This window comes from Cebidichthys violaceus, unplaced genomic scaffold, assembly GCF_023349555.1.
Source record: "Cebidichthys violaceus isolate CVI_PGR_0920_01 unplaced genomic scaffold, fCebVio1.0.p SCAF_8, whole genome shotgun sequence".
Classification (NCBI taxonomy): domain Eukaryota; kingdom Metazoa; phylum Chordata; class Actinopteri; order Perciformes; family Stichaeidae; genus Cebidichthys; species Cebidichthys violaceus.
The window spans coordinates 13,263,942-13,384,293 of record NW_027176964.1 but is presented as its reverse complement, the minus strand read 5'-3'; the positions used below and the strand labels follow the sequence as shown (position 1 = coordinate 13,384,293).

At 40.9% G+C, this 120,352-nt stretch overlaps 6 protein-coding genes across 11 annotated transcripts in view; 4 read left to right on the top strand and 2 right to left on the bottom strand.

Annotated features, from left to right (window-relative positions):
- Nucleotides 1–640: 640 nt before the first annotated feature.
- Nucleotides 641–4,979, bottom strand: napgb (N-ethylmaleimide-sensitive factor attachment protein, gamma b). The gene is made up of 12 exons (XM_068701775.1): nt 4,808–4,979; nt 4,470–4,537; nt 4,282–4,366; nt 4,172–4,189; nt 4,050–4,080; nt 3,851–3,960; nt 3,590–3,656; nt 3,418–3,488; nt 3,041–3,119; nt 2,765–2,844; nt 2,400–2,529; nt 641–1,842 (listed from the first exon to the last, which is right to left on the bottom strand). The coding sequence occupies exons 1-12, from the start codon at nt 4,861–4,863 to the stop codon at nt 1,711–1,713; spliced, it is 927 nt and encodes a 308-aa protein (XP_068557876.1). The 5' UTR covers nt 4,864–4,979; the 3' UTR covers nt 641–1,710.
- Nucleotides 4,980–6,248: 1,269 nt separating this feature from the next.
- rab12 (RAB12, member RAS oncogene family) lies at nt 6,249–14,756 on the top strand. Its single transcript, XM_068702026.1, has 6 exons — nt 6,249–6,617; nt 7,631–7,691; nt 10,117–10,255; nt 11,105–11,194; nt 11,459–11,563; nt 12,494–14,756. The coding sequence occupies exons 1-6, from the start codon at nt 6,401–6,403 to the stop codon at nt 12,599–12,601; spliced, it is 720 nt and encodes a 239-aa protein (XP_068558127.1). The 5' UTR covers nt 6,249–6,400; the 3' UTR covers nt 12,602–14,756.
- A 520-nt stretch (nt 14,757–15,276) lies between these two features.
- On the top strand, nt 15,277–78,368 carry LOC137866245 (microtubule cross-linking factor 1). Of its 5 annotated transcripts, XR_011102101.1 has the most exons (17): nt 15,277–16,553; nt 20,725–20,949; nt 21,303–21,461; nt 46,311–46,370; nt 46,820–48,205; nt 52,537–52,683; nt 55,812–55,913; nt 56,678–56,902; nt 58,418–58,588; nt 61,275–61,442; nt 64,809–65,081; nt 66,914–67,258; nt 67,661–67,737; nt 68,243–69,815; nt 70,015–70,039; nt 72,145–72,202; nt 77,158–77,185. XR_011102101.1 is itself a non-coding variant. In XM_068702023.1 (16 exons), exons 1-15 carry the CDS (start codon nt 15,681–15,683, stop codon nt 72,181–72,183), a joined length of 5,823 nt encoding a protein of 1,940 aa, XP_068558124.1. In that variant the 5' UTR covers nt 15,277–15,680; the 3' UTR covers nt 72,184–72,202; nt 77,158–77,246. The 5 variants fall into 5 exon arrangements, 4 of the variants coding, with proteins under 4 accessions (XP_068558124.1, XP_068558126.1, XP_068558122.1 ...); XM_068702023.1 differs by lacking the exon at nt 70,015–70,039 and having other exon boundaries at nt 77,158–77,246; XM_068702025.1 differs by lacking the exon at nt 72,145–72,202 and having other exon boundaries at nt 77,158–77,242.
- Nucleotides 78,369–89,064: 10,696 nt separating this feature from the next.
- Nucleotides 89,065–101,139, bottom strand: acss2l (acyl-CoA synthetase short chain family member 2 like). The gene is made up of 18 exons (XM_068701764.1): nt 100,885–101,139; nt 100,538–100,733; nt 98,390–98,481; nt 97,914–98,017; nt 96,114–96,186; nt 95,852–95,927; nt 95,022–95,106; nt 94,681–94,818; nt 93,997–94,167; nt 93,755–93,888; nt 92,933–93,065; nt 92,281–92,337; nt 91,939–92,019; nt 91,629–91,737; nt 91,433–91,501; nt 90,616–90,792; nt 89,851–89,925; nt 89,065–89,721 (listed from the first exon to the last, which is right to left on the bottom strand). The coding sequence occupies exons 1-18, from the start codon at nt 101,006–101,008 to the stop codon at nt 89,594–89,596; spliced, it is 2,022 nt and encodes a 673-aa protein (XP_068557865.1). The 5' UTR covers nt 101,009–101,139; the 3' UTR covers nt 89,065–89,593.
- Nucleotides 101,140–101,931: 792 nt separating this feature from the next.
- ndufv2 (NADH:ubiquinone oxidoreductase core subunit V2) lies at nt 101,932–108,806 on the top strand. Its single transcript, XM_068701765.1, has 8 exons — nt 101,932–102,068; nt 103,049–103,111; nt 104,858–104,920; nt 105,323–105,439; nt 105,567–105,735; nt 106,241–106,350; nt 108,434–108,510; nt 108,607–108,806. The coding sequence occupies exons 1-8, from the start codon at nt 102,027–102,029 to the stop codon at nt 108,698–108,700; spliced, it is 735 nt and encodes a 244-aa protein (XP_068557866.1). The 5' UTR covers nt 101,932–102,026; the 3' UTR covers nt 108,701–108,806.
- A 1,699-nt stretch (nt 108,807–110,505) lies between these two features.
- Nucleotides 110,506–120,352, top strand: part of ankrd12 (ankyrin repeat domain 12) — a 30,002-nt gene continuing 20,155 nt past the window's right edge. For both annotated transcript variants that reach the window (XM_068702052.1, XM_068702051.1), the window contains exon 1: nt 110,506–110,664. The gene's annotated coding sequence lies outside the window, so the exon portion shown is untranslated. The remainder of the gene's footprint in view (nt 110,665–120,352) is intronic.

Here is a 120,352-nt window from a genome sequence, read left to right as displayed (position 1 = left end):
CCCAGAATTTGTTTCGCCTGTGCTTTTTCTGCTCGGATAATTCTAAATGCCTTCCGTGGAAAGGGTTCTCAAACAACTGAATACCCCTCCCAACTAAAATATGTAAGGCATGTGGTTTAAGAGAGTGTGGAATGGATTGCGTTGGCAGGACTTCACATTTTTATACATTTAAAATTTTGGAAAATTACTGCCCATAATTTTGCTCCATCTCATTGAGATCCCATACTTTTTGAATCCAAAATGCATTGGCCAATCTAATGAAGTCTTTCGTAAACAATGTACACGCATCTTTAAGCCACACTTACAGTTTAACATTTCTATTTTCACCAAAGGCAGCGTTTATGCACACTCAAGTCCGGTTTTGATCTTGCTAATGCACAGATGCATCACGGATAATGAGAGGGCATCACAAAAGTAACATGAATGAGTGTGTCTGTGTGTGTGTGTGTGTGTGTGTGTGTGTGCACACGCATTAACAGCGAGAGAGCATTAGCCTCATCAAAGACAAATCGGTCCTGGGAAGCTACAAAGTCATTACATGTCTGTCAGAGGCCATTTTGGTGTAGACATCTGCAGCCGCCGTTAGTCTGGAAAATCTGTCTGCTAACTTGTTTAAAGAAAATGCACAGACACCATAAAATGCCACATGATGGAAATGTTTTATTGATGCATGTGCAAAGTTCGGGGATATGCTTTTGAAGAATATTCAAGTAGTGGGCAACAACAGCACAAATAAAAAATGTAAACAGTCCCTTTATCACCTTTAGTATTATATATGGTATCAGAATAATATGAATTGGCATGTAAATGATTCTGTCCTTAATAGTGAGCTTCTCATATTAACTGTATGAGCGATCAGCTAAATCACAATTACACAAAATTAGTGGGGAGAAAGGACTGAAAGCATCACATGGTCCCTTTTTCATGTTTAAGTCCATTTAATTCGAGGACTGTACTGTGGAAAATGGAAATAAAGACAGCCATTACTATTTTTTAGTTTAAGGTGGAAGAGAATACACACACACCTCAAAAACAGAGTAAAATTGGCTACAAGCTGCGCCATCAGGAACTGTACTGTTATTTGAATTGTCTTCAATAACTTGAATAAGCACTAATTCTGAAGTGTGTCAATCATTTTTAAGCAATAATATTCACAAATCTTTGATTTATCGTTACATTATTGCAAACATGCATTAACAAACTGATTGCATATTGTTCCAGTAACAATTTAAACAGGCTGCAGCCATGAATACTGAATAATTTAACTGTACAAATAAACACCTATACACTGATCAACTCATAAGATATACTTAGAGCATTTCTGATTTTAATATACCTATAGTAAAATTAAGACTCACACACAATGAGAGTAAAATGTACAGCTTCACAGAAACAAGAAATAATTGGACATTTACATACAACAGGCTTTCATACATTATAGAACATAGAAGATTTGTCATTACACAGAGGATCCACCTCAAAGAAACAAATTAAAAAAGCTGCTTAAACTCGTGTCGACTCTGCAGCACCAACTGTAACTATTTTTATTTTATTTTTTTTCATTTAGCTTTTTTCTTGCACAATTAAGATTAAACAGCCACACATCTGGGCTTCAGAGCTGAAAGGATTCGTCAAGGTTTTTAACTCGTACACAGAGGGTGTAGTGGAGGAGCAGCAGATGGGTAGAGTCGGCCCTCTGGAGGCAGAAGGCTAACACAGCCCTCCCTCATAATCATCCTCATCCGCAGCGGCAGCTGGAGCGCCGCCTTGTGGCGCAGCAGCAGCCTTCTTCTTCTTTCCTCCTCCTCCAGGTACTCTCAAAGAAATGGCCAGCTTAGCGTACTGTGAGACACCAGGGAATAAAGTGAGTCATCAGATTTTAAAGACCCTGAGAACACATTTTCTCAATAAGCTTCTTGCTATAATTTGCCGTATATTTTCTACAGAAGTTAGAACAGTTTTGGTTCTTTCATAGGAGAGATTTCTGCATTTCTGTTCTTGTTTGTGCTTTCGACAATGGTTTGAAAAAGGCGGGGCTCTGCAGGAAAAAGGTGATGTCGTAATGTTGCGCACGAGTCGAGTGAAGCAACATTTAAATCAAAATGTGATGACGGTTGCGGGGTTGTTTGTTTATGATACCAGGCCAATGTTGATCAAACCTCATCAAACCACATGCTCAATGTCCTCATGAAGCTAATTAGATGAGTTTTTTGAGTGTTGAACCCTTAAAATGATAATTTGGAATTTGTTAAGTGGGGTTGTAAGAGGTACTGATCCTCAGTCAGTATATTATCTACAGGAGATTGCTGTCAATACACCCATATATATATATATATATATATATATATATATATGGGTGTACATTTATTTATAATTACAACAGTGTCAACAGTACTCACGTCATTGTCCATGTACTTCAGTAAAGGGGAGCTGCACACCCGATAGACCTGGTCCTCGTCCTGCTCGTCGTAGCCCTGCAGTAGCGTCTCCATGGCAATGCAATCTTCGCTTCCGCTGTACCCGGGCAGGCTAGTGAGACCAAGCAGCACTTCATGTAATGATCCTCAGTAAACAAACTCCCAAGAGGGACTTTGCATACCATCAGCTTTTGACTGCGAAGCAGCAACGTTTTCTGTTTGCCTCCAGGACATCAGCTGTCAGCTGGTGCAGTTTTAATGCCTCTCGCACAAGGAAACTTTGTCTCCTTGTAGTTCCAGCAGGACACAGATTACAGAAATGACAGAATGTGATCATAGAGTCATACCTGTAACTTTCTCTGACACACTTATCAGCTGCTACGTAGTCCCCTCTGTGAAGATGAATCAGTACTTGAGCAGTTGTTTTCTGAAGAATGAAAAGCATAGACCAACATGTGTGATTAATATGAACTGAATAAAGCCTTCTTTTTTTCTGTTTTCATTTATAAAGGGGTGAGAGGTCACAACAGGCCCTAAACATCTGGAAGGTAAACGTCTGTGGTAATGTGTTATGTTTGCTTAAGGTGCATAGATAAGTTAAAGACATAAAAACAACAACCCACCTTGAAGCACATGGGGAAGTTCTCAATCTCTTTGTACATGTTCTTCTCTTTCTGCAGAGCGACCGATGCGTCATCCAACCTGGTGAGAAAGACGACAAGCAGGTATTGCAGTTTAACTGTATTTAAAAGACACGAATAACAGCTTGGGGCTGTTGTGTCAATTTGACACGTTGGCAGGTGAATATATTAAACATTTGAAACGGCTTTAACACCTTGATATATGGGAGAGATCCAAGTGAGGTTTCTGAATAAAAGCTCTCTTTCAACTTGCTCAATAGCTTTCTCCATCAGCATGAAACAAGACAGCTACAACTGCTCCTACAACACCATCCACAGTAGAGGGTATGTCCCCTCCACCTTATCTTCATTTCCTTTACCTTCTTAATCTGACCAGAAGTCTGGAGGCTTTCCCCAGCAGTTCAACTGCCTGACGGAGGCGGTCCTCATTCTACAGAGAGAAAACATGGATGTTTAGAAGCGGAAATAAATTAAATAACAATCGATATCAATTAGAAATTCATTCGGGTTTTGTCGGAAGCTCAATTTCACCTCGAACACGCCAGCTGCCTTCTGATACAGGTCCACAGCTTTCTCCAGGTTTATAGGCTCTATCAGTCTGGTGAATAATAAAAGAAGGAGTTTTTTAATCTGGCATTGCATCAGTATCCCATTTTTAGTGGATGGAATTTCATCAGAACTGAAAAAGTACGGTGTCAGATAATAATAAGACTGAAAGCCAACAGTTGAGGAATTATGGTACGGTCAACAAATCAACTTCTTTAAGTGTAGAAAATAAGGTGATATTTTTACTTTCCAGCCCGGTCCAGAGCCATGGCAGCAGTGTCAGGAGTCCCATTCTCCATGTACATCATACAGGCTTTCTCTATGTACTGGATAGCCTCCGGCATCTTCTTTTGCTCCTGTTGCAACGCAAACACAGCCGAATTATAACTCTGCTGCAGGCGCTTTACCTCCATCTACCTGTTATTAAGTTTTAATCTGCACTCACCTTCATCATCATACCTGCCTGTTCAATAGCCCTGAATGAAGAAAGAGAGTTTGAATAAATCAAGTGCGTTTTTTTATGTTTTGCTGCTGATTTATAGCGATGTTGTAAAACAAGATACTTACTTAGCAGCATGGAAAAGCCTGGAGGACAAGTTAAGGAAACAACAAAAACAGACACAACACAAACAGCGGTGTAGTGTCATGCAACCGTGGACAGAGTACAGAAAGGATACGTCTTGTTTTCTGTGTGATACTCTGCTTCCTTCAGGTAAGCATCCTTTGCTTGGTCATACTGCTTCGCATTCTTGAAGCACACCGCTAAAATAAAAAAAGGGACACAGACCGTTTGCGATAAATATGTGGGATATTTGTTAAATGATTACTTCATCATATTAAGGAAATTACACAAATTTTAAGCTACCTGCTTTGGCGTATTCTGACGCAGCACTGTCAAAATCCGGCTTCCACTTTGTCAGACCTGTCTTTAAGCTACAAAAACATGATGATGAGCGAATTATAAAACAGCAGAAGCAGCAGCTTGATCCGTGTGTTATGAATTACAGAAGAGGACAACATTGTGGCTCATATGCCGTCTATTAAATCTACCTATAATGAACTGACGATGCATAAATACTGTCCATTTATGTCGCATAACCCCTGGTGAAAGAGCCACAGTGGCCTTTAACGGTAGCTAACATCAATAGGAAAACAAACGTTTCCTGGTGAGGAAAGAAACGGACATTATGTATCGTAACTCACCATTTTTCAGCTTTAGCCATATGCTCATGAGCTTCGTTTATCTTCTGAGCAGCCATACTGTTAGATAACTCGACGAGGTACGATTTGTTATCGACAGCAATGAACGCTGTTTCGTCGATGTTTGGATTACCAAGATGCTTCTCTTCGGGCGCAACGTCATCCAATGTCGCAGGCTACGGGTGCCGCCGAGCACAAAATGAACCAGTAACGCGACACTCTGTGGGTGTTGTGATTTGTGCTTTTGGGGTATATAATATATATATATATATATATATATATATATATATATATATATATATATATATATATATATATATATTATATACATTATATACCCCAAAAGCTATATATATATATATATATATATATATATATATATATATATATATATATATATATATATATATATATATATATATGCCACCGTTTCAAGAACGGTGTCTGCCTCACTGGTTTGCTGGCCGGGTGGTGGAAGAAGTACACATCATTTAGGCTACTTAAAGGGTAATACCACCTACAGTTAAGAATTTCAATATGTTATTTTCATGGCTTAGAACAGTTCAATCACTATTTCTGAACATGAGCTACTTTCTCTCAAAGCTAGAAACCAGAGAAGTAAGTCTCAAACTTGTGACTGTCTTAGACCATAAGAATAACTTGTCTGGATTTTTTTTTTAAATGGGCTAAGTTACCCTTAAAATCAGGAGTGCAATGTAAAATTGCTTTTCTACAAGTAAAGGTCCTTCATTCAAAATCTTACTCAAGTAAAATTATTTGCATCAAAATATACCTAAAGTACCAAAAGTAAAAGTACTAAATTGTACAGAAAGTCCCATTTCAGAATGATATATATTATACTGGGTTATAATTATTGATTAATTCATGTGCTCATCACATTAATGTTGGAGCTTGTAAAAGTGGAGCTAAAAGGTGGAACACAACCAAACACTCAAAGGAAATGCAGGTGAAGGTTACTGGCATTGGCATTCCTAAGTCACAGTTTCATTTCATGATGGTATACAGTTGAGTATATTGATTTCTTGTTTACTAACTTAAAAACAGCACTAGATATGTGCATTGTATACAGTTCAGTGTGTAGACTGATCCCGAATTGCTATGTTTATAAACAGATGATGAATATCAGATGTATTTTTATTTGGGTTGGGATCAGGGGGGACTGAGGCTAAATATTGGTTCATGTTGCTATTATGAAGATTAAACTGATCATGGTGAAAATATTGTGATGTGCAGTATTTTATAGAGCAGACAAAGTTTTTGTTTTTGGCTCCTCACAGCTTATTTGTTCGGAAAAAATCACTGCAAACCACGAGTCTTTGTTTTTAGGGGAAAAAATGACAAGTTAGAAAACTACTGAGGGGAGCCGGAAGCGGAAGTCTGTTGTTATGTGGTCAATGACGTCATGACGGCTGCTGTCTCTAATGGCTGGACAACAACAACTGTCGGCGAGGGGCAAACTTTCACAAACTTCTACTGAGACGAAAGAAAGTTGGATATAGCGAAGTATTTCGGTTGTATAACAGATTATCCGCGTTTGTCTCTGTTTTTCTTGTAATTACAAATGCGGAATTACTGATGGATTCGAGGTATGACATCCCGCGGAGGGCCGCCGGGGGCTCCGCGAACTCGTCCCCCGCTCTGGGGGCTCAGTCGCGCCGCAGGAAGATGCCTCCCAGACCCGCTGATTTTAAACTTCAAATTATCATTATCGGCTCTCGTGGTGTCGGTAAAACCAGCATCATGGAGAGATTTACCGATGACACTTTCTGCGAAGCTTGCAAGTCGACCGTAGGTGAGGACAGAAGGCGTTTACGAGACTTGTATTTATCAACTTTTTATTGACAGCAGTTAGCAGGGCTCTGTCTACTTCCTGGAGGGAATATACATGAACTATCATGGGCTAGACGTTATAATCATAATGTCGACTACTTAACTTAAATGGGACTGAACAGAGCTTACCCTACTGGCTGGAGCTAGCTAACTTAAGCTAACGGAAACAAAAGCACTGCTCTAGCTGTCAAATCTGTCTTAGCTTTTAGATTGCAATGAAGCAACTAACGTGACATAAACAAACGTGTGAAGCTTGGAACAGTGTTTTGTGTGTGTTTGGCACATCTATTCGGCTGTTAGAGAGAATGTGGAGCAGGGATTCTAGAGCCCAACACAGTAACTTTTAGAGCATCTGCAGCTGTCAAGTAATTAGTTCACTCAATTTGTTTGTGGTGAGCCTATTGTGTGTGTGTGTGTGTGTGTGTGTGTGTGTGTGTGTGTGTGTGTGTGAGATCATTAAATGCAATCTCAATTTCTGAACAACCATTTTCATAATATTAAGAGCCGACACATTAACGTCACATATTTCTACATAGAAACATATCACTTTTTTGTGTGTGTGTATATATATATATATATATATATATATATATATATATATATATATATATTTAAACAAGAGAACCTTATGACAAATTGCTGTGCCATGGCTATAGAGGCTGCCAGCCTGAAACACATGAAACCCTACATAATGTGGAATTGGGCAAACACTCCCCTGACCAAAACAACAGTCAGACCAATCCCAGAATAGTCACACTCAAGCAGCTGCTGTGGTAGAGCTCCATTTTGTGCCCTGTCATTCCTGTGATGCAGCGTGTCACTAATATTGTGTTCCTTTGATCAAAGATTACCATTAAATACAAATGTATGTAATGGACACTTCCCTCCTTTGCTTTCAAGGTTGTGTCCAACAATACAGGAAATGCTGGTACTTGTATGTGTCCAAATGTGTGTTTTTTCTGATTCCCCCAACAGGAGTTGACTTCAAAATCAAGACAGTGGAGCTGAGAGGGAAGAAGATCAGACTACAGATATGGTGAGTAATTGGACAGAAGGCTCCAGTTCCTTAACTCCTCTGCATGGTGCATTTCCTGTGTCTGTCCTGTCACCCCGCAGGCTGCTCTGCTTTGTACAGTCGGCAACGCCTGTGTAAATATGATTTCCTAAAAATGATGTCATTGCATGTTTTGTCAACCATTAACATGCGATGTGGCATTTCTTTCATCCAAAGTCCCAAATTCTAAAGCCGTGGCTCCAGTGGGGATATAAATTGAAACTTTGTGTGCAGCAGCACATGGTCACACTCACCATGCTGTTGTCTATAGTTGGCAGTCACTTTATTCTTGGTTACATAACGTGCCGTTGTTGTTACATTTAGTATTTTCTCCTAATTTGCATTGATGACTTAGAAACAAACACACAGGATACTTTGGTAGGTACTAGGCCGATTTCAAGGTTTAACTGCACTTTGATTCTAACACAGTTAAAACGTAAAAACAAGGCAGAGGAGCAAAACACTTTTCCATGATTGCAGAGATCTAGTGTTCAAACCCTGGCAGAAGCACGTGTGACTTGGTTGCGCATTTCAACCAGATTGTTAGTGGCGTTTGCAAGATTCTACTGGTTGGTCTGGACAGCGTGGACCTCTGTATGTGATATGCCCTCCTGACGAAGCTCCTTGCAGGCCATCAACATCGCCATAGGTGAACACCCAATTTAGAATATTTACTTTGCCATCTTTTGTTTCAATACCCTCGTTAATCAGTGACGCATGTCTGATACTTCAAAATGTGAGTGAACAGTCAATTGTATAGCAGCTGACCACTAGAGACAGCTTTATTGTAGCTGAATATTCAGACTGCATTGCCTTTTTGTTTAAATTGGCATTATTGTCATATACTATTTGAATTGGGCAGTGATTCAGAGGTCTTGAACCAGCTAACAGGGATGATGTTTGATTCTATTAGGCCTCTTCTTGTGTCTTGTGACTTTAAATGGGCCTAATTTACATTTTGAAAACATCTCGTGTTTTGTCAAAACGATTGAAAAACTGATTATCATGCCACAAATTACAGTTAGGAAGTATTTTACCGAGTATACAACTGCATTGATTGTGTGCGACAGTGTTGGGCTACAACATGTGAACTCCATTGCTTATTTCACTAATGCATCTGTCCTGTTCACTAACACCCATCCACCCTCTCACCTCCACGTCACACCTACCCGTTACCCACGTCCCGTTTTATCCCCGCTGCTCTGCCGTTCCTTCCTCAGTGTGTTTTGTGTCTCACGTTGAACCGCTCACATCAGGCTTCATCATTGCCACGCCCGGCCTTTACCTAACCCTGCCACTGTGCTGCTGTTTTTCTGTCCGCTCTTCTGCTCATAAGCCTGACTGTGACTCACAAAGGGAACAGGGAGAGACTAGCAGGCTGAAGGTACAGTAACACTGCACTGTGGATGCAGCGCGAGCTGCTTGTCATGCTGCTAAATTTAACCCAGACTCAGATGATCAGCAGAATCATAACATAAACTTAAAAAGCATATTTACACTCACACGCAAAATATTTTGCTGCTTTACATTGTTAAAATGAAGAGTTGATTTCCAAAATGCGGCATATTTAGATTGGTTTAATTTCAAGTTCCTGTACTTCAACCTATAATTGCTGCGATTGCTTTAAAAATACTTTAAAAAGACGATTTTCATTTTAGTTCATGTTAACACCTGGAGCATTTCTTAGCAGTGAATAAACATTTAACAAACTTTAATGGTAAACACAATATAATGTAGTTGTAAGGTGTTTATTAATGTGCAATATTTTTCAACAACTATACCATCTCCTAAAAAGACATTTTAACGTTATCACAACATTTGTTCTCGTGATATTGTCTTTTACTTTTCTGTTTATACAGTAGCCTCCACTTGCGGGTGCCCACAGGAGGAGTTCCTGTTTTGTTTTGTTGCTTACATGATACCATTGATGAAACGTTTATATATTGCTTATAAATGCTCTATACGGGGGGGTGAAACTGTGCAGGGTTAGCAATCATTGCCTAACTGTACATGGGATGTCATCTTTACTAAGTGTAGATATCTCATTTTGGAACAAAACTCTTCAGGTGTCTTTTTTTTTTTAATTTTAGCCAGATACCAGATTACAATGTGGATATCAGACGTAACCCTCTCAAAGTGTCGTTTAGTGTTATAAAATGAATGAATGATGTATTCTGACAGAGTTATTGATTAATGACATTTCATTTGTTCTGACTGATTCTTCCTCTCCTCGTTTGTTGTTTGATCTTAGTTTTTATTTACAAAACATCAGCCTATTAGTCACAGTCATCTTTAATGAATACAAAATAATACCTTTTGATCAAATCAGTCAATCAGCTGTTTGGTGTTTCGATTAGTCTTGGTGACACTGCACTGACTTGAGATAATATTGAGTTTCGTCCCACAGGGACACTGCTGGCCAGGAGAGGTTCAACAGCATCACCTCCGCCTACTACAGAGGCGCCAAGGGCATAGTGCTAGTGTATGACATCACAAAGCAGGAGACCTTTGACGACCTGCCCAAATGGATGAAAATGATCGACAAGGTAAACAAACCGTCAGACTGCTGGCATTATATGAAATGTCTTTAATCTCACCAGCACTGGCAGCAGTTACATGAGCTAGAGGTGTTTTTCAAGTGGAAGCTCTTTCAATCACAGCCTGACTGATATTGGAGACCAATACAGATGTTTATATTTGAGAGTTTGACAATATTGATTTTCTTTACACATTCCAAAACATAGATAAGCATTTTTTGTTAGTGTTCCCATTACTTTTCTAACAATTGTGACCAAGAAATGTACTGGAACAACATTTTACAGTTGAAAAATAAACTTGTCACCACTCTGGTGAACAAAGTATAGAATGGTGACTCTCACAACATATCTTTAGCATTTCTGTACTTCAGTGTCTTCTTATTTATCGGCTGACATAGATACCGATCCCATAGATCTGCAATGAGCTGATCTATCTGCCTGGTCGATTTTATCGGTCAAGCTCCAAATCAAATTGGCAGAACTTGGGAGAGGTGATGAAACTGCCATTTTTATGTTCATATTAATGCGATAGTCATTGCAGGTCCCGCCTTAGCATCACACAAAAATAGATCAAACAGTTATGCAATTGATTAATGATGATGTGAAATGATTTTCCAAGTTACGCTGCAACATCACACTACATAAAATGTGTAAGAAAATGTCTAGTTTTTTTATTTTTAAGTAACAACCCCAAGAGTTGTTGTGAAGTTTCCCTTTCAGCTGCAGAACTGTATAACCAGTCTTCTTGGTGACAGTATGCTGGACACATATCATTGCAGTAATCTGGTTTGACTTTTATAAAATGCTAGGCGGATGATGTCCTGACGCGTCTCCTCTCTGCTTTCTGTCTCATGTCAGTACGCCTCAGAGGAAGCCGAGCTCCTCCTGGTCGGGAACAAGCTGGACTGTGAGACTGATCGTATCATCTCCAGACAGCAGGGAGAGAGGGTGGGTTCATCGCACAATGATCCAGCTCACCATTGCATGACAAAACCATGTCTTCTGTTTCTAGAGACCTAACACTGATGCCCCCCCCCCTCCAGAAACTGACATTATGTGTAGCATCGCAGCAAGCTTATCCAAAGATTCCTTTAAACCTGTAGGGGAGACTTTTTTTTTTATTAAGTTTCCTGGTGTATTGTGTTGTTCATGGGGATGAGTCAGTCTTTCTCTTGCTGAAATTGAGCTAATTTTCCTCTATTTGTGTTGTAGTTTTGCTCTCGAATAAGTGGAATGCGCTTCTGCGAAGCTAGCGCCAAGGATAACTTCAATGTCGACGAGATCTTCCTGAAGCTTGTGGACGACATCCTTAGCAAGGTTGGTGTGTTGAGAGCAGAGGCTGAAACAAATATCTGATATTAAAGAATCAATCTTCAACATAAAGCACAACATGAACAACCATGTTTAAATAACGATTCCCAAATTAGATGCTACCCTAGCTGTTGTGGCTAGCCCTGTTCTGTGACCGACATCTACTATTAGCAAGTACATATCCGCTGCATTACCATCTCCAAGGCATCCCAGCAGCTGGGCGATCGCAAGCTATAGATTGTCCTTTATTTGCTTGTTGAAGTCGTTGTCGCAGAGTTTTTTTTGCACATTACTGAATATTGAGAAGGGGACTGCACTTTGTTCTGAAGGCCCCAAGGCTCAACACTAAGTTTTAAAAGTGGTTGCCTGCACAACAATCAGGCATCAGCCTGTGGTTGACATTTTTAGTGACCTTATATTTTGACTAATTAAGATACTAAGCAGTTGGACGTCAGCCTAATAATGAAAATGTGACATGTATTCATATTGTGTATGTTTTACATGCTTTACAGTATGATTCTCCGTCCAGCTCAAAGATGTTGGGATAGCGCCTCCCCACAGCAATAGCTGAGACAGCATCAATATGTAATTTAAATGTGTACATTGATAAAATAATAAGTTTAACATTTTTGAATTTCATCAGATAAGGTTGTTACAGTGACTATTTTCCGTGCACACATTCCTTTGTGGCTCTTGTTCTAAATTATAATAACTTTGTAAAGAGTTTTCTTACCCTGTTACCCTCACACACTATCAAAACACTATATTAGTTTGTGCCTTAAAGCTTCATTTCTTGTTATCTATCTGTCTCTTTTCTACAAGTTGAGGCTTGTTCCAATCATTGCAGTCAATAAGTCACTGTGGATGCTAACTCAAGCACACTGCCTACATATTGAATGCATTAACCCCGTGTTTCCTGACTTCTTCTCTGTTCAGATGCCTCTGGAAGTTCCCAACAATGAGCTTTCCAACAGCGTCCTGTCTCTGCAGCCTGAACCGGAAGTGCCTCCGGAGTTGCCGCCTCCCCGCATGCGCTGTTGCTGAGAGTCAGAGTGGTCCCCCATCACACACACACACACACACACACACACACACACACACACACACACACACACACACACACACACACACACACACACACACACATGCAGAGTACCAACCTGGCCACCAGGGGACAGCAAACAGCAGCAGTTTTGAGTTACTAACTGTTGCTGTTAGCTGCATGGACTCTCAACAACCTGTATTATCCTCCCCTGTTTCTTCTTCTCCTGTTTCGTAACTGTTCACAATGACATGAACCGCACTAACACTTAGGCCTTGTGAATCACCCACTTCCTACCACCCCTTTTGTCTACACTTGAGCCCGACTACCTCATTCCTCGGACCGTTAGGCTAGCTGTGCCCCGCAGGTGCCTCCGAGGTAGAGAGCCCTCCGGTAGAAGTTGCACATTGTACAAGGAGGCTGATTGTTGAGGGCCTTACAGCTTCCTGATGAATACTCAACACACATACTGTACACTAAGTTTGACATTGTCTGAGTTGCCCCGATGGTCTGGTATTTCTGCATCATCTAGCTTATACAGAAAAGGGATAACGATATGTTATGTCTCTTCAGCCTAATTTTAAATTCTGGATCTCGGTACAGTACTTTTATATTCTTATTAATAGGTGTTATTACCAAGTGACGAGTTGACTCGAGATAAACAAAAGCACATGATGTAAATACGGTGTGTTGCTGTAACGACTGGACAAGGTGCAGATGTTTGCGGCCAGCAGTAGGTGGTTGTGTGGTGATGGATCATATCGGTTTGTATTCCTTTGCCTTAAAGTGTTAAAAGTGGCTGGAATGGCTCATTTCACATTTGTATGAATTTTAATGTTTTGCACTACAATCCATCTCACCTAGTGAAGCTGACATGCAGAAAATAGAAAGTACACGACTTGTAATTTAGTAAAGATCAATGTTGCCTCGCTAGTGGCCGTTCGGATCTCCCTGTTATAGTGGGGCGGAGATGCAAGGAGAGATGGGTAATGTAGTCTTTTGAGGGATCGGTGTTTTTACAGGGGCATTCTCCATGTGTGTTACTGGCTTTTTAGAGGAAGTAGAGACAGTAAGTAGCTAGTAGACACACACATGGTGTTAGCCTTTGTTTTGGGTTTGTTACTAATATTGCAAAGTATTTAGTTTTTCCTCTGATTTTGGATGCAGAAGAATGTTTGTCTTTTGGGGGGAAAAGGGCAGAAAGGTTTGCTTAGTATTTGAAGGACTCTGCTCGTTTTGACAGGCGTTTATTGCAGACTTGATTTGAGTTTCATAACAAATTAATGAAGAAATATCTTCATATAAAACCCTGCTTGATGGGGGTGTTTGTGTTAATAAGAAGAGGTCAGCAGATTTCAATTTCTGATTTGGCAGTTTGTTACAGACCAGTGTTTCCCAGTAGTCGTACATTTTCAAAAAAACTAGGCTATGCATGTTAAGCCCTCCTGTGTTCATAGATATTAATACATTTAATTCTTCCGTCTTTCTTTGTTTATTAAATGAATGCAGTATTGCAGCACTGTGTGTTCTTCTGTTACTCTCTGTTTACATGTTGAAGTAAAAGTCTGAGGTTGAGAAAGCACGAGTCAATTTAAAGGACCTTATTTAAAATGACCTGAACTGACTTGCTGTTGGTTAATTAGATTTTATGGTAGTAAGTTTTATGTTAAAGTCAATGTTCTGTGGACTCAAGCTAAAGCTTCAGCTATTATATAATATTGAATAGTTCCAAACCAAAACAAAACAATTGTGAGATCTTTTGAGAACAAAACGGTCAATGACGTCCAAGCACATCTTGCAATACGATTACCAACAAACAAACACATTTTCTGCAGCAATTTTATCTTGTGTTTTGAAATTTCTAACTTCTTTTTGACATTGTTTTGTGGAGTGAAACTTTCATTTGTCACACTAACCCTTTGGTCTTTGTTTTAATAGCCAACCCTTCTACTACTCAGTGTTTTCAATATACATTTTAAGAAATGCTTTTATTTGAAATGTGTGTCCTTTCAGATGGAAGACTGTGCTTTGTATTAAACCTGTTTTAAGTCTTTGAAAAAAGTTTTGGCATGTTTAAAGCAGATTTGTGGTATTTATAACTTGTGGCATTCTTGAACTAATGAAATGCAATTAAAGATATCTATATTTATTACCAGATTATGGTCTCGATTTCATTCTGTTTCCTAAAGTGGGATGTGTGGCGTATACCAGGGGTGCTTGAGTGGATTCCAGGAACACAGAAATTATAATTTTCTCAGTTTTTATGTTCTTTCACTTCAGTTTCAAGTCACTGAAGGATGCTTTTTACTTCTTTGTTTTAGATTGGTGTCTTAGAGATAAAACCATTCATTCAAGGATCTGATTTAAAAGTATTGAGTGTGAGGTACTGCCCCTCCCGAATCAATCTTTGCTCCTCATGTGAAAGGTGTTCAATAGCCAATAGAGTGCGTGTCATTAGGGCATGCGCACCAAAGCGTGTCAGACCAGGTCCCGCCTGGTCCCAGAGAAAACGAGGGGTGTGCTCGCTTGGGTGCATGTGAAGCAGCAGCGCATGCGCCGCGCAGAAAATCACGGGCGTCGAGCTTCACACCGCAGCGATTGCAGATCTTACATGTCAGATAGGAAGGAGTGGGAAGGGGTACGAGGAACAGCCCCCCCCCCCCCCCCTCATCACTCACAACCCGGTTACAACAGAGGGATGGAGACCCGAAGAAGAAGAAGAAGGGAGCCGATGTGACTCCGACTGACTCTTCTTTTTGTATTATTTATAACTTGAGCCTTACGAGCCCTGTCTGCAGATGCAACCTGTCTGTCATCCCGTCCGTGCCAGTAATCCCACCTTGTGTTGTAGCGTATCCTCCACGGGGGCTAAAGCAGAGGGGCCACAATGACAACCTGGTGAATGCAGACCAGATGGAGTAAAACACGTCAAGCGCGGAGCAGGATGCGCATCCCCGGCCCGTCCAGGAAGAAGGTAGAGCAACCTGGCTGTTTTTCCGGTGTCGTGTGTCAGAGATTTTCCGCGGTGCTGTGGATTGATCGTTTCCTTCGTCGCCCTCCTGCTGCCGGTGTCGGTGTATAATGGAGAGCTCCAATGGCTCTGGCAGCGACACCAAACCGCAGAACCACCAGTTGGAGAAGAAGAGACTGAACCGAGCGCCTTCCCCGGCCAGACCTTTCCTCAAGGATGTGCACTCTCGCTCCACCAAACCACCTGCCATCGTACCAAAATCCCCCAAACTCAACAAGCAGCAGCAGCAGCAGCAGCAGCAGCACTCTGCCTCGGTGCCATTGGCCCATCCGAACCGCAGCTCCAGACGCCACACAGCCGGTGCTAAAGAGAAGCCCGCCACGGCGAAAAGTAACGCCAAGTCTTCTGTCGTGAAAAAGCCCACAAAGGTGCCTCAGCATGCGGCGGTCGAGCCCAAAGCCGCCAGCATCAAACCGGACAGTACCAGCAGTCCCATCCTCGCCAAAGGCAAAAAGGGGAAACTAGCCTCGGGGTCCCCGGGGCCTCCCGGCCATGGATCCCCGATCCGGGTACCGACCGGAGCGCTTCACGGCCGGGTCAGCCAGACCGACAGCAGCTCGGACCTGTCGGACTGTCCGTCCGAGCCGCTGTCAGACGAGCAGAAGCTGGCACCGGCTGCTAGTAGCGACGCTGAGTCCGGCACCGGCTCCAGTGACCGGGATCAGGTGGGAGGCGATAATCCGCTGCGGGCAGAAGCGACCGGAGCGGCCGCAGCCGGTGCTCCGTTGCGCACAACAGAGGCTTCCGCCGCCAAGGAAAGCATGTCTCAGGCACAGCCCGCTCCGGGGGCGCACGGAGGGAAACCCAAGCAGGAGAAACCCTCACCAGGCGCACAATTCAGACTGCCAGGCACCAAGGATATGAATGAGGAGGACCTGCTGCGGGAGGTGGACGATTTGAGATCTGAAAACGACTACCTCAAGGTATGGCGCTGTTATCTCAAAGAGACAAACGTGGTTATTTGTTGCATATGTTTTTTTTTATATATATATATATATATATATATATACAAACACATAATTCAAAATAGACGATTAAAAGACACAATTTCCTTGCAGCCTCATTTAATCTGTAGTCCAGAGGCAGCTGTTTCCCAAAAGAGGAGCCAAACTGTCCCTTTACAGGACAGTCCCGGGTTCAATCCTCAACATCACCTGCTCCTTTAAGTGTCCTTGATATCAACTTCCACCTGCTCACTAACCGAAAGCATAATCTAAATGTATAAATGATTTAAATCTGAACGCATTCCCTTTAATGCCCAGCTGTCATCCCCATGATGTCCCTCTGTCGACTCTCCATCCATCATGTCGTCTTTTTTTACCCTTCCCGTGCTTCCCTGTGGGTTTGACCTTTATTGATGGGAGTAGTATTGATAGTGGCTTCTCCCTGATGTGTCCTCAGACTTTCTTTTTTTAAATGTTGTTGCTGTCAAGTCCCCCCCCCATGTTGCATCTGGGGCACCAAGAGTAACATGATCTGTAATATTATGAACAAATTGTACTCAGGGATGCACAGTAGTTTTTAAGTCAGTGTTTTGTTTGCCATCGTTTCATCGTTGTATCTTGCATGAAGATCCTGCTTGAAGACTTCATGCAGGATCCCCCTCCCCCTTCTTTAAGTAGGCTATCCCCATAAAGAGGGGAGGCAAACAGATAATGCGGCAAACAATCTTGCAGGTTTTTTTCTCTTTTAGATGGGAAACAGGTTTACTTGCATGTTATTATTTCAAACTTGACCACGCATGTCTGTGTCTCTCTCTCTCTCTCTTTGGCCCGGTGCAAACACAAGAGAGTTAATCAGCTTTACTGGCTCTGGCTGTAATGGCTTTATCCCACAGGACTTGATAACAGTCAGATGTCCCATGTGTGTGGGGTTCAAACGCCCTCCTGCCTGGTGTCAGTCTGCCAGCTGGGAACTCTTCCACCTCCCCCGCCTCCCATGCATCCCCCAAATGTCTGGGAGTCCCCACCACTGCTATCAGTACTGCTCATGGGGGGGGGGACGACTGTTCAGTCCATTTATTTTGACACCTCTCAGTTTTATTCTAGATTATATTTCAGGTATTTTTGCTTCTTTTAATTGCACGAAGAGAAACTGTTTCAACCTGTATTATTGTGTTTATACAGTAAAACTGCACAACACCAAGAAACTCTTTTTTGGGGCTGCAATGACTAGTCAATCAATCGAGTAGTCAATCGACATAAAATGAACCCAATCAATCAATTCAAGTCATTATTCAAGCAAGAACGCAAAGCATTTGCTTCAAGCTTCTCAAATGTAATGATGTGCTGCTTTCCTCTATTTAATATCATTCTAAATGTAATATATATGTAATTAATATGTCACACTCAGATCTGTGTGCATTTTGAAGTTTAAAATAAAAGTTTTATAGATGCAACAATTAATGACTGAATAGAGAAATAATTGTCTGATTAATCAATAATGGAAATAATAGTAAGTTGCAGCCCAAATTTTCATTATTGCTTAATATGCTTAATTTTCAATCAGCAAAGTAATTGCAATTTTCAGAAAATTGTAAAAATGTCCCTCACAAGTTTCTAGAGACCAAGATGACATCTTGAAAATGCTTGTGTTTCTGACAAATAGTTCTAAACTCAACATATATTTAGTTTTTTATCACATAAAACAAAGAAAAACATCACAACTTCACATTTGAGAAGCAAATAAACGATAAATGGATTATCAAAGTTGTTGCTGCTTGAATTTTCTCTGAATCTAGTCTCACCATTTGATTTCTAAAGATGTTTTAAAGTCACAACTTAGTTAGTTATAGCTTAGCTGATTGACTGCATTTTGATAAGTGATTAATCATTTTAGTAATTTTTTACATGAACATTCTCTAAGTCCAGCTCCTCAAATTGCTGCTTTTCTTTGTCACATTTAATAGCAAATTGATTATATTTCAGTTTTAGACTATTGGTTGGTAAATACAACTTGTATGAAGACGTCGTCTTGTGTCGAGAGAAATTCTGATGATGTTGTTCACAATTTGTTGGACATTTCCCAGAGACACAACAGAAATAGTGATCAATTAATGGCTGCTCAGCTAAGATATCCACACTTGACACCCTTAAAGAGATGATTAAGTAGCGCTGATGACTCGGTGCACATGCCCCCCATAAACATCAACGATATTCTCTAAATATATCTGCTCCCAGGATGCTGCTCTGCCTCTGTTTTTAACCTGGCCATTGATTGGACCGACCCTGTGCGAGGTCATTAGCTCCTTCCTGCAGGGCCCTCCTCGGAAAACAATCGGCACTGTGCTTTTCCAAACGAGGATAGATTTAGTCTTCATTCATTGACACACTCATCCCAACTCCCCCTTCAGCATACTATTGTCTTTCTTTTTTAAGCAGGTGCCAGTCAAACCCTTTGAATATCCATCCCAGGGGAAATCTTCTGAGCAAACTGATTCCTCAGGATGAAGACAAACAGATTAGGCATGCACCGATACCGGTAGCAGATGTCGGGTCCTGGCTCTAATAGCTGGATCTGATAAGGGTGACATTGGGACCAATTTACTCAATTCAATTCTATCTGTATATGCTATATATATATTTTATACTGACGTTTTAATTGAATCGACCGATACCCAAAGCCCAGGTATCGCTGTTGGTATTGGAATTGTAATAGTCGGATCAGTGCATCCCTATATCAGATACCCTCTGGGTTACCAAACAAACAATCATAGTACTACAGATAAATCTTAACCTCTTTTCCTCCATCAAGGCCGGGTCGTTTCATGTTGATAGGAGATGGGGAGTGTGAATACATCCGATCCGAGAGATAAGATGCTCAGAGCCAACTAGTGGTGTTACGACATCAGCACTAAGAGTACTTGCATTCCTGGAACATGTATGTATGTAATCATATGAAGGTATAATCAACAGTAGGTCATACATCGCATCTCCTCTGTAACAGCTTAATGCCTGAAATGCATAATAGTTATGTCGGAGAATTGGAAAAATGTACATCATTCCTCCGCTGTTATTGAAAAGGTGTATATCAGTGTTTGAGCAAACTGCAAACCACGTTATGTTTTCATTAAACGGCAAAGAATCTTTATCTCCTGTTTGCTGTTTAAATATATATATATATATATATATAAACAGCAAACAGGAGATAAAGATTCTATATATATATAGAATATAGAATATATATATATATATATATATATATCTCTATCAATCATTCTGATGTTACCATGGCCATTCTTAAGCCTCGGGTGTTGTCACATCAGTTCTTCCGACAGCAAGATGTACTGCGATTGTTTCTTGACACCTACACCTTTGTCCATGACATCCTAAAACTAATGGACTTCCTTGACGTTGCTCTATATTTGAGGACAAGATATTTGGTCATCTAAATGCAAGTTAAAGTTTGGTCAGAGGAAATATTACAATCTAATATGGAGAATGCCGTGAAATATAAATACTCATACTCGGCAGAAGCTGAACATTTTGAATACTACAACCTTATATCTTTTTAAAATGCACAATAAATAGACAAATATGAGGATGCAAAGACATAGGCCTACATGGAAATGGACAGAAGAGGCTAAAATAACATGATTTATTATGCTGATGCAAATAGCTGTCTATCCTTTTATGCCTTTTGATGTTTATGATCCGGTGCGGCTTTCTGTAACTCCACCCTAAGGAAAAACTTCACTCCTATTTCTTGTTAGATTAAATGCTTTTTTGAATACAAAAACTGTTTCACAAATTCAAAACTTTTGGAGAGTACTCCTCTTGTGTACCAAGTATTGTTGAATTAGACATTACATCATTCACAATAATAGCATTTAAAGGTATATATTTCCTGTATAATAAGTCATTAGCATAGACTTCTTTTACCCACAGAAAACTAAAAATGTACTTGCTACTGTTTGCAAAGCCAAATTATAACATTAAAACAGCATAAACATCAGAGTCAGCACTATTGGCAGCACAGAATCCCAACTTACATTGGTGTGAAAAATAAACCGACTGGCACAAATGTTGTATATTAGCATTAGTGATTATCCTAGCATGGAGGTGATATTAAGGTTTCAGCTTGTGTGTCCCTCAGGATGAAGTGGACGAGCTGCGGGCGGAGATGGAGGAGGTGCGAGACAGCTACCTGGAGGAGGAGGTCTACCAGCTGCAGGAGCTGCGGCGAGATCTGGACCGCTCCAACAAGAACTGCCGCATCCTGCAATACCGCCTGCGAAAAGCTGAGCAGAAGAGCCTGCGGGTCGCACAGACCGGCCACGTGGACGGAGACCTGCTCCGTAGTCTGGAGCAGGACTTGAAGGTGTGTTTGTGTCTTTGTGTTAGGGATTGACCAGTCAGCACTGTGCTTTTATTCACTGTTTGTATAAAATACGATACCAGACGATCAGTTTACATTTATATTCATAGGCAGTTCCTTTCAAGAATTTCACACACAGGTTAAACATACAGTTACAAATACGACACTTAGTGGTTTTTAGCTCTGCTTGATGCATTGGTCTAACCGTGGCGTGAATGCATGTGTGATGGTGTTTGGATGATCATTAGTGTTCACGACACATGTGAAATATTTATACATCTATTTTGTATTCATACATCTATTCTGTTTGAACTGCATGTGTTTGTCCTTCAACATATCTGTCTCTGTGGTCTCAGGTGGCCAAAGATGTGTCGGTGCGTTTGCACAACGAGTTGGAGAGCGTGGAGGACAAACGCAGCAGAGCTGACGATGAGAACGAGCTGCTCAGACAGAAGATCATCGAGGTGGAGATCTCCAAACAGGCGCTGCACAACGAGCTGGAGAGGACCAAAGAGGTGAGTGGAGGATAACGGGAGATGTTGTTTTTGATTTGTCGAGGCTCTTGCAGGTCGTGGGACATTTTTTTTTTGCTTTTCATGCACACAAAGTTGTATTTTTATTTTAGGAGATTCTAATCGCTTGCAGAAACACATCAACGGAAATCAATTCTCTGATACACACAGAAACAAACATAATCTTGAGAATCTGTTTGGGCCTAGTGGTGAATGAAAGATGGTGAAAATGACAACTGTGATGCTGTTTGAACGGGATGAAGCTCCAGTTCATCAAGAGATGCTTGTTAACATTGCGGCCGCTTGACTTCTTGCATAAAGCAAGGCGATCAATGTTGATCACCGGCCTGATCAGCATTGTCAGTGCTATTCAGTACAACCCGAAGCTGCAACCACCCTCCCCCCCTCACAGCTGAGGTGGGTTCTCATGGTAACCTGCAAAAGAAATCCAAGTCTCTCTCCATAAACACCCGTTTGGAATGTAGTCCATCAACTCCTTCTCTGGCCAAGAATCTTTTCTCCAGTTCAGCTCTGCAAAAATACAGAGTTCACATTTACTTTGTGAATTCAGCCAGTCAATCTGTTGGTCTTATATCATCTTAGCAAGGCATGTCTTTTACCCTTTTTCTACCAAAATAAGCGCAATCCGAGCTGCAGCGAAAAATACCCGTGACTACTGCAGAGTCATTTGTTCAGGGAATGGATGCTGGTTGTAACCTTTGTCACTAAGACAAAAGCCAGATGTTTGTGGGTGATAAAAATGCACTGCCAAATGTGTTTTGTTATTTTCAGAATAAGGTAGGCTACTCAGAAATCAATTGGCCATTTGGCATCGCAGTCATTCAATAAATGATCCAAAACACTTTTTATGAATGTATTCTGGGACTACAGCTGCCGTCCTGCTTTGACTGATCTTAACAGGTGTAATATTATCAAAGAGTCATAAAGTTTGATAGAACTGAGCCTCATTTTTAACTTTGTTTGTTCATGTGTTTACACTCTGGTGTATCTGCTCCATAGAAAGTCATCATTCTTCTGCTACTAACAGTTGCACTCAAACTATGAATGTATAATTCATATTATTGTTAAAATGTTTGAACATATCAGGTTAATTATTTTGGCATTAGAATCTTGTATTTGATGTATTGTGAGCTACTGATGGTGTGAGCCCCTATTTTCCAATGTAGAATTTAGACTTTTGTCTATTTGTCTATATTTTGCATCACTATTGCGCTCATGTTGCACAGTGGAGGGAATATTTGAAGTGAGGTCTTCTTGCAGATAATGACATGAGCGGAGGCTTTTCTCAGGGCTGCCAGGCTTCAGCTGCTTAGACTAATCGATTTTGACATCAGCAGGTAACATGACGTGTGGCAGCAGAGAGAAAGTAGGTTAATACCAGACCAGTCAGCATGGAGACGTGGCTTTCTTCTGCCAACTGGGGACACTGTTTCTTTTTTAGTGTGGTCTTGTTTGCTGCTGGTTTGATTCCCAGCTTGTGCCACAGCGACTCCATATGACTTCTGTTACATGCCTACAAATAGATCTTCTGCTGGTGGAAAATCTATATTCTGAAGCAGTCTGTGACCTTAACTATCTGTGTTTGCAACATTGATGTTTTTTAAAGGCAACTTAACAGCCCCCGACTGAGCTGCATGTGCTCGGGTGAAGACAGAAAATCCATTTCTAGTCCAGATGTGCTAATGCGGCAAATGCAAGCTCCAGTTTCTGTTGTCTTCGCTCGACACCGGTAACCTTTCATAAGAAAATGATTAGCGAACAGTAAGACTGAAGTGAGAGAATGCCCCACATGTGATTGTAAATTTTAACTTGCATAGCGATTGCACTAGTGGTGGTGTCTCTATTCTCCAGATCCTTTATTCTGGGCAGTATTAGGATACAAAGGACCACAGGATGACACAGACTTTCTTGTACACAGAGAAACAGGCGAGGGAGTTGGAGAAGGCTGAGATAGCGGCTGCTCCAAATGATTGCAGATTTTTTTGTGTTCCCCCGAGGTTTGTCCCAGAAAAACACAAGCCGTCTCTGAATGTGCACTTCGACATCACATGATGCCGTGTGTCGTCCCCCCCCCCCATCCCCCTTTCCTTACCAGAACTGTGCATTTATAATGCACCCTATTTTAATTTTGTTCCATGGAAATACACAGTTTCTCTGCCTGGGACTTTTCCTGTAGTTTAATCACCATGTACTCATTTTGAAAGTCTTCAGTCCCTGTGAAATCCATAATGCACAGCGGGTGACCTGTTAAATATTTGTATTGTTGGTAGCAGGGGATGACAAGAGTATTCACAAACATTTAGTTAGGGATGTATTTCAATGAATGAATCTAAGAATGTGCCCTCTTCTCTTGGAGCTGCTTCGTCACAGAGATAAAGAGAGGAGCACATTTTACTGATCAGAATGTGGTTCAACTGGACTGAAAGGTAGTTTCTTTCCCTTTCTGCTTTAAATAGGTTTTGTAAATTGCGACACAGGTGTAATGTAATGGAGTCAAAAGTATAAAAGCCTCCACACGTCTTTTGGGTTTTTACTAGTTTTAGGAATTCCATCTGAGGCACCTGCATCTTCTTCTATTTAGTTTTTTTAAATGATCTTTTGCAGTTCTTTCACCACTAAAGTTCAGTGGTGACACACTGTAGGATTCCAAAAAGCTTCCTCTGTTACTTTACCTGTCTAAACGTTCTCACCACAGTAGTAAAAGGGCAACTGACCCCAGATACTTCAGCCCTTTTTCCGCTATCAGAGGCCACACAGTGTGACTCTGGCCCAGAGATTGGCACCCCAGCATGGATTAATCCAACACGAAGGCCTGTTATAAAACAGCCTGGCGTGTTTCGGTACACTCTGATGGGAGGGGAGAGCGAGCGAGAAAAAGACAAAGAGGCAGAGCGGCAGAGAATGGCTGTAATCAGATGGCTGTGGGCCCCGTCTGCCTGCGATACGACCACAGCTTACAGACCAGATATTAAACAGTTCGGGAGGGCTGGTTTGACAGGACCCTCTGTTGTTACAGTATCGGCCCGGGGAGCAAATTGTTGCTGCTGCATCTGTGTGGTCAGCATGAAGGCGAACAACGGTTGGTGGAGAGATGTTTCATTCCGCTGACATTTGAAGAAAGGCCCACTGATACGTGTAATGAAATGGAACTAATGAAATGTCAACGTGCACAACACAACCATCAGGTGATTTATTAGGTGCTCTCTGTCCGCTGTGATCACTTCATCTTGCGTTGCAGCAAAATGATAATCCTTTGTGCTGTGCTTGTTGACATCAGATCACATGACGGCAGCACACAATAAAAAGCCGAAATCAACATATCGTATAACACATTCTGGTGCCACCCCTCCCGCAATGGAGGTGTAGGGGTTAATGTGCCGAGTAAGATTATGCTCCTCTCTGAAATACTTTGCTGGCAATCAATTAAGAAATATGTACCTCTAGTGATATTTAGCCATGCAGACAGCTTTCATAGAGATGATTTATTTTTATTTTTCAATGAAAACTGCAAAGTCTTATTTGAGGGAGGATTATTGAGTGACTAGGACTTTGATTCTGGAAACCCACATTATTATTGAACTTTTTAAATTCCATGTTTTGTGTTGGAGACACAAACAAAACTCCATTCAGAGATTTGTGCTTTTCTTTGTCGTACGTCATTGTAAATTGAATATCTTTGTGTTAATTAGACTAAATGAGCAATCTCAAGACACCACTTTTTAATGACTAATTGATTATTATAATTTAATTGATAAATAAAATGATAGTTTGTTGCAGCCCGAAAAACAAAGAAACACATTATATCCTCACATTTGAGAATTTAGAACCAGGGAATTGGTTTGGCATTTTACTTGAATATGTATTCTGACAATCAACTGGTTGCTTCATCAACTAATTGTTGCAGCTCTAATTGATATCATCGTGATATCTGTACAATAAATAAGTCACAACTAGCAGCTAGTTAGCCTAGCTTAGCATAAGGACTGGAAACGGGGGTAAATAGCTAGCCTGGCTCTGTCCAAAGGTAATACGATTTGCCTACCAGCACCTCTAGTGGAAAATAACCATCTTCTAGTCTAAACATTTGAAACATCAACTAGCACTGTTGTGTGAATCAGAGTATTGGCAGCATTTGTATCTTTTGCACATATTAAAAAAAAAGAAAAGAATAACGAGTATCTCCTAGAGTTGCCTCAAGTCTTTTGTTGCTGTGTGTCATTACTACAAAGGTGCGAGAGGGGAATGCCTGAATTCTCTATTAGTCGCGTCGACAATGTCTGAGTGAGAGTCGCTGCAGACATGATGTGTTTCATGTCGGAGCACTACTCTCTCAGCAGAAGAAGTGTTTTGAAGAGGATTCTGCTCTTCTCCTCTCAGCTTCTCACTTCTCCTTCATATATCTTCCCCTACACTACTCCTCTGCTGTGGTTCCCTGTTGGAAGATTGCGAAGGAATCTCATTGACCTAGTTAATATCTTGTGTCTGACTCCGCCAATGGGAGGAAGAGCAGGCGTGAGGAGAGGAGTAGCGTAGGGACTCTGCTGTAAGTCCAATTCTGCTGCAATGACACGCATCCACATGAAGCTTATCGTCACACAGCAGCGGTGCTGTAAAATATCTGTTTAACACGATGGAGGTGAAAATATTGCTGGTATTCAGAGACCTCACAACTTTCATATACAGTCGGTGATCTGCATGTTTTTGCTCAAAATAAAAGTTTAAAAGTTCAGATGTGAAAATATATATATATAGTAATGATTGATTCCTGAAAACAATTCTAACCTGATGACAGTAATTTGTATGTTTATCTAATATTAAAGGACATTGGAAATGCTAATCCTGTACAATGTGTCGCAAAGCATTTTAGAGACAATGACACCGTTACCCTAAAGGCAATCTCTCACCAACACAAAGCAAATCAGGAAATCATAAATTCTGCATGAACCCCCCGAGTGATGTGTTATAGTTCTGAAGCGCCCTCCTTTGAAGTTTAAAACCCATTAAAAATGAAATTCCTCCTCCGTATGAACATGTTTTGCGAGTATTTTAATTTACAGAAGTATCAAAGCTGCCACTTTATAATCATAAAACATCCTGAAGCATTCGCTGCTGCAGCAATCAAAGTGTGTCTTTGTGTCTTCAGACACATCAAGGCACATTTTAAAGCAATTTAAAAAACGCATTCGAAGTCATCTTAAACACAATCTTTGACCGTGTTTCACGTGTAATTTTGATTTAAAGCACCAGTTAAAGTATCAAAGCTGGTAACTACGTTCATTCGACTTTTTGTAGAAAGCCAGTCAAGATATCTTTATGTATTTTGAGTTTGTTTTAATAGCTACAAGTTGTGATATTAAGAAATTGTTTATGAAAGCAAACCCCTGGGAGCTGCCCTCTACATGTCTGTCGTGTCTGTTACTCTTTCGTCCAGTGGTTCCATGAATGTCGCAAGAGCAGAGTTTCTGACACCTTTTTACGACCCTTTGTCGTCATTTCTATTGTTAAAAATAGTAAAAAAAATAGGCCCAAAGATAATCCAGCATCTTTCCTCTTAGGTGATGCAAATGCATTTAATCTGCTGCAGGAAGATGAAACATAGTTGACAATAAAAATCTTATTTATTGTGGAATTCTTTCCAAACAGAACATGAGATGTTGCAACATTTAAAGCCACAAAAGTCAACCTCATGGTGGCACGTGAGGAAAAGTCAGGGTATCCCCAAAGTCTGCAGGATTGATCGTCTGGAAACCAAATTTCATGGCAATCTATGTAATAGTTGTTGAGATATTTCAGGTTGGACCAAAGTGGGTTTAACATGGTTAAAATGCATCCTCTCATCCTCCTGCTGCCGAGCTTGAGGCTAAGATTAGATCTGAAAACAGCAGAACATACATGATCCATCCAGCGTCGGTTTCTTGGACACTTCTCCAGTGTATCAAATGGTATTAGCAGTTATATTTAGGGAGGTTGACAGCAGCTCGGCAGAATGCATGTCAGACTCAGAGTCATTGTGTTTCTCACCTCTCCTCCAAGCACAAGGAACAGACAGACCATCAGAAAAAATACAATGTTGGGGGCTGTAGCCTTGAGTGAAATATAGTCCTCAACAAAACTGATTTTGGCCTCGCCAAAGGTTGCAGAGTGAAGATGTAGGTTTTGATCTGAGCTATGCAGCTGAGTTATGAGGCAAGCTTTTGGAGTCACTTTTGGGATTTCTACAAATGGGATAAAAGAGGAAGTACATCCTAATAAAACTCTTATTTTTAATATAACAAGTGATCATTAATGTATAATGTGAAAGGCATCACTCGTAGACAAACCAAAATAGAATCATCACCGAACTCTCTCAGATGGAAAACATACAAGTTAGCAACTTGCTGATGAACTTAATGCAGCATTTAGCAGCTTGAGACAGATTGAATATTGTACTTATATATTTATCTATATATATTCATTAAGCCGATAGACGCCTGGCTCTAACTACTAAGGTGATAATATGTCAGAGCTGTGTCTGCCAGCTTTTTCTTCTGTTCCATGTGACCAAAAAAAATCAACAAATGCAGCTTTATGTTTCCTGTAGAGAAGTTACTTAATATTATTATTATTTATATCAAATAATCCGCTAAAAAGTTATTTGTTATTCTTTAAAATGTAAACCAAAAAAATGTCATCAGAAGAGCCAATCTTCCATACAGTAAGATTAAGTAAAACAGGGAATATTTGCATTTGAAAGGCTAATAAATAGCTCATTTTCTTTTCATCTCTTCCTGTAAGCATTTAAATTCCGATGCATTGGTGACCGAGGGTTTCGTCTTTAGCCTCAGATCTAACAGCAGCGCTTCTTTAAATAAGAACGATGATGATGTGAGCACCACTTGTTAGATCTCTAAATAATCCAAACTCAGTTACATGTTCAGCGTCCTCCCACGGCTCTCTGTGTCAAAAACTGTGTGTACCCCTGTTTATAGATGAGACCGCAGGGTGTGTGTGTGTGGAGTCACTGGGGTCCACAGTCTGATGCTCTGAAAGAGTTCATTCGATGTGGCAGGGGTCAGAGGCTGTCTGAGTCACGGAGGGTTGTCACCATGTTCTGGCCTACAGCAGCATAGTGACAGAGGGCTGCGTCAACAGAGGCTGTCTAGTTCAGAAGAATATTACATTCTCTGTCATGAAAAAGGAAGTAAGGAAGGAAATCTTAAACTTTTTGGTCCTGAACCGAATGTGTCTGCTGCACCAAGTATAACAAACTGTACCGAAAGCTGACAATCATAAGGAGGACAAAGCAGCTTTAGGACTCATGTGGAGTCGTCGTAGAAGTCCAATATTCACTTTCCATCTGTCTGACGACAAATTATCCTCTTGGGGCAGTGGACAATACTTGGTGGGTTACGTTGCTTCATCGGAGTGCGAGATTAAAGTTGGATTTGAGAGACGACGTCTTGCAAATAAAAAGCTTAATGTGTTCCGCCTCTTTTGCTCTCCACACGGACTGTTTACCTGAATGCAACCAAACACTGCTAAAAAGTAATAGGTAAAGACTTCTCTATAAACAGACTATATACAGAAACCAGAATACTTCAGATACCAAAACCTTGGATATTAATGCAGAATCTGTTTTTAGATGTTAGGGTTAAGTTGGATTCACTCTCGTTTTGGAACGAGTTTGGTGTTTCGCCTCACTATATTTGCGGGGGGGCATTTTCGGCTCTGTGTCTGCCATTTTCGTAGCTTCCTATAGGATGTGTGCTTACAATCTGGCACCTGATCGCTAAGTTTTTATAGAGGTGAAGCCAGAAACGTCCTTTTCACAGACAAATAAGAAAATACAGGCAGAGGGCAGCGTCTCTGTAGATATAGACACCACCACACTCTTTTAGTGCTTCATAAGTGATGATTGAGAGGGAAAATCCTGCTCATTCTGCATTTATATATTCAAAAAGTATTACTCTCATAGTGATAGTGAAACTCTTCTACAGTACCAACGTTGGTATTGAAATTTCAAAACAATACCCAGCTCTACACACACTAACAACAATGAAAAACCTAGTTGATGTAGATCTGACTATGTGAACATTTCACCAGGCAGAACTTGTAAGATCGGTTATTTTCAACAACTCACAATGCTTTTAACTTCTTTCTTACAAGTCAAGAGCACATAAGCTCCCCTAAAAAGCACAGAGCCGTGTTTGGTCAAGCTTGCATGTATCCCTCTATCATATTCAAAGTGCTTTATTTTGGGCAGTATACTGCTCTTGTAATCAGCATGGGGAAAATCCCCTGAGCCTTTTGCTCTATAGAAGTAGATGTAGCAGCATGTATTGGAGCATTCTCACGTTTCCGTTTGAAGTGAAGCATGCTCGTTATAGAAGATGGGAAGAAGTGGAAGACTGGTGATGCAGACGGACGCTGGCACTCCCAGCTGTATTGGGTTGTATGTTGCATGCAGGCATTATTAAATGATGACTTCAGCACTAAAGACAGAGGCATGTCTGCACAGACTTCATCTAAAGCGGTGACATCTTAGTAAATCTTATCTCTCCTCTTCTTGCTGTCAATAGCTTTTATTTTTGGAAGATAATCCCATCTTCCTATCTCTCTCGTCTCTGTTATACTATCATACAAGTTTTAAAAAGCTCTTGTCCCACCACTTCCCACTTAAAGCATAATTCATGGGTCACATAAGAATTCCAATGTTCAATTCAGTTGCAATGATTTAAAACAAAAATGTAAGCGTACTGTTGTATTTACATGTTTTGCATAATGCAGACATGTAAAACAGCTTAAACACATTTTTAACTTACTGTTTTATGTTTTGCTGACATGAGCCGTGTTCCGATTCTTACTTGCTATCATCACCAGTTTTTTATTGATATAGAATTCCTACTGCTTCCAACAGGATTTGTGTAATCCCTACCATGACTAATAACAAAATCCTTAAAGCAACAGTTTAGTAAATGGCATTTGATAGATGATTTTATCCACATTAATCTATAGTATTGTAAGTCTGACCTACAAACCCTTGCATTGGTAATTTATTTTCTTCTAAAACACTTTTTATTGAAATATTGATATACTAGTGTCACTAAGTGTCAAGTATTTAAAAATTCTACACTTAATTTGTTAAAGAGGACTTGGAGAGAGGGGACGGAACAAAAACATTTTGAACAAAAAATATTTGCAAAAGTAAGATAAAAAAAGTGTTATTTTTTTATTACGTATCAAATATAAAACTGAAAACAAACAATAGCTTGTATTGTGAAGCGAATAGCAAATAAAACGACAGAACAGAACACCTAATGAGGTCACATTAGCATAAAGCTAGAAAATCAATTTAAATTCAAAGGGAATCATAAATCTGTTCAGTGGTTTTGAAATATTAAGTTATGGAAACATTTCAATCTGATGATTCTAATTAAAATGAGCATTCTCTCCTCTCTGCTTCCACTGAACTGAGAAAGTCTGTGAACCACCTTTTGATGTCGGATAGATCTTTATTTTTTTCAGCAAAAGGGTCAACTGAGACTGCAATTTCCTTTACACCTGTGACTCATCTAATGAATCATGAGAAAAGCAGAAAATGCAGTACGGCTGAGGGAGGAAAACCTCCACAGCTTCAGAAACCCCACTTTAGCTGGTATCTGACGCAACTACGGACACAAACGCTATGATATGCTCCGCCCTCTGGTTCAGGTAACGACCCTCTAGATTACTGGGGGTCTCCGCTGCCACCTGAGCTCGGAGTTCGTTGTCATTTACAACGTCCTGTGGTGGCTCGGTGGTCCTCTGGGCTTTGGTAATGACGCTGTATTTCAAATCCTTTATTGGCTCCCTTCCTGCCACTTTCAAGTCACAAAAGACAGCATGTGTGCCAAGGCAAGGGCCCCTCCCTCTTATTACCAACCTATTGTGAACCGATTTGACACACACAAGGGGACAGTGAAGTACTGGGAGGCGGAAAGTGGCGCGGGGGTGAGGACGACCTCATTATCAGCCAGCTGGACGGCCCCGCCGTCCGCTCGGAGCCCCCCCCCTTTAACCCTCACCCAACCCTCCTCCCATCCAAGCTCCCGTCACAGATGAGAGAAACGCTCTGTTGTCTGGTTCCCATTAGTGAACAGAAGAAACATGGCAGCAGCCCAGAGGGAGGGTCCAGGCTACCTCTGCAGAGTCCCAGATAGAGCGATAGAAGTTCATGATCATTAAGAGGTTTTATTTATCTGTGCCTTATTACCATAGACGCATACCTAACAATCGCGTAATGAAGACTCCAGACTTTTGAAAAACAAGTTGGCTCATGCTAATTATGAATCGTAGATGATCTTAGGAATGGCTGCAGTCCCTCGCTAGATGCTAATCACAGGCTGAAGGATAATAAACTGTAGATAGAAGCTTAATTTAAGCCCGGCAGCCATCTTGAGAAGACTGTTTACAGAAACAATCAGATATAGTCGACTAAATAGGCTTATTGTGTTTTCCACTGTTACACTGGAATGAGATTTGAACCGGTGAATTCAATAGTCTGGTATTTCTTATTCTATCAAGTTATTTTCTATTTGTATGTTATCTATTTTCATGACAAACATCTCCTTCTTATATGGGATGTCTGAAGGTCAAACAGTTGAAATATGATGCATCAGCTTTTGGATACACAGATAATACTTGTAATAGTTGATCACTCATTGTTGGTTTTGGTCCTTTAATGGGATTATTTGTACAACAAGAAAACTATCATCAGCCTTATCCTTGATGTCAACAGGTGACTCAGTTATGTTGTAATGGTGATGTTACTGATAAGGGTCTGATCACACCGAGACGCCCCACTACAGGAGCTACTGCTTCACAATGCTTCGGCAAAGCGTGTCGGACCGAACGGCGTCTGCAAAGCTGTCACTTATGCTCGCTTACTTTCCGCACCACACACACACACACACACACACACACACACACACACACACACACACACACACACACACACATTCTTTCATTCAAACCTTTTATTTAAGCCTTGAAAAATTCAGTGAGGTTTTCCTCATTTGCAATTATGTGGAGATGCAGAGAAATACACGGAGTTAAACAAATCAAAAGAGGACAACTCACGTCTATCGAGGTAAAAGCCGACAATCTAGCGGCTGCCAACAATCACTCGGATTCTATCATACTGATCTATTATTTAATTTATGGGTGACACTGTAGTAAATCAATTGTTGGTTTATGGTCTTTTCATGGGATTCGCAGCGAAGACATTCACTCATGTGTCACTTTGGACAAAGTTGTCTGCCATATTAAATACATTTAAAGATTGAATAACATAACACCAGTTTTATCCTTTAAATCTCCTTTGAAAGAGAAATGCTTAACCTCAGCTGCACCAACTGGTTCAAGACAGGTGCCATTAATAAAAAATAGAATTTTTAAGAAAAATGTCTGAACCGGTGATATTTGCTATGACAGGAACAGCATGGGAAATGTAGTGTCTCTTTCCACTTGTGATTTGTCAGCATTATTTTGCCCGGGGGCTCCCGTCAAGTGCTACTCTTCCGATCTTATCCGTCTGCGCTGTACATCATGATGAGAGCAGAGCGGCATTCGCCACATGGCTCTATCTCTGCACATGACACACCGCTGGCACGCTGCCAGTCTGCCGTCCCAGAATACTCGGCGGACCTGCTGCAGAGTTTGCAGGCTGATGACATGGCAGCTCTTCCCTCCTCCTGGCCTGTCTGAGCCACAGTGTCATTTATAGCTTTTAGTGTTGCTCCACAAATGGGACGACTCTTGTGACACATTGAATTTGATTTTTTATAGCCTCCACTTAGAGTCATGGGTGTGAACTGTTGTTGGGAGTGCAGGCTTTTTTAGATTAGGAGTGCTTTAGATGACCTCCAGACAGCAGTGGAGTGAATGCCTTTCAGATTGTTTTTATTGGTCTTTTTTTTTTTGTCACCTGTTTGTCCCTTGGGAAGCATTCTGCTGAGTCCGCATTCTCCTCTAAAGCACCGTCCTGCAGCTCATTCATAGTTACACACATTCCCACCTGGGATCTGCCCACGACAGTCTCCTGGCTTTACCAAGGGCTGTGTGATAACTATGCAGGGGGAACCGGGCTGCTCATTCATATTCCTTGGGTTCAGAGGTAATCATTCTCTGACCTTTAGGCTATTGCTGCCACATACACTTTGGTTATCCTCTGTCTTTTGAAGAAAAAGTTTGACAAAATGCTTATTACTAATATGATCAATATCAATCTCATAACGCGCCAAATTCAAATTACAGCCAGGATGGGATCAGTTTAGCTTAGTTTAGCTTAGCATAAAGACTGGAGATGGGGATAAACAGCAAGCCAGGCTTTCTCCTAAGTCTGCCTACCAACACCTCTAGTGTAACTATTTCTTGATGAATACCTCTGCTGGTTACCTCACCGCTCCGAGGAGACTCCGGGAAGTCTGTATACCAAGAAATTGTTCCAGCAAATTGTTGTTTTTACATTTTTATATCTCTACAGATTCAATGAATGAGATACAACCTGTCGCTTGAGACTCAGAGGTGTTGGTAGATTTATTTTGAAAGGGAGCCAGGCCTACTGTTTCCCCCTACTTTCAGTCTTTATGATAAGCTAGGCTACTTGCCTCCTGGCTCAATCATCTATGTAGACATACAAAGTTGTATCCATACATGACTCTTGGCAAATAAGTGTCCATAAAATAGTTTAATTCAAATATTTAAAAATAGTACATGCTGTCGTGATACAGGAAGCCCCACCAGCAAACATTTATAACAAACATAATAAGAGCTGATTGGAATTACTTCTTATCTCAGGGCTGGAAATCTGAAAATGTACTTGTTCACAGATGTCTGTTCATTCTGCCTGACCGTCTCCACACGTCCCCTTTAAAACAGAAATATCACTCACCACTTCCGCCTTCTGGCCTCTAGCAGTCGGGGACCTGTCTCCCAGTTAGACTCTGCCACCGGCTCCCTCACAGAGCCACGGGGGGGGTTGCCAGTTCTGCACTTATCAACCTTCCACGTCAGCTCACTGTTTATCATGGCTGCATCTAGCCTGTCAGTTTGTTCCTAAAAGTCACAGTATTTGATGAAATGTCCTGTCACATTCTAAAGATGTAATTGCATTGGACAATATATTGCCTACAGTTAGAAAACAAACAGCAGGGCAATTATAATTTATTTTTTAAGGTTTGTATATCATTCCGTAGCTTCCAGTGTTCCTTATGTATTCAAATCCGAACATTAAAATTTTGGTTTAAGAATGTATGTTTTAGCATTAAAATGCTATTTTCCCCCTAAGCCCTTCTAAAAAGTGTTTACCCACATGACCTGACGGAAGTTTCTACATGATGGCGTTCTTACATATATTCTTATAGTCAGTGATTTACCTACTTTTGCAGGATGGAGTGGAAGCATTAAAAAGTCATCCAGAGTCAGCATTTTCAGCCAACCCTTTAATTATCTATCTTAATTAGCTAGCTACAGCTGATAACATCTGCTAGAGACAGTTTTCATTTCAGCAGGCAACATCGCCGGTTGCCAGCTGGAAATGAGCAGCCTGCTTTTGTCTTCATCAGAAATAAAATTGTTTGAAAAAAATGACTGATGGTAAATCTGCCATTGCTATCTATGCGAGAACAGAAAGCTTGACAGGTTTACCGAACCATTCATTTTGATCTATGAAGTGTTACAAACTGTGACAAATCACTTTATTTTTGTCGTGTTTTATTTTTCTACTTCCAGACATCTGTCGTGTTGAATCTTTTTTATTGGAATTTCTACAAGTTGGGTTGTTTGTAGAAAATCAAACATAGTAAATATGAATGCAATTGTACTATTTAAAATGTAACTGTATCCATAACGCTGAATACATTTTTCTAAATCTGTGTTAAATAAGCCCTCGCTCCTCTTCTCAGTCTGTCGAATCTCAGGTCAGATCTTTCAATTTGAAACCCTCCATTACCATGGCAGCCAGAGATGGGCAGCCCAGCCACGCGATGGGACATTACTTACTGTGAGAAGATTTCCTGCTTTACTGTTTTTCTTGTTCACAAAGCAACCGACCAGTGTAGCTTCTGACTGTGAGTGCAGAGACATATTTACCGTTAATTATTAGAAGTTCCAAAGCAATTGTATTTTATTAATTTAGTTGTTTTCTTATATACATAGATCTACTTACTAAAAATAGTCTATTAGCAGAAGAAGCATGAATAAAGAAACAAGTAAACAATAGTAAGAAATGTAAATGGTTCCCAACCTGGGGCTCGAGAGCCCTCCACAAGGCCAGAAGATAAACCAGAAGGGTCTCAATAGGATTTACAGGATAGGAAAGAAGACAGAACTGGCTTCTCATACACACAATTCTGTACTTTCTGACTTGTATCTAATGTTTTCTTGTTTCTTTTGAAAAAACGGATACTTTTTGCCTTTTCAGGCTTCTAGAAATATTCAAATAAAATGCCCTGAGGAGGAAAAAAATCACAATATTGACAAATGCAACGTGTGACAAGAGGTTTCAAGTAGATTCTCCTTCTAAGGAGTCATATAATGCTTCATTTTAGAGTCATAAACACAGACTCTGGATAATAATCAGCCAAAAATATACAAAAGTGGCAAATATAAAGTGTTGGCAGAAGAAACTTGTCTCACATTACTGTACAGTATGTGTTGCGTGCAGGTCGCACACTCTCGAGGCTGATAGGAGAGGGCTCTATATGTCCTCCCTCTTATCTGTCTCCACCTGGTCTAATATGCTGCTATCTTGACATAGATAACACAGACTCTTCACTGCCTCTCTCTTTGCTTTATTTAATCCCCTTTTTCGGCTGCTTATCATGAAAGAGTCCCAAATATGTGACTAAAGCACTGATACAGCGCTAGCTGTTTCTTTCCTCATCATTTGATACTTTTGCTAATATGCAGAATATGCACATTACTTTAGTGAAACACACATAAGGCAGAGCTTCAGCTAAAATGAATCTGTGTGTCATTAGGGAACCTTGAGGTGGAGCTGGTTGTAATTATACATTTCAGAGAAGCTAAACCTGCTAATGGGAGCATTCAGTGAAGTGTAGCATCGCTTCACTCCGGCCTCCTCCTCACTGTGGGATCTGCCGATTCAGCACTATGCACTCGAGGCATTTGAAAACCAGTTTGCCTGCAAGTTAATGTATCATGCATGCAACACACACACACACACACACACACACACACACACACACACACACACACACACACACACACACACACACAATGACTAATCACAAACCTGATTCACTGTTGAGCACTGAATTGTTTAGTCCTTATCCTCTAATCAAGAACATTGCTAATTATTATTAGCAGCTAATTAGCGTATCCTGTTGTTTCATTTCAAATCAAGCATGAAACAACAACACTGCTCTGTTCTGTAATGAGGATTAGTGGAAAAAGACTCCTGGTGAATTTCTCACTGTTTCACCTAAACGTTGTCTCAAGCTTGTGTCATTGCTTTGCGCCAGTTGGCACTTTGGCATCGTGTTTTCCGCGAGCAGCACGCCAGGCTGTCGGGTTGTTCAGGGAGATTTGTAAGGCGTGAGTGAGAGCCACAGTGACACGCCCCATAAAAGCTCTATTGTGCTGCTCTAAAATGCATGTCGGGTCTCAGACTGAGGTCAGGGATGGCTTAGTGAAGAGGAACAGTATAGGAGTGACCCTCCGCTGCTCACACGCAACCTCCTGCAGACACATTCATACACAAACACTGAATTATACACACACAGGCCTGCATATAGTGCACATGTTGCAGCACAGGATGATGTACAACCTGTGCAAGTCAGCATCCGCTATAGCTGCCAGTGTCGATTCCTAAGAGAGTTAATGTTTTTTCAATCTGCTATAGGAGCTTCAGGCTTCGAGGGGGCAACCGAGAATAGCAGCAACATGTTTTTTTATATATTACAATGCAAATATACTTTTTATGGTAGTTTATTTTTTCTTTTTCTTTTCTAAACTGTTTTCATGTCCGTCAAGATTATGTTGTAATTTTGTCACTATGTTTGGCAGATTATTAATCCAATAATTAGTGAATTACATTTCCGCGGTGATACAGTTCATGGCTTTTCCGAATTATACGATTATCACATTTCAGCCATAAATATTAGGCTGCATTCATGGACTGGAAGAAGGATCTGACATCTAGGACTTCTAAACCAGCGACTGGATGTCGTTCGATTCCCAAACAATTTTTTTTCAGAAAAATTCAACTAAAAAAACAAATTATTAAATGGTTGGCTGCAGCTTTGTTGCAAATGGTTCAACACTGCAGGTTTGGGTTCTACAGATGCTTTAAGAAATTCAAAAAGTTTTCTAATTTTACTAAACCTTTATGTGGTGGAGCATCTTAAAACACACAAACTAGCACATTTAACATGGTTGGAAACTCTCCACCATCTGCTGCTGAGAAATGTTGATTTAATTGGAATTTGTAAACGAATACAGACAGTTAGTTTCATGGTCTAACTCCTGAAAGATGTCTTTCACTGTTCCCACTCGACTCGACCCTGATAGTTTTAGTGCTTTGAAAACAATGTATGAACACTAAGAGGGCTTTTGAAGATGAATGACCTTTAAAATAGAATAAAATCAGAATATTTCTAGCAACCAAAGTCACCAATATGCTTCAACTTTCTGCTGTCTCCCTCCAAAAATGAGCACTTTAGATGTAGCAACAGTTAGGATATTGCTATTATGTTTTTACTTAAAGCTGCATCACACGACCAACAGACACAGAGCCATATTAGTAATCATTTGGAGAGGCGTTTGTATCTACCTGACAAATGTAAGTCCAATATTCACACTCCTTTTAGCTCTTTTTTAGTCTGTTTTGTAGGGGCAGCTGTGATCCCCGGCTCCTCCTGTCCACATGTCAAAGTGCCCTTGAGCAAGACACTGAACCCCGAAGTTGCTCCTCAGGAGCTTTACAGCACAACGCTTTGGACGGGTAAAATGCAGAGGTCACATTTTATTACATTGTGCAGTGTGTGATTGTCTGCTATCATCACTGACGATAAAAATAAAAGTCTCTAACTCCTGTGAACAAACTGTCGGGCTCTTTAGCTGCTAAGTGCTCCACTATGGTGCGCCGCATACAGATGCTAAAGGGTGCCTCAGATTGTCAAAGCAGGGGGACACTGAACAAGTGCCTGTTTTTGACGAGTTAAGGGAGCGAGACCGGGTTGAGCTTTTAGATCATCTGCAAAGGACCTATGTAATGTCTAATTTTGGGGTGCTTTATGCCAAAGCCAATTTTCATTTTTACCAAGTAAACAACATTTTGTAATATCCTTAAATTCGATGTGTGGGACGTTTGATGTGCAGTCCGTTTCTGGCATTCTCTCCAAACCTCTGCTCGTGCATTCATAAGCATAATTCTTTTGATTCTAACAATAAGATTTCACATTCACCACAGAGGGGGGAAAGTAATCTCTGGACAGCTATTGATGTCAAGATGCAGGGGCGGCGGAGGGGCCAGAGTCTGTTTACACGATGCTCATATCCGCTGGGGATGGCCTGTCATTGGAATGACCTCAGAGAGTGCTGCATGCAGCCTGTCTTACTGCCAAACAAATGCACATTTATAAGCTCAGTCTACACACACATGCTGCAGTTATGAAAGAGGCGCACACTGACTGCAGAAGCATAGAAACATGCGCCCACACGTTATTCAACACATGTGGGAGACCGATGACTGCAGTTGTACACGCATGTGCATAAACAACACATGTGCACACCGGCTGAGCAGCGCACTCTACTGGATTACTTTAATTCAGTTAGCTTTGATTGGTTTAGGGCTTTTTGAAATATCACAGCCATAGCTGTTCACAGTAGCCTCACTGCTAACAAGCGAGGGGGTTTCGCGCACCATTTTCAACATCAAATTGAATTCCAATGGGTTGCGTGGTTCATATATGGCTGATGAAGCATATGCAGAGGCAGTATATTTAGACTGTGCAGGCTTACTGCAGGTGCTGCAAGCCAAAGATTGATCATTCTTATAAAAATAACACGGCGCCGTAAATCATGGTTTAGCAGGAGCTTTAAGAAAATCGCTTGTGTGTCAGAATGTGTCCTGGGATGGAGAAATAATTAAATGAAATGAGAGCATGTGACAGTTATACCCCATTCATTCAAGTGTGTGTGCAGTATTAATTAATTTATTCAAACGGATTACAGCCCAGATTGAGCGCTCATTCATCCAGATCTCACTAATATAATCTGCCTCTAAACATTTCATAGCGATTTATCTCTCTGAGCTCTCCCGCCGGGTGAGCGATATTTATTCTGTTGTGCTGGAGTCTTAGGCTCTTCTGTCAGGGCTGAGAAGGAGTTTATCTGCATCCAGCGGCCTGTCGCAGCTCCTTTTGTGCTCCACTCCCCCCCGCCAACCCTCCGTCCCGCCTCCATTTCACTGGTCACACCACACTTATTGTTAAATCCCATTACCAGAGCCAGACGCCGCTCTCTGCACTCTGTTACGGTCTTCCAGCAAAATCATAAATAGGCCAAGCTGTTGAGTACAGATGCTGCCGAAAATACACTCGCTGTGTTCCCATTCTTACTCATCCTCCACCCTCCACAAAATATTGGGATTTTTTTTGGGTGATGCCACTGTACGATGTCATCCAGCACTTGTTCCAAAAATGCCTTGCGCAAACAGGCGTGTCAGAGTACACAATATTCTCCTTTTCACCAGTTTTTCCAAGATTATGATTGATTATGATTGTAGCAGCAGCATGTGTCTGCTTTTCAGCAGCAGAGCTTCACGTTGAACAATGTGCTTTCACTCATCTGTTGAATATATTCCCCTGAGTGACACTAATGGGTGCCAGAATCAGTTTCACACCTACAAACACACACCGTAGCGGATTACTTGTGACACTTCACTAATCGTAGTGTAGAGTAGAGCGATGCTGGAAGTAATTGTTGAACATAACCAAACGCACTTATCATGCACATTCCTGATGTCACCATCTAAATGCTTAACTTCTACACACAATGCCGTCAGTTGTTTTCTTTGTGTCATTTTATGGCTTTTTATAAGAGGAGTGACTTGAAAGAGGGATGAGGAAAGACATACTGTACAACAAAGCTCCCCAGCTGGACTCAAACCAGAGACGTCATGATAACACAGCCGACCCCTTTGCGTTCTTTCTTTTTTAATGCAATGCTATTTTGGCTTTACCTGACCCGCCAGATGGTTTGTTACACTGAACCATTTGTGAAGCCTTCATTGGAAACTGTTTGGAAAAGGGTCCTTTCAAAAAATACTACGCAGGTGATTGGATGAAACACGTGTCAATCAAACTCTGCCAAACTCTTCCCAAAGCCAGTTAAAGAAGTGCGAAAACATCTTTTCCGTCCAGCAAAGCCTTCAGTGCTATTCTTTGCTCTTCTTTCAATGAAGAAATACTCTCCAGTTGTGATATAACTGATGTTACTGCAGCATCGACGCTAACCACTTTGGTCCGTGCTCTGGCTTGCCAAAACGCATTACTTGAAGCCTAACAAGATAGATTTTTGTGCGATACTTGATCTTGTGATTCTCAGCTGCCGTGCAAGGTACATTTTTGCTCTGACCCCTAAACGAACCTAAATCTTCACCATTGATTGTCTACAGTTTATCCATATCCCGTCCTTACTCTGGCTTCCATCTTAAAACCGAATCCAAATCTTAAATCGACCTCAATTTTCATAAAATCTTAATTCTCATCTGAACCATCAACCATAATCCTCACCATAAATGAGGCCTTTGAAGATGTTGCGGTGGCCAGAATGACCTCTCTAACTCATACTGTCTCTCAGAAGGATAGAACCACACAAACATATAGCCGCCCCTTACATTTCAGATGTCCGTCACGGGTCACATAATGATGAGGATGTGAGGAGGAGAGGGCCAGAGAAATACTGACAGTCAGTCAGTCAGTCAGTCAGGGCCCACAGCGCCTGGTTCATTCAGTCCCAGCAGGGTAACGACTGTGTAACTACAATCCACTAATCCCGCAGGCTGGCAGAGACCCAGGGGAGTAAAACCAGCTGCACCAGTACAGCAGCCAGCTCCCACACCAGCTGAAGCCACCTGCTAGCCTGCATGACTGACAGCCAGTAGCCCGCGCTGACAGTGCACTCTGATGAAGAGAGATTTTTGATGTGCGTGAGTGCAATTGTGTGTTAAAGTGGAAGAAATACAGTCACACAAAGAACAGTGAAAGGTGTGTCCGTGTGTGTTGCAGATCAGGGTTTTTAGTGTCAATATGTTGAGCGGTTGTCATGCACAGTATCTGGTAGTGTGGTGCAGTTAGCGCCGCACATAACGAGTGTACGGTCAGTTGGTGCTGAAGACTTTGAAGAAGTTTGAAAAATAATTTGAAAAAGTCTGTTGGTGTTGGTGAGTTGGAAAGAAGTGAGTTGTGCCTGAGCCCGCTCCTCTTCTCTGCTTGAGATTAGCAACTCAAGGCTACATTAGCTGCTACTAACATAACACACCCGAATCTCTGACCGAGCTGTCAGCGGTCAAGTTGCGTTGTTGGTAATGTGATTAGATTTATTTTTTTTTCCAGCTGTACCTCATGAGTCTTACAGTGTTATAGGAGTGTGATGCTCAATCTGTGGAGTTCTCATTTAAGGGAATTGAATAAAAAGGAAGGAATAATACATTTAGCTGTCAAAAAGCAATGTCAGAGAGTAGAGTCGACTCAGGAGGAGGCTGAGGTTTAGTGTTTAAGGCCCTTCAGTATGGAGAGATACACCATCTGTTAGACGGATTAAACCTGTCCTTGCACCTATAACCTCTCTGTTGCACTTCTGTATCTCCTATTTCATTGTTTATGTGACCCCGCTTTGTGAAATGCTAATCTTATTGATAATACCCTGTGATTAGGACTGTGGATGTATGAGTGGGTTTCTCTTCTAAAACTCAAATCTGCTCGCTCTAGCGTGCATTTATATTATTTCCCAGAAGCGTTGCTGACAGTTGTAGCAGCTTGCTGATAAAGTAACATGTCCAATCGAAGTGTTTAGCTGTATCTATAACAGATGCTACAGCTAGATAAACTAATGCTCATTAGGAGAGAACATGATATGCTCGTCGTACAAGCGGCTTCAGTCGCGGCGTTGTGTTGTTCTGCTTTCAAACATATTCAAGGATTTTGTTCGTCTCCCTGAATGTTTTCTAAAAAGAACAAAAATGGTAGACAGCAGGCGTAATTAATAACAAAACATTAAGAAGGTAACTTTTATGAGCTCTGTCATTCTTCAGAGAATTTATCACATTACATCTCATAAAATTGTAGCTTTGAGAATATTTTAACTGACAGGTAGGTGTTTGACTCAGCCAAAGTATTTGATTAGTGTTATTTATTCTCTGATCTCACAGTTGTTTCTCTGAGCCTCAGATTGACTTCTGTACACAGTAAACAGGGATCCCTGCTTGTGGCAGTCTGGGGTTGTGAGGAGCTTTGCACAAGATGTCGTCTAATCCGCTGTCTCCCCTGAGAGATTAGCTTTGTCACCAGGGCTGGGAATTAAACCACGACTGGTGTTGGAGATACAGGCACAGACACAAAGCTGAGACTGGACCAGAAGGGGGAGGGGAGGGGAGGGGAGCGAGTCGGGACGGACGGGTGAGGATTCACACGTTTAATGTAGCCGTCAAATAAATAGCTGGAGTAAACTGCGAATCACGGTCTGTCATCATCAAAAAAACAGAACAATTCTAGTCTTGGAGATGATTCCCGAGGCTGAAGTGGGTGATATCAACTAATCCGTGCATTGGTGCTTGCCATAAGGTACACAATAACAACGTGTTGTCACTCCCATTACATGTAACTATTTGGCAGAACATTCAAAGATTGAACTTGACTTGAAGTTAATTATGGTAATAAACAAATCTGCTCATTTTCCTTTTTGAAAGGAAAAATCAGAGAGTTGGTGCCTTGAAGAGATCTAACAACATGTCGAACAAATCATGTAATCGTTGCGAGCCAAGTGTTGCCCCCCCCCAATAAAACACATGTGCTATCGCTGGCTCTCTGCATTCAGCTCACAGTGAGTTGCTGCCTTTGAATGCACCAGCACAGAAGTTGAGTTTGGATCAGACACAGAAACTCTTAAAGAGATGCCAACAAGAGGGAAGCTTGATCCTCTTCTGTAACATGTTGATGAAAGACACATTAGAAAATATTGATCAGAAAACGCTCCCAAGCAGAGAACTTGTTTTGAGCAGCCAAAGAAAGCTGCCTTCAGTGCTTCAGAAAGGTAAAATGTGTCACAGAACTGGGTTTTAGGAGACCCAAATTCTTTTCTTTCTGTAGCGATGACCTTCTACAATATGGTTATGTTCATGTTTTGGTGCTGTTTCTAAGCGGGCACTCCCTTTCTGTCGCAGATCCAGAGACTGAGTCAAGGTCTGTCCCTGCTTCGGGCAAAACAGGTTCACCCTCACACTTTCCAGCCGTCTGGCCATGAATGATTCACTCTGTCCTACTGGTCTATTTTGGCTGGCAACAGAGCGAATGGTTTGCTTTGTACAAGGCCTAAAAATGAGAGAGAAGTAGAAGAAGACCTTTGTAACTTTAGACAGCAGCAGCTGAAACACTAATGAACAATATTCTGTTCACTGGGCTCTTAATTGGGTAAAATTCAGTTCTATTTAAAATACCTAATTCTCTAGTGGTAAAAACCACACAAACAATTCATTCACACGCATGAAAACTGTCAAAATCAAAATCTAAAAAGCCTGAATCGAATGTCTTTCGAAAGACATTTACAGATCGACTTGTAGGGTGTTTTTCCCTGTAACCAATCTAGATGTTTGATAATCATTCGTGCCTTTTTGAGGACTTAGTATTAATCTGTTTCAATAATCTGTGTGTTTAGAACTTTAAAGTTTAGAACTTTAGAACTGAGGTGAACAGTCAGCTCTGTTGTATTTAAACCAGAAATGAAAAAGTTAAAATACTTAAAAATCAAAGAGATTTTGATAATCATTCGTTTCATTTATTAGGCAAAAATGCAAACATTCACTCCATGAATGGGACAATTCTGTCTGTTTTATATCGTTGTAAATTGAATATCTTTGGTTTTTGGGCTGTTGGTCACACAAAACAATACTTTTGAAGTCATCACCTTAAGGCTCTTTGAAATTGTTACTTGTCTCACTTCGACAGGTTTAGCTCCCCTTCATATTTCACATGTAGCCTCATTATAATATATCGACCCCCATCTGTCTGAGTATCTCCACCCACGGATTGAGAACTATATTTTTCTCTCAAGACAATCAGAGCAGACTGGGCTTTTTTGTGAGACGGGGCTTAAAGAGACAGGCGCTAAAATGGAGTGTTTCTGATGGAGGGTGAATACAGGTATATTCAGACAAACAGTAGGAGAAAAATAATGCGTTTTTGAACATTTACACATGTAAACATGTTCTAATAGAAGTATGAACCTGAAAACGAGCATGATACGTCCCCTCTAACAATAAATCCCCTTAAAAAATGTTGAAACAAATCATTTGCTGCAGCCTAAGTAAAATGACCACGAATGATTTGTACAATGAAATTTGATTGTGACCCTGAGATTAGAAAATATGAATGTCAAGTCATGCCTCCTACAGAAGAGCCCGGCTCAAACTGATCGTCAGAACCTTTAAATAACTCGGACAGGGCAGCAATCTGTTCCTGGAAAAAGGTTCACACTTGAAAGCTCTGCACTCTGCATTTAGAGAGGGGGATTTCTTCCTCTCCCTCTCTCTCTCCTCCTCTCTTCATTTCCTCTCTCCTTTCCTTTCTCTCATCTTGTCGCTGTCTTATGAAACTGCAGCCGGTGGTGAGAGAAAGTGCGCAGACTTGATCAAATTGAATGATTTTATTTGTCGCTAAGACTAAGCTGGTGTTCAGAGGACCCTGGCTTTATCCGGGCTTTGCGTGCGGTGCCTAGTACAGTATTAGCTTCAGGACAGATTTCCCCACTGGACAGGCAGATGCTTTCCCCCCCAGAGCGTTGTAGAAGCACCATGTGTCACTGAATCTGAGCCGGGATAAGACGTCTGTCACACTGAGCTCTGAATGGGATCTAAAGCACCCTGGTGCATCATACATACAAAAAAAAACAAAAAAACATCAAACATCCTCATCATCTGTACTTCTGGTCTTAATGCTGAGCAGAATTGTCTGGCTGACAATTTACTTTACAACATGTAAATCACTCATAGTGTCCATCCACTCTGCCCCCCCCCCACTCGCTGTAAGGCTGACATGGTAACCAGATGTTGGCCTGTGATATCGGCTATTACCGTTACTGCATGCATGAGTCAGACAGTAATTATGTCATGCGATCTTCAGTCTGCATTAGAGTAAATACTTCCTTATTAGACTTAGCTTTGACCTGATGATGGAAATGTTATGTAAGAAATCCCTGTAGATTAATGTTCTTCCGGCCTTTTGCAGAGTCTGCTTCCTATTAGGGGAGTTGGTGCAAATGTTATCAAATACATTTGTTCCAATTCATTGGTGTTATGCGGTACCATCATCATTACTGTGACTGAGGGTTATTGCGCATGTCTGTATAAACGCTGGCATTGAGATCTATGGAAATCTCAATAGGATCTTAAAACTGCAGAGATGCTCACTATTGAATTCACAAAGCCTCATGTATTGCTTTTATATGTGTGCTGTGTGTTGGTTTATATAACGTTCTGTTTCCCTCTAGCAGCACCACTGAATGCTGGAGAATATTTCAATAATGTTGTACATGATTACATGTCTTACATCCTTCTTCCTTGTTGTTTTACAGACTGCACTGAGGAGACGAGGAAGCAGGGAAACATTTAAAGACAAGAAGTCCACCAGTCAGGTAAAAAACAATTCTAAAGATATTATTCATTGAATTCCCTCGGAATTCCCTATCATGAAATATTGTATGCTATAGGCATAAAAGGATAAGCTTGTTGATATTCTATATTTTTCTTAGTGTCAACAAATCCCCTGAAAACAGTAATAATAAGTACAGGCTGTGTAGCCAAACCTCTACAGTATATTTATACTGTATACACCACACTGTTGCACTGGGTTACATGTCTCTTCATTACTAAGGAAACTGTTGTTTATGTTGACACAATCTCGCAAACACCTTCCTGTTGCTGTAAATTTATCACAAGAGCACCAAACTGAAAACAGTCCCCAACAAATGCACCATTTACTCCTGTACAGCACCCAGCTGTTTGTTAACAAGTTATAAAATATGACCAACTTTATCCCTTCAACTTTTTAACTGTGGCATCCTCATCCCTATCACCCTGCTAGGAGGACAGTGCAGACCTCAGGTGCCAGCTCCAGTTTTCCAAAGAGGAGTCCGGCCTGATGAGAAAAAAGATGGCGAAGCTGGGTCGGGAGAAGGACGAACTGGAGCAGGAGCTGCAGAAGTACAAGTCAGTTTACGGGGACGTGGACAGTCCCCTTCCTCTGGCCGAGTGCTCGGGTGGGGGTCCTCACACCACTCGAGAGGCTGAGCTGCGATTACGACTCAAGCTGGTGGAGGAAGAGGCTAACATCTTGGGCAGAAAAATTGTGGAGCTGGAAGTGGAGAACCGCAGCCTGCGGGCGGAAAACGAAGACATCCGCTGTCAGTATGAAAGAGACTGCTTTGGGCGGGAACCATTCTCCAGCATGCCCTCGTCGCCTTACGGCGGTGACGGGCTGGATTCGGCAAGTGAGCTACGTCGCCATCTGCAATTTGTGGAGGAGGAGGCTGAGCTGCTGCGCCGCTCCATCTCAGAGATTGAGGACCACAACAGGCAGCTGACATCTGAACTCAATCGCTTCAAGTTCGGCCCCAGCAGCAGCTCTGTTGGCGAGGAGGGCACTGAGGGAGGCCTATTTAAACCTGGTAATGGGGGGAACGGCAACAGCTCCAGCGGTGGGATGATGATGATGGAGGAGCTTAAATCAGCTAGGATGCAGATCAATGAGCTGAGTGGAAAGGTGATGAAGCTGCAGTACGAGAACCGAGTCCTCGTGTCCAATGTCCAGCGGTGTGACCTGGCTGCACACCTGGGCCTGCGCTCCGGCAGCCCTCGAGACAGCGACGCAGAGAGTGATGCAGGCCGACGAGAAGCAGCTGAGGAAGAGGAGGCAGGGCGTCTTCTTCTCCTTCACCCCAAGAGAGAGGGGCCCATCGGGGGCGAGAGTGACTCCGAAGACCTGTTTGAGAAAACCGCGACCACCTCAGGGTTCGGAAGCATCAAACCGTCAGATGGCAGTGAGCTGAGCGCCACTGAACTGGCCAACCGCAGGAGAGAAGAACGTGAGTCATTCTCCAACGTGAAACGCGAGGCGGATAGGCTCGGGAAGTCGGTGGACCGTCTGATCACGGACACAGACAGTCTGATCTTTGAAGGCAGGCTGCTGGTGACGACGGGAGAGAGCCTGGAAGGAGAGGAGGCGTCTGGATCCAAACCAGACACCCAAGTCCTGGACACCGTCAACACTCGCATGAAGGCTTTCCGCACTGAGCTGCACATCTTCATGGAGAAGCTGGACCATGTGGGGGAGGGGCTGAGAGAAAGGACAGACGATCTGTCACCGATGCCAAACCTCACAGAGTCCAGCAGCTTCCTGTCCACAGTCACCTCCATGTCCCGTGACTCTCCCATTGGCACCTTCGGAAGAGACCTGGTTACTGACTTCCAGGTAAGTTCAAAGGATGGACTTCTTGTGGCCTTTTCTGCTGTTTAAAGAGGACATCCCTCAGAACATTAAGAGGTTTTCTTTCTGTGGCTGCTTGGTTCTTTTGCACAAAGACAAATGAAAATATATCAATAATTAAGGAGAAGGCCTGTCAGCCAGTATGACAGTTAGCGATGAGGAGGAAAAAGTCAATACTTAAGATTATGCAAACAAGATCTTCTTTTAAAATCTTGCAGAAGAACATTGTTATGTATCCAACCTCAAAAGCAACCCTTCAGATTGTCCAAACAATATCACGGAGACAAGACAATAATGCAACAAATGGCTTCATTGCTTTAAAACAGCAGTAGACAAAGATCTTTGGTCGGCAAAATCCTGTCAAATAGCAGACAGCCATGAGAAAACCCACTGGTTGTATTTGTAAATGTGAGAATTAATTTAGGTTTGATAGGGCCAAGGGACAAGGTTTGATTTTAATGGCCCTAAGTGTGCAGTCGTTAGTACAGCATTTAAGGCTAAAATAAACTAAATGAGATCCTCGGTCAGCACTGTGTGCATAAACACAGCTCTAATTAAAGACAGTGGCAGCGCCGTACATCTGTAGCAGGACACACACTATCCACAGCCATGCCTGTCAATGTGAATCTCATTAAGTTGTAGGCAAACATAGCTTTTAGGATAGGTTCGGATTCTTTCAAGTCTATCTTAATACAATATATCTATGCCAGTACGTATGTTGAGAGAAATAGGGGAGAAAGACTTTAGTGTCTCCAGAGGGAGCTGTGTGAAGTCTGATGAGCTTGGTTGGTGCTGAAGACTCCACGTTTGAAAATGTCTTGGTGTGGAGTTAGAAAGAAGGGAGATTACCAGATCACTGTAGCTCCTCATCTCTGCTTCAGGCTAGCAGCTCGAGGCTACATTAATTGCTACTAGCTTAAGGTTGCGGTTGAGTTGCTTTGTTGGTAATGTAGGTGCCAGGTTTTGACAAGGAGGAAGAATGCATGGAATAGAAAAGACAATGGATCTCTTCTGTTGCATTGATTTTAATACCTCTTTTTTGTTGTTTTACTTTTTATCGCAAGTCTGGTTATGTTACAGGAGTGCAATGCTAAATCAGAGGAGAACTCTTTTAATGTCAGACAAAAGCTAATATGAGGCTTTAGTCGTTTGAGTTGACCAAATTTGTGTCCTTTCCAAGATGTCTGACCTAATCTCTTACCTAGTCTTACTCAGACTGCTGAAGCCTCACATCAACCCTGGCTAAACTTAAGAATGCATTTTTGCACAGAGTGAGGACAGTGGATTTTGTCCCTCGTTTCTTACCGTACAGTGGAGTCGCGCTACAACAGGTGCGGAGTTGTCGCTTGTCAAATGGGAGAACACCGGTGTCCTAAGGCGAGATCAGGGAGGACAGAAACCTCCCGTGGAGCAGAAGAGTCCCAAGTTTCAGCAATTAATGCAGACGGTGAAACCGGGGCGTCGTGATTCTTCTCACTGATTGGGTTTGAAGCAGGAGTTGTCAGAATAGTCACCAGGGACATATCTAGCTTGAACGATGCCGGTTTTTGACTCTCCAGTGTTGGCTTTTCCTTTAATTGTGAAGCAGAATTCACCAAGTGTTGGATTGGTCACCCGCTTACAGACAAAGTGATCTGGCATTAGAGCATCATGAGACTGATGAAGTTTAATAGACTTGAAACATCCGAACCTTTCATTTAAAGCCCCAAGTAGAAATATAGAGAGACGTCCAGTGCCAGAACAGGGTGACTTAGCAGCACCCCCCCGCACCGACATGAGCCACCCAGCTCTACCACGCTGGCATTACCGCCACCCCTCCCCCGTCCCACCATCGCTTGCTGCTGCCACATTCACATCTGCATCTCCATGCACATCGTCACAGCCAGCAGCCCTGCCTGCCTCCTTCTCCCTGCACTCACTGTCTGCAGCTGCCCTGCTTCCAGTCAGCCAGGGCAAATGGGAGGGTGCTTAGGAAGGGTGCTTGAGAGGGTGCTTGGTATGAATGGAGTACTACAGGAGTTATGGCAGCTTCTTCCATTTGGCTCGATTCAAAGCCTTTTCCTGTTGCATGCATGATGAAGTTAAGTCATTTTTCTCTCTCTGCAGCTCTACTACACCATGCTCTCATTTGTGTGACTCATTATGATGCACAAATGGTGTAGCTATTACGTTTGCACCACAGATCATCACACACACTAGACACGTGGGATTGGTTACTCCATGGTGTTGCCAAGGAGATGAACCATAAAAAGTGTGCGCTGTATAAAATAACCTCTGTTGAATAAAAAAAACAAGAGTTGCATGACGCTGCAGTGTGAGTCGCCTGTGGAAGAACCTCGCTGGCTGTCATCCTGCTTTCTGTTCTTGTTTTAATGCAGCTTAGCGTTAGTCAACATGTCAACACACTGTGTACTCCTCCAAAGCAGGTTCATTCTCTCTGCGCTGCATGATCAGGCAGGCATCTTGGGTGTGTTTTCCAATCAGCCGGACTGTCGTATTGGAATAAAAGAAATGTCTCCTCAAACATCTCTCACTTCAAGAACCCAATCCGCTTTGTAGCGATAATGGAGGGAAGCCTCCTCCATGCTGATTCTATCCAATGATTTCTTTATGCTTTGCTCTCCTTTGCCTGTACGGCTCTCTGGTTAGTCTGGATGAAGCTGGGTGGTTTTCTCGAAGCTAACCACTGTACTCACAACTCACACCTGTTCAAAGCAAAAAGGCCTTTGTCCATTGAGAGTTGTTGAAGATAAACAAAGCTGTAGCAGTGGAGTTTGAAATGGAGTTGATAAAGAGCATAAATAGTCACTGCAGCAGCAAAGAGTAGGTAAATATAATCCATAATCTCTGTTATTATCTCAGAGTCCTATCATTTATTATATTTATCTCATAATAACAAGAGCCGTATGTCATAATTACAAGATTTTTATCTCATAATTACCTTTAATTGTTAGGTAATGATTTCTTGTAAGTATGACTTTCGTATCTCGGATGTAGATCTTAAGATAACCAAAGTATCCTGCAGTTTCAATCTTCATAATGATGTTTTAGTACCAAGATCATCAAGTAAAATTAGTTTCTTGTAATTATGAGAGCTTTACCAGACAATTATGTGATAAAAGTATAGATATGAGATGATAGTTTCTCATAAGTACAAGATGTTTATCTTGTAATCAAGACTTATTAGTGTTGGAAAACTCATTGCAGAAGTTACAAGATGCTGATCGTGAAGAAACCAAAGAATCATGCACAATTATTACAATATTTGTATTTCATAGTTATCTTCTAAGTGTTCTCTTATGTATCTCATAATCATGACAAAACTCAACTCATCAATTTGTCAAATACTTTGACTCACTTTATTTTTTATTGTATTATTATAAAATTACCAATGATTCGATACTGAGCCCATCAGCTAAAATTCAAAGGTGCAGCTCTTGAAATTATAGATAATAATGAGATAAAAATGTTGTAAATACGAGACACTAGTTTCAAGATATGGAAGTCACAATTATGAGAATATGTCTGAATGTTGCACACTTATGTAGATAGCTGTTTGGCACAATAGCATCAAGTTCCTGCTAACTCAGTAATACAACCATGGCCCTGTCTTAAACCTTGACTGAAGCCTCAAATGCCTCCAGTGTATTTTAAATGCTGTATTGTCTGTAAACAATGTGCGTCATACAGGCTGAAGATGCAACTTTCCTTAGCTGACTGCTTCTACCACACGCACGGCTGTGCACAGGCATGTGTTGGAAACCTTTAGCGTGCTAGCTCTCGCTCTGCAGTTTGCCGTGGTATCTCTCAGCTGTTGGTTTGGACTCATGTATCCCTCATTGCATGCGCTTCATAACAAGTGTTTTGCATTCTTTTCCCCCCCGATTCCCTCTCTTTGTTCCTCTTTGTGTTCCCGCCAGATGTTTCAGCCCATGATTTTGTTCATCCTCATTCTCGTTCTCTTCTCATCTCTCTCATACGCCGTCATCTTTAAGTTGGTCCTTCTCTTTGCGCTTTTCTTCGTACTCTAGTCCGTTTGTTCTTCTCCACACCGTGTAGTCTGTTAATTTTCCCCCTTCAGCTTATATTCTTTACCCATTTTCTGTTTTGTTTTTGTTTATTTTCTCCGCCCGCTTTTTTCCCCCTTACCTCGTTTGTTGTCTTCTGTCTGTTTTGTCCACAATCCACCTCACACATTTCCCCCAATACCATCACCACTATCCTGCACCTGTCCCCCATCCCCCTAACCCCTCACACCCCCACCGTCCACAACCCCCTTCCCTCCCCTCCCCTCCCCCACCCCACGTCACTCACAGTCCGGTCAGAGGGATGAGCTGGAGTGGCGTCTAGGACAGGAGCGAGGCGTGGAGCCCCAGAGCCAGAGCCAGGGTTGGGGCCAGGCCCAGAGCAGGGGAGCCACGGGACTCACTAGGTACCACAGGCCCCTGGCTTTAAGAGCAGAGGTCAGTGCCTCCTCCCTCCTCCATCTCCCTTTCCACCTGTGGGACTGAGTTGACACTGGCTCCACACTATAATCCCCGTACACGGGCCTTCTGTCAACCTGAACTTGATTTTCTAATAATTTATATTGATTCAAACACAAATCTGGTTTGGTTTCTTCTCTGTGGGGTGATAAGTCCTTTTCTTTCCAAAGATGAAATGTTGTGAAATACAGCTCTGCAGAGCCTGTAGACGCCCCCAAAACCATGTTATTTTTAATTGAATTAAATGTTTCATACAGGCAAATATATGAATGAAAATAATCTAATCATGCTTTTACAAAATGTATTTTGAAAGTTGTCGCATTATGGACACACTTAAAATGAAAATGTTGGTACAGAATAAGGGTCATTATACTGAGAATATATTATTTTGGAGTTTGTTTTTGGAAAATCTGCTGGCCTGAGAAGCAGTGCACCATGGTAAGAAAGACTTAACTTGCCCTACAGTGAAGCAATGTATAGCATTTACAGATGCTGGTCAGTTCTGAGGAGTTTGACTTAACAGATTAAAACTTGAAAAATATGTTTTTTAAGTTGATCTCCTATACTTCTATGTATATACATTTAAAGTAAATTCTTCACATGTTTCTTTTGAGATGTTTGTCCCATAAAGAGCCTTTTCACATCTCTACCAAAATATACAAAGTCCCTCTGAGCACTATAAACTATGACTTTGTCTGATTTTGAATTTGGTTGGTTATGATCAGAAGGCCGCTCAGTCCAGCATGTCTAGTGACACTCCAGCTACGGTCATTTTTTTAATGCTGAACGCGATTTCACTTCATTCACTCTACTTTCACACTAAATATCCACTCCCACAGCCACTGATCTTTATTTATTTATTTTATAATCTTTTGATTTCAAATTTCAAATTCACTCCATGTTCCCCTGGACATTTTTTTTATTGATTTCAAAGAAACAAGTAGATCGCATACGTAGAACTTCGAGGCGTTCTTAAATTCTAGCGCATTTCTTGCACCGAGTGTTTTCGATTGCATGTTGTGCTATAAAAAAATATATGTGCTGGTGGACAGTTTGTTACCCTCTAAAGCAGTGTAAGAGCAGCTACAGTATATCGACTTGTTAGGCGTATGTATGCACTCAGTGTATCACGGCTGAGTCTGCACTCTGTCGCGAAGCCCTCTGGCATCGCTTCATCACTACCAGCTGCACCGTCATGATTCGACTCAGCAGATTAAATGCATGTAAAAGTGCAGCTAACACAGAAGTGTCACAATACACTTTAAACACACAAAATCAAAGAGGCAAGTAGTAACGTTACTGCAGCACACTTCAGCTCAGATCTGTTAAACCCTTCAGTGACTCGACTCTTTAATAAACCGGCTGGACACTGTGATTCATAATCGCTGCCTCATGCTTGTGTTCATAGAAAACATTGCCGGCTGTTACGTAATGCAGAGTTCTGGCAGCGGTGATGTGACACGTTACTGTAACAGTTACAGTTCTTGCACATCTGTGTGGATATTTCCTTGTGTCCCTGTGCTTTCTGCCGCAGTGTAATCTGTGAGGTGAAATGAAAGAATGTGAAAGCGGCTCAAATATGGCAGGATTAGCTCTGCACTGTAGGCCTGTGTGATTTGCATTTGACATTGGGCTGACAGGGAGGTGATCCAGGGTCAGTACACGCTGAACAGCTCAACTTACTGTTGGAGGGTACAGTAAACGCCCGATCGGATGGAAGAAGGAAATCGCATTAAAAAACGCTGCAATTTCCAAATTGTCAAAGTCTGCACTGTTTTGTTTTTTAGGAGGACAGAGAGGGAAGTCTTGTAAAGGAGTTGAAGAATCATTACATTCAAAGCCATAAACATAAGCATCTCATTTCCCTATGAGCATTTATTCACCTGTAGAAAAATCCTAAAGTGCATTTCTTGGAAATAATACCTGTCACAAGGTTTAGTAGCGATTAGTAGAGATTTAGAGGAAACTTTGCTTTTGAGTGACATTGAGCTCTTTAGATGTTTTGTTGGTGTCGTGCAGCTCTAGTAGAGTACATTCACTGTTTAAATATACAGTACTTATTCAGTGACAGTGTCATTTTGTTTATCACAGTTTATAATCCGTATTCTAATAAGCCGAAAGTAACCTTTTGATAATTTAAAAAAAAAGGACGCTGATGAGTTAGACATAGTTTTGAGAAATACACTTATTTTCTTTCTTACTGAGCGTTAAATGAGAAGAGCGATACCACTCTGACACAGAAAATATGAAGTTACAGCCAGCAGTTGGTTAGCTTAGCTTAGCATAAAGACTGGAAACAGGTTGAAACTGCTAGCCTAGCTTGTCTGAAGGTGAGCAAATCCACCTACCAGCACCTAAAGCTCAATAAGTTATATCTTGTTTGTTTAATCCGTACAAATAGTAAAGTGAAAAGAGAGGAGTTGCCGTCTCAGAAGGGGTTTTGTGCCAAACTATTTCTTTGCGTGACTTCCTGGACCTTTTGCCAAGAACGTCAGAGTGATATCAAAACTCCAGGAAGTCATTTTTACTTTAATGTTGGTAGTCAGATTTGTGTTACTTTTGGAGAGAGCCAGGCTATAGCTGTTTCCCCAGTTTCATGTATTTATGCCTAGCTAAGCTAACTGCCTGCTAGTTGTAGCTTCATATTTAGTGGAGAGACACATTAAAGTGATATAGATCTTCTCTTTCCAAAAATGTCAAACTACTCCCTTGAGATTTTATATGCTTTCGTTTGAGGTTTGATCAAAAAGCTTTGAAGTTGCTAGATGAAGAAATATTAAGTCCAGATCGAAAATGTGCAGCATTAAATTATAATCACTTCCTGAGACGTTGTAGAAGAAGGTAAAATGGGATTCCTCTTGCGTGAAAGTCAGACCTCATTTGAGGCTTTTCAGTGCTGCTCAGTGAGTTTTAGATTTTCAGTAGAAATCGTAGAGCACAAATATAATCAAGGGTAATCATCTCATACACAAAACCGTGTGATTTTGTTTGATTATCAAATACAGCTTTACCGAGAGACGAACAGAACGATAGTGAGAAATCAACATGTGATGTAATTTAACCAAAGTGTTTTTAAATGACTGTGTGCTGTGCTGTTGTGGGTTCAGCTCCGGGACACGCCTGCTGCTGACATCCAGTTTCGTCTGGATCACGAGCGAAGGCTGAGAGCAGCGACGGAGGAACAGGAGGCTGCCGTTCCTCTTCCTCAGGTACAAGAATGCAGTCAGTCACACGATGTGTGAGCGTAAGAGCGCCAGGATCACACTTCATTTGTTCTGCTATCTTTGCTGGAGTTTCAACATGATTTCAATTAAGTGTCACCAGAAAGTTTTGCTTTAATATCCAAAACTGAATTTTGTGTGAGACTTTGATGGATGTTGAACTGTCTTCATTATGTCGCATGCAATTTACACTAAGTCCCTTTTTTGTACTTGCAACATGAATGATCCTTTTAGTCAAAGTTTAAAAAAAGAAAAGGTATGTAGAAGTGTGGGTCTATGTTTAAAAATATAATCGTTTTGTCATTTTAAGCACACAAAATCATAAAGCATTGAACAATTACTCAATTAACTCAAATTTTCAAATCAAAAATGCCAAAAATGATCTGGTTGTTGCCTCTTAAACGTAAAAAAAATTCCAGAATTTATTTGGGTTTGGTTTTTACCGTTGGTTGGACAAAAAAAGTAATTTGAATATATATATATATATATATATATATATATATATATATATATATATACAGTATATATACTATTTTATGGCCCGAAATTATCATAAGATACATTTATTATTTAACCAATTGACCTACTGAAACATTGCATGAGGTTTCATATTCACTCTATGTATAAAAATGACTTGATACGTCCACTTACTCACTAACCATTATTATTTGAGTATGACAGTTTTGAATGAAACCTTTTACTGTCGATGTGAAGCTCATCTTTCCTCTGGTTCCATCTTTCCCCTTCCACAGCAGGAAGACGAGCGACTGCGTCTGGAGGCCCAGCGTGGAGGTCTGGAGTTGCAGGGACTTCAGACCCATGAAGTGCCCTGGCCTCAGGAGCGAGCCCTGCTGCAACAGGAGGTTCGCCTCTTCAGACGCAACAGCATCATCTTCTACATGAAGCTCAGGTGGATCCTCATGCACTGGAGGCTCGGCCGCAAGGACGACTCCGAAGAGGAGACGGTGAACCCGGAGGTGAGTCAGAGGTTTAATAAGTTGGAGGCACATTTAGGTTTTTCAAATGTTTTGCTGCATCGATGATTCATGCATTTCTCTGCCTGTCTACCTGTATGATTTTGTAAAGTTGTTTTATACGTACAAATATTGTAACAAAACATGAACCATTTGAAGGAGACATCATGTTGAAACGTAAAAGCATTTCAATAAGGAGAGATCAGTTGTAAATGTACAGTAATAGTACGTACTGAATGTATTTTTGTTTTATTTAACCTTTTTTTTTTTGCAGGATAGTCCTATTGAGCTTTAAAAATCTGTTTTCCAAGGTAGTCCTGGCCAAGAAGGCAGCATAACAGCTTCACAGATAAAAGCTCATATAACAGAATTATATTAAACAACAACAAAACAAAAAAATCAATAAAAGAAAAAAATATTTTCATTGGGGTAGAAACAGAAAGACTTTTACATTCCATGAATGTGAAGCTTCTTCAGAAAGATAATATTAACTTGTATTGATTGCCAGAGGTGGAATTCAGGAATTTCAGCACAGAAATAATTAGAAAAATAAAAATAATATATAAAAAAAAAAAAACTTTTAGAGCAATCAACCCGTGGTTGTGGGTTGAGTCGATCACTAGGAATGAGATGTTCAAAATGGCAACAAAGCGACTCTTCCTGAACCTCCAGGTCAATACTTCCCACCAGGGAGCAGGTCGGCATGATTGATAGTCTGCTTGATTGGTCGCCCGGCTGATTGAGCGACTCCATTTGCCGTTCAGCTTGTTGATTCATCGGTCGATTCTTCACTTCTTCATGTTATCTTCTCGTACTACCGGCTGATTTGTGAGATTCACGTTTTGCTGGTTTTGTTTTGTTTTTACGGGAAAGTTCACATGATACAAATTCATAGCTCTGCTCTGCACCTCCCCAGAGACCACAGAGCAGTTTGGCTTTTTACTGGGAAATCAGTTTATTCATGCAGCATCTTGTGAAACCTAATTTGAGTCTACAGATGGTGCAGCAGTGTGCAGCCCATGTGTACCTTGCGGGAAGTTTACCACCCACCCTTGACTTGACATTGAATCCAAATTTTCAAGTCAGTTTTATTTTTAACCCTTCACCCACAAAATGACCATGTGTGCCACGTGTTACCTTGAATTCTTGCATCCTTCCATGTTGAACAAAGAATCGAAAACACGTAGAAACGTCTTAATGAGTTGAGTCTAATTGATCTAGTGGTATGCTCACTACTTCCCAAACTCGTGTATCTTCGCTAATATTTATAACCCCTCTGCATAAACACTTGCATTGACGCGCAAGTCCGAAGTATTTTAAATGATAAGGTTGTTGCGAAGATGCATGTGATTGGGAAGTACTGAGCATTCGACAAATGAGGCGTTTCTCTGCCTTCTGCCCCATTGCATGCTGGGATAAGCTCAGTGACTGTGAGCCTGAAACAGAATGTGTTGGTACAGAATAAATTGGTGCATGATTTAAAACACAGGCTTTTCATGGCCGTATCATCTGTTCCAGTTTGAGAAGTTGGAGGGCATCCCAGAGCTGGGAGTGATAGCGGAGCAGGCGGAGGAGGAGTCAGATCGAGGCGACAGACTGCATTTACCACAAACTCCAGGGAACGTCCCCGACCCCGGGCCCATCATCCCTCTGCCGTCACCTGATCGACACCTGCAGCATCAAAGACAGGTACTCACATTTACAACTCCTCCGCTGGTTTTTGGGATTCATTTTATTAAGACAAAATTATGAAAATTTGCCACTCCGGTGACTCCACTGTCTACCTCCTTTTTAAAAAAAATATAACCTAAACTGAACGTAGCATTATTTAACAAGAGTCAAGTTTTCAGTTTATCAGCCATGTTGTGATCTAGACGCTTTCAAACAGATTTACCTGAGCCTGAAAAATGAAATACTGTGGAAATAAGAGGGTCCATAGTATTTTGAAAAACCTACACAGCTTAAAATCAGTTCATTATTTACCTTTCGCTGCTCTGTCAAACACATTTTGGAAATTACATATACCTTGTTTTATAAGATTGTGTTGTATGAAACTATAAAGATAAATTCCTAAGCATGTGCATTAGTCCATGCCAGAGTACTCACTTATTAAGCTTTATTTTTCACAGTAGATGATTGCACAATTTAATGTAGCCCCTCCATGCTACACACATAGAAATGTTAATTAATACAAAATATAATAAATAATAAAAAGAAAATATAAAAAGATGGTATACAGTTACATCTATATACTCATCTACAAACATACACAAAATGAACAATATAACTGTAATGTTGTAGTACAAAGAAATAGTATGGTTTACATTTTGTACTTGGTCATTTGCAAGTGCTTTCATCATTTCAAGTGTTGATTGTAAAAATAAATGATCATTTCTGTAGTAGTAACTCTGGTGTGTTGAGCTTTTACATTTCTCTCGGTCATTGTCATTGTTTCAAACGAATGTTTGGCAGCCGCTTATTAGAACAGTTTGGCATGTTATGCAGATGAGAAATTTGGCCTAGATAACTAGTTAGAGGCAGTAATTATTTTTGAGTACACAAAAAACATGGACACTCCTCAGTTAAATGCAAAGAAGACAAAAAGAGCTTCTGTTCTTCATACTGCCGAAGGTTTCACCCTGACATGGCGTGTGTTGAGATCGGTATGTCCAGCGACCACTTTGCCCCGCTGTAAGACTAAAGAATGTACATAAGTATTTGGGGGTGGATGCATTATTAAGAAGGACTAAGTGCTCTACTTTGCTGTGTTTTGATTTTTTTCCAGATCATAAAAATGGTTTGTTCGGTGATCTGACATTGTTGCTTTACTTTGTGGGCATTTTTTTCTTCAGTTTCAATAAGCGTGCCCGGTAGAATATATTAAGCTTCGTGCATGAGAGCAGAAATGCAGACTTGCTTTAGTAATCATCTGCATGCTACGGCAGAGCAGATGATCAGTCCTGCAGCCAGGGTGAGATAATAGTATGTTAAGCCGTAGAGAGGTCGTTGAAAGTTTTCACTGAAGACTTGGACAGGCAAACCTGATTCATTCCCTCCGGTGCTGCCGATGTATGATACTGTTAAAGTGCTTAAGTATGTATAAATACTGTAGATGAGATGTGGTTGTGAGGGACTGGCCCCTTTCTGTGCCCTCCTTGTAGTCTGGTTCCCTCCCACATCAAAAGACGTGCATGTGAATTATTAAAAAATGCCCGTGTCACTGCATCTTGCCAAAGCTCCTGGTTGCTGACGGCTGCTCCGTAACAGTTGCAGAGGGTGAAAATCCCAAGAGGGAAGATACAAAAATGGGATTATAGTATCTTCTGATTAAAAATAAGACCCAGACCCTGGGGAAATAAAAAATGATATTTATATATAATCATTGGTATTAGCAATGATTTGAAGAAGGAAAAGCATTGGACGCATTTGTCAGACCCCATGGATACACATAACTGTATTTTGGTGAAAAACGCTGAATTTAAATATAACTGATTATTTACAAGAACAATCCACAGCTTTGACTTAAAATAATCAAATTAGCTTGCAGGGTAGCTAGCTGCCAAGCTGCACTACTGGTATCAAACTGCTAGCTGACAGACCTGTTAGTTATATATCCTTTTAAAAGCAAACCTCTATCTTTTTAGATCTAAAAAAAAGTTTATAACCAGGGATTCCATGAAACAAACAAAAAAAAGATGCTCAAAAAGTTGCTCATGTGAGGTCCCCTTTTCTTTCCTGGTTATACTGGACTGAAGTGCACTGGCCTTTTAGCACCTGAGCTCATATCGTATTCACAGCCCAGGCTGGCAGAGCCGGAGGCACTGTAGTGAAACCTCGAGGTGATGTTTTACTCACAGACTCCTTTGTGCTTTACTGCCTCCTGCCGAGACCTGAGGAGTCTCCACAACAGAACCACCAGAGGCAAACAACTCTGCACACACCTGTCTGAGCAAAAAAAACATGCTCTTCACTGTCTCAAACCCCCTGCATCGAAAATGGACTAAAATAAATATAGTCTTCAAAGAGGGACTTCACTTCATTTCAAGTTAGGATTTTTGAGCCTAACATTTTACATGTACACCCATCTGTGTGTACAGGTTTTAGTGTTTCATTGTAAAGGTAGGATGGGAAAGGACAAGGATAAAAGAAGAAGAGGAGCAGGAGACAGATGGGAAACCGGAGGGAGAAGTTCAAGTGAAATTGATTTATAAAGCACTCACAAAGCAGGTTTGTCCCAAAGAGGACAGATACAAACAAGAGACAAGCCCATCGAGATAAGGACAGAACTTGCTGAGCTCGCCATGTTCATGTGTGTCTGGATGTGTTGGATTAACCTTTCCTAAATGATTGTTTTGTCTCAATCCGCTTTGTACAGTTTGGGGAGAATCGGCAAGTGCTGCAGGCCCTGCGGACGCTGCTGGAGGAGTTTCAAATGGAGCTGCAGGAGGAGGAGTCGCGGCGATGCCAACTGCAGCAGTCCTACGCCAATGACAAAGCCGCCTGGGAGGTCAAGTGGGCAGAGATGAAGTGCCAGTTCGCCCAGGTACAGATGGCGTCTCAGCGCCCACCTTAAGGGGATAGAAAACTAGCGGTGCATTCAATAAGCAGTAAGGTGACAGTAAACATGTTGCCTTCTCCATGGATGAAAACCCACTCAGGGCAAAGCCGTAACGAGGAGGAAAAAACCCAAATCTTTTTATTGTTTTTTAACTTCCCCTAAGGGCCGATCCCTGTCATTTTGAGAGTGCAGCAATGGAATAAAGTTGGGCCTTAATCCATATCCCAAGTGACAAACAAATGGACAGAATATAATTTATAATCACCCCTCAACAATTAAATTAAAAGTGGAAGGACAGCTTCCAATAAGATGAGAATATGATGAATTGCCTGCTTGGCACTAATGAGTCTGTCACTGTGCAAACTAATTCATTCAGCATTCTTCCAACGCTTCTAAGTGAACTCAAAACGGCTTAAAGCAGTCTCTTATATTCCTAATGGAAGTTTAAATACTTTGTAGATTAGGAACAGAGTATATTGATTTAAACCAGATAAGAGAACATAGCTAGCTGATATCGCTTCTTTTGTACGGAGTTCACAGATATTTAGGTCAATATCAAATATATTTAAATTAACAGGTCTCCAAGATGTTTTTTCCCCATATGTTTTTTGTTGTGGCTATATTATCTGTGCAGAGGTGTTTTTGTTGCTGCTGTACATTCCTCCTGATGCAAATTCAAAAAATGCACTACAGGAGTGCACTACTGATTTTAATTAGTTTTTAGTTTTTCTTGTGTTGCATAAAGGGAATACATAATTTGTTGTGCAACCCTGTCTTATACAATGACAATAAATGATAATTAAAAAAAAGATAGAATGAAAAGACCAAAACCAGCACACCATAAACACAGGGGGCTGAGATGATGAAATACAGCAGTTTGAGAAACGCATCCATGAGTCTGAAGATTTATCAGATGCAAAAGCACCACAAAACAGGATTTTACAACTCTTGAAAGTTCTCACTTGATAATTGTTTTTGTGTCTTTGGTGGCGACTATTGCAAGGTAAACCGTTGAATAACCTGCTCACATCACAAAGTACTCTACCTGTTTGCAGAGAAATGAGCCAATCCCACATTGGGGAAACCAACGTGGGAAATATTCAAATGCTACACCAACATTTCGTGGCTTCAGATGTGAACATATAGACTATTTTTACTTTATTGTAGTAAGGACCAACCTCATGTTATGGGCATTGGCCATCTAGACTAGACGACAGTGGTGGAAAGTAACAAAGTATATTTACTCAAGTACTGTACTTAAAGGAAGAGTTCACCCAAAAACCATATGAAATGTATATAGCGCTCGACTCATTAGGCTCTCTATGAAATCGAATGGCCTTAAGGAGAGCAGAGCTCCCGAATAATTTCAAAATTCTTGGAAATGAGTCATTCAGTATGAAAAAATCATTAAAAAAAATGACTAATCAACGAAAGAAATCTTTGTCGACTAAATCCAAAGACAACTAAGAGGGAGCAGCCGTTCTATTTGGGCTGTGTTTGAATTTCATGGTAGACAAAAAGATCAATACTACGTTTTGAGTGAAAGAACTGAAGGAAAGGTACAACGGTGTGGCCCAGAGGGATTTAGTCATGATGTTTTGTGGTGCAGTCGGAGCCTCATTGTCTGCTGTGTCTGGAGCACGATCAGGACAGGTGGCCAAAAAACAATGTGGGAAAAACAAAGCTTGGAATCAATTTAAAGGACATTGAAAATGCTGTTTCTTGACCACATGTATTGGAAGATAAAATTTGAAACCAACAGTGGCAGAAGTGTCTTTTCACAGCTATGTCTGATAAAATACAAAAAAGTAAACTGCAGCTTTAGGAACGAATTAAGCAGCTGATTTATAGGAGGAGGATTATCTTTTTAACTCTCATGCTATTAATCTGAACATCTTTTACACGGCTCGTATCCTTCCACAGAGCAGCAGTCACCGAGGGCATCTAAGAGAACTAATTTACTTACTTAGTTTCCTCTGATAACACCATGTTGAGTTCCTCTCTTGCTCCTCTGTGCTTCATCCTGATTAAGACTTCTGAAATATGCCCCTAAACCCCTGGTTTGTATTCAGGAATATTACGCAGCCCAGCAGAGCAGAGCAGAATTGGAAATTACCCTCACCTGCGTTTTTTATATGTGGATTCATTTTTGAGGTATTAATATCAGGCTGGCTCATGTTTCATTCTCTAGTTGGGTCACTGGCGCCGTGTCAGGCCTTCTAAATGACCGGCTATATTTATAATGTCTAACATCTCTGGCTCTTAGCATTCAGTCAGCAGCTTTTACTGCACGTTGTCCTCTCCAGTATGTAACCAGACAGTTCTCAAACCCAGTGTAAACGTATACAAGACAAACATTTGAATGGGAGTTATGTAAGCTGAGGTTTCAAGGTAGCCTTGACTTGCTCTTCACATAGCTCCAGTGCTGCAGATTCTGGTTTGTACCATTATGTTGAGGGATCAAAGCCCGTCTGAAGATTACAAAGCTCTGTTGTAACTTTCCTCAGTCGCTCTGCAGCTTTGAAGATTTCTGCAGTTCGTCTGAATCCTCGGTTCATGTCCTTCCACCAGGGAGTGGTTTGAAATATAAATTTGGGAGGGCAGCCATCACTCAAGTTTTTGCTGTGTGTCTCTGTCGGCTACAAGACAACTACTAGTAATTTTACCTTTTCCTAATCTCGTTGTGTTCCTTTGTGAATAGGAGGGATTTAAGTTCAGTGGTTTATATGCACTGTATTAGCGGGCATCCACACTGAAAACAGCCCTGCATTAAAACAATGCAGGGGTCCTCGTAGGTGGGGATGTGTTGCTTCAGGTAACAGGATGTCCAATTTGAGTAAGCCTTAGCATTTCCATTGATTCTCTTAATGTTTATTTCAGCTGTTTGTCTAAATATCAGCCCAAGTTAACCATTTCATCATTATCTTGTTCATGAATTGTATTAGTTTGGTGTCATGTTAAGGATACACAGAATAAAAAGCTGCGTGTATTCTGTCATTTCTTTAAGCTGCTTTGACACTAACATGATGCTTCTCTCTGCTTTGAAAAATCTGCAAAATTCAGTTTACTGTCATCTTTTTTTCTTACTTTTGAAAATGTTCAAGCCTTCAAACAAGAGCAGAGGTTCATACAAGGAACATATTTCTTGCTTACCTCTAGCTTTATGCGAGGCGATTATCTCTGTAGTTTGATACTTTAGAAAAGTCAAGGCTGGATATAATTAATACTCACGATTACTGAATAATTGATGCCCTGTGTTGATTTTTTTTTTCTTTGTATACTGTGCAGCATAATGACGACTTAATAATGACTAATCAACCCAACGTCCCTGTGTCTTTGCTCTTTGACCAGCTGGAGGAGGAGGCACAAGGCAAGGTGCGAGGCGAAGCTCAGGGAGGCGAAGGGGAACCGGCCGAAGAACCCAAGTGGGCCTTGCAGCTGGAGCGCGAGGAGCACCGGCGTCTGCTGGCCGACAGCCACAGCACCTCCATGGACCTCCGCTGGAAGCTGCAGCACGGAGAGAAGAGGTGGAGCCGCGAGAGGGGAGAACTGCTGGAGCGCTTCGACCGGGAGCGGCAGGAGTGGGACGGCAGCATGAGGGAGCTCCAACGCAAGATGGAGAGGGTGAGAGACGGAGAAAAGAAGAGTTATAGTAGAAGTATGACGGGGTGGAGAAAGAGAAGCAGAGAACAAATGATAAGAATGTCAGTTGTTCAGAGTCCATCGGTAGGAAATTAACAGTTTTTGACAAAACAATCTCAACACGGGGTCCATTTAGTAGCTGTTCTGGAGCCTTCGATCGTATCCCATGGTCTTCCTCAGCAGATGGAGTTTGCCTAGTTTTCCTAACTTCAGTTTATTTCTGGCTGAAAAGGTGAAATTGAATGTTACATTTTTGATCTTGGAAACAACAGCTGACAAAACAATCACACCACAAGGTGCATTTAGTAGCTGATCTGGAGCTTTGGAGTTTGTGAAGGTGAAGAATGAACTTTTTATTTCGCCAAGTCGAGAATTCCGTAAAGTGCTAAAAACAGGAAACAATTAACGATGTAACTAAGGTCCTTTAGTAGATTAATCAAAAATGTCAGCAGATAGTAAGACAATGCTTCATGGTAGAGAGACAAAGAGAGAGAGAGAGAGAGAGAGAGAGAGAGAGAGAGAGTGAGAGAGAGACAAAGCACCCAAGGATTTCTTCCTTCCTTTTGAACATTTTAGAGCCTTCAAACAAGAGCAGGGGTTCATCCAAAGAACATATTTCTTGCTTACATCCAGTCAAGGCTAGATTTAATAAATACCCAGGATTACTGAATAATTGATGCCCTCTGTTAATTTAGTTAGAGGAAGTGCAGCGTCTTACCTCGCTTGTGTGCCATGCACAGGGCAGGAGACAGGAACATGAGCTGGTTAATATGATATGAATGTGAGAATATTAATGTATGAAGCAGCGACTGGAATAATAACACACTCTGAAAACAGGAAAAAAAAACTGCTGATGCCACGTTGAATATAGAGATACACAGCATGTAGAGATGCATTATTCAGCAATGCGTATTCTGCAGACTATAAAGCACAGGTCACCAACTGAACTGCTCAGACTGGCAGGGTGAAAGTTAATGAGTGATGTGTTTGTTCTCCTTAAACCTCGAGCAGGAAGCAAGGCACTAAAGTACTAAATTACTCAGTAGCTCACAGTTTCTTATGTTAAAGGAAAGCAAGGTGTTCATATGTGAAGAAAGCCTCCCACTGCATAAATAAAGTATACTGTAAATGTGAAGGACCTTACAAGGGTAAATAAATCCCCTGGACCAGGAATATTTAGGGAGATATTTTTCTATATCTGTACTGGCACACCAATAAATAACAAGAAATGTCAGCACAGAAATGCCAAAGATTAAGATGAAAGGATCCATATCAAAATGTTTGTTTATGTTGTGTGTTTAAGTAAAAAAAGGATTATTGATTGATATATTGTTATCAGAATTGTGCTTAACTCTTAAATATCAATATTAGTATTTGCCTAGTGAATCCAGTATCAGTCAGGCTGTAATGTTTTAGACCATTAAAGGATAGTTCAAATGTTTTAAAGTGGGGGTTATATGAGGTACTTAGTGGTACTTAGAGGTACCATCGTCATTGTATTAACCGGCGGTCGACACGCCCCCAGTTTGGCTAAAAACAGACAGAAGTACCATCATGGGAGCAAAACAGCGTACTGCTATGGACCGGGGCAGCAGAAAAACTTAATTTAGACAACTAATATAAAAGTTCACCCAAAAAAATCTATATCAGTTTAAGTGTACGCTATATTGAAATATTTTTACCACCTCAAAGTTGCCAGACTCCATTGAAAAAACAGAAATTTATAAATTTATAAGACATATGTAAACAATTTGGATAGAAGTAAATTCTCTGACTGATCACCTAATATCTGTATGTGTCTATTCTTTGCACAGATGCAGAGAGAGCTGAACACGCGGTGGGGCGAGGGCATCGACGTCAAAGAAGGTGGCTCGGACCTCAGAGGTGTGTTCTTTCCTCAGGACAGTCCCTGCAACGCCCCCCGGTCGCCGCGCTCCCCACGCTCCCCCTGTACGTTCACACCCATCCCTGCTGCCCCTCCCGTGCGTTCCCACTCTGACTCTGAGGCCATGCTGGAGGAGCAAGGGGCTGCGATGAGGCTGAAAGGCCCCACGGAGAACCTGTTCCTGGACGCGCTGTCTCTGGACCCGCTCAGCAGCCTGGAGGTCCCTTCACCCTCCAGACTGGATAGTGAGAAGAGGTTCCCCTGCATGAAGGAGGTAAGATACACCAGTCAAGTCACGTCACGTCACCTTTACTGATGTAGCGCTTTAACACAAAAGTGGCAGAGATATGAACTGCAGCACGGAAATTTGGGAAGTTATTCATTGTTCTTAAGCCATTATGTAAATGACAAAATGGCCATTTTTCTTTATTTTGTGATTCAAGATGAAATGATTAATGAATTGGTCCAGAACAGGCAAGACTATTTCATTAGCAGCAGCCAGAGTTCAAACCACTCAATGAAATGATAGTGCTAAAATGGTGCCAAAACGCTTTCAAAATTTGTTTTAATTGTGTTTTATTCATAGTTTTTTTTCTCCCTGATGTTAGTGCCTATAAAGCATCCTACACTGAACACTTTTCCACATGATTTAACTGTTGTATCTGTTGTGCTTCAGGCCCTGAATGAGATTTCGGAGAGAGAAGTAGATCCTGCGAGCCCAGATGACGAGATGGGCGGTGGGAGTCTGCTCAGGTAACCTCATGAAAAAGCTTCAAGTCAAACTGAGTTCAAAGAGTGTTTTAATGGGTAAACTATTCCGAAAAATGTATTCTGCCGCATTTTAATAGATGTCAACAGTAAATACATCTCCAAGAACTGGTCTGACTGATTATTCAGCCTCCTGCAGCATTTCTGTTGTTCATACATATATATATATATTTCACATACACATCAATCCCTGGAGAGATCGGATATTGATTCTATTAACTGTTACCTGAAGTAACAGTGAGTTTGTCTCTGGTGAATTTCCTGAGAAAGTTTCTGTTATGGCGAGGAAGAAATCCAGCTCACAGTCCTGTTAAATAATTCAGACAGTTTTAAAACATTTAAAAGCATGAAGTTGCTTTTCAAAAAATACAAACACATAATTAGTATTGGCTGTCAGTAGCGGGAATTACAAAGGATATGAGATCATGATCGGGTTGTGATGTTTGGTTTCAGTGTTGGTGAACTGTGTGTTTGTGTTTGTCCTGTCCAGAGCCAAGTCTGTGTGCTCCATGAGCGACTTCCAGCGGTTAATGGACAGCTCGCCGTTCCTCCCCGACAAAACTCGTCACGGTGATCTGGGCCAAGACGACGTCACCCCGCCTCTGTCCCCAGACGACCTCAAGTACATCGAGGAGTTCAATAATAAGGGCTGGGACTTTCCAGCATCCACCTCTGGCCGGGATCCTGCCCTGGACGTGTGGACAGACAAACCCCCCGAGGCTCGGGGAGGGGAGCTCGTTCTTGAACCATTCCAGCCTGCCTCCTGGTTCCTCACCACCAGCGCCACCCTGACCACCAGCACCCTGAGCAGCCCCGAGCACTGCCACAAGTCCCCGCTGAGGGGCAACGGAGCGGGGGCGGCAGGGGTGGGAGTGGAGCACTATGGGGTCCACATGCTCCACAGCCCCACCAGACCTGGGGCAGCTGAGCGCCCTACTGCCCAAGAGCCAGACTTCCTGTACGCCAAAGGGACCAAAGCCAGGAGCGGAGGAGAGCCTGGGGTGGGAGCCAGCGGGTCAGATGAGGTGTTCAGCAGTGGGAGGTGGGCATGTGGGCTCCTGGACGCTGGGGCGTTGAGGACTTCTCCTAGCCAGTCTCCTATCTGTCCCACTGTGGGCTTCACCTCCTCTCTGGAGCTTCAGCTCTCCAGAAACATGAGTGACGACATGAAGGAGGTGGCCATCTCTGTGAGGAACGCCATCCGTTCACCGCCAGGGCCCGTCGTTAGGGACACCGCCTGCCAGACCAACGGATTCACCACGCGAGGCACTCAGACCACTCAGACCATCAGTGTGGGTCTACAAACGGACCTGTTGAGGAACCTGACCAGCAGCCCCCACCGCTGCCTCACCCCGAAAGGTGGCGGGACGCCTATTTCTTCCCCATCGCGCAGCCTGAGAAAGGTTCAGTACTCTCCTGTCGTACAGAGTAAGTTCGAGCGACCCTGCTGCTCGCCAAAGTACGGCTCGCCCAAGCTTCAGCGCAAACTGTCCACGTCCAACAAGGCTGAGCTACCCAACAGCAACCGCGCCCCCACCCCCACCACACCGCAGAAGGCCAACAACGAGTCGGCGTGGGCCCGCTCCACCACCACTCGGGACAGCCCGGTCCATACCACCATCAACGACGGCCTCTCCAGCCTCTTCAACATCATCGACCACAACCCCGTGGCCTACGACTCCATGCAGAAGTTCAACAAGTCCCCCAGTCACTCTCGCCCCACCCCTCCCTCCACCACCGAGCCCAGCCCTGCCCACGGGGCTCTTGCCACGGACCCCAGGAACGAGTGCTTGCGGATAGCTCGCGGGCGCTCGCCAAGCCCCGTGCAGCTAATAGTGGAGACGCAGGGGGACAAGAACCCAGAGGTGGTGAGCATAAGGCAGGACCTGTCGGCCCCGCCGGGCTACACGCTGGCTGAAAACACAGCCCGCATCCTTAACAAGAAGCTGCAGGAGCAGAGCTTTAGAGAGGAGCGGCGGCTGCAGGCTGGAGGACAGAGCAGCCACAGCAGAGACAGCAGCAGACAGGCCGACTCAGACAGAGGACAGTCTGGATGTATGGAGGTAAATATGCAGACGCACTGGATTCAGCGCTTCATTCATTTGATCTGGGGCCCGTGTTTTATGACGCAAAAATATTTATGACTTTGCCTTGGATTTTCCTTGTAATGGTTGAAGACAAACTTTAAGGCATCTGTGGTTAATCAGAGAAAAAGCTTAACAACTACGTTATAATATCACTAAAATGTTGCTTTTTTCTCAGATGGAAAGCACTGACTGATGCAATGGTAATGTCAAAATATTTGACCCTCTTCAAAAATACTGAACTTTTCTTCATGGCTGTATGTAGAGGCTCTTTACGGTTTCTTCTTCTTCTGTACTTTCTTCTTGTAGTTTGTCTTTTATTTCTGTGCTTTAACTTTCACTGAGGCCCGACCGAAACCTGATTTATGTGTCGGATAACTGGGGAAGTGAAATGAATGATCTCACAGTAATGATCTGAGTGAGATCACAGTTACAGAGTTACATAATTTATCATTATTTGCAATTCTCTGATTAATTGTTCAATCAGCATTTTAAGGGGCTCCAGTTTTTGAAGCAATTTGATTTCCCCTATACCAAAATACACCAAGAACAGGTGCGCTGACACGTCGGTCGGGCCCTCTTCACCACCCATTCAGCTGACCTGTGGGAAAAAAAAATAAACGACAGACAGAAAACCATCTTTCTGGTCATGTTTAAATGATGAAATATAAAGAAAAATGCCTTCAGTTTACTGTATTTACCAGCACGCCACAAAAGACAGATTAAAACTTCAGAAAAAGTAGGTCATGCTGTATTAAAGCTGTACATTAAAACAATATACCAAGATTTGCGCTGTATATTTGAAACCATAGCATGAACAGCAACACATTCCCACATATGCTGATTAATATGTCCACTATCATGAAGGACTCACCAGCTGCTCACTGATCTGCAGAACAGACGAGAGTAAGATTAGAGTCTGATATGTGATTTTATGGATGATAGTGGAGTGTATGTTTCCTGCAGTCATTCGCTAAGTGATGCCTTCTGTGCATGACGGATGGAAATAATGGATTGCGACAGTAGTTTAGCACGCAATATGTTCATATAATATAGACCTGGATACGGGTGTAGCATGTGTGCCTCAAATGGATAAATATACACAGAGAAGTGGGGGGAAAAGGAAAATGTCGTCATCAAAAATCCCTTTCAAACAATTCAAAATGTCCACCAGTAAACCAAATGAACTAACCAAAGCTTCACGAAACAGTGTATTTGCTTAGTTAGCTAAGTTTACCGTCTGTTTTTTGATAATCCAATGAATAAATTATGTAGCAATAATAGTAATGATTATTGTCAATTCATTCTTAAGTAGTTTAGTCTGTGTCAGAAAACAGTGAAAAAAAAGCACAATCACAATCTTGTGATCGGGGTCACAAATTCCTTGTTTTGTGTAACCGAAAGATACTGAGTGATATAAAACAGAGACAAGCAGCAAATTCTCACATTTAAAATCTGTAACCAGCAGTACTTTTCCTTGAACAATTGATTAGTTATGAAAAATTGTTATCCACCAATTTTCTCTCAATCCACTAGTTGTGTTTTTGCGATTTTTGAATTTTCTAGAAATTCAATAACGTTGAAACCGTCCTCAGATGAAATAACCAGACTTTAATGTGTTGCTTTTAGGTGAATTACAGCTGCAGCGATTATTTTAGTTGTTTCCCATCAAAATTTCCCAATGTCTTCTCGTTGTTTGTTGTGTTCGACTAAATGTCAAAATATACGCCGATACAGTATAAAACAGAGAAATAAAACAGCACAATCTTACATTTGAAAAGCTAAGATCAGCAAATGTTTTTCATATTTGCTTAAATAAATAACAAATGATTATTTTCGATTATTTTCTGATCGATTGATAAATTGACTAATCGTTTCAGCAGTACAGTGGATGACAGATCTCTCCTGGTCGTATCTTTATCACCTTTATCGCGGTGTATGTCGTCACATCATCCAACCCTAGTTTGGTTTATTTGTAGCCGTTCATATTGAATGTTTTTATTTATCTCCAACAATATCCGGCCGGCCTGTGTATCTACATCAAGGTCCCACTTGTGGTTTTTTCCAGGTCTAAAGTGAATGGGTGTGTGTTTAGCTTTCTGTGTGGTCTGCAAACTGAAATCAGCCACCTTATATCTTCTGGTAAACCTCTCAGCCTTTGATATGTCAGACTTATCAGACTTCCTCTTTACCCAATTTTACCAATTAACATTTCCCGCTCTATCTTCCCTCCTCCCCCCCCTCTCTCCTCCCCTTTGGGCTTTATCTCTCCCTTCCCCTCCTCCTTGTCCGCTGTGCTCTGATCCAGAACCACACTGTCATACTAACAACTCCTTGGGGACTCTAACTCTGCTTGTCTCCGTGATGTAAGTTCCTCTTCCTCCTCCTCTTCCTCTATGAACCTTTTGCGGTGGGTTCATCAGCCACACGGAGCTCTCACCGCCCGTCCTGCAGACCCCTCCGCCTCCTCACCCTCACCCTCTTCATTAATGCATGCTTCACAGGACGGCAGAGTGACAGTGTGTGAAGCCATCGGAGTGGTGTCAAAAGTTGTGTGACGGCCATACATCTGTATCTTTGTGTTAATGCACGCATGATCAGTTTCTTTGTTATAGATCATCTGTTTTTTAAAGGACCATAATGGTGTTTTTTTGCATGTTTAAGACCATCAACCACATAAATCACAGCTACTGTTTTCTAGTGTCATACCATACATGTTGAGATTATTCGATTTAAAAACATTTTCAGCCAGAACGGTATGAAAATCAACTTTAAGAGGCTAGCATGACAATGTTAATCAATTAAAGCAAACATTTATCAAGCTGGATTTGTATTGGTGAGATCCATCGCAGCTGAGAGCAGCAACTCATTTGATAAAACTACTCTTTGGCCGTACAGCTTCATGTTGAGGAGTAGATGTCAGCTGTGTGAAGTCATTTACTCATTCACTGCTCATGATAGAGGACATTTTAGTGTTGAAAAACAGCTAAATTAGCCAGCATGTGTAAGCTGAGCTGGCTGCTAGGTAAAGTATGCTATAATGCTGACGAATGGCCGATAGTAATAAGTGTACATACTTCTTTTTTATCTTTACAATGAATGGTTTAAGATAAGATTTTTAGATGTTTTCACAGCAATATGAAATAGATATAAGAGAGGGAATTATGACCTGTTTAACGTCCTAATATTACTTCTAAACGTCTTATTATACATAGTTAAAAGTGCGAATGCAAAGACTTTTATCAAAGCAGTATTTAAATAAAGATACAAGAACTTATTTCATAATCATTTGAATTGTGTGTTTTTATGGAAATAACCTCTACAGATGACCATAAAAAAGTAAAAAGATAAAATGTTGACATTTTGACGGTTTCTGACTTTAGGACGATTTAAATTGCAGGTGCAACAATTCCTGCTCTCTGCACAGTATTAGTGTGGGATGACAAGTCATCCCCATGTTCAGAGGGTCCTCATTATAAGAGATTAAGGACACTGGGAACATTAATAATAGGTCAAGAGGATACTGAGCAGAGGAACATAGATGCACTCGTGTGACGACACAAAAAACGGAAACATTATCTGTAATGAAGTAGTTTTTCACGGTTCAACAAGTTGATTGTCATTCCACCCAGAGAAGAAATAAAACAAGGGTTTTGGCGGTAATGTAAATTATATGTGATTTGACATCAACTGGAAGGATCCTGCAAAACTGCCGTTATGGTCCTTTAAAGCAAACTCAGTCCACGTGATCCAAAGAGTCGTCAGGTTGTGTCTTGCCTGCTGATCAGATAACATCTGAACCAGTAAAGGTGACACAAACAAAGATCGACTCTTTTGGACGTTTCACACATTCCTCAGTGCAGGTTGTTTTGAGGGCCCTGCATATAATGATGACCTGGATGACTCTAACATTGTGTTTCTACCAGGTGCTCCTCTTTTTTTGTCACCACGTGTGCGACTTGATGGACTGTGACATTGTCTTGGGATGTTTTACTATTTTCACCCTTTTGTCCATACAGTGGTTTCTTTCCTCTTCCCTCTTCCAGTTCCCCCTAGCCATTTCCTCTCGCACTAACAAGTCCTCGAAAGATTAACCGAAGACGACTGCTTCTAACACTCATCACTTTCTACACTCTATCACCTGTCAGGATTGTGTTTGACGCCTGGTGGATATTAACTGCTTTCTCTAGTCCATTGTGCATGCTTAAAGGGAAGATCCACCATCAGATGCTCTTACACTGTTGTAACATGTTATCAGCCCGTCGGTGTATTTTCATGACGAGTGCTGAGTTCCTCTGCTTCCCTCGCCTGCTTGTAGTTCAGTTAATCATTTCCTACATTATGCAAAAATACTTAAAAAAAAAAACAAATGCAAAGAGTTCTGGTCTGCTTTGATACGTGTGCATCTCCTCTTAAAACCACATTCATAAAGAGAGGCTTTAACAGACAACACTATTTAAAACTGTTAATTTACTCATGCATTGGCCAAATGTATTAAATAACTATGAAATTGAAACCTTTTCACCCTCATCTATTATTGTCAAAATGCAGGTATTCAACCATAAAAACTGAGTGTTAGCGTATATCAGAGTGTTCATATTGAAACGTGGCAGTTTTGGTTTTTATGGACTTGGCCTATTATGATCGTCCATCAAATTCTAGTGCCATGAAATTGCGCATTAGAGCTTAACTTTTGTTCAGTTGTGAAGGTTATTTAGCTTTTGTGCTTTAGGTGCAATGCTTCTCCCTTAGGTTAGGGTTACAACTTAACCGCTTTCTTGTCTTAGGCCAAAAATAATGTAACATGTTGATGTTTTAAGAAAGACAGAATATTTTAGCAGCAAATCCTTCATTTGGTTAAGTATCCATGGTGGCAAAAAATTCAAACATGCCTGCAGACGCAATCTCATTATCGGTTTCAACGGTGTCCCAAGTGTTTTACGGTGGATTTCTCCTTTAAGGTCGAAGCATCGACTGAGAAGTCAGAGTTGATGTGAAGCCGTTCACGTTACTGTCTTCAGCAGCCTCTTCTGTCACTGACTTCCTGTTCACATTACTGCTGCATGATCTGTGGTTGTCCTGTGATCTGATGTATTAGCACCTCACAGGAAATCTTGTTTTAACCCACAAGCCGTCCATTAAAAAACGACTTCTCTGTATTTCCGGTGTGTGTACACAATCCATCAGTTATAATCATAAACAAATTATTTATTGATGGAGACGCCGCCCATCCGTCTCTGTGACTTGTTTTCCCGCCAGTTCACCAGAACTGCAGTTTTTGTAGTACATCACTCTCTGGCGGGTCTTTCCATTCATCTCATTCATCATCCTCTCATGCCACCGCAGCCTCATCGCCGTGTATTTTTAGCAGAACTAGATCGTTACTTTGTGGACTCGATGTCTCCCATCCTTCAGCCAAAATCTAATGCCTGGAGATGAGCTATTTATAAATCAGGCCAATGGTGTGATGTCTCGGTTGTGATCATTCACCCAATCACACTCTGACATCCTTCTGACGAGGGGGAAGAAAACTCACCCACAGCCACGTTTCTCTCTTGTTATTGCCCTCTTTTTACTCACTCTGACTGTTTTCATCTAGTGTCTGTAATTTACTCACCGTTAATCTGTCTGCATGCCTCAGCAGAAATATGCATACACAGTCTTGAACCAGATTCATAAACCCCTGTGTTTGCATTAATCTGTCATGCACCTCAGTCATCGTGACATAAATGGATGTGAAACAGACTGCATCCATGTTTAGAGATAAACCAGGACAGTTTGTCCTTCACTTGTTTTTGAGGCTGCAGTTTGTGGTTGTGTTTTTTTCGCCTGGATCTTATTTTGAAAAAGGCTGCTTCCTTCTCGTTTCACTAATGACAGAGATGGGAGATGGTCCCATGTTGAACACTGTCCGTTGACAATATAACGTTGTATCCAGTAAAATGTGCAGTTACTTTGAATAAGGGACTTTGGCTGATTAAAGGCCTCCATGTTTATTTGTTCAACCTTATTAAGCGCCAAGTCGGACTACGACGCACTCTCTGAAAAGTTTCCAAGTCGCACTGTAATAACGCCCGTGATAAAATGAAATATGAAACCATTATCAGGGTGTATCATTTTTATTTTATATCATTTGAAGTGTTTTGCCTGTTAATCAGTTAGTTTATCAGTCAAAGCTTGTCTAAGTTGTGGTAGTTTTATTTGTGTTGAACGGTCACACTTCTTGTTGGGATTTTTTAAAATTGATTTTTATGTGGTTTTGCTTGTGATTTTAAAGCAGATTATCTCGATCAGTGAAACCAGATGTGCATCATTAGCTCCTCTAATCAGTGGGTGACTGAACACTGTCAAAGTGTTGAGGGACACCGTAAATGTCAGGGTCAGCAGTCATTGTTAAATGATTCTATTTGCATATTACACATCACTCCTGTGTATCTGACCCCATGATTACCTGAGCAGATGGTGAGTTCAAATGTGAGTCGCTGAGAGAGGGTGTGGATCTTATTGGTTCATTTTATTTTAGCTTTAAAATTGTTTTTGTTTTTTTCAGTTTCATCCACATTGTTTCGCTCCTCATCCCTTCATATTGGCTATCAGCATTACATCTTTTTAAAGCTGTCTTTAATATTTTATCCCTCATTTAAGTCCATGAGGGGACCAGGAGATTAGAAATACAACTACATTAACTGCAGCCTCAGAAGTTACCATTTAGTATTGATTTGGTGGATAGAAGTAGGGCTGGGTGATAACTCAAAATGATAATTTAGCATCTTTCAATTTAATCATGATGAAATCATATATCGAGATATTGTGATACACAATTACTTTGTCTGAAATTGAAAAAAGAATATCAGAAAATCTGAATTGATAAGAATTATGCTTATGGGAATACCTCAGTGTAGTTAATCAAACTGTTGTCTTCATCTGATTACTCTGTATTTGTGTGAAGGGATGTAAACATGTACACATGTACAGCTCATAGTCAGTTCCTGAATACACATTTTATAACAATATATTATATTTATAACCTAGATGTCTTAACATCTTTAACTCATCTGGTCTAGTTGATCTAGACATTTAGAAATCAATCAAACAATAAGAATTGCCTGAGAAAATTATTTTTCTTTTTCACACATTCAGTCCTTCTTTGCTTAAACTTGAAGATTAATCCCTTCAATTTTTTATTAACATCATTTATACATCATCACCCTGCTCACGCTTTCACTTTCTTTCATTTATGTTTAAATCTGTTTACTTCCTGTTTATTTCGCCTAGTTGCCCCCCCCCCCCCCCATCACTGACAGCTCCTTGTCATTGACAGGACCTGCCTCGCTCTCCGGTGGCTCCACCCCTGGACTCCTGTTTCCTGAGACCAGCCCGCCCGGCCAACCGCCGCCCCCCCTCGCGCTGGGCCTCCCGCTCCCCCTCCTCCTCCCCCAAGTGGAGCGAGGGCACAAAGAGGAGGTTCACCTTCCTGCCGCCGGGACACAGGGAGACCATCCAGGAGGGCGAGGAGCCAGCGTGAGGCCGTCCTCTACCTCCTCTCTCCCTCCTCCACCTCAGCCTAAAAGACCCAGTACCTCAGAAACCCCCCAAATCTAGAGACTCCCATCGTACAGAGCCTGAAGGGGGGGTTGGGATCCACCCAGTAGCACCAGCTGACCATCGAGGAACCAGAACTTTTTTAGAAGAACCTGGAATGTACTGTAATATCATCAAAAAAAGATTTAAAAACTACATTTCCATAAGAGGTGCCTGCACACACTTGAGTTACTCGTATCACCCCACATGTGTGTAAACTGTAGGTCAGCTGTTGCATTTGTATGAAGTTTACATGATTTTTTCTGCTCATCTGTTTACATTTTTCTTTCTTTTTTGCATTATCCTACATCAATTCATGTTCAAACTATTTTTTTTTCAACAAGAGCAAACCTTCTGTGTTTTGGTTGCCAGCCTTTGAAGCATGACTTTTCTGTTTAGTTTCAAGGAGAGCAAAAAAAAAAAAAAAAAAACTACTTCTGCTTCATCGGGTCTGAAGCAGAGACGAATGATGTCATTTCTGATGCTAATGTTTTATTTTCAGGTGGGGATGAACGTTTGGCTCAGTAGACATGTAGAAGATGGTTGACAACAAACTGAATAACATTATGCATATTTTGAAGGCAGTTGTACAAATATCAGTCAAATATTTGCATGCCTTTTGAACACTAGCACTTTAGTGCATGTACATACGAGCTCTAGTCATTTGTGATCACTCAGCTCCGCTGTGGGGGGAAAAAGAAAGAAAATATTATGATGGGAACTCTCAAACTGTTGTTTTTGTTGTCACAAGATTTGCATTGACTCAAATAATGCGAATTTTTAAGTGAGTTATTGTACCTACCAGGCTGTCTTTGTACAGTTGTTACTATTGGATATGAATTACTTTTTCTTTTGACAAGAAAAAGGGATTGTGAAAAAAAAAAAATATGAATGTTTTAAATGAAAAGTCTATGTCAAAAAAGTCTAACAATCTATAGTCTTATGTAAATACTCAATGGTAATAAACATGAATGTGTATTTACAAGATATCCTTCTCTCAGTGTCTGTGTTTGCATCAAGAAACAACCTTTAGGTCTGAAAAATAGAGCCAACGTGGAAGTGCCAAAAGTTCCTCAAATAGCCACTTGAGACAACGTAGAGTCCATCCCCATAGACCCTCATGTTAAAATGCCCATCTGTACAGCAGAATTAAACATGCTCACAGCCTAGTACAACATCTTTTGTTGGTTTTGTTATCTATTGCTGATATCCCTGTTCATTAAACTGTACGTGGTTGAATTTTGTATATAACTCACCTGTTAAAATGATTAATCAAGGCTTAAAGACGTGCATAATTAAGGACGTGGCTGCTTTAAGTGAAAGGTTGCCATGACGCTACCATGGCGTTGTTCAGAGTTCAGTTGTACTAAAAGACACTCTTAACACATTTTGTTTTAAGCCTGTTTTCTGTTAGCCAGTCAATATCACAGTTGATGTGAATTACAGAGGCACCTTGCTAACCAAGCTGGCCCCAGCTGCTAGCGGCACTGGCCCCGCTGGTTCCTCACTCCTCTCCAGCTCCACCCTCTCGTCCAGATGTAGTCACTTCTGGTTCCAAATAACCAAGATGGCGCCGGCCAAAATGCCAAATTTAAGGCTTCAAAACCGTAGTCCACAAACCAACGGCTGACGTCACGGTGACTCCCTACACTTTTATGTACAGTCTACGGTTTGCATCTGTTGGTCTTGTTTTCTGTTTATCTCTCCATTATAAAGGTTAGATACAGCTCATGATAGATTATACACTCTTTCATTAGACCTGAGTTTCTCTTCTTGGCACAGACTGATCCTGGATCGTGTGTGTGTGTGTGTGTGTGTGTGTGTGTGTGTGTGTGTGTGTGTGTGTGTGTGTGTGTGTGTGTGTGTGTGTGGATTAAAGTGCAGACTACAGGATTACAGTGGGTCAGGGGGGACAGACACACACACACACACACACACACACACACAGTAATGTGAATAAGAAGATTGCGTCCTCCCAGAAGTCAAATCCTGTTGCATCACGGTCATAAATGTGTCACCTTACTCATGTTACTCAGCTTGTCACGCAAGATAAAGACCAGTAAAATGAACCTACACTAGTTTATTCAAACATGTCCTTAGTTGTGTCCATATATATTACTATTTTATGTAATATTCTTTGAGTTTATATGACAAAACATTATGGTATGTCTAATGGAATTCAGTCATCTATAATTTTATAATTGATCTAGTCTGTGCTTTTCCTGCTTGTGATATATCAAAATGTCTGCGGTGAAAAGGCCTATTCAAAGAAAGCTAAATGTAATTCTGTTTGAGCTCAAGCTTTGAAAAATGTCTTTAAAAAGCCTTAATGTCTTCCCAAAATGTCCCGTATGGACAAAAATGACTTGTGTGAGTGTTTTTTGATCTTCATCCTCAATGTTTTGGTAATGTTTAGGTAAGTGAAAGTACTTGGTTAAGGTTGGGGACAGATCATGGACATCATTGTGTTTCAAAGAAACCAGTTGGACAGTTGGTAGCAAAATTGAAGCGAACTGACCCTTTAATTTTAAGTTTGTCTATGACTGGATCCTTTTTAGACTATGTTATTTTCCTTTACATTAAAAAAGCACAGATCATTTTCACCAGCGACTGTCATTACTGTGAATGAAATGAGTTGTTAAGTCGACTTGTTTTGGGCAGTTTTAGATTTGTTTTAACCGCGTCTTTTGGTTTTACAGGGATGTATTTGACAGCCGCTCATCGTGGAAATCAAAATGTTGGTACAGTCGAGTAACCAGTAGAAATGTAGTCGGTTCCAAGACAATACGGATAATTTCAAAAAGTAGACCAAGACTGATCTTGAGTACTAAATGAAAGGTATTTAGGTGAACTAGCCCCTCTAATAAAACGAATAAAAGTTTATGTTTAAGGTGCAGCAGCCTCTTGAAGTTGATGTTGCTGCCAGCTAATAAAGACAAATATCTCGTTCTTGCTTTATTCTGCTCATTTTCAGCTTTTCACGTCTTGAGAAGAAATAACAGCGCGATAATTAAATCTGTAAATTTCAAAACTGTTGGCTTTAACTGGAGAACTCAAAGGTTTTATTGGCTCTTAGGGAGAAAAAGCTGATTGTTGGAGAGCAGGAAAGAGGGAGCGATAAAGAGGCAGAGATCTGAAGGCCCCCGTATACCTTTCATTGAGTTATAATGATGAATAATTAATGCGGCCCAGCTGCACTCTGGGAGCTGCTGATGGCACCGAGCAGGTCAGGGGAGGGAAGAAGACGAAGATGCTCTGCTTTTACTTCCATCCGCCTTGAGAGAAACCCACCACTGCTGAATAATTTAGTCCTGAAGTCCCTCCGCACACATACAGCACACTGCTAGTCTCTAAACGCTGGACTCTGCTGTAATAACGTCTGCAGCAAGAAGGGCGTGACCTCTGTGAAACAGAAGTCACGCTAAAATACTGCGGATGTCCAGGAAGCAAAGAAAGAGCAGGACAAGTCGTAACACTTTAAATTTGATGTGTGACATTTTCAGACAGAGTTTCTGAAGGTGGCACTTCAACCTCTGCTGCTGTTTATGAACTGAAACCTTTGATGAGGAAGCTTTTAGCTTTCAGCCTCTCAGGTGTTGAAGCAGCCTGCCGGAGGAATGAATAGAGCGGAAAGGGTTCATATCCTCAAAATGAATCTTGGATTTTTTGTCTTTCATTGGTTTTCTTTTTTAAGAATTAAAAATAAGGCTGTAATTATTCTATAAAGAAATCGACAACTACCAAATGTATGAATTCTATCAATACTTTAAATTTTTGCGTCCGTCTCCGTGGCACTTAGCCATAGACTTTATATAAGAAGTGGACGTAGTCAGCGTGACGTCAAGCCTTGGTTTGTGTTCTGCTGTTTGAAGCCTCAAGTTTTTGTTCGTTGCCATCTTGTTTTTTGCAACTAAAAGTGAAACGGGAGGGTGGAGCTAAGTGAATGCTGTTTAAGACATTTTTTGGAAACCAAAATGTTACAATTAACTTTCATGAACTGAAAACTCACTGTGAAAGAAAGGGTTAAAGATGTAAGACGAACACAGAGGTAACTCCCAGACCGGACAACGCTGTAGTAGCAACCTGTCAATCACAAGCCACGCCCTAAAGCACACCGTGCTTTATCGTCTGTTTTACTTTAAATTGGACCATCATTTGCTGAATGAACATCATGCTGTATTGAAGACTTGAGTGAGTTTATGACTGAGGTGATAAATCAAGTGAGAAGTAGAGTCATTTTCTCATAGACTTCCACATAATCTGATTTATTTTTGCAACGTGAGTTGCACTTCAGCATTGGCTTTGCTTTTCAGACCCGAAATTTGCTCTATTTGTTCCAACTGAAGACATCAGGCATCTTTAAAAACGGGTGACACGTATAGTTTATTCTCTTTATTTCTAAAAGGCTCATTAATGTCCTAAAACAGCTGTGAGTTGTGACACCGCTACAAATACATTAACTATAGAAGGTTTAACGGTTTAACCTCACGGTGTCCCTTTCACACCGTCTTCAACTTGTCGCCTCCCACAAGTCAACACTGGTCAGGTGTTCAGCTCCCGACAGGTGAAAGAGGGCGTGGCCTGGGGAACAAAGGCAGGAGAGTTGTTTGTGGAGAGTATTTTGTTTTTTTTGTTTGTGAGGAGAGATGGATGAGTAAGGCTGGAGCCTGGCAGCCTTCTGAGGAGAATAACCACATAAATCTCCTTATGCTGGTACCTCGACTGACTGAAGACAGCAGGGACACCTGTCTTTACTGAGGACCATAAAGATTAAACAGCCAAGGCCAGATTAGTTGTTTTCATAGCTGACATCTGGTGAGTTTGTTCCCTTTTTGGAGATTTTTTTTTTCCAGTGCTTTTTCAATTGCTTTTTCCTGGTATGTATTTTTGCATTTTGAAGGGAGGATATTAATTAAGCATTTTTTCCGTTGGATTACTTGGTCGCATTAAGGAATCTATTTGATTTGATTTTTCTTTTAGCCCAACTGGACTATTCTTCCAAGAGGTTTTAGAGATAAAGATATCACTTTAATAGATAGATTGTATTACATACAAGTAAGACAACCCACAATTAGCCTCATACATAGTACATCACACAAAATGTTGTGTTAGTGATGTTTCTTAGTATGTGACTGACATGGGGAGTCCATGAAGGACGATTATCCAAATGAGTACCTAAAAGTTGTTTTAAGTTGAACAAGTCTTGTGGACAATCCAGTTACTTTTGTTGTGCTCTTATTTGGGGCAGGGTTGTTTTCTTGATAAATCAAGAATAAAAAATTGCCTTTCATAATGGCCTGTTTGGAACTTGGTCTTAAGTTGGGGACTTGATTTCAGACTTGACTCAGGACTTTATGGTCAAGACTTGAGACTTACTTTGTTCCACCTCTGATTAAATGTTTGTATATGTAATCTTTTTTTGCGCTTTAGACTCCTGTTATTTGCAGCATTTTAAAGAAATGTGACATATTCGTTAAACGTGTTCTCTTCATTTGCTTGTCTTTTCTTCAGTAAAGCAGAGTGTTGAGCTCTCACCGTAATAATGAATGAGTTGCAGGAGGGCTCAATCACAGTTTTAAGACATAAATCCTGAACAGTTTGTGTTCTGAACCTTCTTTATGTGCCTTTTAAATCTCATCCCAGGCCACCAACAACCAATTTTAACAACAATACGCACTGCTTGATTAAAGGGTGAATACAAATAACATCCCATGACCATCTTTGTTGAACTGATAAAAGGATTTTTAGTTTTACGCCGTCACCCCCTCTTCATTACATATTATGTTCCTTAATTAAAAAAACCTTAATATATCATTCAATGTTATTTAGTAGAATAAAAATAGGATTAAGTTTGTGATTTATCGTCCGCCGTCTGATCACCTTACAGTTAACACAAACTACTTTACAAAGTCACTTGATCCAATTAATTGATAAGAAAAATAAATGATGCTTAGAGGCTACTGGCTGTTTGTAAGGACACTCAGTGATCTGCTGAGCCAAAATTAGTATTGTCTTTGACGGCACACATTGAAAAAATAAACAAAGTCACACTGTCTTATAAAATAGTTTCAGACCTGTAAAAACATTTTAACAGGTCACTGCATTGTCTTTACTGCTTTGAGTCATGCAGAGTCAACAGTTTGAAATCCAAAAAATGCTGATCCATGAATAAATTTCAGGACGCTTGATGCAAAAAGAAATCTATTTTCATTTGTGGGAAAAACTAACAGAATAATCAATATCAATTTGTTTCTTTCTGGCCAAAACTGGTGTGACATCCAGTTCAGGTGGGTTTTTAAAGCACACTGAGTTAAACTGTGAGTGTCTGACTTCTAAAAAAAACTGCTTTTGAACATTTGACTGTGATTGAAAAAGATAAAAAGTTTTTTCTCCGCGGCTGCGATGATGAATAATGCAGCCTCGGCTGTCTGGGCATCTCTGTCAGATTGTTTAGAGCAGTTTCCTCTTGTGTTCCCGAATCTGTGTGTGTTCGACTAAACAGATGAGACCAGCCTCTCGTTTTCTCTTTGGCCTTGTTTAGTGGAGTTTGCAGCTGCCAGTTTGAGGACTCGTGTGACAGTTGGGTCTGAACACTGGGGATCGATGTGCAGGGTTAAAGTCCAGTGGATGTCAAAACAATCTGCGGCCACTATAGAGGGAGACAGATGGGTTTCCTTTGCAGATTTGTTTGTTCAAAAGCAGCAGAATGCTGTTTTTCTATGTAGAAATTCACTCCGTTTATTAAACTCATCACAGAGTGAGACCGCAGAAGAGTGTCCTGTCAAGTCTTATCTCTGCGTTCCTGACACCAAAACATCTGATTGGAAGTCAACACGAAAATTGTGACTTCAGAGGAAAATACCAAAAGTCTGTCTCTCACAGCAGATTTTTGAAATCACCACCTCCGTACTAGCCACAAAGAAGACGACATTCATATCAGGAGAGGGAGAAAGGAGACGTTTATTAACCATTTAGTAACTATTTCTTCTAACCAGGTGTGAAATAGATTAATATTGATACTGTCTCCCTTTTTTTTTAATTGGAGTGAATGGCAGATGAAGCAAATATTTGCTGGACAGAAATGTAAAGTGACAATCCCTTAAAGTAATACTTGACTATTTGTGTGTCAATTACATGTTTCCTTGAATTCTTGAAGAAAACTGTTTTTTTTGCATGCCTCCATGGTGAACGAAGAACCAAAAAAAGAAAATTCTTGATGAATTAATAACATCAAAACATCTGAATCTCTCGGTTTAGTGGATTATAATCAAAGCCTCATTTTTAAGTCGTATGCTCACTACTTCACAAACGCATGCATCCTAAGCAATGAGACTGTTCAGGCAGAAGAGTTTTATAATCAGATGAATTGTTACTATTAACAATTCTGAAACCCTTTTAAAACCCCTTTATGAATAGTGAATGAAACCTTTCCCTGTTTAAATGTATTAAAAAAGAGACCTGATGTCCAGACAGTTGAATAACAGCATGTACAATCTGACATGACCAAAGACAGAATCAAAGCAGTTTTACTAAACCGCCCTCGCTCTCTGTGTGTCCTGATGACAGAATTAACGTTTCTGAGGCTCCACGCCGACTCGTTCAGCGTGCAATCTGTCAAAAGTTGGACCCCAAATTGCACATGCCTGCAGCTGTGTGCGAAAGCCTCAAACGGACAATGAGCGACACAATGGGCCCGGCTGTGCCATTAGCTGAGAGGTTGTCATGCCAACGATAGAAAAAGCCCACAGGAGACTTCATATTGAGCGAGAGCTTTGCCCGGAGGCCCTTCACTTCTCCTCACTTTCTGTTCCATCATTATTCACGTGAGGGAAAAGGCCCACAGTCCAGAGCAGAGACAGCTACTAAGGTGTTCATGCTGGGGAAACGGCATGGCAGAGGCTGGGTGTCAAGTTGGGTTGTTTTCTTGTTGTTGTTGGATTTTAACTCCACATGAAATGCACTATTGTGCGAGTAAACAGACAGTCCCATTGTGCTGAAGAGTGTGACGGCCGTTTTGAACCCCGAACTAAAGCAGCAGGGCCGTCGCTCAGGCTGTCGTCGAATCAGAAACAGTAAGTTCAGAGAGGGAAACATTTTCAGAAGGCATGAAAACAACTCAACGAGAGAAATACGGCAAAGTACATTTATGATTTGGCTATGTAAGGTGTGGAAACCAGCGGTGGAGGAAGTACTCTGATCCTTTAATTAAAAGTTCCAACCAATCTTAAAATACTCCATTACAAGTCCTGTATTTAAATGTCTACTTAAGTTATAGAACAGAAATAGTATCAATGAATAGTAGTCAAAGGGGAAGATCGAAGGCTACATTAATGTGAGTAATGGAGGCAGCAGGTTTTGACGAGGAAGAAGATCTCTCTTTTAAAGTATCAAAAGTAAAAGTACTCTTACTCAGACAAATGGCAGCTGGTGACTAATATATTATTGTATGACAGTATTAATACTGATGCATCAATGTGTTGGCAGACTAGCTGGTCGAGTTGGAGTGAGTTTTAACATCTTTATTTACAGTTTGCCAGGTGGTTTTATGAGGTCGGTGCCCCTTCATAAGGGTCACAAGATAAATCTGAGGGATCGTGTGATGATTAAAGAGGAAGGAAAGAAGAAACGGTGAACAACATAGAAATAAAATCGGGGTAGAACGGACATTCCCATTCAAATCAATGTAGCAGGTTGGTCAGAGCGGCAGCCATTTTTATTTGTACCATTGCCTTCGCGACCATTGTAGCAGGCCAACTTAGTACAAACTAAACAGACTCTCAGTAAGTCACAGACTCACTGAGGTGAGGTTTTGCAGTAATGACTAAAACAAGCAGTGGAGTTCCAATGTTATGAAGTGTAGAGATAAGAGTAAATCAGTCAAATTTACTTGAATGCTTCATCACTTTGTTCGGCTAATTTTCAGTAACCAATGTATCATTTCCTTCTGAAATGTGGTGGATAAAGTAGCATATCATTGAGTTTTCCCAAATGGAAATGGGAATATTCAAATACAAGACAAATACCACATTGGTCTGTTCAGTGTAATTCGTATACAAGCTTCATTTTGTTGCGCTTATCGTTTGTCCTGTGATTGACCCCAGGTTACCTAGAGGCCGTCCTCTTCTACGTACAGTACATTTTAAAATAACAAAATGTCCAGTGGGCTTCAAGTTCAGTTAGACCATCTGTCTGTCTTTTGAAAAGCAGAAACAAAAAGACGCCATTCATTTGGTGCCTCCTTGATTCCTCTTTTGTTTGTGTAATTTGCTTTGGACGGGCCCAGTCTCTCTCACACACACACACACACACATACACACACACACACACACACACACACACACACACACATACACATACAGAGCTCACTCACAGCGGGGCTTTGCCTCCACACAGAACGGAATGTAAAGCAGAGAAACCTCTGGGTCCCACAACATCTGAGTCTCTCTCTCTCTCTCTCTCTCTCTCTCTCTCTCTCTCTCTCTCTCTCTCTCTCTCTCTCTCTCTCTCTCTGAGCCGGTGTGATACCGCATCAGAAACAATGGAGGATTTTGGGCCGTAATCCTCCGGCAGCTTGCGGTTGAGGAAGGTTGGAGAGGAGTTATAATGCTTCACACAATGTTCTGTTCTTCCTTTCAGATTAGTATAGAAACATGTTCATTTAAAATGTGTTTGCAATATTCTCTGTTTTCCACATGTATTGAGGTGTTCAGAATGTGTTCCAACACCCTTTTTTTTGCCAAAATGTTAATTTAACAAATCGTTAAATTTGCGCTTAGTGTTGAGATGTAAAAAATCAAATATTAATCAATTCTAGGATAACCGTCTAATCAACGGAACTGTAACATCCACATTATATCAGATATCTGATATCCTTTGTTCCATTTTTTACAATCAAATATTGGCCTCAGGTATCAGTTTAACACACGCAGCAGTTTTGTGTTTGTAACTGAATTAAGGAGATTGAGTTTCACAAACTCTGACTTTAAAGCATCGAGGGCTGTTAGGAGGGAGGTGGTCACTGCTGACAGAGCGGTCCTGACAAAGTGACAGTCAGCTGGATATCGACAAGAAGACATTATGGCACACAGTGACTTATTGATAAACTGCTCTGGCATCATAAAGGTTGATCTATGATATAATGATATAAATGGGTTGGGTAAAATATTGGGAAAAAAACTCTCTATATATATATTTTAAATGCCACATAACAGAAGAAGAATTACATTATTAATTATTATTACTTATGTTGCAAATCTGTTTCATTATTGTGGAAGGAAACGGTTCAGTTATTCTCTGATCAGTCGTTAATGTTCTTACCAGTCATGAGAAGCAAAACTGTAGAATCTGAGTATTTGTCTCTAAAGATTTGGGGTATTTTTTTCCTTCCATATTTTTGGAAACGTTTTGGTTGCGAGGACGAGCATATTTTGTTCTAGGCTATATCAGTTGATGTTTTACTCTGCACGTGACATCCAATACTAGTTTTCTAGATGTTTCCTTTATTTTAGGATGGATAGAGCTGTCAGTTTCTCTTCGCTTTAGCTTATGAAAGAACTATGCATGGGAAGAGTGTTTTGTGGAAATGTTGACTCGACGTGTGAAGCTCGTCTCAGATTGGATGCTGTGTGCACGTTTGTGTGTCTTTGTTTTTTGATACGTTTCCTTAATTGGTTTCAATGCTGTTGTTTCTATTTCAATGTATTTTTGGTGGGGTTGGTGGAGAGTATAGATTATTCGGATTGGACGTTTTTAATGTGCTGCCACAATATCTTTTCATTTTATATATCTTAATGATATCAAGGATGACATATGACCTATGAATAAAAGAGTGAAAACGTTCACCTTTCAGTATAATGCACACCAGCAAGCTGTCGACAGAAAGATTATGGTATGGCGCATACTTGTTTTTTGCTTGAAAAACATGTTTTTAATGGCATAAATAAGGTCAAGAGATGCAGAAAGTGTGCGCGCGTGTGTGTGTGTGTGTGTGTGTGTGTGTGCGCGTGTGCGAGACCAGAAAGTCAGGGTCGTCAGGTTACAAAACATCTGCAGACTGCTGTTGTGGTAAAAAGGCAGAAGGAGGGCTTTTTTCTGGGCGGGGGGGGGGGGATTGAGAAAGTGGGGATGAAGAGGTTGCCATGGTAACCCCTCCTCTGCTGCTGGGGGTGATGATGTAATATTACCCATTGACGTGTTACTGGGCTCCTCTTTCCTCGTCCTCCCCACCTACACAAACATACAGTATACCGCTGCATGCATGTTGTGTTTAATGGTGTCGAGGAGACAGATGACATGAAACAAAGGAAGTGCACACACTGTGCATGACCCAACGTTGGCAGTAAGATAAGAGAGCAGTCTTCTGAGCTACTTTCATAACAACATGCTGCAATCTAATCTTTTTAAGACCTCTGACTGATGCTTGTAATTTCAAAAGAATCCAGTGCACTTAAGATAAAACAACCCTCTCTTTTCTTATTCTCTGCATCCCTCTATCTTTGCCATAATCACAGCTCCCTGCTGCACTCAAATCCGTGTGTGTGTGTGTGTGTGTGTGTGTGTGTGTGTGTGTGTGTGTGTGTGTGTGTGTGTGCGTGTGTGTGTGTGTGTGTGCGCTCTGTGCATCATTAAAAGACAGAAGGCAGGAGAGTAAAAGAGGGGCATTTTACAGTAAATCATCAGACAGCAGCTGTAGAGGACGATTCCTGCCACATGAGGGGGCCAATCAACTGCTGAGCTTGAAAGGAAACGGACAAAGGCAACAATAACAGATAAAACACTTCATTCTCAGCTCATAGAAATATTACAGATTGAAAATATACATCAGGCAACATTAACTTCCTCCTCCAACAATATGAGACGTGGAGCTAAAAGCAATTCTGTGACTAGTTTGTTTGACATTTTGGCCCAAAACGCAAAGCAACAACAGCCTCATATATCAGCTTGTAAAAGCAACTACTAACTATTTTAGTTAAATCAGTTGTTTTCTACTTTCTTCTCTCCACCTAAAAAAGTAATTTTAAATGTCTCAATGTCAGCGGTATACATTTTTTGACCCCAGCCCCTTCATTCAGTTCCAACAAGTGCACAGATGCTGACCCGGAACCAGCAGTTTGTGATTTGTCTTCATGTGTGGTGTTGCGTAGCATGAAGAGAGAAGGAGAGGGTGAGGCGTTTGTTCAGGCTGCAGCTTCACATCTCTGGCTGAACAGCTCCTCCACCACCTTTGGGTCGGCCAGGGTCGAAAGATCGCCCAGGTCCTTCTCGTTGCGGGCGATCTGCCGAAGGATTCGCCTCATGATCTTCCCTAAAGTGGATCCAGAGTCAGAGAAGACAGATGTTACTGAGGAGGAGGAGGAGGAGGAGGAGGAGGAGGAGGAGGAGGAGGAGGAGGAGGAGGAGGACTTTGGTTTTTAAGAGGTGCTGAGCCGTTTACCTGAGCGAGTCTTCGGGAGCGCGGGAGCATTCTGAATGAAGTCTGGTGTGGCGATTGGTCCGATTTTCTCTCTCACTGACAAAAGAATACAGAGACGGAATCAGTGCAGAGCAGAATATAGATGGTCCTGACTGAAAATGAAAGATAACATGTTAAAACTGACTTCATTCATAGGAGTTTGTATGGGCATGTCAGCTAGTTTGTGATCAATCTGAGCTTTATTGTTCACCATATTTTTCTAATGTTTTTAATTGTGCAATGTTGACTGTACAAAGCTGTATTCTGATATAGGCTTGTATAGTAATTCCCTCCCTGGATTAATAAAGTGGTTTTGAGAGCAAAAACATCTGCAAATGCAACTGATGTTTTGTTTCATTATCAATTATTCAATTTGGAAAATCTACATATTTGAGAAGCAAGAATAAAAAAAAAATTATAAATGACTTGATTTAACAATTATCAAAAGTGTTGGCCAGTATTAGTCTACAATAATGAATGACCTGTTGTTTTTATCATAAAGGCCCACTTAATCAACAGCTATTGTGACTTTTATTTGATTTGATTCGATGTACTTATGGATGTACAAATCACATCTGATTGAAGGGATTGTTCCAAGATGAACCAAGACGGACAAGACTAAACGCAACAACAACAAAAACGGAACCCGTTACAGGATAAACATATTTAAAACCAAAATTTACAAAACTTTGAGTGGATTCTTTCCTTGAACCCTCCAGCAAACCCTCCCCTGTGTCGGAGCCTCACCCAGTCTCTTGAGCTCCTCCACCAGTTTGTGGTTGAACTCCCTGCTGTCTTTGAGGGTGACGAAGCAGTACAGACACTCTCCCTTCACCTTGTGAGGCCGACTCACTACAGCAGCCTCCGCCACGGCCGGGTGCTCCGTCAGAGCCGCCTCCACCTCCGCTGTGCTCATCAGGTGGCCTGAAAGACACAAAAAACAACAAGGTAGTAATAATACATACCAGAGCAATGCTTGAAGTGGAAACAAATAAGTGCCAGTACTCCCCTTATTCATATGTTAGCGTGTGTATCTGCCGGTATCAACAATCTCTTTGTACTTATTCCTATTATTTTTTTCAGCGTGTTCTACTGTGTCAGTCATATTAGTTGTGATTTTACTATACTTTGGTTATGCATCTTCAAGTTAATCCTTAAAGTGCTTTCCTGTGGTATTTGTAGCCTAAAGTTCACCCCATGATATACTACAGGATGCCCTCAGACTGGAATCAACACCAGCCAGTCAGACAGGCAGGTTTGCATGCAAAGCTGAGACATGCGAGCTATTCATTCAGGTTTTAGGAGCTGTGTCCCAGTCCGGATGCTTGAACTTAAAGACTGTGAGATATTGGGTTTGGGACGGGTCCTTTTTTTTTTTTTTTTAGCATTTTTGAGCCAATATTATTACTATAAATAATGGCCCAAAAGCTTAAAGAAAAAACTTGCTACAGTTAAATAAGTATTTTACTATTTACACAGGCTTCGTCAGAACATTGAATTCTTCGGGAAACGTTCTCCCTTTTGAGAAGCAGCTGTGTTATCAGACAGTAACACAGTACAGTACCTGACACATTCAGCATGTCGTCTATTCTTCCTGTGATCCAGTAATAGCCGTCTTTGTCCCGCCTGCAGCCTGAGAGAGGAGAAAACAAGTAGCATAATCAAGTACATGTTTTGGTATTTAGACATATAGTCTGCGTTGCAGGTTTGTGAGCTTTAGTGTCCAGACAGAAGACGTGATAGAAGTCTTTGTGACTCACCATCACCAGTTACATAGAAGCCAGGGAACTTCTTGAAGTAGGTGTTCTCGAAGCGTTCCTGGTTTCTGTACACAGTGCGCATTATTCCAGGCCAGGGCCTCCTGAATACCTGTAACAAATGTATTAAGTATCACTTACACATACAGTACATATTGTTTTTTAAGCTTAAAGCTTTTGAATGTTTATGATTTACGGTATTTTCTTTCTTTCCTGTCTACTGTGTGTATCTGTTGGTCTGGGCAGCGAGCTGCTGCACACGATTTCCCTCACAGAGATGTATAAAGTTGCATTGAATTGAATTGATACTTACGAGATAACCCTCGCCCTCGCCTTCCAGTTCCTCTCCGTGTTCATTGAGGATTGTGGGCTCTACTCCGAAGAAAGGAAAGGTCTGAAACATGAGATGTGGATTTAATGTGAGATAACTGTGTTCTCTCATTGAACAGCTCCTGTATGTTTCTTTCCGTAAACAGTCTGGATCACTATCTAAAGCCAAATAGAATAGTTGCATCTCCTGCATTGGTTTAGTCCAACCCTTCCTTACCAGCATGATTTGTATTGATGAAACTCATCGGAGAAGATGTTAATGTGATGTTAAAGATGTTAAAGATTTACATAAAAATATTATGAGATAACCAATGTTGTCACTTACAGCAGAGCCTGGTTTCAGCGGCGTGGCAGCAGGCAGAGGAGTCAAAACATGACCTCCCTATAGAGAAATAAATTCATATTTAAAGGAACAGGAAGCTCAAAATTGTGTATTTGTGACTTAATATTGGTGTGATTCATGTTTATTGTTTTGCCATCAACTTATTGTTTTTATTGTACTGTTGTGCTGTTTGGTCAAAGAGAAAAACGGGTCCAAATAGGGTTTCTGGACGTCCCCTTTGACGTGCGATTGACCGTTATTAGATTAGTTGGACTGTTGGACAGTGTAAGACTATTACAGGTGTACATTTGGAGGGTTTTTCCCCATAAAACTTCCCCAGATTATAATCAGTCAGAGTTCAGCACAGATAAACATTTCATTTGGTTTCTTGTTGGTTGGGCCTTGCAACCTACAAAACAAGTTTTTGCCTTTTGAAAATATAAAAATCTGTGGTGATTCTTAGTCGTTATATAATGTTTAGAATAACATCAACTGCTTTACACAGTTCATCACATGTATTATTATATACATATGAAAGAAACTTGATTCTAAATCCAGTCTCCTGTACATTTACAGTAATTCTTCTGAATCTGAACTAAACAACATATGGACTGAATTGTTTTTCAACCCTCTAAACATGAGCATGAGCACTTACGGTCTCCGTCTGCCAGAAAGTGTCGACCACGGGACACCTGCCCTGACCGACGACCTCGTGGTACCACTGCCACGCCTCCGGGTTGATCGGCTCACCAACAGTACCCAGAATCCTCAGGCTGGAGAGGTCATAACTGGAGGAGGCAGGTGAGAAAACGTCCCTCAGATATCTTCTATATTTCATCACTATGTTGTACTGATGCACTGCTCTCTTGTATTTGTTGTTTGGCCTTACAGGTCATGTGTTGTTTTTGTATGCTGGTTGTGTCTCTTGAGAAATATAGATCTTGAGCTTAATAACTGATGGGATAACGTTACATATTAATCTGTGATGTTAAATATATTCCATGAGTTCCACTATCTACCATATCTACTACTACTGCAATAGTTTGATATTTTGGGGAATATGCATATTTTCTTTCTTTAGCTTAGCTCTGCCTGGAGGTAAGAAAATCAGCCTTCCATCACCTCTAAATTAGTTTAAGCTGTACAAAAACCGAGGTGAAAAGAAGACAAGTTGTGTTGTGACTTCCTGGCATCTGGTTTATTTAGTGTTGAAAATTCATGACAAAGGGATGTTCACACTATATGAATGATGATATTAGTGATAGCGTTTGCTTTTTCACCTCACCTCTGAGGAGTTTGTTACATTAGAAGTGAGAACAGAAGCGGGACGTCTTAAAGATGTGCATCTACATGTGAGAACTGTTGTAAAAATACACACAAAGATCACCTACAAGCTGTGTTTTGAGAGTCAAACTACTCCTCTGGAAATCTAGATTTTTCTGAGCTGCTGTGGCACTCAGAGGATGCAGGCTCTTACTTCTGCAGCGGTTCCCGTCCGTACTTCATCAGCAGGCGGATGGCTGTGGGAGCTGTGTAGAACTTGGTCACTTTGTACTTCTCAATGATCTCCCAGAACCGGCCGACATGAGGGTGAAGTGGGATACCTTCAAACTGGAGAAAACACACATGCATCTCAAATAAGCTCTTAAAGGGGGCTTCTATGTCTTCTAATGGATCTGTGGGGATTTGTATTATGATAAAAGTCTCTTTCAGGCTCACCAGGACGCTGGTGGCGCCGTTTGCAAGTGGGCCGTAGGTGATGTAGGAGTGGCCGGTGATCCAGCCGATGTCGGCGGTGCACCAGTACACGTCACCGTGGTGATGGTCGAAAACGTACTTGAAGGTCAGCGACGTGTAAAGTAGATACCCGGCAACAGTGTGGAGAACACCCTGTACGGTACACAAGCACGGAAACATGAACGAGGAGGTGATGGGTCAGCACAAAGACAGCAAAGATAATGGGGCTGGTGTGTGTGTGTGTGTGTGTGTGTGTGTGTGTGTGTGTGTGTGTGTGTGTGTGTGTGTGTGTGTGTGTGTGTGTGTGTGTGTGTGTGTGTGTGTGTGAGAGAGAGTGAGAGAGAGAGACGCAGATAATTTCCTATATCTGATGATCTGACTCCTGTGTTTTATGTAATAATATGTGAACTCAATATACAAAAGCAATTGTCGTGCTTTCAACTTTCTAGGGATGCATTTATGCTTCTGAGAAAAACATTAATCCTCACTGTTGCAGTAGTGACAAAATAGTATGTGAAAGACAGCACAATTAACACCATTAGACTCTTATCAGAGTAGAAAATAAGATGCTGCGATTTCAAAGAAAAATTGAAATGCAAATTTCCTGAGCTACTCTGTGCGTTTCTACAGTATATAACTGGTTTCTTTGCACATCGTTCATCTTACCTTGGGTTTGCCGGTGGAGCCGCTGGTGTAGAGGATAAACAGCGGATCCTCAGCATCCAGCCACTCGGGTTCACACTCTTCAGGAGAGTCTCTCATCACCTCATCCCACCACACGTCACAGTCTGAGTCCCAGGAGGTCTGAACGCAGCAGAACAAGGAACAAATGCAAGATATAAAATCACTCATTGTATCAACTTGAATAATTTGCAAAATACAGGTAATAACAGACCATGTAAATTCTAAACTGACAAGTAATTTATTCGAAGATTTTCTTTTCCAAGCATGTGTTTTTAGTGATATAAAACCAAAACATTAGGTGGTCATTTTAAAAACCTATCTACCTGTAGTTTGTTGCATGCGGCTCCGCTTTTTGTCCTGAGTGCATGGTGCTTGATGACGAGGCATTTAGTGACACTAGATGACGCTCTGTGGGAAGAAAAAAATGTATTACTTTTTTTTTTGTGAGAGGCAGTAAAAGGCATCAAGTGCTTGTGTTGCCCTGCTTTGCAATAATTACAAAAAACACAAAAAGTCATTAAGTTTAATTTGACATCTCATGTCAGTATATAGATGAAATATTTTTTACAATAGGAGCAAAATACAACACCTTTGACCCTTGAAGGAAAGACTCTAAAATCAGGAAATAAAGTTAGAAACCTTAGAAAGAGCAACAGAGGAGGGATCCCTCTTAAAACAAAATGTGAAATGAGAAAATGAATAATAATATTAAGTAGAAAGGTTTTGTATTATATGGAAAACGTGAGATTTTGATTGAAAGATTTTAATTGTACTTTTGTTTTGCCACGAGGCTTTGGCGTAACGGACAACATCACGATATGTTTTATTTTTAAATGATACACCTGTACCCCCTATCACACAGCCCTCCCCGGCTCATGTTGCTATGGGACACAAGCAGCTTGGGCTTTCCTGAAAAATCTGAGCTTCCCATGTTGCCCGGCAACCCCGAAATGTGGAAACCGGGCAGTGTGTCTCTCCTCAATGTCCTTGATATCAGCTGATAGGGCTTTTGTGTGTGTGTGTGTGTGTGTGTGTGTGTGTGTGTGTGTGTGTGTGTGTGTGTGTGTGGTGTGAGTCATATTACCAGCAGCTAGTGTAAATAAGGGCGGTTGCTGAGAACCGAGAAACTTGTTGGCCTTTCAGCAGGACCTACTTTTCCCTGCACTTCTCCAGAGCCTCGTCTGCAATCTGTTTCAGGTTGATCAGCTTCTCGCCTCTGTAAACACCATCTGTAAAACAAAAAGGGACGGAGAGACAGCCGATGAGCGGTGTGAACCATCAGGGAGACGGTATTTAAACACTGTGTGTCTTTACAACTTGAAAACCATCTTTACAGTCCCCGAGCGCTACAACACATCACATCCTGATGCTGCTCTGTTGGCTGACATGAGCCTTATCTGGGCTGCCGGACACACCTGCTGTCACCAGGACACTGCTCTGGGCATCCACGATCCTCTCACACAGAGACTCAGAGGAGAAACCTGCAAACTGAGCATTAGAAGATACAAGTTATGACCTTTAGGGATAGTTCTGGTTTATAACAGCTTGGGTCTTACTGTCATGGTTTTCTCCATTATTTCTATTGATTACATGACAAGTTGTAAACAAGACAACAGCTTTGTCTGATTACCTAAGCCTCTAAATTTAAACAAGAAAATCGGTCTGTAAACTTTGATTGACGATCAATTGATCGATTACAATAATTAAAAGACTAATAATGCATTTTGCACCTTTCAAAATACTTCTACAGAGTGCTTTACAATAATAGCAGCACACATTTAAAACACAAAGAGAATGAATTTAACTAAAAGCCAAAAACGTAGCACATAAAACACATAGTAAAACAAACGAAAGTGTCATAAAACATACATAAATGTACAGCATAGTTGTCTTTGGTGTCATTGTAGTCATTTTATGTTTATTTGTGGTCATTTTGACTCTCTTCCTGGTTGGTACGTGTCTTTTTGAGTGACATTTTGTAGGTGAAGTCTAGAGGGGGCCCTTACCCTTTTCATCCCTGGGCCGGTGCTCGGTAGACTCGTTCAGTAATCCATCCCTTGATTCTTCGTCTCACAAACTAAAAGTTGCATTCATATATTAACCACACCCATAACTTTATATCCCTTCTCTTTCACTATGTTTTAGATTTTACCATTTATTCCTGGATTATTACACAGTTGCTGCAGTTCAGCAAAAGCTACAAAGTCTCGCTTTGAAGTGCAAACAGTCTGACGCATGCTGTTCTCTCTCTTTACCATCTATAGCAAAGTCACCTTGTTCAATCTTACATAATAAACCAGACCTTGATAATTCTTTTATAGGATTGTCATCTGCTGCATCCACCGCCAGACGTTTGTGTTCTGGCCAAGTTTAATAGTTCACAGAGTGTAACATTTCTGTGTTGATGACAGCATTACGAATCAGGACACTGAGGACTCTGGACGCAGCAAAATGTCACTGCATGACTGGCATTGACTGTCCTGTCTGGCTCCATCTATGATTTAATTTCATGCCAAGCTTAATTTATGATTAATATTAACAGTCACATGAGATTTCAAGAGGCTGGCGTTGTGCCAGAGATCCTTATGTTGCTAAGTGATGTTGATATCAAGTACAATTTTTTTTTTAAAAACCCTCAGTTGGAAAATGTTCAACAGTGACCAAGCACAGACACGGTCACTTACACCTAAGTCTGCCAGAAACAGGCCTTTGCAAGTCATAAAGCAAACTCATCTTGGAGCAGCCTGGAGATATTTTTAACAGGGCTACTAACCTTTGTATGGATGAGGAATGTTGAAACGCTAAAATAGTGTTGGCTTCCTGGCAAAACTTCAAAGACTCTGTCGCCTACCAAAGCTAGATACAGCCTGTGAATGTCTGACCCATATATTGAGTGCATGTGCTGTCAGTGCCGTGGTCACGCAGAGAACAGATGATAGGAGCAGGGCAAACACTGCTAACCTACATGCGGACTGCAAAAAAATGAAAATCGACACGGATTGGATACCAGATATGGTTTAAATATTACAATAAAACAATGCTGAGTGTCTCCTGCTTGGAGCGTCACTTTGCATATTAAAAAATAAAATCTTGTTTTCTTTAACCAGCTGATATTAAATGAGGCTCCACCTTCATGTAGCAAAACCTACTCGTCTGCTTTTCCAAAATGGGTGATACAAAAATAATTTGCATGAAAAATTCATCATACTTCTTACCACAATGGAGTGAACAGCGCCTATCCTTGCACAGGCCAACATAGTGTAGACCAGCTCTGGGATCATGGGAAGGTAGATGGACACCCTGTCTCCCTTTTTTACACCTTGAACACAGAAACAAGCAGATGTGCTGTTTTGGATAATGCAAATCACATCTGGGCCTGATATCGGCCACATCTGGGCTACTTCTCAACTCAAACCAGCAATGGCAATGTAGCTCTAAGGTGAGTTTCAGCATGTTGAATATGCCAGATCCTATACTGTATGTCTGATGTGCATAAAGTGCATTGGGCGTACTGCATAGAGCCATATAGTAGCATCTAGTGTGTTGCAGCATGCTGGTTATTATCATTGTGTCCTCCTTTCCTCATGATTCTACAAGCTGAAACATGTTGGAATCAAACAAGGATAAACAAAATCTTTAGAGTCTTTATTTTTAGGTACAAATCAATTAATTTAGGTCTAAAATTTCTCACCCATTTGCTTGAGGACATTAGCACAACGGCAGACCTGGCTCAGCAGCTGGCGGTAGGTGATGGCCATGTGGTGGTCAGGTGAGTTCCCCTCCCTGAGAGGACAACGTACAAGGGGAGAAACACAACCCAAATCTGTTACTGCCATGCAAAACCTGTCTCAGATTATATAAAGTGCCGTCTGTGTGTATTAATCACATGGTGTTAACCAGGGGATCAACTTTTTTTTTTAAATACTTTCATGACAACCCTCCAGATTTACTGTTTTTTCTAAAAGTACATTCTCTGAAAACATTATGTTGCCCTGTGAGTTTGCTGAGTTCATAGGGGAGATAACCTGTCCCACCTGTTGCTGGGTCTATTGGGTTTGGATGTTTGTCGAAGAGATCTTTCGAAAGCTATGTGGCACAATGTTTCACATGCCAGCGAGCAGCATATTAGCTATTAGCAGGCCTCTGGTGCGGAACAGAAGCCAAAACTCAAACCTGGCATTGACCTTATCGCCATGATGATGGTGAAATAATTACAAATACAGCGATGAAACTCTGAACTTCTAAAAGCAACTTCTATTCATGAAGTGCATATATTTGATTGTCTTTACTAGTCTTCATATACTGTTGTATGCCTCTTGGCAAATATGTATCAGAACCAACCAAATCAAATGTGAAGTTCCAGAGGGGTCAACCATTGTACCACTTTAAAATGAACTGCTGAATGCTCTCTTCAGTTCTGAATGTGCATTGAGCAAGGCAAAGGATTGGATGTGATTCCTAAATTTACAAAAATGATCAAACCAAATTTCCATTTTTATTTCTAAAGATGACTAAAAGTGTTTTTTATCATTGTTGTCTGCTGCAGAAACCCAAGGATTAAATCTTAATGTGGTCAAGAAATCAGACCTAAATCTGAATGTCCATGTCGGGGCAATAACAAGGCAACCTATTACCACCTTAAAATATAGCATGAATTATAGAATTCACCTACAAACCAGATTTAGAAAACGTAATCCACGCCTTTATCTCTGGAAGGCCAGACTGCTGTAATAGGATTTTCTCAGGTCTTTCTTAAAACGCTCTTTGACAGCTGTCGCTCATTCAGAATGCAGCTGCTTCAAATTGAACAAAGACCAAGGAAGCTGAGCACAATACTGCACTTCAAAAAGAACCTTTCACTAATACAATTCGGTTATAAATCACCAGATGATTTATGAGCGAAATACTTGTGCGACAGTATTCACCCACAGATCCTCTGAGGTCACCTGTCGTAAAATCCAAACATGGTGAAGCTGCTTTTAGCTGCTGTGCTTATTTTGTATGTGTACTATTGCCTTTAGACTTTGTGCTGTTGTTGTACATGCACCATTTTCTTATTTTCTTATTATGATATTTTGCAGTGTCCTACCATTTGAGATAGTTTTGTAAATGTTTGGCCAAGGTGTGAGCTAAAGCCACATCAGTGAACACTCCATCTGGCCATTTATAACTTGAATATGACTTTGGTTCTATAGTGGGCAGACTGTATTCTCCTCATATGACGTGCAGAAACCGGTATGACAAACACTTGGGCATATTACATAAATGATTTGATGTAGCGCAATCAGCGTTAAGACACTTGTGTGGGTGGTGGCTGGTCTCCGCTGTGCCCAGTTTCAATGAACCCCTATTACTGCTGACGTTGGAGAACCACTGTTTGTTGTTTGCTAAGCCTCTTCTGTTGACAGAGTAAATATGCGCCATAATATGAAGTCAAAACCACATAAAGTAGAGCATGTTAGAGTTTAGTGGAAGTCACAAGCTTGAAAGAGTTCAGTGGGAAAATGTATAAGCTTACATCCAAAATATTATAAACAGTTGTATTCTCAAAACAATCCTTTTTGTACTGTAATAAAACTCAGGACTCTTAGAATTTGCTGTAATGCTAGATTGTAAAACATGTTGTACCCAAATCATATGAGGAAAAAATCCTGTTGAATGTTAATTCAGAGGACAGAAACATTGAAGCACTGACATTGTGTTGTACTAGCTGAGGTTTGCTTTGGTGCACTGGGGTCGGCACAGGGGACACAACAGTTGCTATTGATGTCTGGAATACCTGACATAAAGTATTTCCCATCAAAGTCATCATTCATGGCAGACAGAAACTATCGCTTACCAGTAATAGGCAATCTTTTCACCAAGATTCCTCTCCCTCACAAGCCTGTCCAGGACATTATAGCACATGTTGGTTTTGGCACCTTCCATGCATTTCACATAAATGTTCCCTTTTGTCACATCAAAGTTGTACTGCAGCATTGGTCCTGTTGCTGGCTTCTTCCAAAAGAACTCATCAGCAATCTCTTTCCAGAAAGCTGAAACAAAGTAATATTTCATGTCAGTGTTACAGGCTGCAGACAGTCCAGATAAACATAGAGAGATACGGCACAGTCAGGCTCAGTGGGAGGTGGAATGCATGCAAACTCTGCAAGCACTGCACTAAAAATACAGACGTGTTTGACCTACCTTCTGGATTCTCAAGAGATTTTCTGTACAGTGCCAGGTAGGAGTTAAAATCAGGCACATGAGCATCCCCCTTCAGGTCATCAGGAGGGTAGTACATTTTTTCGTGGGATTCAGGAACAACCATTGTGGAAGGACAGATGCCTATATCATCTGAGAGTGAGTCGGAATATGGGTTAATCTGGAGTCACAGCTCATCTGTCTGGATCCTCCTGAGTAAAGTAAGACCGCTACAAGGCCTCTTGTACTGAAGCAACACAATTCAGCATGCAGAGAGACCCACCTCTAATCCCTGAGCTGCAGGCTCACTCAGTCTGCTTAGGGCCAGGGCAGCCAATCGGCCTGCAGGGTGCAACACTCCCACTTTTTCATTGGATGAGCCCCCTCTGGCCTGTTGATGGCATTATTTTTGCAAGCAGCAGGATGAATGCTGGGGATTCATGTAGGCATGAGGTGGTTTGATTTGACAGGGTGGGTGATAGAGAGAGAGAGAGAGAGAGAGAGAGAGAGAGAGAGAGGGAGGGAGAGAGAGAGAGAGAGAGAGAGAGAGAGAGAGAGAGAAAGAGAGAAAGAGAGAGAGAGAAACAACAACATTTTTGTTCTCTGACAGCCATTAAACAAAATCCCTGATCCTCAAGGCTTTGCCACTATCCATCACAGAACATCACATAACAATGTCAACCATGATCAAAATTAATGAAATAATAATTTTAAGTAGAATCTCGCTTTTATCACTTATAATCTAATATACTTTACTGAGAAGCAATTTGTAGAATTGTTTTGTGTTAAAACTGTTAACATTTGTTATTATATAAACTATTTGCACATGTCACTATTATAATATGTAACAATGTGTAATCAAACATATTCCCTCTTTTTACATTTTGGAATGTTTGGTAAACTATGTTTAGCATGCAAAGTGAGTCACCATTCAGGTTACATAACAAAAGTCTAAATGGCTATTTGGCAACTTGAATTTTAGCTCAGATTTCACTCTGGGATCGATTCAGTTGCACTGCGACTGACGTGTGACGTAGTGGCTCACGTCAGACCCTTGTAATCGAGCGTGAACACTTGTGTTGATGTCGGCTGCTGCTGTCCCGTCCATTTGGTAACAACACTGGGACCAAACTTCAAGCCCCAAGATGTTCTTGTCTGCTGTAGTTCGCTCTGCAGTGTCGCAGACGGTATGTTTATGATATTCGTTATGGTTCTGGGTACAAATGTCAATGCCTTTTTGGACAATTTGGAGAAAAATGCCATGACTCCTCACAAGGGCAAGTAGGCCGCTAAGCTAGCATTGAGTAACGTTGGGGGTAACATTAGCAATGCTAGCTAATTTAGCCTGCTGCTATCAGACGTTTACAAGGTGATCGTTTGATAAAAATTAGCAATGCAAAAAGGAAACGTTTGTCTGGACATGAGCGATTGCGTATTATGAGTAGTTTGGTCCAAAACACGTAACTGCAACTCGCTCAATGTTGTAGTTAACGTTAGCTATTCCCCAGATTATGGGGACGACATGCAAGTCCCCGTAACGTAGATTATTGCATGTTATAGTGAAGACTGTGTGTGTGAGGTTTAGGTTAAATTGAGGTTACTGCTAAGAAATTAGACATCAGGAACCGGTAATAGCCTAATATCATTTTATGATCATTTTAACTTTCTATTAATAATTCACCTATTAAGATTCAAATGAGTACATGAAGGATGTATCTAAGAATTTTAAACTACGACCTGTATTTATGCCCCTTTAATGTGTAAATGTAAATGCTATATACCTTTTTTATAAATGAGTATCCCAGCTATGTTTATGTGAAGGTATCCCATGTTGGTTTAAGCTTCTTACAGTTAAATAGTTGTAAACAATGACGAGAACAGTCAGATTTTTATAAATTGACCTGATAATTGTTAAATTTTTTTGGATTTACAGAATGTCAGTCACTCTCTAGCTATAAAAAGTATGCATAATTATGTAAAATTCGGGACTTGACACACTGTCTCTGTGGTAGACAATGACAACATCACCAGTGTGTCACTTTTAATTTTCCAGTCTGTTCAGGAAGTCTGAAGCGAGACATGCCCACCCGAAAGACTCTCTCGTGGGAAGTATGAAGTCGCACACTACCGGCTGTTTTATCTGACTGCTTTGTTTCTGTATTTGCAGGCCAGACAGGTCAGGAGTCTGCATCGGTCTGCTGCACGCGCTGGAGCTGGTGGCATCTTTGTGGTGAGTTACAGCTTCTTTGCCAAAGTCAAGAAATGTGCAGAAGAAGTTGGGAACAGAGTAGCCAGTGCAGTGCAGTGTAGGCAGGCTTCATTTGTTCAGTGCTTGTTGAGCATCTCACAATTAACTTCCAGTGTTGAACTGGACAGAGTGCTTTACATTGAATCAGCAACTAAATATAGAATTATCAGAATAATTGATTGTCATATTCCACCTAAATCTGTGAGATAATTTGTCCCCTAAGCTTGGTTAATGGGGCCAGAATATTAGTGGTTTGCAATTCTGTTAAGCTTCTGTTAAGGTTTCATTTTATCTGTTAATTGAGGGGCTACTTTTGCATGGGAAAGCAATGAATGAGCTACCATCAACACTGAAGGTGCATTGAAGTCACACTTTTCTTTCTGTTGCTCAAGACATTCAGAATATGCAATATTGTCCAGATTGATATCAGTCAATTCCCCTTATTGTTGACCTTTTGTGGCCTTGTATCAGTGTAATCTGCCCAGTTGTAATAGAGAACATGCACATAATATTGCACACCATTAGTCTGTATTATGTCAAAGCATCAGTCCATAATGTCTTTATATTTATGACTTTCCGTGATGGCTATATGTGGCATATTAATATTCTGTGTTGCAACATTTTATCTAAAGTTTGAAAATAAGTTATTTGCAAGTTGATGCGTTTTAAATGGGTAAAGAAAACACATATGGGATATATATTTCAGTCCCACATATGGGACTGGGATAAAAGATTGAAGATTAAACAACAGGATTAAATCAAAACAATCAAACCAAATCAAATTATTTCCTTTATTCTATGCTCCACCTTCTGGAGATTGAGATTTTATTTTTTTTTAATCTAACATAATTATTTTTTATGGAATGCCTGTTTTACTCCAGACTCTACACAGAATACTGATATAAACAAATCTTTCACAACCGCAAACTCAAATTGGTTGATTTACAGACTGTATTTACCTGTTATTTACAGGTGGTCATAGTGTTCGTATGGGCTTCAGCCAATAAAACAAATGCATAAATGTGACCAATGTATGATTCAGCGATTTGTTTGTGCTTCCATTTTTGCTGAAATAATCCCGAAGGTGTCAGTTTTAATTTATCCCAGTAGCTGCCTTCAGAGCCTATTAGAGCCACTCTGTGCAACAAAAACATCACATGTGGTATTGTCATGTAATGGAAACATGCCATGGTGTCATTGTCCCTGGATAGTAAAGATGTTTTTAATCTGTGATTGGAGAACGGTCAGTTTGGCTGACTTGTCTTTGAACTCTTGGGGAATTGGGTATGCTTGTCTTTTGACAATTTCAAACTCCATTACATTTCAAGTTGTTCTTTTTCTTATGTGCACAAAGGATATTTGCTGCTCACAAGGGGGCAGTGTGTGCAGAAGCCCAAGTAATTGTTGTGTGTTGAGTCTTCTCAACGGTCTGATAGCAGCACCTGTTTTCCCCTGAGGCCTTACATGATGGGTTATTCATATTTTTATCAGATCTACACATACGCCGGTTACTCACATGAAAGCCGTGGTTGTTGGTTAAACAAAAGCATCCATAATATTGATTGAGGCATCATATCCATGTACAACATGAACAAAAATATTTAGTCAAAAGTATTGGCTTCATATTATTGAAACAGGAATAAATATAAATGTTATTTGAAGATGACTGAGGATAATTATATCTTTGATAAACAGTGTCCTTATATAACGGTGTTATTTCTGTTTCAGCACAGAGACACTCCTGACAACAACCCAGATACTCCTTTTGAATTCACGGAGGAGAACATAAAGGTAAGGTTGATGCCTGTGTGGACCATTCAGGGGAAGCACTGAACAATCCCTTATATTTACCCGCCACTTCTGATTTGTCCGTATAAGTCTTTGAATACAAATTCAAACAAACAAGTTGAACTAGTGAAGCATGTTTCTCTTGTTTCAGCCAGCCTAAAATATGAGCAGCTGATCGTTATCACCAATATAAAACAATTATTTTGTTATATTCAGCTTCACATTACTTTTTAAAACTGATGTCAACCCATATACCATGATCAGTGCATCGCCTGTACATATGTGTGCAGGTAATGATGCTGTATGATTTGATAGTTTAAATTGGTCTAATTAGTGAAGTACAAAAGATGAATGCAACGATTCTTATTCTGAGCAACACCTTTGTTCCTCTTTGATCCCTTGTAGAGGATTGATGCGATCATTTCCATGTATCCTACTGGACACAAGCAAGCAGCCACCATCCCAGTGTTGGACGTAGCCCAGAGGCAACACGGATGGCTCCCGATCTCCGCCATGAACAAGGCACAGTGTTTCTTCTGCCGTTTGTTTTACAGCTGCGTGATGTCAATTGAATCCTTTTCATGAAAAGTTCATACAACACCATGTCTTAAAGTCACGCAATGACACTTCAGTAATTGTTTTCATTCAGGTCGCCGAGGTTCTGGAAGTTGCTCCAATGAGAGTGTATGAAGTAGCGACGTTCTACACGATGTTCCTGCGTCAACCCGTGGGAAAATACTTCATTCAGATCTGCACAACAACACCCTGCATGCTCTGCAACTCAGACAGCATCCTGGAGGCCATCCAAAACAAGCTGGGTAAGAGAAGCTTTTTTTTTTCTTCAATTTTAGGGTGGGGCACCAATGAAGAGATGATGATTATTTTATTTTTTTTATTGTGTGTATTTCATACAAACAAAAGGTTGGGAACAAACTTGTAAATATACAGTTGTTTCTGCAATTCAAACACCAGCGAGTTGTAGCAGCAATCAAGAAGACATATCAGCCTGAAATCAAGCCAGACAACTTCTGCCAACCTACTTCAGTCTGTGTCGCATTTAATAGAGCATCCTCGTACTAGTTTGTTCTGTCAATCAACCAAATAGGGAGGCTATACTATTAGTTATAACTTACCTTACAGCTGTGTAATGTCAGGTAGCGCTGCTTGAGGTCAAATTATTTGTTGTATTGTATTTAGGGTTGCAAAGGGGCAGAAAATTTCCCGTATATTCCCGTTAATTCCCATGGAAAGTTTCCAACTTTGAATATTCCCGGAATTTTGCAACCCTAATTGTATTATATGTCTGTATTGGTTTTCCCACAGGAATCAAGGTTGGAGAAACTACCCCTGACAAGATGTTCACCCTCATAGAAGTGGAATGCCTGGGTGCCTGTGTGAACGCTCCAATGGTCCAGATCAATGACAACTATTACGTGAGTGTTTGACTACTCTGTGCAGATGGCCTCCTGTCCGGACATTAGAACTAAATTAGGCTAAAGCCTGAAATGAGTTTCTGCAAAACGCCTCCCAGCCCCTTTTTTCAGGAGTGCTACCGTCTTTTTGTTCTTTTCTTTGGAAGCCAGTGCAGGTGTGATTCAGCCCAATGCTCAAAACAAATAAACGTGGGAAATGAAAAACCACGGCAGACAAATAATCTTAAAATGGAAAAATTATATGGCTGGAATAACAACTCTGTCATGTGCAAAGATTCACTTTAGGAGCCAGATATATTAAAAGCTTGCTTTTTTGGAGTTGTGGTTACATTATCTGAAATTATCCTGCACTCAATCGCCATGGGAAGTTTAGTTACTGCAAGCTGAGCAGCAGTGAATGACCCATTTAAAATAAACGTGGCTGAGAACGGAGGAATTTTCTGTAACACCTAAAATTGCTGAGGTGTGCTCCTTGCAGGTAGAACAGGTATAATGTGTTCACATCAAGAGTACGGTGGTACAGAGTTTAGCATTTTATTTCAGATGGAATGTTTTGTAGATGAGCACGTGAGTCCGGTTGATTCTGGCTTTTAAACCTGGAAAGAGCTGCAGCACTGAGGAAACATTAGTGCAGCTGCACAGTTATGCCTGTTAAACAACAGATTTGTTTTGAGATGTAAATGTCTAATTCAATCTTAATGCACATTAACAAAGTAAATAATGCTGTAACTGAGCCATTTGTAATGCTGTTAGACTATTCATTCTTCGGTCATGAAAATGATCCAGTATAACCAGCTCTTCTTTGGGTACCTGGGTTAAAAATACAATTCATTCAATTCAATTATTTGGCACAGTTGTAACCACTTTAGCACTGACTTCAGGAAAACCATAATGTTATCTTTTATAAAAGGGGATTTCAACCGATCATTATCTGTTGTGGTACATGAAACATTTAGACATTCTGACTATTACTATATCCGATTGTCATTGTATGTACAAAAACAGTAACTTTTTTTTAAAGGTTATTATGTAGGAAGTCAGATCATTTTTAATTAACAGTGTAAAACCTGCTTAAATATCTCCGATTTTTTTTCTTTTTTAGAGTTAGAATCCTATCTAGTTAGAATCTATAATCCTCATAAGCTAGTTGTGATATTGCAAAAGTAGCATTTCAAGTATTGCCTCTTAATCTTCCCCTCTCTCCTTAGCTTTGAGCTGGAGGGATGAGTCCTAAAACCCGGAAATGAGTTAACATTTTTCCGGTTCCCTCGTCTCAAAGTCAATAATTTCTTTTAGATGGGTTTTTGATAAGATGCCAGCAATAAGTTCTGTGTTAAACACAAGCTAAAGATATTTTAACATTTTGCTCTGTGATATAAAAGCACCACTCTCGTGAGCTTTTAAGCGTTTATGCGTCTTGAAAAGGCGGTTGCTAACAAGCGGCTAAATGAGACTACAAAACGTCATCACGACCAATAGTCAGCCTTTACAGCCTAGTTGTGATTATTCAGTCATGTGACCGTGGTATAGTTTGTTTATAGCTTAACGCTAACTTCTTACTTTACAATTGCATTCGCACTTCAAAAATAAAAGTGAGGTTAATTTGGGTAGGATTATTTTGCTGAACTAAACGTGTATGTATCACAAACGTTGCCATGTAATGGAAACATCCCATTGTGTTTTTAATCGAGGGAACCAGTGCAATGCTAACTTCCGGGTTTACCCTGCGAAAATACGTCATCCCTGCAGCACTATGTACAGGTCGAAGAATGTGAAAAACTGTTACGACGTTAATTATCCAGCACAAGACCACGAGCGATGCAAAGCGGTGCACTGTCTGTCTTTACATTACATTACAGTCATTTAGCAGACGCTTTTATCCAAAGCGACTTACAATTCAGTATCTATCTACACACCGTAGACAGATACGGGAGCAATTTTGGGGTTAAGTGTCTTGCTCAAGGACACATTGACATGAGACTAGGAGGAGACTAGGCAGGAGCCGGGGATCGAACAGCAGACCCCCTGCTCTCCACTTAGTCACGGTCTTCTCATTCATCCTGCTCGCTTCTTGTTTTTCCAGGAGGACCTTGCACCGAAGGACATTGAGGACATTATTGATGAGCTCAAAGCAGGCAGAGTCCCAGCACCTGGGCCCAGGTACATACAAAATCATCATGGATTAATTAACCTATTATATTGTGCTGGTTGATTGTTGAAATTTTAAGACCTATTCTCTTTTTTCTTTTTCTACAGGAACGGGCGTTTCTCCTGTGAGCCTGCAGGTGGACTGACCTCTCTGATCGAGCCTCCTAAAGGACCAGGCTTCGGTGTAAGACCGGACCTGTAGACATTTTTTGGCCAACATCTGCTTTTATTAAAAGCAACTTGTCCCTGAAGCTGATATTACGCTTAATTCAAACATGTTGTGTAAATAAATTGTTCATATATCTGTGCTCAAGGTGTCATGGTGTCATTTACAGTATAATTTATTATTTAGCTTGTGACAACAACTACAGTTCTGTTAGTCACACTTGACAGTAGTGCTTTGAATATAAATACACAGGGACTGACACTAGGAATCTCATACTGTAAGTATTTCCTGGTATTTTACAGAATTATGTCTTTTCAGGGTCCTAGAAATGTATCTTAGTTAAATTATACTATTTTGTACACTGGAATATCGTAGCTGACATAAATTAACTAAACATAAAATACTGTAACCGTAAATACTCTTATTTAGTTAAATATTACAGAGCTTTACCTCACGATGCTGTGCTCTAAAAGAAGAGCAGCTTATGTCGCAGTTTCCATTATCAGCGCAACTTAAGTGACATCTTTCTCTGACTACCATTCATATACACATTCAAATGCATTTAGAAGAGTCGTGTACATTTATCAAAACCAGTCCATCCACCTAAACTGAAACTTAATTTAATAAAATTAAGAAAGAGGACACCCTAATATGTATTTCTGGTCAGAATTCCTCATGCAATGATGTCATTTGATCACATATTAGCTTGACTGAATACATATTACAGTTGGGCTTTCTGCAATTTACTCAAGGCTACCGAATGCCATTTTTGACAATCCAAAAATAAATCGAACAATATTATTGTAAATTATTACATGTTTCTAACTGAAATCATCACTACTCACAAATAAATTAGATATATCTTGAATTTCTGTTTCAACTAGTAATTATTTAAATGATGATATACATGTCTAATACCCAAAACTATCAAATGTGGATATGATTAATTGCAATTAATTCCAAAATTAGCTTTCTACTAAGTCTTACTAATAAAAATGTAATTACCGGTATTCTAAATGAGCACTTATACAGTTATATTTATGTTAAATTAAACATTCTGATTTATTCATGAAATCCCACATATCTTTAAAGTTAATCCGGTTAATCTTTTATAATTCTCAACACACAGCCCTATTCCTACAACTGCTCCTGACATTTCCATTCTGCCCCGGTGGCGTTTTTCTCGTGTCTAGCCGGTGCCCCTCCCCCACTCCGGTCTCCTCTTGCGACTTTCAAGCCTGCTCTGCAACATATAATATTGTGCACCACGGCGCATGCGCACACCATACACCACGATGCAAATATCACTGCGCAACCAATTCTGTAGCTGGCCGATACAATGAGTTGGCGGACTATATAAACGGGGCTAATTCACACGACCGGTTTGTTCATTAAACTGACACCAAAAGAGATACAAGGAAACAGACATTCCTCTGTTAACCTCCGCCGTGAATCTTCGAGAAAGTTCCTACTAACCGCATCACACAGCAGCGGAAAAGATGACGTCAAGTGCCCATTACTGTTCTCCCCTCTCCTATCATTTCAATCCAAAATCTTACACGCTAATAAGCATCAACAGACGTGATTACACGCCACTAGCTGATAAAAGGTGAACGCGCGGAGAATGTTCTTAACAGTAAAAAGGTGCGGATTTACTCACAGCGTCGACAAAACAACGAGTTAAATGGTTTCCACACACATACCCATCTATAGTCTAACCAGCAGACGGAGAGACGTTTTAAGCTCGGTGGGGGTCAGAGCAGTCACATGACTCTCCTCGACCAATGAAAACGACGCTTGCATGTTTTGCTGGGGCTTTTCTTTTCGGAGAGGACGGGCGACGAACGGCTGGGATGTTTTCAAACCCAGCGATGAACGTCACACAGCCGTAGGCTACGGTTAAGGTCCAATATTTAGGAAATAACTGTTTATATTGCGCAATATTCACAAGTAGCAGAACCCGAATGAGTCAGTGGGGATACGCGTGACCCAGTTTGAAGGTAAGCGCAAAACAAGGTTTGTTGTTTGATTGCCTTTCGATCATAAAAAACCCCAACGTTAGTGAACGTTAGCCATCTGGCTACAAGCGAGCGTGCTAACGGTGAGCTAACGTGAAGTAAACTGCGTGCGAAAATCGAACGTTATGTGCCTTGTGCGTGGGCTTTGGTTATAGTTGTGTGCCACGTGCGTTACACACATTTTGAGTACTTCTCTAAACTAGGATTTAACCCTTTTTATCTACATTTAGAAAACTCGCCGCCTCTTATGAAGCGGGAAGACGTAAAGCCGATAGAAGAAAATGTCGGGTTGAAGCACGGTGAGCTGGGTTAGCCCCAGACAGCGAGGCTGTGTCGGGCTGCAAACGAGCTCGCTAGCTAGATTAAGCGGAGGGGCTGCAGTGGGCTTTTGTCTCAGGCTGTGCTGTGTGCTCTCGTGTCAAATATTGCCATTAAAACATGACACTTATATTTGCTTATGTCGGCCGCAGAGTGACAGTACACAGCATATTTAACACGTGCAACGCATTTCAGGACGTAACGTTATTGGAGCTCGTTGTGTTTACTAACCACAGTTAAGTTAAAACATTTAAGCGCCTCAACATATTGCATTGAAAGCAAGAACGAGCGACATTACTGTGAGGTGGGTGGTGTTTGTCTGCAATGATGTAGCCAAACACCACCGTTTGTTTACCCCAAGCGCCGTTGTTGTTGATAATGGCTATTATACATCTAGCGTACATATGTAGTTATGTTTTGCTATTTCATAAAAGGAACTAGCATAGCTTAGATAACCAGGAGCTTGCGCCTCCCAGCCGATGACATCTTGGGGGTGTGTTGCCTGATACAAAAGCTGGCTGTTTTTAGATGACTGTCTATACGGCGACCACTGAAAACCAACAAAACGTCGACCTTTAAATTTATAACACCCAAGAGAGACTTTGTTGAGACATAATTTGATGATCTCGTGTGTGTGTGTGTGTGTGTGTGTTTTCTCAAATACTATTAATATTGAGGGGAAAGGAATATTTGACCAAAGCGTTACAATACATTTGACATAAACATGATAATAGAAAAACAAACATTGCACATTATTCAAACAGTGTTTGAACGCATAAGATGATAAATACTTACATTTTTCAGATGTGAGAAATATTTGTCTTTTGTTAGGCCAAGGAAAAGGCAGCCTAAAAATGTTCAACCATGCTGGTATTGACAAGAATAGGAATGCGAAGGTTACAAATTTGTATGCTTTTTTAAAAATATTGTTTTGCGATCATAGGGAAACGTTTGCTTTCTGTTGCTGAACAAAATGTCTATGCTCAAGAAGAAAAGGCATATGTGAGCAATATATATATGAAAACATTCCATTATCGCAAAACAATTATTTTAATTAACTCATTGCCAGAGAACCAATTAGTTATATCGCAATCCACAATATGTTTATAACTACAAAAAACAGCAATAAAGAAATCTTAACCCATGCTCCTCAATGACCCTATTTTAGAATTTATGTAAATTAGTATTTTGTCATTTGCTAAAGGCATTAATAGCGAGACCGGGTGTTTGAACACAACAGATACATACCATAAATACACTATTTGGCCGTGTACTATTATTAATTTCACCCACTGTATTGTGTAATGATTGGGTGGTGGCACCAGTCTGTTTTTTTTTTTTGTCTAATTAGGCTCAGGGTTTTGTATAAACTTGTTTTTGAAAAGTTGTATGACAGGGTTGTCTGACGAAGTAACCTGGAAGACGGAGAGATTAGCACGTCTTCAATTGTCTAACACGTGGTTATTTCACTCAATGTCACACCTTAAACCAGAGAGGAGGAACTAATAGATTACATTGACTGAGGTAATGTACTTATGGTTGAATGACATCCTGTGTACTTCACTGTCTTCCGTGTTTTGACATTACTAATGTAAAGCACAAGACTTGCTACCTGTCAAATTCAATCCTCCATAAACAGGAAATGCACAGGTTCTATAATTACAAAGTGTTTTTAGAAATAATATTGTTAATTTTATATTTATTTGTTTCTAAAACTCAACAGCAATTGAGGAGAGGAAAGCTTCAAATTATGTTGTGAGATAGTAATACATAAAATATGTTGCGTTGGGAGTTTGGTGAGTAAGTACTGAGTTCTCTTTTGGTGTCCGTGATTAGTTTGTACAAGTATCTCAGTATTCAACCACAGTCACAGGACATAAGAATGGATAACGGTAGGCAAGTGTACTTGGCAACTGATCCACACTAATAGATTTTCGTTTTAAAATGAAATCTCCGTACACATGAGCGTTTTAGCACCGTAGGTCCTGTTTGATACCTAAGATCTTCCTCTATATTTCCAACACACTCTCAAATAGACAAATTTAGTGGAAAAAAATAAGTATAGATGGAGGGGAAAAGGAAAAAATTCTGTTTATTGTCCATCACCCTCCTCAAAGCCACAAATCAGTCCTTCAAATGTCTGCTCCGTGGGGCTGATTACTCTGCTGGCGGAGTGCTCGAATAATAGCTTGTGTCCTCCGCATTTAGGCAGTAGCAGAATTTTAAAAGCAGAATTTAAATGTATAACAGCTGTTAGCATAGACAACAAGGTCAGCAACTCCTGTAATTAATTATCCATGTTGAATTAACCACTAATAGTTACTCGGTAATCAAGGCTGTCGTTTTTTTGTTTTTTCGGCGGCGTGATGAATCAGAGAAGGACTCGTCGTGACTGCTAAGATCCAATCAAGTCATGGATCTGAGTTTCTGCTCGTCCAGACTAGAACGCATCCCCGGAGTTTTAAAACTAAGACTGCGTCTGAAACACTGTAGCGGTGGGGATGCTAGGCGTAAACGTAGCAAGTGGTATGCGTATTCAAACAAAACGTAGGAGTGTCTATGTTGCTTGAGGATGCATCAGATGGTACTTTAGCTGAGATTGAATAAGAAGTCCCACTGTGCTGAATTTTGTAGTGTGAAAATAGGATGAGGAAAGTCATTAATATTGCAATATATCACCATATAGTGTCTTGCAATGCGTTAGGAGTATTCTGGCATCAGTACCGCCATTCATACCGACGTGTGTCCTCGGTTGTTATGCTAAGCTTTCTGAAAATCAGCTTCCAGTTTATGATATTTGATGTTAAAACAACGGCATGTTTATGTAGCTCTGTATGTAGGGGAGCTACGTCTCTTAACCTTTTTATATAAATCTCCGTTGGACTGAATGTTCTTCAGAATGCAGGGAAAAGAAAGTATGGGATGGAGTTCTTAGTGTCGAGCGCTGATACGTACAATTATTTTCCTTGTTGGTATTAATAACTACTTTATGTAGTAATGCAGTTGATGTATTAACTTGTTTCATGTATAGATATCCATATATGAATTATCTTTCTAATGGGTTAAAGCTGTAGTAATAAAAATGCAGTCACAGAATAACCAGACAACTAGAAATACCTGAACAAGATTACGCAGTGCAATACAAAAGCTGCTCAATAACTATTACCGTGACATGTCCAGCATTTGTTAAAGAAGTCAGTTGAGATGTTTAGTTATAAACATGTTTATACTACATGTCTTACGCGTCAGGACATAAAGTGTCAACGCATATTGGTGCTCCAGACGAGGAGCAAATGTATCACTTTTGCTCTCTGGATCGGCACATTCTGGTTAACGCATTAGTACTACTACTGCTCTCTTTATGGCATATCTATGTTCTTTGACAAATTTGCAAACCTACACCATGCGATGGGTTTGTGGTGGCGTTAGCAACAGTCACCAGTGTGCAGATTACTTTCGCGAATGCAACTGAAGCTACAGCGCTACGTCAAACGTATTGCTCGGCTATGGCACACACTTGATATAGATAATATACAGCTCACCTAGCGCTCAGATGGAGGCTACTTCAAAAAACATTGAAGCCTTGTCCAGTTAATTTGGGAGGCTGCCACTGTCTGCCATTACAGACCCCCCCCCCCCAAACTCTAACAGGTAAGTACTCCTGTGCTGCAGGGATTATCTAGCAGTTTTAATGGCCTTGGTAACTTTAGTTTATTGTATTTTAATGTGATGTGCTACAAGCTTTATCTTGTGATGTTGCAACTACTGCAAAACATTGCTTTCAAAGTACGTGTTTAACGGTCATAGCCAACTGGCTAATGCCACCATTAAATCTCCATGCACAGTACATGTTGAGGGTGAATTTAACAGCAGTCAGTAACCAGATATTGGTTGACCTTAATTGATGACTGCACTTTCACAGAATAACCATATTCGGTTGTGGAAGCCAAGTGGCTTATGAAATTGCCAGTTTGTTTGTTTTTTTGTCAGAATTGATGTTGCAGATGTTAATTTCCTCTTCTTCACTTTTTATAAAAGAGTTTCCTTGACTGACTCATTTTGATCTTTGTTTTGCTGCTTCCCCAAAGCTTTATCTTTCAAAATTACCCATCCGTCTTTCTCACATCCGTTACGTTCGGTTTTATTGTTTACCCTCTTGTCATTTATTAGTGCAGCTTGGAGAGTAACTTGGAGCATTTCATTTGATGGAAGGATCGCCTCACTTATTGTAGTCACATATGAATGAGATTGCATTGATACATGATCGATATTGGGATAGAAATATACAGAAACCAGCGACTCGGTAGCGCATATTTCAGAGTAAGATATTAGAGTCTGAAGAACTGACTTTCAGCGAGGGAGTCGATTTGGTCAGTTTGGCAATATTATTGTTTTTGCTTATCTTGGCGACATTCATCTTCTGATCTCACCCGTATGCATCGAGTGACTGGCCTGGATGCTCAAAAAAAAAAATCAGATTTTCCTCTAATTTCTGCCAGATCATGAAAATGAGATGAAGGGAGGGTCTACAGTCACGTTCGGTTTTATTCGTGTAGTCCAGGCAAACGTTCATAAGCAGAGAGAGGCACATAGTGTGAAAAAGCAACGCAGATGCCTGTTAAGAAATAAAGCCCCAAGAGAGGAATAATGGACCGTTTTATGTGAAGTATGTACCGTTAACACAATCTTAACAACCTCATGTCCAGTCACAATAAAATAACAAATATGCTAACTAGTTTTTGACCCATTTAAAGATTTCCTGGCTTGATGAACACTGGTATAGAAAGAGCCTACTGCGTTATGTAACTCGGGAAACCATACCATGGCTACTATAGCCTTTGTAAATAGACTTTAAGCCTCTTAAAGAATAGGGTATTGAACAGGGTTCTGTAAAGCAGGAACATTTATGTAAGGACATACAGTATTCCCTTGTGTTCTGCTTTAGGGGTTGTCTCTTTCATTAGGATGATGAAAGTGACCATCAAAAGGAGGTGGAGGTGGTTGGGTATTAATGCAGAGCAGTGGAATGGAAAATAAAGTCTTAAGCAATATACTAATCATTATCCTACCTGGAAAAAGATAGAAATGCTTATGAAATTACACAAATTAAGGGATTTAGTGGTGCACAGCAAATGTGCTCCTGTGTGAGCCTCATTTCACTGAATATTTAGGCTGTTTTTCATGTGAGTCATAAGAGGAATAGGTATGACTTGAGTTGTTCCAACACCAAATCCAGTATCGGAAAAGCGTTTTGACACAGCCTCAGCTTCAAAACAATACAGTGATATACATTTTAGGCCATACAGCCCGGCCCTAATTCTACACTGGAAAATGTGTCACACCAGATGATAAAAGAAAGTTCTGTGGTGTTCATTCTCTGTATGCATTCGTTCATGTTTTACAAAGGGTTTAACCTGAGCCAGGCCGTACAACAACGATGGCAATCCTATCTCATCCATACAGGATTAGTGGTATACAGCTCATAATAAAATAACTATATACATGTGTATAAATAAAATAAATGAAATGCACTGGTATCAAATCAGGCTTGTTATGGATTCTGACTCCAGTAAAGCTGTATTGGTTTTTAACAAATAATAAATGCCGTTCCCCTTTTTTGTGTTTTGAGTGATCACACTGGGGCAGTATCTTAAGGGAAACCCCCCAAAACGGTCAGAGGTTTTGTTTTACTCTCATTCTTCCTCTTGTTTAATATTTCTTCTAACAATGGGTATTTTGAAGGTTCGGAAAGATTGTAATATATAATAATAATAATAATTTAAAAAAGAGCATAAATAGTCGGGTTCTTCTATTCCAGCCATCTTAAAATTCTGCTCTGTATCTTTCACTTTAATTTGTAGACCACATTTATTGTGTTGCAGTTCAAATGAGACTGAAAGCATTTATAAGATGAGGTGCCTCTAGCGCAGCATCTGCAGTTGGCTCTATCAGGCACGTATCTGTTTCGAGAGGGTGTGTGTGTGTGTGTGTGTGTGTGTGTGTGTGTGTGTGTGTGTGTGTGTGTGTGTGTGTGTGTGTGTGTGTGTGTGTGTGTGTGTGTGTGTGTGTGTGTGTGTGTGTGTGTCGGGTAGAGCCTCCTGATTACACAACATGTGCTAGTCTTTACCAGCAGCTGAATGTGTGTCGAGAATTGTTTTTGTTTGGTACGTTGAGTGCAGTTTCTCGGCTAATGTTGCCCTGATAATCCACCGTGTGTGTGTGTGTGTGTGTTTGTTTAAGGCCGTCAATTTGAGAGCCTGTGACCTTCCTGCAGGAGAATACAGCATGACAATGCAGAGGAGAGGAAATGAGGGAAAATAGGGTTTATAATATTACAACGTTCTAGGTTTTTAATTATTAATTGGAGCTTAACGTTTCCTTTATATGAATAAGCAGTTATGGGGATGAGAGTGCGTTGATTGTTGCAGGGAGGGTGGGAGACCATTTGACAATGGGCACGTGGTTGCATTCTTCATTGCTGGGCTGCTTTCACTTGACTGATGCCAAAGAAAGCGATCATATCCTGTTTACGCTGGCACTAACGGGGACCGTGCTTTCTGAGGGCCAAGGACCCGCCTGTTGCTAAATAGTTTAATTAGTATTTAATTCACAGGACGACTTCTCTAAATGTTTTTTCATTGGATTTGTTGTCACCCCTCCCTCAAACATTTCTCTGACCTTTTTGGCCTGAACCTTTTTTTTGGAAATGTGGTCAAATATTGTTAATCATTGCCAGTGGTACGGTTTTCTACTCATGTTGCTTCAATGCTACGCATGTCTGTACTTGTTTCTGTTTTAACCTAAGCTTAAAAACAGCATGGCTAACTATGAATAATTAGTTTTCTAATCAGTTGCAGACATTGTCAATGAAAGCGACATGTAGTTTGTGAAAGTTAAACTTTAATAGTTTCAGTAGATTTCAAATAGTTTCATAATTTTGTAAGTTTCACCTCTGCTCTTTTTAGAAAGTCCACCTTAAGAAAAGCTTTTCTTTGTTTCGATTATCAAACGGCAATACATCCTGTGTTTGTTTCTGACTGCTAGTGTTTGCGTCAGCTAGCATCGCTAGCATTAGCAGCTGGCCCTGACATCCTTGTAGCTCCTGGTTTGTTTTCTAGCTGCTACCGCTAGCAGCCTGGCTACTCAGATCAAGAAACGCATACGAATCTTAACTGAACCCTGAGCTCAGTGCTATGATAAAGGCAGAGTAAAGCTTTTACGATTTATACATTTTACAGCCGTTGAAAAAGATGACGACGGCGTAGGCGATGTTTGTATGATCTAGTATTCACATAATGTTGAAAGATCGTTTAACATCGAGTGTGTCTCTGTGCATCAGACGATTATAATTGTTGCAAAATGTTGGCGTAATTTAGACCAGAGTTGGTATGTTGGGTTAGACGTATGTTTTTCCAGTATTGGCCATCGCATCAACACACAATCCGGTATCACAGTGAACTAGGAGGTTACTTGTACATCTGAAATGACATGTGTTGTGTTTCCATGCACTCGGTGCACTTAAGTGTTAAATGTAAGGTTGTCAGACCAGCTGTCCATTTTCTGTGATACTTTATATTAGTGTTAAGATTATCAATAGCAGTTGGAATAAATTAGACTCGAGGCCTTATGTTTACAGATACTATCAGTCCTGAGACAGCAAATATTAACAGCATTCAACAGATACACATTTTAGTCTGGCTGGTGTTTACAAGTTTAAAATGAAGCTTCTTTCCTCTTGTTTTTTTGCCTAGTATTGAGCTTACGCTGTTTATTGGCAAATTATCTTTTTTGTCTGTGTACCATTGTGCAACAAGAACACGGAGTTCAACCGGTCTGTTGACTTTTTTTTAATATTAATGTTCACAATAAAGTAGTAGAAGTTAACCTGATGAGTGAGCTCTGTAGAGAGTATGAGCTATTAATCTTTATGCTGCATGACTGTTGATCAAAGGCTTTTGTTTGTCTATGTATTCCTTCCAGTTTAAAGACGGAGAAGCTGTGTCGACCGTAACGCGTTGGCCTCTCTGAGGCTTACTCTGGCACTGCAAAGCTGTGGTTTTGGCACTGCTCGGGCAGCCATGTGTCGCGCCTGTGATCGGATCAACATCTCATCAAGCTTAATAGGATGTGACAGGTGTAGATGGAGGCATTTCTTGAACGTTATGATGAGAACTAACGGCATTTCCCTCCATGGGTTATTTTTTCAGACTGACGCCTGCTAGTTGCTCATATGTAACCCAGTAGATTGGGGAAACCTTGAGGTTGTGACGCCTTGTTGAAGTTTTATTTTATAGTCATATGGGTAGTGACAAAAATGAGTCATTTTCTTAATTTGTTAGCTGCAAAAGATATAAAATCACTTTTTTGAGTTAATACTTGATTGTTATCCTGCTGCTTGTGCTGAAAGGTGATCAGTCTTTAAGAAATGTAGCTTTTTGTTTCAGAATAAAATAAAATAAGCATGTTATTTATGGGCATTTTTGAATTTTGAAAAAGATTTGTTCCAGTTCTACTTCTAAATGTCTGCTGTGGGATTGACCTTCCCTTGAACGTTGAACAGCAACAGTTCCCCAGTGTTTTGTCCAGTCATGTGAGCTTGGCGCTGTGGTAGAAACAAGACCAACGCCTAGGTCCTAACCTTTGCTCTAATCCTTCCCGCATCCCCCCTCCCCTCCTTTTTAACCCATAATCAGCAGTAAAGGCTTCATTGTTCTTGTTCACTGCTGGGATATCTGATCATTAACCCACATTCAGAGCTGTGGTAGCAGGCTTCTTAAGGCTCTCGGACTCTCCGACCAATTTTAATGGGCGTGTTTCAGTGGGCTGAGCCTTACCCTCCTGCCAGTACAGTTAACCCCATTTACGCCTCTCGAGTACAAACATTAGGCTATTTTATGAGTCTTTTGATTTGTGTGTGAGCAATGCCCTGAGCCTCTGCCTTGTAAATTTAGAGGCTATTCCTGTTTTTTATAGAAGCTTTAAAGTGATGGCTAAGGCTGTGAAACAGTTCAGCACTCACTCTTACATAAGAATACACATTTAGGACACACGGTGCATTATGTCTGAGTCCTACACCAGCTTAATGCTTGGATTATTATGAATTAAGCCAGGAAATTTGGTGTCCTGAAAGTGTAACTTGGTTTGTCCTTTAGTTTAATGGAAGAGTCTGATTGATGTATTCTAGATTGGGCAGAAAATGAACAAGTTGGTCCACACAACAGGTCCTCATCAAGTGACCATCTTGACAGTTTTAGCAGGTGGCTTAATTTTGACTACCAAATTCCATCTGTAAGGCGCCGGTGCCTTGATGAAACCGATAGTTTCTGTGAAATTTCGGCAGCGGTTGTCTTGT

Bases quoted from the DNA above. Each gene is read 5' to 3' on its own strand.
- LOC137866245 (XM_068702021.1), top strand. From the start codon at position 15,681: ATGGAGAGCTCCAATGGCTCTGGCAGCGACACCAAACCGCAGAACCAC. The intron at 20,950-21,302 runs GTGTGTTTGTGT...CTGTGGTCTCAG, and splicing joins GTCTGGAGCAGGACTTGAAG to GTGGCCAAAGATGTGTCGGT. The intron at 56,903-58,417 runs GTGAGTCAGAGG...CATCTGTTCCAG, and splicing joins AGGAGACGGTGAACCCGGAG to TTTGAGAAGTTGGAGGGCAT.
- napgb (XM_068701775.1), bottom strand. From the start codon at position 4,863: ATGGCTGCTCAGAAGATAAACGAAGCTCATGAGCATATGGCTAAAGCT. The intron at 3,120-3,417 runs GTAAAGGAAATG...CTTTCTCACCAG, and splicing joins CTTCTGGTCAGATTAAGAAG to GTTGGATGACGCATCGGTCG. The intron at 2,530-2,764 runs GTATGACTCTAT...TGGTCTCACTAG, and splicing joins TGTGTCAGAGAAAGTTACAG to CCTGCCCGGGTACAGCGGAA.
- acss2l (XM_068701764.1), bottom strand. From the start codon at position 101,008: ATGGTTGTTCCTGAATCCCACGAAAAAATGTACTACCCTCCTGATGAC. The intron at 94,168-94,680 runs GTAAGATGAACG...TGTACCGTACAG, and splicing joins GCTCCACCGGCAAACCCAAG to GGTGTTCTCCACACTGTTGC. The intron at 90,793-91,432 runs GTACTGTACTGT...TGTGTCTTTCAG, and splicing joins CGACATGCTGAATGTGTCAG to GCCACCTGATGAGCACAGCG.
- rab12 (XM_068702026.1), top strand. From the start codon at position 6,401: ATGGATTCGAGGTATGACATCCCGCGGAGGGCCGCCGGGGGCTCCGCG. The intron at 10,256-11,104 runs GTAAACAAACCG...GTCTCATGTCAG, and splicing joins GGATGAAAATGATCGACAAG to TACGCCTCAGAGGAAGCCGA. The intron at 11,564-12,493 runs GTTGGTGTGTTG...TTCTCTGTTCAG, and splicing joins TGGACGACATCCTTAGCAAG to ATGCCTCTGGAAGTTCCCAA.
- ndufv2 (XM_068701765.1), top strand. From the start codon at position 102,027: ATGTTCTTGTCTGCTGTAGTTCGCTCTGCAGTGTCGCAGACG. The intron at 105,736-106,240 runs GTAAGAGAAGCT...GTTTTCCCACAG, and splicing joins GGCCATCCAAAACAAGCTGG to GAATCAAGGTTGGAGAAACT. The intron at 108,511-108,606 runs GTACATACAAAA...CTTTTTCTACAG, and splicing joins GTCCCAGCACCTGGGCCCAG to GAACGGGCGTTTCTCCTGTG.